The sequence below is a fragment of the Rousettus aegyptiacus genome, unplaced genomic scaffold, assembly GCF_014176215.1.
Source record: "Rousettus aegyptiacus isolate mRouAeg1 unplaced genomic scaffold, mRouAeg1.p scaffold_m13_p_17, whole genome shotgun sequence".
Taxonomy (NCBI): domain Eukaryota; kingdom Metazoa; phylum Chordata; class Mammalia; order Chiroptera; family Pteropodidae; genus Rousettus; species Rousettus aegyptiacus.
The window spans coordinates 22,876,269-22,998,164 of record NW_023416292.1 but is presented as its reverse complement, the minus strand read 5'-3'; the positions used below and the strand labels follow the sequence as shown (position 1 = coordinate 22,998,164).

General features: G+C 62.6%; 6 protein-coding genes across 17 annotated transcripts in view; 4 read left to right on the top strand and 2 right to left on the bottom strand.

The window, feature by feature from the left end:
• Positions 1–241: 241 nt before the first annotated feature.
• On the top strand, positions 242–36,737 carry DDR2 (discoidin domain receptor tyrosine kinase 2). Of its 3 annotated transcripts, none has more exons than XM_016129720.2 (17): positions 242–317; positions 11,817–11,925; positions 13,627–13,729; positions 14,841–15,072; positions 15,321–15,468; positions 15,771–15,876; positions 18,123–18,306; positions 19,019–19,262; positions 21,284–21,346; positions 22,334–22,464; positions 23,366–23,576; positions 24,741–24,964; positions 26,009–26,133; positions 27,813–28,004; positions 28,255–28,489; positions 30,021–30,170; positions 33,519–36,737. In XM_016129720.2, exons 2-17 carry the CDS (start codon positions 11,844–11,846, stop codon positions 33,651–33,653), a joined length of 2,565 nt encoding a protein of 854 aa, XP_015985206.1. In that variant the 5' UTR covers positions 242–317; positions 11,817–11,843; the 3' UTR covers positions 33,654–36,737. The 3 variants fall into 3 exon arrangements, with proteins under 3 accessions (XP_015985206.1, XP_015985205.1, XP_036090613.1); XM_016129719.2 differs by lacking the exon at positions 33,519–36,737 and adding an exon at positions 32,068–33,512; XM_036234720.1 differs by having other exon boundaries at positions 254–317; positions 14,841–14,952.
• A 2,053-nt stretch (positions 36,738–38,790) lies between these two features.
• Positions 38,791–47,728, top strand: HSD17B7 (hydroxysteroid 17-beta dehydrogenase 7). 10 transcript variants are annotated; one of them, XM_036234717.1, is made up of 10 exons: positions 38,791–38,907; positions 39,023–39,226; positions 39,928–40,020; positions 41,710–41,824; positions 42,541–42,735; positions 43,605–43,709; positions 44,354–44,410; positions 44,585–44,788; positions 45,493–45,591; positions 46,821–47,728. In XM_036234717.1, the coding sequence occupies exons 1-10, from the start codon at positions 38,873–38,875 to the stop codon at positions 46,920–46,922; spliced, it is 1,209 nt and encodes a 402-aa protein (XP_036090610.1). In that variant the 5' UTR covers positions 38,791–38,872; the 3' UTR covers positions 46,923–47,728. The 10 variants fall into 10 exon arrangements, 6 of the variants coding, with proteins under 6 accessions (XP_036090610.1, XP_015985235.2, XP_036090609.1 ...); XM_016129749.2 differs by having other exon boundaries at positions 41,710–41,831; positions 44,532–44,788; XM_036234716.1 differs by having other exon boundaries at positions 41,710–41,831; positions 42,541–42,842.
• An 18,457-nt stretch (positions 47,729–66,185) lies between these two features.
• On the top strand, positions 66,186–72,606 carry LOC107502464 (regulator of G protein signaling 4). The gene is made up of 6 exons (XM_036234715.1): positions 66,186–67,685; positions 68,174–68,527; positions 69,921–70,037; positions 70,277–70,338; positions 70,772–70,938; positions 71,060–72,606. Exons 1-6 carry the CDS (start codon positions 67,594–67,596, stop codon positions 71,297–71,299), a joined length of 1,032 nt encoding a protein of 343 aa, XP_036090608.1. The 5' UTR covers positions 66,186–67,593; the 3' UTR covers positions 71,300–72,606.
• A 7,404-nt stretch (positions 72,607–80,010) lies between these two features.
• On the bottom strand, positions 80,011–89,678 carry LOC107502465 (regulator of G protein signaling 5). Its single transcript, XM_016129685.2, has 5 exons — positions 89,244–89,678; positions 85,076–85,204; positions 83,002–83,063; positions 82,673–82,839; positions 80,011–80,194 (listed from the first exon to the last, which is right to left on the bottom strand). The coding sequence occupies exons 1-5, from the start codon at positions 89,285–89,287 to the stop codon at positions 80,015–80,017; spliced, it is 582 nt and encodes a 193-aa protein (XP_015985171.2). The 5' UTR covers positions 89,288–89,678; the 3' UTR covers positions 80,011–80,014.
• Positions 89,679–90,292: 614 nt separating this feature from the next.
• On the bottom strand, positions 90,293–91,418 carry LOC107502490. Its single transcript, XM_036234714.1, is given in 2 exon segments — positions 90,293–90,710; positions 90,713–91,418. Coding segments are annotated over 2 exon segments (675 nt in total). The 5' UTR covers positions 91,148–91,418; the 3' UTR covers positions 90,293–90,470.
• A 21,358-nt stretch (positions 91,419–112,776) lies between these two features.
• Positions 112,777–121,896, top strand: part of NUF2 (NUF2 component of NDC80 kinetochore complex) — a 16,202-nt gene continuing 7,082 nt past the window's right edge. Inside the window, exons 1-9 of the mRNA XM_016129686.2 lie at positions 112,777–112,895; positions 115,447–115,626; positions 116,695–116,769; positions 117,490–117,566; positions 118,081–118,142; positions 118,585–118,682; positions 119,834–119,907; positions 120,978–121,074; positions 121,685–121,747. Of these exons, the coding sequence (XP_015985172.2) occupies positions 115,504–115,626; positions 116,695–116,769; positions 117,490–117,566; positions 118,081–118,142; positions 118,585–118,682; positions 119,834–119,907; positions 120,978–121,074; positions 121,685–121,747 (669 nt within the window). The 5' untranslated portion in view covers positions 112,777–112,895; positions 115,447–115,503. The remainder of the gene's footprint in view (positions 112,896–115,446; positions 115,627–116,694; positions 116,770–117,489; positions 117,567–118,080; positions 118,143–118,584; positions 118,683–119,833; positions 119,908–120,977; positions 121,075–121,684; positions 121,748–121,896) is intronic.

Here is a 121,896-nt window from a genome sequence, read left to right as displayed (position 1 = left end):
ATTACAGCTTTGCCCGCGGTCCCCTGGGTTAGGAGAAAGAGTCCCCCCGCAGAAGACGGCTCTGATTGGTGACTCTCCTCCCCCCCCCCAGCCCCCCTCCTAATTGAAACCAAATGTGCAGAAGGCTGGATGCCGGGACCCCTGGCGCCCGCCCAGGAATCCTCAGAATGCGCGTCCGCTCTCCCTGCGTCTTGCATCAGCCTGCGGCCCGCGCCCCGCCGGGCTCCTCCGCGGCTCGCGGCGCCAGGCTTCCGGGGCCGGGGCGAGCGGGCCCCCTCCGTCCTGCGCCCCCCGCCGCCGCGCACTCCTGCCAGAGCGTGAGTCCGTGCGGTTTCCTTCCCTTCACGTTCCCCTTTTCCGAAACCGAAAGCGCCGAGCCTCCATCGCCCGGTGTCTCGGAAAAGTTCACAAAGGGAAGGGGTTTCGGGTCAGGGAGGGCGGGCAGGGGCTGGGGTGCCGTCGCCCCAGGAATCCACAGCCTCACGTGTGGGGGGGGGGCGGATTTCCGTGGTGGAGGCCAGAAGAGAGGGCACAAAGCGCCTAAGAAAACGCAGGCGAGACCAAGGCCGCACGCAGCGGCCGCTCCCGCGAGGCCTGGGCGCGGGCGGAGGGGCCGGCGGGCGGGCCGGGCTGCGGTCTGGGCTCCTGGGCCTGGGGAGGACAGCTTCGAGGGCCTCTGCTTGTCCAGGGCCGAGGCTGGCGCTTGCAAGGAGGGCGGCGTGGGCCGAGGGCTGGCTGCGGCCTGTGGCGCCCGCGGGGCCTGGCGGCCGGCGCAGGGACACGGCGCCCAGCCCCGTCCCCCCCCCCGCCTGGGCGGCCGCCGCCCCTTTGTTATCGCAGGCTGGGGGGGGGGGGGGGCCGGCAGCTGGGCGCGGAGCCCCGCCACGGGGAAGGAGGCTCTTCCAAGGGGGCAGCGTCAGGCGACCCGCCCGCCCCTGGGGCCCGGCACCATCTTGGTGACTGCCGGGCCTCCCGTCCGCCCGCCCGCCCGGGGAGCACGGCTTCCTGAAGCCCCCCGGCCCGCCCCCCGCACCCGTGGGGAGCGGGGCGGCGGGCGCCCCCGGAAGAGTGGCGGAGGTCGAGGCTGGGCCTCGGCCGCGGGGCCGGCGCCCGCCCCAGGCCCATCCACTTCGCGGCCGAGCCCCGAGCAGCCGCCTCGGGGGCATCGCTAGCAGGACGCGGTGGCCCCTGGCCGGGGCTGGTGCGTGTGGGAGCCAGAGGGGCGGCCGGCCCCTGGGGTGGGCGCGGAGGCCGGGCCCGTGGCGGCCGATGAGCGCGGCCCGCGAGACCCGCGTGTGCTCATCCGTGTGCGGCTCGGGCGCGCGCTGCCTCCGAGGTTCATCTTTTATTACTTTAATCGAGTGGGACGCGAGACCTGGTGTTTGCGCAGCCCGCGGGGCGTCGGGCCCCTTCTCTGCCGGGGACGCGGCTGCATGCGGTGTGCGTCCGGGCGCGAGGACGGGCCGCTTTGTGGGTGCTGTGTGCGCCCCCCTCTGAGCTGTGGCAGAGCCGGGACCCGCCGTGGGCAGCGCTGCTGGCCCGTCTGCGCCTCGGCCTCGTGTGCGGCGGGGACCACCGCGGTGCTCTTCCCTGCCACCGCTTTGGGGGACACGGGCCGTGGCTGGTCCGGCGGCCGCGAAGGGCGCGAGCACCCGGGTCTCACGGTGGCGGTCACCCAGCGCCGGACGCGATGCGAACGGCCGTGTGTGACGCCCTCCGGTGGTGTCTCTGACACGCAGCCCGGCGAGGCCGCCGCGGGGGCTGGGGACACATCCCCACGTCCCCTGCCTGGGTCTGCGCTGCGTCCAGCAAGGACTTAGGCAGGATGCACCCCCCGCTCCTCCCCCTGAGCTGCCACGGACCAAACGCCCACGACCTCGCTCCGCTCAGAGGTGTCTAGGGCCCCCCGGAGATGCCCCCACTTTCTTTTGGCCGTGGCCGATGTCTGGTGACCCCAGAAAGCGCCGAGATGGTCGTCGTGAAGGAAACGGGGCCGTCGCTGGCGCCCCTGCCTGGCAGCCTCGTTTCCCAGCACACGGTCCCTGGCGGGTGCGAGTGGCCCTTGCAGGGACAACGGCCGTTGTCACCACACCTGTCCCCGGGCTCGCTCCGCCACAGCCCCTCCGAGCTCCCGGGAGGAGCATGGTGGCCGTCCTCGCGGTGAGCGGACGTCGCTGTCACCCACGCCACCCCACGGGCGGCCTCGGGAGCCCGGCCACCCCCCGCGCGCGGGGCTCAGGGCTGCGTGCTCGGTGGGGTGCGCCGGGCACGGCGGTGCGGGCCGTGGGGGTGGCCACGGGCTGCGAGGGAGCAGACCCTCGCCACTCGTCCTCGGCGACCAGGCCCTCTCGAGGGAGACGGTCTCTACGGGCTCGGGGTCACACCGGAGCCGCTCGCGGACGCCTGGTAGGGAGATGCTCCCAGCTCCTGAGGCTGGTCGTCGCTGGACGTCACCGGAAGGTGGGCAGACGGGAAGCCGGCTCACACGCGGTCGGCCCCGGCCCAGGGCCACTGCGGCAGGCCGTCGCGCTGAGCGGCTCTCCCTGCGAGTCGGTGCTGCCGTGTGCTGACGGCCGGCCCCTTCCCCTGTCCTTTCCGCGGGCCTGTGGGCTGAGCCCCTGCACCCCGCCCCCCGCAAGAGCCGGAGTTGGAGACGAGCACCCTAAGCTCAAGACCAGACCCCGAGCCAAGGTTCCTCGGAGGGCTGTGCCCCGGGGCTGTCGGCCGAGCAGGGGCCCTGGTTCTGCAGAGACGGGGACGGCTGGTCGCTCCTCTGCGCCCCCCCACTTCCCGCGGGGGGCCCTGTCCACATCGACCTGCGAGGGGACCTCGCCCGTCACACGAAGCACGTCCTTGGGGACCCGCGGCTTTCTTACTTGATGGCGGGCAGGGCAGGGTCCGGCGGTCGGACGCGTCCGGGGGTCCTTTGAGAGCAGCTTCTCCGTGCGGGCCTGCCGGCTCCCCACGCCTCCCACGCTGCTCTCCCCTCCCGACGGCATCCCAGGCCGGGCTCCAGGTGTCGCTCGGGCTGCGTGCGGCACCCACGGGCCGGGCGACAGCGGCGGGCACCTGCCGAGTGCCAGGCACGCTCGCTTCTTGCTAAGACGTGGTGAGGCGGGCGTCGACCTGAGGTCCGCGGCGAGCGGAGCCGAGCAGCCCCGAGGGCGGCGCGGGGGCCCCGGCGTGGGACGCACACCCGGCGTCTGCAGACTCGCGAGGGCTCGGCCAGCTCCGCGGTGACAGGCGCCGGCTCCTCGGGCCTCTGCGTCCGCGGCAGTGGCGAGCTTCAGGCTGACCTTCGCCACCGCGGGACCGCAGGGCCGCGTGGGCCGGGACCCGCCCTCTCCCTGCAGGAACGCTACGCCGAGCTCAGCGAGGTTTCGGGACGGAGGCAGGGGAGGTTTGCGAACATTCCTGGGAAAACAGAGACGGTTCGTGCAAGTTTTTCTGGACAGTGAGTCTAAAAGGGCAAACGCATTGCAAAAGTCTGGATATTTGCTCCGAGTTTGAAGGCTTCAGCTGTGTGCCCTTTGAGGGAACTAGAAGCCAGAAGAAAGCCGGATACGCGTGAGGTCTGCTCCTGCGCTGCCGGGAGCTCGCAGCTTCCGGGGGCAGCTCCTGGGCCCCGCGAGCACCCGGTGTGCCCACCCACGGCCGAGGGGCGCGCTCGCCCGTCAACGCTCACCGCCGTGTGCTTCTCCCACCCGCGATCTCGGGCTGGGACGGCTGCGGGGACCAGGCCACGTTCGCCGGGTTCCCTCCCGCTGAAGGCGCCTGCTCCGGTGGACGAGGGGTTGGGGCCCCTGTTTGCTCGGACGTGACATTTGGCATGGGGGTGCACTCGCAGAGCGCTGGGGTGGGCAGAGCTGGACCCCTGGACCGCCCACTCCGCGTCCCGCCCGGGGCTGAGCTTCCAAGGGCGAGGACGGTCCTTCGGGGGGGGGGGGGCGCGTCACCCCGGAGCTCGTTGGTGGTGCTGCTGTGGCCTCAGCATCTGTGACCCGACGGCCGTTGCGGACACGTGGGCTGGGTGTGGTGCGCACAGGTCGCCTGGGCCGCTCGGGTCCTGCTGAGCCTGCCGGCTGCAAGGCTTTCCTGCACAGGGCAGCTGCCTTTCCCAGGGGGCCTCTGGGTGCCAGTCCCCCTAGCGGGGCCCTGCAGGGCCAGCGGCTCTGACGGGTGGGTCCCAACCCCGCCGCAGCCTGCGCCTGCAGTAATGGTTTGGTAGGACGGTCACAGGACACGTTTGGTGCCCATCAGCCCGGCGCTCACGGCCAGCGGAGCCTCGCCATCTGCGCCTTCACAGAAAACGCCCGCCGGTGCCTGGCGACGGGACGAACTCTAGATGTTTCCTTAAAGGAGAGGAAGCGGCTGTGAGCTGTGCGCCGAGCGGCACTGTTTGCACCTTGACCCATCGCAGAGACGCTGGGTCATGAAGCTCATTCCTACGCGGGCGGCAGAGGGTCCTGGGCCTCAGACCGATCCACGCAATGGTGTCAGAGCATCGGTGGCCGAGGCTCGTCACACGCTGTCCCCACAATTGTTCACAGTGAGTTTGGCTTTTCTCAAGAGTAGGAAATCGCCAGCAGCAACTCTGAGTAGACTCGCGGCGTGGGCGGGACCCGGTCTACCCCTCCGGGCTGCTCGCGGGGCGGCCGGATGCGGCCCAGGGCCGAGTCCTGCGTGGGCTCCCTGGGAGGACCCCGCGCCGTGTCCTCCCGGGGGTCGTGGCGGGCGAGGTGGCGGCACGCAGGGCTTCGGGCGCGCATGCCACACGTGTGCAAGTCCACAGCACAGGAGGCCGGGCCGTGGCGGGGGGGCTGCTCCTCAGACACATGGGCCGTGCATCCCGGGGGGCTGAGCACCCTGGGCGCCCCGTCTCCTGGCCTCAGAGGCCCTGGCCCTTCTCCTGCCAGACCCCAGAGGCAGTGGTCAGGGCGCCTCTGCGTGGCCGCGGTCATCTGCGGCCCAGGGGACCGTGGGTCTGTGGGGCCTTTTCTGCATTTCTAGGCGTTTTCGTCCCGCGCGGCTCTGTCTGCAAAGCCCCGGCCACTGGCAGGGTTTCCCGAGGGGGGCACACAAAGTGGGGCGCCCTCTCCGACTCGTTCCTCCCACTAGTTCTGCCGTGGGGGGAGCCAGGCCCCTGTGCGGGAACCCGCCCGCTGCCCGGGGGCCGACGGGAGGGCTTCGGTGAGCACTCCGGGCAGGCGGCCGGCCCGCCTGCCCCCACGGCCCAGTCGGCGCCCGTCCCGCCTCGAGAACCGGGCGCGAGACACACCGAGCGTGAGGTCTGGTCCGCAGCAGACGCGGGGCGGGGACAGAGGGCGGGCGGAGCCTGGGGCCTGGCGTGTCCCTGTGCGAGCCGCGCCCTCTGCGTCTGCGTCTGCGGGCGACTCGGCGGGAGCTGCGGCAGGGCGGGCGGGGCCGATCCCCCGAGGCCGCAGGCGCGGGGAGCCGGGGCGGGGCTGAGGGGGGCCCCCGGTGCAGACCCAGGTGCGGACCCCAGGCTCGGCCTCAGCGCCCGCCTGTGGCGCCGCCGCTGGACATGCATGGGAGTCACGCACTGACAGGCCGCACATCCAGACCTTGTCCCGGGCCGGTGACCGGTGACCCGACCTGCTGCAGAGCGCTGAGCGGGGTGTCGGGCTGTGAGCTTTGCCCCAGGAAGTGTGCCGCAGAGGGGCGTGGCGCAGAGCTGGGCCCCGGCCTCAGCCCTGGGGCCGGCCCCTCGGTCTGGGAGGGGCCTCGACCTGCCGCTCTTGGCTTTGGAACAAAAGCCGATGACCGCGTCCCCAATGATGGCAAGCACACGGGCCCTGAGGACCAGGAACCTTTTTATTGCAAAACTACTTCCCAAGGCCCGGGCGAGGGCATGGAGGGCTGTGGTGCCCATGCGGGCCTTCGCCAGGAAATGCGCTGCATGCGGCCGCCCAGGGACTGCGCGCCGGGGTGAGGGCGGGTGGCCGGCCGTGCTGGCGGCCAGGGCCGCGGTGGCAGAGGCAGAACCAGCAAGGCAGGCGGTTGGCCGCGGCAGGCGCCAACTTCCGGGAGCCGTTGTTTTCCTTAGAGTCTAATTTTATGGAGAATTTTGTTTTTTTTCAAATAGGAAATATTTTTGTAGCTAAAATATTTTTGCAACTAACCCTCTATAGAATGAAACCCCCAGAATTGTAAGTCAGTTTGACAGGAGCCGTGAATGACCTTAAAAGTGCCCGGACTGGCTGACGTGGGAAGTCCGCCTTTATGAATCTATCCTAAGGACGCGCTCCGACGGGGATGAGATTTATACACAAAGGTGTAGCGTTGGGTACACAAGAGAAACGAACAGAATGGCCAGCACCGAGAGCTGGTTAAACATGTAAATGAGAAGTCTTTAGAAGGATGGTCTTCAGAATTTTAGATAACACGGGAAGGTCTTTATGGTTTCGTATCGACCGAAACTAGAAGTCGCCAAGTTATATAAAGGTAGTAAGTGAATTGGGTAAAAATGCAAGAAGAAACTCAAATGAAAAATGCCAGATTATTAACCACGTTGATTTTAGGCGAGATTTTAGGAACATTTTTCATTCTTTATAAAGTTGGAAGTCCGTAAATAAGCATGCGTTCTTTTCATATCGGAAAAGAAATAAAAGGAGTTTTGCAGGGTTTTAGAACGAGGGTGATATTACAAAGGAGAGTCTGCTGTTTTCAGGGCGTGGGGCCCCTGGGTGCTGCTTTCTCCTCGGGGTCCTGGGGTCGTTTTTACTCGCGGGAAGGTCTGTCCTGCTCGTGGTCGAACCATCGACAGACGTCCGTCGTTTCTGGGGACGAAGACGATGCGTTTGCTATTCGGGCTCTGCTCCAGCACGGGCCGCAACCGTCACCCAGGCGAAGGCGCAGCCGCTCGCTCCGGGCTCAGCGTCTTCAGAGCCGGATCCCGACTCACCCTTCCGGGCTCCATCCTTTCCCTCGCGCGCTTCCTTCTGAACCAAAACGCCCCTCGGACTTGCCATCCGTGTGTCCCCAGCTTCCCGTTTCTGACCCTCCCCTGTGCCTCGCCCGCCGGCCCCACCGTCCGGGCCACCGGACCGCAGGTGGCACCTGCCATGGGGTTGGCTCCGTGGACCCCGGGCCCGCGAGGTCGGGGGGCCGGGCCGTGAGTGCCAGTCTCTCCTCAAACCCGCCGTGACTCGCAGGGGCGTTGGGGCGTCACGGCGATCCCAGAGCCGTCCCCAGGTGAGCCGAGCTGGTCTGGCTGCTGGAGCAGGTCCGGGGGGAGGAAGGCAGCAGGGACGGTCCTCTGCCCCCGGCTGTCACGCCGCCCTCCGGGCTCACTGGCGCTGGCCGTGGTGCTGGGCTCCTCGCTCTCGCCGACGGCTCGGTGCCCTGGCGACTTTGCTTCCCGGACGATGAGCACACAGGCCCCGGGACCCCCTCACGATGTCGGGTGCCCCTACGCCGTCGTGACTCGGGCTCCTCACGCAGCCCGGTGACGGGGCTTCGCGCGGTGCTCGGCGCTGGCCCTGGGACGTGCCGGCCCTCGGGCTGGTGGCGGCCTGCCCTGTGGGCGGCAGGGGCGAGGCTCCCACGCCGCGCGACTCTCCGCTGTGTGCGGTGCCTTCGCAATGCCAGTCGCCCCGCATCCTCGCCAGCCGCCTTTGGAGTTGAAGACGTGCGGGCAGAGGGTGGGTGGGTAGCCCCGGGTCCCACGGAAGCAAATGGAGGCGCCGTTGTGAGGAGAAACGCTTCGGCCTGGCTGAGGCCCCTCCGAGTCCGGCCTGACCGGGCCTGGCCGAGCCCTTCTCCCCCACTGACCAGCACAGACGGCCCGGCCCCCTCGGCTCCTGTCCTGGGCCTCGTGCCCCCGCCTCCATTGCCGAGAGCTCGCTTGCGCCAGGCGCAGTGACCGCTTGAAGTGGGCCGCGTTATTGAATTCTGACAGTCGCAGGGGGCCAGTCCCGCTATTTCCCCGTTCGACAGACGGGACCTAAGGCTCAGAGAGGCGGGGTGACTCGCCCCGGGCCATGCAGCAGGGGGTGAGTGCTGAGCGAGGAGCCCGGCCCCCGGGCCCTGGTCGCCCGGCTCTGCCGCCTCCATGTCAGCCGCCCGCAGGTCGCCGGCTCTCGGGACGGTCCAGCACGCGGCCGCCCGTTGCAGCCCAAGGCGGTCCCAGGTGGCAGAGGAGGGAAGGCGACTCCTGCAGACGTGGGCGTTGGGCCTGCGCAGGCGCTGGACTCGCCCTCGCCAAGCGGGAAGAGCCTCACCTCGCGGGGGACCGAACACTCCCTGCAGAGCCCCTTGCTGGGGCGGCTGCCATCTGGACAGGAAGTTGGGAGGAGCTGGCCCTCGGAGGGCGTGAGTCTGGCTGTGGCTCTGCTCCAGCTCCCTCCCTGGGTGTCGGGTTTCCAGAGCTCCAGGCCCTGCCCATTAGGGCCGAGCCTCTGGCTGTAACGCCTGCCTCGTTTCTGGCCTTACCCACAGCTATGGCCCCGGGGTGGGGCCCAGGCAGCCCAGGGAAGCGGCCCCCTCTCCCTCCCCACCCTCCAGCCTGCCTGGCTCTTCACACTGAGACCAGGGCCCACCGCCTCCCTCCCCCCTCCCCGAGGGAGCCCCCTTCCCAGTGACCTCTCTGTCTGGGGCCTTGAGCCCCTGTGCCTGGCTGAGTCCACCCCACTCTGGGAGGGGCGGAGACTCTGCCTCTGGCTCCTGGGCCCCGGGGGCACAGTGGAGAAGCCGCCCTCTCTGTTTCCTTGTTTGGTGGGCCTCCCGGAGGCCAGGGGTCAGGGTTTGGGGCTGGAGGAGCTGAGTTAGAGGCCCCCTGAGGGAGGACGCACCCTGCCCGCCCCCCCCCCACCCCCGCTCCCCGGCTGTGCACAGAGACGCCCAATCGCTGGGCCAAGCGCCCCAACGAGCAGGTCACAGAGTCCAGGGCTCAGGAGGAAAACGTGACTCCGCGGCCTCCACTGCGCAGCAGGCGGGCGTCCGGCACGTTTGTGGCGGCCATGACGGTGGCCCGCGCCCCCTCCCACTCCGTGTGTCGTCCCGGGGCCCAGGCGCCCTGTCCGGCCTCAGCCCGGCTCCCCGGCTCCCAGCCCCACTGTTCTGACATGCTGGGGAGACGTGCTCCTCATCAGCCCCGACCCGAGACCGGCCGGGCCCCGGGCAGCTGTGCCTCAGGCTGTCGTGGGCTGTCGCGGACCCTCGGCCATGACCCAGACTTTCGTGTGCCATGTGCCTTGTCGGGGAGCCAGGTTGAGGACGTCATGTAGCCCACTCAAGTGCCACGCTGGAGAGCCACCCCTGGGGACATTCCGTCCGGGGCAGCCTGGGGCCCGGGACTCCAGGATCGTGACAGAGACTGAGCCCCCGGGCATGTTCCAGGCGACCGGGACCCCGGTGGCCACGCCGAGCTCTCCGCGGAGGTGGTGTGTGCACGGGAGGCTCCGCGTGCTGGGTCAGGTCGCTCTCACCGAGTGTGCGTTAACCACGTGCCTGTGTGTGTTCGAAGCGGCCTCTCCTCCCAAACGTTAGAAGCAATGGGACCCGGGTCTCGGGCTGGGACCTGCGGCTGTGACGAGTGATCGGAGGAGGCAGTCCTGAGCGGACGCAGCTGCGACGGGCCGCTCGGAGTCGCCCGTGCCCCGCGGGACAGCGAGCGTGGCCAGGGAACCGCCGTCCTCAGCGCTCGTCTGTCCCCGAGGTGCTTTGCTGTGTCCCCACCCGCCGGCTTGTCGCTGGGCTGGCGGTTAACTTTCTGGATCTGTTCCGTGCACGTAAACGCAGGCGCGCGCTTCTTGCCCTGGGCCTGTTCGCTTGGGGGCCGCTCACGGCGGCAGAGTGACCAGACCAGGCACACTGGGGCCCAGGTCTTACCGCCCCGAGCCAGCGCCCGAAGCCGTGTGGCCGCCCTCGCGTGGCCTGGCGGCACCGGCCGCCCCCGCCTGGGGCCGCCTTGGCTTCGTGCCTGGTCGGGGGGCTCGTCACCGTGCGGCTGGAGACAGCTGATATCTGGGAGTTTTTTGTTTTTGTTTTTGTTTTTTACCACTTTGGGGGGCTCCGAGTTCTACCTAGAAGACGACGGAAAGCTTTCCTTCCCTCACAAAAGTGTCTCGGCCACGGCCACCCGGTCACCGCCCCACGCCCACGCCGCCCGCGGGAGCGCCCGTGCCGGTCTCTGCGCGGGGCCGTCCCGATCGCCCTTCCTCGCTCCGTGCTACGTGTTGTGACGGTGGCCCTGGCGTTTGGTCGATTATCGGTGTTTCCTGGAGGAGACGTCGTTTTTGAAAGGAGCTGGTCGTTCTCCAACAGTTTAACATTCACAGAATCGTTGCAGAGCTCGGCCCGTAGGATCCCTGCGTCCCGCGCCGGTCTCCCCTCTCTGTGACGTCTCGTGCTTTCGTCACGGCCAGTGGCCCAATGCCGACACGAGCCTGCGCCCCATTCCCTCGGTGCTCGCCCACGCCCCTGTGCTCCAGGAGGCCCGCAGGGCGGTGCGCGATGCCCGGTCGGCACGCCTCCTCTGGCCCCCTGAGCCGTGACCGTGCCTGGGACTTTCTCGGTGACCCGGACAGCTTCGAGGCAGGCACACCAGGAAGCGGCAGCGTGTCCCTCGGCTGGGGCTCGTCTCATGCTTTTCTCGTGACTGGACGGGCGGATGGGCCTGGGGACGAAGAGCCCAGGAGCCGAGTGCCATCCTCCCCATGCCCTGTCGCGGGACGTGCCGCTGCTGGTGGGACTTAGCGCCGACCTCGACCGCGGTCCCCCGGCCCGTGGTGGCGTCCGTCAGGTTTCCCCAGGGAACGTGGCTTCGTCCGCCTGCACGCTGGCCTCTGCAGGGCCCTCCGCCTGCTGGGCAGAGTCGGGCGGCTTCGCCTCCTCAGCAGCAGACGGTGTCCGCACACACGACGTGGAACCGCTCGGGGGTGTGACCGTCCCCGTTTGTTTAGTCGATTGTTGTTCATATCAACGCGGCCTCGAGTCGTAATCCATCGCTGCGTTATTTATTCTTGTGCCCAGATCGTCCCGGCTCTGGCCGCTGGGACTCTTTTGTTTGGCTCCTGGGTCCCTTCGAACGTCCCCGTCATTTTGTATATGTACGTCTTCGGTTTCTGCACTGAAAGATCCTCTGGGCTCATCTCGTGTATGTCCTGCCCCGGTTCCAGAATCAGCCGCGTCTCGGGGTGGGGGGCTCCCGTCAGCGGTGGCGTTGGGTCCGGCGCTGGGTGCGCCCGTTGCTGTCGAGGTGTCGGGGCTGTCGACCCTCTCGGCCAGCATGGCGAGGGGACGAGTGTGAGTGTGAGCGGGCGTGAGTGGGTGTGAGTGTGTGTGCTAACCCGCGTGTGTCACACGTCAGGAGTGTGTCCGGAGGTGGCCATCAGGGCCCCTGTTGAGTGCAATGAGGGTTTCTGCTGAATCGCGACCCCCACCCTCCGTCCTGGGGACCCGCGGACAGGCGGAGCCGAGCCGCGCCCTGGGCCAGGGCACCCGGGTGCTCGTGGACCTCCGCCCAGTGGGAGCCTCGGCCGCGGTCGGCGTCGGGTGCTTCCGCCCTTTCGCGGGGGCGTCACCGGCGCCGGGACGGCGTGACCACGGGCTGCACCTCCTCGCCGTCCGCTCAGGAGAACTCGCTGCCACCTCCGCCTCTGTGTGTCTTAGCTCCGCGGGCGTGTGGCCGGCCAGGCCGGCGAGTCCTCGTGGAACTGGCGGAGCCACGGCGCCGGCGGCTCTCGGGGCGGCGCGGGGCGCAGACCAGGGTGCGGGCCCCGCTGCGGGGGCCGCGCCCTCACCTCTCCCTTCTCTCCCCCGGCCCCCGGCTCTCGCACCGCTGGCCGCCGCAGGCCCCGGGGCCGACACCGCCTTCTGAGATGCTCCTGGTGCCCAGGGTGCCGCTGGTGCTGCCGCTGCTGCTGCCTCTCCTGGGTTCCGCAGAAGCTCAGGTCAATCCAGGTAACTCAGCCGTCGCTCGGCCGCCACGCGGCGCCGGCCGGAGGGGTCCGCAGGGCCGCTTTCGTCCCCTCCCCTCCCGCCTCCGTGGCAAAGCGGGCCACGGCGGGAGTGGAAGCTCCGAGCCCCCCCCACGGCCCTGTGGGACCTCGCGTGGGCGGGGCGTGAGGAGGGGGCGGGGGAAGCAGCCTTCGGCCCTGCACCCCGGGGGACCGGAGGGGGCTGCAGAGGCCTGGCGGTCCCCGTGCGGCTGGGCTGTCCCCGTGCGGCCCCGGCCTGCGCGTCCCTCGGGAGTCGCGCCGGGCGTTGAGGCCCCTGGCCTGGCGGGGTCTCTGACACGCCGTCCCCCGCCGGACGTGGCCACATCAAAAACGGAAGCTTTAACCCCAGTCCTTTCCCCACACCTGTCGGACCGACACGCACAGTGGCCTCGCTCACCTGTGTGCGTGGCGATGGCGGTGACCACCGTGCACCGGCGGGTCGGGCCGGCCTGGCCCTGAGGGCCGGGCAGCTCGGCCGTGCGGCCCCCGGGGCCTCGCGCGGCTGTTCACAGAAACGCACAAGGCCGAGAGCGCGAGCTGGGGCTCGAGTCCCGTGCGCTGAGCTCCCACTGGCCACAGCGCGTCGCACGGCCAAGCCCCGCGTCGGGCCGGGAGGGGTGCGGCGGGCACACACGTTGCACGCGGGCCGTCTGCCACGCGTGGACACACAGGAGAGCACGGGGCGTAAGATCCGCGTGAGCACGCATCTCGCGAACCGAGCTCGCGCGTCCGGGCAAAGGGGAGTTTGCCGTCGGCCTCACCTTCGGCCCTCTGCTCCGACACGTCCCTGTCCTCGGCCGCTCACAGACTTTCCTCTGCGCTCCCTGCTTTAAGCGTTGGATTATAGCTTTCTTTGTAGTATGTTTTTTTTTCTTTGTAGCATGTTTTTCTTCATGTTTCGCGTGCTTCAGCTCATCGGGCTTCTCGGGCTTAGAATTCTCATCAGATTTGAAAACGTTTCCGCCGTGTTTCGTTCAGGGAGTGTCCTGTCTTGCTCCCCCCTCTTCCTCAAGGAACCCGCTTAGCCGTGTGCTGGGAGGCTCGAAGCCGTTCCGCGCCTCGCGCTCTCCTGTCGGTAGTTTGCTCCTTGGCTGGTTTCCCGCTTCGCTTCATTCGGGCAGTTTCTGCCGATGTCCGAGTTCACGGATCTCCCCTCCTGCATGCCGGCCGCCTTCGGTCCTGTCTCGCAGAGTCTCGTTGCACCGCAGGGTCACGTGTCCACCCGAGGCCCGCGCCCGGCGCTGCTGGGGCCGGAGCTGAACGCTCCGCTCCGTCCTCGGCGAGCCTGTTGGTCCTGGTTCTGCTCCAGAGCCTCACGGCCCGGGTCACGGGGTCGCTGACGGTGCTGGGGACAAGGGCCATGGTGGGAGTGGATTGGATGTCCATGTCTGCTAGTCGGGGAGCAGGCAAGGGCCACGGTGTTCCTGCCGGTCACGGGACAGCGCTGGCCGCCCTGGACCAAAGCCTGGGTTTGGCCGAGGCTCAGTGCTTGGGTGATCGGGGGGCCGCGAATTTGGAGGCAGGGCCGGGAAGAGAAGGCTGAGAGAGGCGGGGGCCGCCGGCGGGGAGGCACCGGGGAGGCGAGAGGCTGCGCGCTCCGGCCGTCGCCTGCTCCACGGCCGCTGGACGTAAGGCTGGCCCTCTCTGCTGTCTCTTGGTCCAGCCGTATGCCGCTATCCCCTGGGCATGTCCGGAGGCCACATTCCCGACGAGGACATCTCAGCCTCCAGCCAGTGGTCGGAGTCCACGGCGGCCAAGTACGGAAGGTGAGGCTGGACACCTCGGCCGGCCCGGGCTCCACTCGGACAGGCTTCCTGGTGCACACCTGCCCCGGGGGCCGGCGAGGGGTGGCGGGACTGGGCAAGGACGTCCGGGGCGGGGGGCGGGCCGGCCGGTCTGGTGACCCCTCCACACCGCAGGGGCTGCAGAGCCACGTGCAGCACGAAGCCTGCGCCCAGCAGGGGCTTCCCGCCTTCACCCGGAGGCTGTGGGGCAGCTGCGGGGCGCAGACTCGGCGGGAGCCTGGGGGTCGGGGACCGTGCCGTCCGCGGTGGGGTCTGGGAGACGTCGCCTGCAGTGCTCAGCATGGGGCCCTGGGCGGACAGCGCGGCCGCTGCCGGGTCCCTCCCTCTGTCACGGACCCCCACGGCGGAGGCCGTCTCGTCCCCGTGCAGAGGCGGGCGGGCTCTTTGTGGTCATCTCGGGGCCCCTGAAGCCACAGCCTCTGTCAAAGCGCCTGCTTGCCGGGGCCCAGGCCCTCGCTGGAGCCTAACTGTCTGGCGTGAAGCATTGGCTCTGTTAGGACAGAGGCACCATGAGACGGCCCCCCGGGACGTGCCCCTGAGGGGAGCAGCGGCCGGCGGGTGGAAGGGGCGGCGGCGAGGAGCTGGCGGGTGAGCGAGGCCGCCTGCCAGGCAGCGGGGGCCTGGCCCAGGCTCCCCAGTGCCGCGGGCCCTGCTCGCTGGGGGCTCGGCCTGGAGGCACCGGCGTGGAGCCCGCTGGTTACGGTGCCCAGTCCCGCCAGGGTCTCCCCTGCGGGCCTCCACGCCCGTCCCCTGGGTAAGGTCCCACCGCCGACCCCCCCCGTCCCCCTCCTGCGACTCGATGTCCACCAGCGGCTGACTTGACGGATGGGGCAGTGAAAGGGCCCCGTGGGGCGAGGCTGAGAAGGGGCCACGGCCTCTGGCTCCTGGTGGTGACTGTCCTCCCGGGTTCCATGGCTCCCCGGGGGTGGGGGACGTGGCCACCCATGGGTGCTGTGGCAGTGGTTTGGCTTGAGGGGGAGCCCGAGGGCTCTGCCTGGACACACTCCGGCCGCCGTCCCCAGGACGGGCGGCCGAGGTCCCACCTGCTCCCTCCCGCACCCTCCTTCTCCAGGCTGGACTCGGAGGAGGCGGACGGAGCCTGGTGCCCCGAGGCCCCGGTGGAGCCGGACGACCTGAAGGAGTTCCTGCAGATCGACCTGCATGCCCTGCACTTCATCACCCTGGTGGGGACCCAGGGCCGGCACGCGGGGGGCCACGGCATCGAGTTCGCCCCCATGTACAAGATCAATTACAGCCGGGACGGCACTCGCTGGATCCCCTGGCGGAACCGGCATGGGAAGCAGGTGGGGGGCGCGTCCCGACCCCGGGGGCCGGGGCCGCCCGGCCCGGGAGGCACGCAGGCCCCCCGCGCGCCTGCGGCCCTCGCATGGCCTCAGAGACGTGACCGGGCGGGGCGCGCGGGGGCCAGGGGTACCCACGGGGCCCCCAGGCAGCTGTGCGGGTTCATCCTGCCCCTGGCTTGGGAGAGAGGGCCCTGCGGGGGGGGGACGTGGGGGGGGGGCCGCATCTCTTCACCACACCCCCCCCCCAGGTGCTGGACGGGAACAGTAACCCCTACGACATCCTCCTCAAGGACCTGGAGCCGCCCATCGTGGCCCGATTCGTGCGCTTCGTCCCGGTCACGGACCACTCCACCAACGTGTGCATGCGCGTGGAGCTGTACGGCTGCGTCTGGCTCGGTGGGTCCCCGCCAACGGCGCCCGGACAGCCTGTCCCAAGCCTGGCCTGGGGAGTGAGGGGGTCACACGCGGTCCCTCGACCGAAGTGACCGTGCTTGTCAGAGTAACGACAGGAACGCCGTCCCCCAGGGCTTGGCGCCCGGGCCCGCAGCGCTGTCGGCCGGCGACTGCCGACCGCGACCACGGACAGCTCCTGGGCGGGGCCCCGTGGGCCCGGGGCGTCCCAGCGGACAGGCTGCCTGGCGGCACCCGGGGTGGGCGGTCTGAGCAGCAGGCGCTGACCTCCCGTGTCTCCTCGGCAGACGGCCTGGTGTCATACAACGCCCCCGCTGGACAGCAGTTTGTGCTCCCTGGAGGTGCCGTCATTTACCTGAACGATTCTGTCTACGATGGAGCCGTTGGGTACAGGTAAACTCTGGGGACTCTGGTCCTCAGAAAGGGGACATTGCTGCTAAGCAGAATCACATTTTGCCATGGCTGGGGGTCAGCGGCCACCCAGCCAGCCAGCCGGCCGGCGCTGACTTAGACCCTGTGCCGGGCAGTGTGAGATGATGCAGACAAGTGAAACGGGTGGTCCCCATTGGCCGGGAGCACGGAGCCCAGTGAGGGGCGGCGGGGCAGCCCCAGGGAGGCGACGAGAGCGAAGGGCACGGGGCCGGCCCCACCCTGGGGCGCGGCTCTGAGAACCGCAGCCGGATTTACCAACCCTTGAAACGGGATTCGTGGTCCACACGGGAATGACCAGCCTGCGGAGACAAAGGGCTGGGGGAATCCAAGTCAAAGTGTGATGCATGGGACGGGCCGAGAATTTCGGGGGGCATGCCCCCACGACTGTGGACGGAGCAGGGCAGGGGGCGGTGAGGCTGCGCAGACAGGGACAGTCACTGGAGCTGAGCACGTGGGTCGGAGAGCAGAGGACAGAGCAGGGCGGGCACGAGGGTGGCCTGGCTGTCAGGAGGAGGGGGGGCGGGCAGGACCTGGGGAGGGCGGGGTGCAGGGGTCGTCCCGCCTGTCTCTCTTCATCCCGGGCCTTGCCACCTCCCGCCCCCCTGCCACACCCATCCCTCTTAGCTCCGTCTCCATCTGCAGACACCGGCCCGGTGGAGCGGCGAGGCGCGGTGAGGCCAGGCCGGACAGGGGTGGCTGGCAGTTGAGACGGGGAGGCTGGTGTGTCTGAGGGACAGGAATGTGGAGTCTCAGCGACTCCCTGGCTCAGGCGACAGGTCTTCACTGACCCGCAGTTAGGGTTGCAAGGGGCTCGGTGGCCACGGTGGGTGTTCAGCATGCTGGGGCCACTGGCCCTCCCTCAGGAGGCCCACGGTTACGGGTGGGGCTGGACCAGGACGTGGTCACGGCGTGGGCTGTGGGCAGGGATGTCCGTGCGCGCTCTGTGATCAGGAGAGCAGGGCTGGAGGGGGAGGCACAGCTCTGGGAGTGAGGCCGCCTGGCCAGGTGACGATCTGCTTCCTGTTTGCTGCGGGGCTTGTGTGATGAAGACAGCTAGGCACCTGTACAGGCGAGAACCTAGACGCACACATAGGCGATTATCTGATCGGGGCCGGCGAAGGCATGGCGGATCAGGTGACACCGGCGGGCGCATGGGCGCGCCCCAGGCGAGGGGTCTTGCAGCGGCGTTTGGGCAGAGGGAGTAGCACCAGGACAAAGGGCCGCGGCCGCAGAGCCCGAGGGGAAGGCCAGCGGGGCTCCTCAGCCGGCTGCACCCGGCCGCACCCGCGTGACGGAGCGGGGAAGGGGGGGCACCACGAGGCCGACGAGTCAGGCTTCAGGGGGACATGGTCGACTCGGTCCACGCCGCGGTGTGGCTGTGGTGGCGGGAATGACGAGGGACATTGCTTAGGTGACATCTGCCGTGCGACGGGCCCTGGCTGATACAACGTGGCAGTCCAGCTGACCGGATTCAGCGCGTGTGGGTTGGGGCTCACTACGCAGCTGGTCCTTTCAGAGACTGGGAGAAGCACAGTCCACAGGGCGGGGGACCCAGGTGGAGAGCGGGGGTGCAAGGCGGTGGGACATGAGCTTACAGGACTGGCGGGACAGTCGCGTGGTGAGGTAAGGCAGGTGACCGGACTGTGGCTCGTCCTCCGAGGGAAGGTCAAAATCAAAAGCTGTCAGGGACTCAGAAGCAGCTGAGCGGTGGGCGGGGCGGTGGGCGGGGCGGAGGAGCGGTAGGCGGGGCGGAGGGACAGGGGGCGGGGCTGAGGAACGGTGGGCGGGGCGGAGGAGGGGTTGGCCGGGAGGCCGGGCGGTGGGCGGGGCGGTGGGCGGGGCGGCGGGCGGGGCGGGCGGGCGGCGGGCGGGGCGGCCCGGCGGCGGGCGGGGCGGCCGGTGGACCCAGGCTCAGGGAAGCCTGCGCTGTGCTGAAGAGTCTCGTGACAGGCGGTGCGGAAATACCGTCAACATTCCACTCCTAGAAGCGTTGGCGCCAAATATTTTGTAAAAGTCACACCTGTGAAAGTCTCACTTCTCCGCTGACGCAGGATAAATGTGTCCACACTGTGAAATATCTGATTTTGCGCGATCCTCCGCCCTCCAAGACGGAGGCTTCTGCAGAGCCAGAAGGGGCGGTGACAGCCCTGCCCCCCGCGGGTCGCTGACCGCAGGTCCCTCTCTCCCCGCCCCGCCCCCGCGAGCAGCATGACCGAAGGGCTGGGCCAGCTGACGGACGGGGTGTCCGGCCTGGACGACTTCACGCAGACGCACGAGTACCACGTGTGGCCCGGCTACGACTACGTGGGCTGGAGGAACGAGAGCGCCACCGACGGCTACGTCGAGATCGTGTTTGAATTCGACCGCGTCAGGAACTTCACCACCATGAAGGTCAGGGGTCACGGGTGGGGGTCTCGCGGGGGTCGCGGCGGGGGCCGGGAAGGCGCCGGGGGCGCCGCCCGCAGACGCGGCACAGCCCGCCCCGCCGCTCACTCGCGCGCGCGTGTCCTGGTCACGCGCGTCGTCATGGGTACGCGAGGCCTCTGCCCAGGCCACCGCTCCTCACGGCTTCCGTCATCGTCCCAACCGCAGAGGTGACATGTCCCCTAGACACAGTCCCCACAGTTCTCCCTCCCTCTAAGGCCTGTGGAAATGTTGTTCCTCCTTTAAATGTCAGAAGGAAAAAAAAGTAACTTTAGGGTCAAGAATTATTCTGTTTTTAACAACGCAGCCGTACAATCTACTTTTAATAGGTTTTTGCAGAGGGAGGGGCCACAGAGGCAGAAGGGCTGAGAGCCGTGGCGGTCGCCGTGTGTCCCTGACCCACTCCCCGGGGGGCAGGGCTGCTCCTGCGGGCGGGTGGCTCTCTGAGACTGGCCCCGAAGCACGCGGGAGGCCGGGCTCTGACCCAGTCCACGGCGCCAAGCACGTCCTCCAGCCGCAGACTGACGCCCCCTGGGGGAAGGCCTCAGCCTTCTGCCCCCGAGGCCGTACCCATGGCAGCTGTCTGCACGCGCCCGCTCCCCGCCGGCCCCGCCACACCGCGTGCGCGCGCGGCGGATGTGCCCCCGCCGGCCCGTGGCTCACGCCCGCCCCCCGCCAGGTGCACTGCAACAACATGTTCGGCAAGGGCGTCAAGACCTTCAAGGAGGTGCAGTGCTACTTCCGCTCGGAAGCCAGCGAGTGGGAGCCCAACGCGGTGTCCTTGCCGCTCGTGCTGGACGACGTCAACCCCAGCGCCCGCTTTGTCACGGTGCCCCTGCAGCACCGCATGGCCAGCGCCATCAAGTGCCAGTACCACTTCGCCGACACCTGGCTGATGTTCAGCGAGGTCACCTTTCAGTCAGGTTGGGAGCTCAGGGCACCCGGGGGGGGGAGGGGGAGAGGGGGGCGGGTGTCTGGGGCTCGGTGGCTCTCACCCTGCAGAGAGGGGACCTCTCATGGGAGGGCTGGGCTGAGCCCGGGGCGGGCAGGGGTCGGCTCGGCTCTCGCGTGTCCGTGCAGTGGAGGGCTGAGAACGAGCGCCCCGCGAGTTGAAAACTTCAGACCAATTCACGATTAGAATAGTCCAGTGAGAATTTCTGGGAAATCGGGAAGCCAACACCAAAGTCGAGGCCGCCTCTGTGCTCAGGCGACCCCCCAGGCCGGACCCCCACCGGTGACCACTGCTGGAGTCCCCTCTCTCCTTGGGGTGCCGGGCGGTGACTTGTGGCTCGCCCACGCCCCTGCACGCCCTTCCCCTGCCCTGTTGCCCCAGACCCCACGCCCTGCAAAGTGCCCGATGGCGGGGCACGGGGCCAGTCGTCCTCCCCCGGGGGACGGGCGGATGCCCGAGCCGCCTCCGCGAAGGCCCCGAGTTCAGTCCCAGCGTCACCACCCGCAGCTGCTGCTCCTGCCCGTGTGCGCACAGCACAGCCCCGCGTCCGGGCAGAGCGACCCCTCCCGCGGGCCCGGCGCCCCCCGCACCGCCCGAGCCTCCAGTGACCGCCTCGTTTTCAGAAGGATCAGCCTGCCCAGGCTCGTGGGGACGGTCACCGCTCGGGAGGGACCGCCCTTCCCTCAGCAGCCTCGGCTCCCTCTCTGGGAGGTGGGGTGCAGAGACCGCAGACAGGCAGGAGGGCCAGTGCCGGGTCTGCGGGCGTCATGCCGTCACGCGGGGACACAGAGCCCGGATGTGGTCTTCAACAGATGCCCAGGGCGGTGCCAGCAAGACTGGGGCAGGAGAGGACAGGCCGCCAGGGAGGCGCCGGGCGGGGACAGGGTCCCAGGAGCGAGGCTTGTCCTGGGCCCGGGAGGAAAGTGCGGGCGAGAGCAGACTCACTGAGCGACAAGCCGGGAGCCCCGTCCTTCCCATCTGCTCCTTAAAAGGAGAAGGTTTCGTGGTGGTTCGCCGCTCAGGGAGGACGGACGGAGACAGGGTGCATCTAGCATCGCAGGTTTGGTGGCTTGGTTCCTCCCGCTGGAAAGATCTAACCCGACGTGACCGGACTGATCATTTCACATGACGTCTTTATGAAGAGCAGACCTTTGGATGTTCAAAGCGGCGTCACCTGCATCAACGGGGACAGCAGATGCCTACCTGTGCTCGGGCTGTGTCAGCAGAGCGGTCGGCGGCCTCGGCACACCACGGCCAGCCGTAGGGGTGGGCTGCCGTTCCCTCGGGGGCCCTCGTCAGCTCCAAGTCCAGGTTCACGGTGATAGCCGTTTTCACCGCAGCCCGAGGCCCGATTCAGAGACGCACGTGTCGGTGCCAGAGACCCGCCGGCTTACCCGGCAGCGTGAAGGAGGATTCCGGGTCTTGGGAGGGAACCGGCCTCGCAGGAGGAAATGCGTTTCTGCTTCCCACCTCCTGGAGCAGACGGCTCAGAGGAAGGCGTTAGCTGCCGGCATCGGTCTGGCAGAGACGCTTCGGCATCCGGCTCCAACGTCGGTTGTCTCTCAGGATACAGGCTGCATCTACCAGCCGACGGGCCAGGGCGGGGATGCAGGCGGAAGCCCGTATGGGAGGCAGTGGGCTGCCTGGGGCAGGGCACCCCGGCGGCAGTCAGCCCCCCGCCCCCGGCCCGCGGCAGGCTCCCGTTCTGCTGAGTTTGCGTCTCCCTCCCTGGGCGTGCCTGCTGAGACACGGGGTCACGGCCCCCCACACCTCTGCTGCTTGATGGCTTTGCGCCGCAGCACCCGGTGTGCAAAAGTTAAACAGAAACTCACGGGAGAAGGGTCACCCCACTCAGTAGATGAAGGGCGGTTAGGAAAGGCTGGCGGCGGCCCACGAAACCGGTTCCACGGCATGCGAGGTCACACCCGCCCTCCATGACACCACAGCCCACTGTCCCCCCTGCTGCTCTGACCTACCCTGGTTTCGTGACAGATGCTGCCATGTACAACAACTCTGGGGTCCTGCCCACGTCGCCTGTGGCGCCCACGACCTACGGTGCGTGTGGGTCCTGGCTGCGGGAGGTCGGTGGGGCGAGGAGGCTGGGGGTTGTAGAGGCTGTGGTCTCGGCGGGAGGCTCGGCACCCGGCCGCTGTGGGTGAGCCGTTCCCCGGGAGACCGCAGCCCGCCTCACCGGCGAGGCCCGAATCCGCCCCTCCCCGCTGCTGGTTGGAGCGACCCCTCAGCCAAGGTGGAGTCCGGCGCCGTCCCAGCTGCTTCAGGGGAGTCTGGGGACCTAGGGTCAGAGACGCGGAAGGGGACATTCTCAGGGGACAGCCACAGTGGGGGTCTCAGCGAAACAAAATGCTAGTCTCTCTCGTTAGAGATAAATACGCAAAAGCATCGTACCCATTGCTCCAGACACTCGCTGGCCATGCGAGCTCCAATCTGGGCATCGTGCGATCTCCTGTCCCCAAAGACAGCCCTCAGCTGCCTTGCCTCGTCTCAGAGGATGCAGAGTGAGACTGTCGGTCACCTGTCTGCATGAGGCGTGACTAAGGGGCCAGTGGCCCAGGCTGTGGTGATGAAGGAACCGAATCTTGGGAAGAAGAGCAGGGCTGTCCACTGCCCAGTCTGCGGCGTGAGGGGAGGCGCCCGCTGTCCCAGGGAGGAGCCTGCTGTCCCAGGGGAGGCGCCCGCTGTCCCGGGGGAGGCGCCCGCTGTCCCGGGGAGGAGCCCGCTGTCCCGGGGGAGGCGCCCGCTGTCCCGGGGAGGCGCCCGCTGTCCCGGGGGAGGCGCCCGCTGTCCCGGGGAGGACCCCGCTGTCCCGGGGAGGCGCCCGCTGTCCCGGGGAGGCGCCCGCTGTCCCGGGGGAGGCCTGTGGGCCCAGGGCAGAGCAGCAAGGCCCGAGGAGCAGCGCGGGAGGTGGCATCTCGCATGGTTGCCCCGACGGGACTGGGTCTGCCCCGTCCCTCGTCCAGGCGCCCGGGCACCCCCCTGCCCCGGAGATGACCACACTCTGCATCTTTCTCCTCCTGGTCACAGATCCGATGCTTAAAGCCGACGACAGCAACACTCGGGTCCTGATCGGCTGCTTGGTGGCCATCATCTTCATCCTCCTGGCCGTCATCGTCATCATCCTGTGGAGGCAGTTCTGGCAGAAGATGCTGGAGAAGGTGAGGGCACACGCCGCTCCTCCCCCTGGGCCGCTGGCGCCCGGGAGCGAGGCCGGACAGTCAGGTCCCCGGGCCCCGAAAGCAGCGGGTGGAGAAGCTGGTGGCCGGAAGGGGTCGGACAAGAGTAAGCCAGGCCACGTCCCCGTGTTTGGGACGAGAACACTGCCCCGCTGGGTGGACTCAGCTGGGGCGTCGCCTTGAAGACTTGGGCTCCCCGGGGGTGGGGCGGAGGGTCTGTAGTTCTCAAAAGATCACAGGCAGGCGGTTGTGATGCACAAGCTACATCCCTAGTCTCTCCTCTCACTGTTCGCTTGCTTGTCTTGTGGGGTGTGTGCACGTGGGTGTGTGCATGCATGTGTGCACATGTGCGTGTGCACGTGTATGCGTGTGCGTGTTTGTGTATGTGTAAAAGCATCCGGCCTCGTTAACACCCAAGCCGAGTTCCTCACGGTTCAGTCCCACGACCGGGCTCGGAAGGTCGTGGCGCCCCATCCGAGTCCCTCCTCAGACTCTTCTTGCCCAGGCGAATCATCCGAATAATTCTTAGTATCTCGGTTACTAAACACGTGGGGGCAGGGGGCGCCCCCCGACCCTCGGGGCCAGAGCGGGGCGTCGCGGTGTTGGCGCGCACGCGCCCAGTCAGCAAGCGTTGGAATTTCCGCTTTGCCGGCGGAGGCCGCGGAAGGGGGGCCGCCAGGCCGCTGTTTGCAGAGCCTGAAACCCCCACGGCGCGGCCGCGGGCGCGCGCGCGATGCTTCCGACGCCCCCTCCGCGCGGCCAGGCGCTGGGTCCGGGGCGCTCGCGGGCCCCGGCGGCCGCGGGCTGCAGCGGGGCAGCGGTGGGGGGCGGGCGGGGGACCGGCCGCCGCGCCCCCACGCGTCCCCGCCGTGCGCCCCTCCAGGCCTCGCGCAGGATGCTGGACGACGAGATGACCGTCAGCCTGTCGCTGCCCAGCGAGGCCAGCATGTTCAACAACAACCGCTCGTCGTCGCCCAGCGAGCAGGAGTCCGGCTCCACCTACGACCGCATCTTCCCGCTGCGCCCCGACTACCAGGAGCCCTCGCGGCTGATCCGCAAGCTGCCGGGGTTCGCGGCGGGCGAGGAGGAGCCAGGTGCGCGGCGCGGCGCGGGCTGGATGCGGGCTCCGCCCAGCGGGTGTTTGGGGGGGCCCCCTGCGGAAGTGGGAGCAAGAGGGTCAAAGGCGTTGCTGGGCGTTTAACCGGAAGAGCCGCCGCAGTCCCACGGTTCAGCCTCCGCGGTTGGGCCAGGGGGGTCAGCGCCCAGATAAGGAGCGCACCCGGCCGCAGGGGTCAGTGCGGGAGGTCAGCGTCAGGGTCTCCCTGGGGGCGGATAAATAAACAAAGCAACCCCCGCCCCCCCCCCCCAGCTCCCAGGTGTTGAGCCACCCGGATACTCTCAGCCCGTTCGGCTGATTCCTCCCCGTGGAACATGGTTAGAATCGTACAAGATTTTATTATGAGAATCAACATTTCCTGCCTTTTCTCAATAGAAACACCGCTTAATAAAACGGTGACAGTTGATTAACTTTCCAGTGTGTTTTTAAAAAAATTGCCACAGGGTGATGTCAGGGTGTGGGGGGGCGGATGTTGAGGTCGTCACTAGGCTCAGAGCAGCTTTTCCATGAGGTCGGCCACTGGAGAGTGACCGAAGTGAGGCGACAAGGGCGTGTGGCGGGCGGGTGGGCACGAGCCTGTGACACTGGGCTGGGCGCGAGCCTGTGACACTGGGCTTCCAGGCGTCTGTCGGAGGGAGGGGGGAGGGGCGCCGTTTGTCGCTGCGGACAGCATAGGCCGGCGCGTTGACCGTTAACCGAGGGCAGGACTAAGGGACCTAAACTAAATGATTTCCTTGGCCGAACTGGAGCAATTTACCTGTTTTTCTCAAGTCTAACCCCGCCCCCCCCAGTTTAATTTTTACGGTAGAGAGTTTCTTAAACTTAATCAGAACGTTTTTAAATACCTAAACTCAGTTAAGTCGGTGACAGTCTTGAAAGAAACGCGCTAGTCAGTCTGCAGCCTTCCTCCCTGCCCTGGGGTGGCTTCGCCACGGGCCGTCCCGTCCGGGGGGGTGCAAGCGGCGGTGGCCTTCCCGAAGGCCACAGGAGGGGTCCCCAGCGGAAGGGAGGAGGGAGGTCACGATGCGCCCCGGCCACCTCGGGCAGGTCCAGCCGCCCGCCACCCCCCCCCCCCACCGTCTCTCCTCTAAGCGACCTGCAGAGACGCCCGGAAGGAGACCCACCGGCCTTGTCTCCGCAGGCTGCAGCGGCGTGGTGAAGCCGGCGCAGGCCGGCGGGCCCGAGGGGGTGCCCCACTACGCCGAGGCCGACATCGTGAACCTCCAGGGCGTGACAGGAGGCAATACGTACTCGGTGCCTGCGGTCACCATGGACCTGCTCTCGGGGAAGGACGCGGCCGTGGAAGGCTTCCCCAGGGGGCTCCTCACTTTCAAGGAGAAGCTGGGCGAAGGCCAGTTTGGCGAGGTGAGCCGTGCCTGGTGGTGCGAGGCGGGGGCCGGTCGCGGTGGCCGCCGGAGCGAAGTGCCCCTTCCCGAGGGGGTCCACGCAGGCATGTCTCCGCCACGGGGACGTCCCTCACGGGGACGTGCGTGGGGCGGCCTCCTCTTTGTCAAGCGCCTCTGACTTCTGTGTAGGGGTTTTTAAAACAGGCAAATCACTAGACGTAGTAGATCCTGAAAGACGCTCCCTATTTGCAAAGTGTTTTACAATAGGTCACAGAGGGTGGGGACCCGCAGATGCTATCGGCTTGCCTACGCTGTCCAAGGCCGGCCTGATAGCCTCCTCGCTTTTTCCCTTTTTCATGGGGATTGTGTATAAAATGGCCCAAAACAGCCTCGCCCTGCCTTTGGTCCCAGAGCCAGCCACTAAGGAATGAATCACCGGCTGAAGCGAGGCGGGGCCCTCTCCCCGCTGGCCCCAGAGTCATGTGTGTGAAGGCTGGCTCGCCACCCCGACTTCGCCCCATGAACCTTCCAGAACTAACGCAGCCCTTTAAGGTGCAGAAGGAGGTCCTCAAGGCCACGGCCACACTCCAAGAGCAAGGCTCGGCTTGACAGGCGTGGCCGGTTTTCGGGGGCGGGGCTTGTCCCTTGCCCCTTGCCCCTTGTCCCTTGGCCGCGGGAGGAGACAGACTGTAGGCCTGGCCCGCTGTGTGGTTCAGGGGCGTTGCTCGTAGTGCTCCTGTCGCCCTGGCGAGGAGGTCGCCCTGCAGCTCGTGCGACCTGGTGGCTGAGCTTCCTCGACATGAAGTTCTCTGCCCGAGCGACACTTCGCAGTGAGCTCGGCCCGCGCGCACGCCCCGATGCATGCGTGTGCCGTCGGTAACGCGGCGATGGTGCGTGTCGGTTTGGTCGCTCCCTCGAATTAAAGGCATTTCCACGAACCTTCTGGTCTGCCGCCGGTCATTTTGGCCGAGTGGTAAGAGCTAGTGTGTGGCCGGGCAGTGCCCAGCGGCGTGCCGAGACGCCCGGGGCAGCGGCGTGGCTGAGCGGGCTGCCTGTTGTCTAGGTCCACCTCTGCGAAGTGGAGGGCGTCGAGTTCAAAGACAAGGATTTCGCCCTGGACGCCAGCGCCGACCAGCCCGTCCTGGTGGCCGTGAAGATGCTGCGCGCGGACGCCAACAAGAGCGCCAGGTCCGCGGCCGCGTCTCAAGCCGCCTCCGTGGGCTTTGTCTTCGGGCCGGACGCTCGGCAGCTCGTCCTCTCGGGAGGGGGAGGCCCGCGGGCAGCCGCGCGCTCCGCGCAGGGTCCGCAAACGTGCGCTGTCCCACACTGTCCGTCGTGGTCCCGCGTCTGCGCCCAGCCCGGGGCCACTCTGCTTCCCGCTCCCTCTGCCGTTACCCGGAGGTCCTGGTGGCCGTGGCCGCCTCCTCCAGGCAGGCCTCTCAGCTGCGCGCACCTCCCTCCCTGAGCCTCTCTCTTCTCCCGTCACCCTTTTCCTCTCTGTTGACTTTCTTGCCCCTTTTCTCTCTTATGCGCCTTTTCTTCTATGTCCAGCAGACACCCCCCCCCCCCGCGCCCCCGCAAATGCGAAGCTACCTCCACTTGGAAAAGTGCCCATGGTCCTCAAAGCAGAAGGACCACAGTCCTTTAGTGGTTCCCAAACTGGGACTCCCCGCCCCCACAAATGCAGTTTCCGGCCACCCCGCGCTGGCCACAGCCTCTCCGCTGTACCGAGGGTGGGTTGGTCCCCCCCGAGAGCAGCTGCCGGGCGAGCCCCAGGGTGAGCCCCAGAGCCCCACGTCCGGGGGGCACCACACCCTCCCGCTCTGCTGGCCGTTGTCTCGCTGGTGCTCGGCGCGCGAGAGCTAACTATATCTCCCGTGTCCGAGCGGCCGTGACTTCCCCAGCCGGCGATGGGGTCCATGAGGAGCTGGCGTGTGCCAGGATGCGGAGTGCCGGCGAGAGGAGGCGGGGCGGTGGAGCGGGGTGGGGTTTGGGGGCGTCTGTCAGTCCGCGTGGCGGGGACACCCTCCGGGCCCCCAGAGACGCGGAGCAGCACCCACGCTCGGCTGAGCGCAGGACTGGGGGACTGGGTCGGGGGCACAGCCTGGATGCGGGGGCTTCGCGGCGTCCTGCGGGGTGCGGGGGGGCACCCCCCGCCCATGTGCACCCCTCGGCAATGGCCCGACTCGGCCTGCTCAGGCCGTGGAGCGCCCCATTTTGGGGGAGCGCGGCTGGCCTGCATTGGGGTCCTATCGATGGGGTCTGGCTCCCAGTTCGGGATTCCCAGAAATCCCGCAGGACACTGGGGACTGCCCGCCTCGCCCAGCGGCTCTGGGGGCGTGGCCAGAGGCCTCTGGGAAGGCCGGAGCCTTCCGACCCGACCCGAGCGCGACCCGAGTGTGGCTGTCACCAGGTTCTCGGGCGACTGCCAGCCTTGGGCAAGCGAGTCCTCTCTGGCAGCGCCCAGGTCACCACACAGACCTCGCGACGGGCTGCGGGTCTCCTGGGCTGGGGGCCGCCGGTGTTGGGGGGCAGGGAGCGGGCAGCCCGGTCACCGCTCGGCCGCACCAGAGTCCCTGCTGTACTACCGGCTGTTTGAAGGGTGGCCGCTGAGCGTGCGTGGGGCCCGCCGGGCGGCAGGCGGGGCTGTGCCCTGGTCCCGCTCTCAGGCGTCACAGTGGCGTGAGGGGCACCGAGCCCGGGGGCAGCAGAGCCGCACATCGGGGTGCCAGGGGCCGTCTGCTGCGCGCGGTGCAGGGCAGGCAGGCGTGGGGAGCCGGGGAGGGCGGGGCTTCGCTGCGGCCGCCTGGGCCCTGGCGGTTCTGACCCGGCCACGTCTGGGTGTGCCTCTGCGTGTGTCCCCAAAGGAACGACTTTCTCAAGGAGATAAAGATCATGTCCCGGCTCAAGGACGCCAACATCGTGCGCCTCCTGGCCGTGTGCACCGCCGACGACCCGCTGTGCATGGTCACCGAGTACATGGAGAACGGGGACCTCAACCAGTTCCTTTCCCGCCATGAGCCCCCCGGGTCTTCCGCCAGCAGCGTGCCCACCGTCAGGTGAACAGCCAGCGCCCCACCCTCCCCGGGTTCGGCAGCACTGGCTGGGCCTGGAGCCGCAGCCCTGAGCCTTCCCGCTCATCAGCGATGTGGGTGGGGAGGTCGGAGTGCAGGGTGCAGGGGCAGCGCCCTGGGGGGATTCGGACGGTGGCCGGGGGAGGCCGGAGCCAGGGCCGCGACCAGCTCCCGAAGGCGCCTGCCCCGCGGCTTCCCCTCCCTGCATTCACCCTCGCACGTTTGTGTTTCCCAGCTACGCGGACCTGAAGTTCATGGCCACCCAGATCGCCTCGGGCATGAAGTACCTGTCCTCACTGAACTTTGTCCACCGGGACCTGGCCACGCGGAACTGCTTGGTAGGCAAGAACTACACCATCAAGATCGCCGACTTCGGGATGAGCCGCAACCTGTACAGCGGGGACTATTACCGCATCCAGGGCCGCGCGGTGCTCCCCATCCGCTGGATGTCCTGGGAGAGCATCCTGCTGGTGAGTGCCCGTGCGCTGGGCGTCCGGGGACGGCACCCTGCTGGCGGGTCCCCGTGCGCTGGGCGTCCGGGGACGGCACCCTGCTGGCGGGTCCCCGTCCGCTGGGCGTCCCGGAACGGCACCCTGCTGGCGGGTCCCCAGCCCGGCGGTCGCCGAGGGCACCGCCGCCACGGGCATGGGTGCGTCCTCTGGCTCCGCACTGTTTTCTCTCTGGGCTCAGCCTTATTTTTAACACTTGCCGTTTCTGCTGGTGAAAGGCAACACGCCCGCTGTAGAGAACTCGGGGTGTAGAGAACTCGGGGTGACGCGCAGCCGGGCGACGCGCCCCTTTTCCCTCTGTGTCCTTGCACGTGGCACGTCGTCTGCGCAGTGAGAGCACGTCGTGTGGAGAAAGCTCGTCCACACGGAATGTTCTTCTGTGTTGATTCCATAACCACGTCTGTCACTCACGATGCAGACCGACGTCTGTGTTTTATTTTAATGATTATCCCCGTTCACTTTTCATGTCATCAGTCTTTGCTCTATCGTTTTTATTCAACTCTCGGTACTGTGGACTGGGGATGAGTCATTTTTTCAAAACACGTCTTGGAGATGTTTCTTCTGGCCATGCATATCTGAGACATTTTATTTGTGATTTCATGCCATTCAGCCGATTTATAGAATTATCGGACTGTAAACTTTTACTGTCTACATGTAATTTTTGTCTTTTGTCACTTAATATTGCAGAGAAAAGTCTGAGAGCAATCTAGTTTTGTTCATTTATGGTTACTATGTTTATTTCTTGTGCGCTCTCATAGAACTCATGAATTAATTTTGAAATGAAAAAAATACATAGTTATCACTATCCCCTCAACAAGATAACTACTTTTAATTTTTGGACTATTTTCTTTCAGAATATTTTTTTATACTTGTATCTCTGTGTACATGTGTATATAAATATGTATATATTTGTTATGTATATATATGCATCCATATACACATAATTATATTACATAATTGGGATGACGCTGTACACATACAATTTTCTATCATCAGTGTTTCTTGTGCATTAACTGTTCTTCAAAAACACGGGTTCGATGGCTGTACCATATCCCACTGTGTAAATATGTCCTATGATTGAATGGCGTCCCTGTAATTTGGTATTCAGGTACTTTCCAGTTTCCTGCCCTTGCGAATGCTGTCGATGTGGCCAGTCTACAAGCCTTGGCCGAGATCTCTGCCCCCTGCCCCCCTTTGTGCTTCGCGTATCTCCCTGTCCCTAACGCGATGACTCCACGTTGCTCCTTTAAAAGTGTCCCGTGGCCTCGTGAAGGGCGGCCGGGCCCGGGGAGTAGGGCAGGCAGGCTCGTCTCACTCCCCCGGTCGGGGGGTGAGGCGGGCGCCGCCGTCCGCCTCCCAGCGCTGCGGCCACCGCACAGGCGGGTCCGGTCCTCGCCGTCAGGAAAGAGGGTGGGGGGTGCCAGAGGACGAGAGATCACAGCTCCCTCCCTGCAGGCTGTTGTTCTGAGTCCCCCTTCTCCTCATGGAACAGGGCAAGTTCACCACGGCGAGCGACGTGTGGGCCTTCGGGGTGACCCTCTGGGAGACTCTCACCTTCTGCCAGGAGCAGCCCTATTCACAGCTGTCGGACGAGCAGGTCATCGAGAACACCGGGGAGTTCTTCCGGGACCAGGGCAGGCAGGTGAGAGCTGCTGGGGCAGGGACGCGCCCTCGGGGGCTCGCGGAGGAGGGGACGGCGCCTGACTCGAGGGGCGGTCTCCCGGGGCGGTGGTCTGCTCACTGGCCACCCAGGGACGGGGGAGGCCGGTCTCCCTGGCGCCCATGCCGACTCTACTGCATCGCAGGGCTGCCAGGGTCACCGCGGGCACAAGGACTCGGTCAGCCGCATGAAGTCAAGTCCTGTCTCGCACGTTTGATCTGCTTCTCGACCTAGACCGTGAGGTCTCTCTTCTTGGTCGAAAAGTATAAGCTCGAGAGTGAATGAGCGACTTCTTAGGGTTCATGAAAACTGGGTTTGGAGGTCGGCGGTGTTGCTAGGCTTATCTGTCAGGGACGACCAGGCGTATCCTGGCCTTGCTGCTCCGGGCAGGCGCCTGGAGACTGTCGTGGCCCCTCAGGGCTCACGAACGACCCAGTTCCTGGCCCTGCTCTCAGGCTGGTCTGGCTCGCTTGGGTTTTAGATTTCCTGTGAGATGTGGGATTTAAAGCTTGCTGGTGGCCGGAGCCTGAGCGACCCCATAGTGTCCTGGCTGCTGCGCACCTCAGGGTGTGCATCTTGGGCCAAAAAATGATCATAGTTGAGCAAAGGGAGGAGACTCTCGTGGAAAATGAAAATGGACCCTGAATGGCTGTAACAGAGCCGAGCGAGCAGATCGGGGAGTGACCGGGGGCCGGCGTGTGACCGGGGGCCGGCGTGTGCCCGGGGGCCGGCGTGTGCCCCGGGGGCCGGCGTGTGACCGGGGGCCGTGCGTGTGCCCGGGGGCCGGCGTGTGCCCGGGGGCCGGCGTGTGACCGGGGGCCGGCGTGTGACCGGGGGCCGTGCGTGTGCCCGGGGGCCGGCGTGTGACCGGGGGCCGTGCGTGTGCCCGGGGGCCGGCGTGTGACCAGGGGCCGTGCGTGTGCCCAGGGGCCGTGCGTGAGACCAGGGACCGGCGTGTGCCCAGGCGCTGTGTGGTGCAGGCCGAGACAGCCGGCCCCGGCCCGAACCTGCCCTGGCTCAGCAGGTGTTCAGCGGCTACAGCCCCGGCCCTGAGGAAATTTAGGAGGAAATTACTCTCTGCCCAGGACAAAGGGTGGACGGTAAGGGAGCAGACCAAGTTAAAAGCGTTTTCCTCTTGGCCCAGTCCCTGCGCTCACCAGGCTGATTTCTTGGAAGTCCTGTGGCCAGTCGAGAGTGGTGTGTTCGATTAGGAAATGTAACCTCATTTGTCCTAACGAGTTGAATGTGCCCTGGAATCGCAGGCGGAAGGAGGCGTGGCACAGGCCTGGCCTCCCTCTGCTTATTACTCAGTGACCAAATCCTGCAGAGAAAAAACTTGCCGGAGGCGAAACCCGACCGGCAAACAGTGAGCAATCCGCCCGCACGTCCGCCGTCCGCTCTGCGCGTGAACTAGTCCAGCAACTTAGCACGAAGTTACACGCCGGTTTGTCAAACGTTATGCTGTTCGATTTCACAAGAAAACACTGTTTTCTTGTTTAATGGAGTTTTAATTTCTAATCATCTCGGGGGTTTAATTTTTCTTATTTATTTTTAAATATTCAGTTTAAAACGGTCTGCCATTTCGACCTTAAGTAAATGCTTAACCAGATATATTTTGATCAGCTTCCAAATGGTCGAGTCGTGAAGTCACGTAGTTGCCTGGAGCCAGGTGTCACTGTGATGTGCTGAGTGAGCTCCTCGCCTCGCAGCATAAGTTTATATTTCCGATAAAAATTTATTCAATTTAACATGTGAACTTACTAAACATAATTTATCAAATTCATATTTTGTTATTTGTATGTTGTTATATATTATGTGTTATATAAGCTTATAATTTATATTTTATCAATTATTTTAAATTTTATTATTAAAATTTCAGTATTCACATTTTAAAAGTTCGGCATGAGAAGTGCAGGGTCGGTAATGTCTCAGCACTGGAAGCCGCTAGGTGGACTCCGCTCTCTACTCCACAAGCGCCACCTGATCCTCCTCCGGGCGGCTCGGTCGAGGTCACCAGCTTATTAAACGTGGCAGATGGAATGCGGAAGAAAACTGTCCAGCAACGTGAATTCTGGAAGGCATTTCATACTTAGAGTTCGTAGCTTAGGCAAATCTTAAGCCCTTTCTATTCAGTCGAAAGTGCTTAGAAATCTATAACAATAATTTCAATAATTAAAATATGCATTTGAGATTTTTGGTTTCAAGTTATCATAACGACTTACAAGGAATTCCCAGATAGCACTTTTCTTAAAAAACTCCAGGTCTAAATGGATTTAAATAATTAAAAGTTGAATGGAGTTTTAGAAGTTTATTTTGTTTAATGTTACTAAAGGTAACGTAATTCTGCAAATATAATAAGAATTATCATGAACTATAACTTCAGTTATTTGCCAAGGTTCTTTGCAAAGGGCATCACTTATCATTGGGGACATGCAGATCAAAACCGCAGTGAGATGTCACCGACACTGGTCAGAAGGGCCGTCATCAAAAAGACAAGCGACAGAGAGTGCTGGCCGTAGAGAAAAGACCCCTCTTTACCACTGGCCGCTGTGGGAGCAGTGTGCGGGTCCTCAAACACTTAGAACTGCATGGCACTGCCTAGTGTGGGCGGTGCTGGCCTGGGACTCGGTGGGGCGGGGAGCCGGATGCCGAGGTGGCACCCGGTCAGAGGGAGTAGGTGGCTTCCCGGGGTGGACGGAGACAAAGGGGAGGGGCCGGCAGCCAGGATGACAGGTGCCTGGGACCGCCTGGCGGCCATCAGGGTGGTCAGCGGGGCGGCCCCTTGCTGGTGGCAGCCGTCAGCCCAGCACTGCGGCAGTAGAGCCCGTGGAGCCCGGGCTTGGGGTGGTCAGGGCGTGGAGGACTCGTGTCCAGACGCGGGCGGCTGTGGGCGAAGTCCTGGTCCCTCTGGGGGCCAGCCCAGGGGACGTGCCGGCTGGGGGCCATGGGGATGCGCCTGCAGCCCAGTCCTGCCCCGCTGACCGCTCGGCCGGGACCCGCCTCTGCCCGCGGGCCACAGCTGGGGCCTTGGCTTCTGGCCCCTCGCTTCCCAGCGCTTTTCGCTTAGGCTTCACGTTCCCCGTGTGTGTGTGAGGGCCGGCCCCACCCAGTGGCCATCAGGAGGTCCTGCCCCAGAGGGCCGGGCAAGAGGACAAGACGCAGGGGCAGGAGGGGGCTGGCTGGCTTTAGGGTCCTCGGGTCGAGGAAGGGGTCAGCACGCCCACTGGTCTCCAGTGCAAAAAGGCAGGCGCCGGGCAGACCCCCGGCCCTCCCCGCTCCGCGCCCTAACGGCCTCTTCTTCCGTTTGTTCCGTTCCTTCCGCTCCGGAAGACTTACCTCCCGCAGCCGGCCATCTGCCCCGACTCCGTGTACAAGCTGATGCTGAGCTGCTGGCGGAGGGACACCAAGCAGCGCCCCTCGTTCCAGGAGGTGCACCTCCTGCTGCTGCAGCAGGGGGACGAGTGACGCGGCCCCCCTGGCCACGGCGGCCGCCCCGGCGCCCACGAGGCCTGCCCCCACCCGCGCCGGGCCACCGGGACGCCGAGTGGACCCGAGGAGGAACCGAGGCCGGCTCGCTTTTCTCTCTCTGTCCCTCGTCCGCTTCCACTCACCCCCCGCTCTCCACCCCCGACCCATATATACTTTTTTTACATTAAAGAACTAAAAAGGAAAAAAAAAAAAAGAAGCCTAGGGCAGGTAAAATCTAGTGAGAACATCCTCCTTGATAGACCAAAGTGTCGGGTGACGGCGGCTTGATCGTGTCGGTGACTTGTGCAGGTTAAGAATGCCGTGTCTATAAATGTGCAGGGTCCACAGTACGTTTTCCGTGTCCCCTTAAAACATAGTTCTGGAAAGAAAGACGCGAAGACTCCTGACGTCTTAGGGAGCGTGAGATCGGCCGAGGGGCGACCGCTAGTCGCAGGCGGTCGTGCCCCCCGATCGGGCCCTCACTTCGCGGACGCGGGCATGTCGCTCGTGCACGGGCAGAGTCGGGGCTGAGGTCTGCGTGCCTGGGACGCGTGTGAAGTAGGAGCAGTCCTGCCGCGAGGTCGCAGGAAGGGAAACTGTCGTCGCAGACGAGCGGACACCCCCCTGCCCCGCGCGCCTCCCACACGGGAGCCTCACGCAGCCTGGGCCCAGGGCGGAGGCCGGCGGAGGCCGGGCGACCGCTGTGGCGGTCATGTCCGCAGCGCGCGCGCCTCCGCGTGGTGGCGGGCGGTCTCCGGTGTGCGTCTGGTGAGGGCCTGGATTCGAGCCAGCAACCCCCGGCGTTTGGAGAGCCGGACCCTGGGCCCTCGGCTCCCATCCTCCGAGCCTCAGCCGTTTTGATGGGAAGCCCCGCTGAGGCCGGCACTGGGCCAGACGCCTCAGGGCCGTGCACGTGGCACGTAGCCAGAGGCGGACGCGTAAGACAGGCGGGCCGTCCCCCGAGGTGGGGGCCTTGGTCACCGGAGAGGCTCGGAATGAGGCTGAAGAACTCGGGAAGAGCGACGTCAGCTTCGGAACGCAGGAGTGGTGTGAGGCGGCACAAGCCGCAGGACACGGCCACCCACCGTGACGGCCGAGGGCGCTCATGGCCTCGGAGATGCCGTGACCAGCGGAGAAAAAAGCCTGAGGCTCTGGCTTCAGGACTCATGGAGCCCCATGAATGTCGAGCCCGAGGCCCCTGGGAACAGGCCCTGAGCAGTCACACCCCGCGGGTCCTCAGACTCGGTGGGAAGCAGGAAAGGGGCCCCTCAAGTGTCGCTGAGGACGACCCAGGAGCGATGGCAGAGGCGCTTCCCCGGTTTGGGAGGCCCGGCCTCGGCCCCTTGGCTCTGCTTCCGTGGCCCTCGCGCGGCCCCTTCGGGCACACGAGTGCGTCGCCTTCAGCCTCCAGCACGCTCCGGGCCGCCGCAGGGGCATCGCCCCACCCCGGATCAGCGCCCAGGAGCCCCCTCCCACCAGCGCCCTTCCCGCCGAGTCCTGGGGCGCTGGCCCCGTTCTCTCCAGGACTGGCTGTGGAGACACCGCTGGTTGTCTGTCTGCGAGCCTGACCCTCTTCCCGCGTCTGCCACGCTGCCTGCTGGACTCGACCTGCACCCGCGAAGCCAGGACGCTGCATTAGGCGGCCTTGCAGTCTGTCTCTGCGGGTCTGATACGCTCGGCACGTAGTGGGTGGTGCTCTGCAGCTGACGTGGACTCTGTTCTCTGCCCCGAGAGCCGTGGGCGGCCTTGAGACTCTGCATCTCCACATCCTGCAGAAAAGAATCGCGTTTAAAGCGAACTTCGTGTGTCTGGGTTTCCCTGGCTTTGAGTCACGCTGGCAGTCTGTTTCAGTGGCTGGCCAAGCGCAGTGTCACATGCACTCAGCCTGTTCTGGGGTGAGGAAGTCCTCCCGGCATGGAGGCTGTCATGTTACAGACGCGGGGTGGCCTTACGGCCCGGCCATGCCCACAGTTTGCACCACGAACCCCAAGGGCCAGCAGACTGCATGGCGAAGGCTTGGTGTGCCGAGTTCACAAGCAGCTGGAGTCTGACTCGGAAGGACGCGCTGGCATCACTTAGAAAGGGAGGCGGGCGGAGGGAGGGACCGGGCGCCACGGGCATCCCGTCTGCTGCAGCTTGGCTCTTCGTGAGCTGCTTCCGTCCCGGTGATGGTTTGGGGAGTCGGAGTTAGAGGTGCACGTGTGCTGGTTGATGTGCTGACGGCCGCGCCGGAACCGACTATGCCGTCCAGACATGTGTGTCAGGAGGGACGGGGTGGAAGGAGGCGGTTTCAGCGCTGTGGCAGGGACCCTCGCGGGCGCCCGAGGCTGTGTGGCAGTGCTGTGTGCGAGTGGAGAGACCGAGAGTGAGGACGTGCATGTGGCCGGGCAGTGGGCGGGAAGGCTGATTCGGAGGCGGGGGGCGGAGTTCGGGGGTGAAGAGGGGCCGGGGGGCGAGGCGTAAGCCGGGCCCTGCTGAGTCCATTCTGGAGACGGATCTGAGACAGGGCAGGGAAAGTCCGCGTCCGGAAGATGAAAGGTGAATCTGTGTGGAGAAGAGAGATGTTCTGGGTGATGGACGTTATAAAATGTGTATTAAAAGTGAGGTCTGGGGCCATGCAGGAGACGGGAGGGAGCTCCGCGGGGTTTCTGGGAGGGGATGCTCCCCCTGCACGTGACACACGCGTGCACTCACGGGGCGAGGGGACCTTGCGTCTCACGGGAAGGTGGGGACCGAGGCGTCTGAGCGCCTCGTGCCGGGAAGAGACTGCCTCCGCCAGCACCGGGCTCGGGTCCCCAGGTGCTGCCTCGGAAATGAAGACCAAGACAGGGGGAGTGCCTGGGGCTTCGAGTTCCGTGTCCCCTCCTCTCGCGTCTGTCAGCTGAAGGCCACAGAGGCCTGGCGGAGCAGCAGACTCGAGTCAGGTGGACTGTGTCTTGTTCGATGCCCGCAGGGGCCACACCTCCCGCAGAAAGCCGGGACGAGGGCTGAGCCTCGCCTTTCAGTGAGTCAGAGAGAGGAAAAGCGATGAAGACGTTCTGAGGAAATACTCTAAAACCCCATCATAGCATCCGTTTTGCCGAAAACTATAAAAAATGAAGAAAATTACAGCTCAGACTTAGCTCACTTCCAAAATATGGCTATTAAGTTTTCGATCCTAAGCGGAATTTGTTGTCCTGCATCTTAGCCTTTCAGGAACGCCGCCGACCTCTGACCTCTGGCGGTGCACATGGCAGGGCCCTCAATGTTTCTGTGAGTTGCAGTCCTGGCCCAGGCTGGGAACTAACATCTAATGTTTTTATAAAAGCAGATGGAATGTCTTTCTCATCTGGTAAATATTTTGGAATGCTGAACTGACATGGAATGGGGCTGGCATGGTTAATGGGATTGGATTTCTGGCATTTTGAGTTCCCTGCGACAGAGGTGCATTGCTTGCGGGCAGACGGGGTGGACAATTGTTTTGTCCTTTATCCTTTTTTAAAGTTGTTATTTTGAAATACTTTAAGAAGTTGCAAAAACAGTACAGAGCGGCCTTTCCCTAACAGGGGCACAAAGGGTTTGCAGAGACTGGGGGTGGGGTTTGGAGGGAGCACAGTGAGCTGAAGCCGTCCCTTCTCCTGAAAGCTGTTTTCTTGGACAGAGGGTTGGCACTAACTGCGAGTGGGAGGGCTTGGCGAGTGTGTGATCCAGCTGCTCTGACTGTCCCGGGTGCCCTGTTGCCCTCCCCTGTCACCTGGCAGAGCGGGGGGAGGGGGCACCTCCCGTGAGAACGAAACATCTGGGCTGCTGTGCAGGCTTTGGAGGACCTCATCAAGGAGGAATGAGCAAACGGACTTAATTTCTGCTTAAAACTATCGTAGTCATTCCAAAATAGAATACGTAAAAGTTCTCTGTATTAGAAAAAGACACGATACCAATTGTATATTTTCTTTTCTTTATTTATTCTCTGTAAGTCTGTCAGATGATAAATTGTAAATAATAATGATTAAAGAAATATGCTACTGATGGATCCTGCTTTCTGTGCCAACAGTGCCAATCCTGGGCTTGGTTACCATTACTCCCTGTGCCTTGCATCTGTTTTGGAGAAATGTCGGGGCACAGGGACAGGGGTGTGTGTGCTGTGGCCACCTGTTGGGGGAGGGGATCCACAGAGGGGGTTGACACAGGCCTCACATGTTCGGTGACTGTTTCTTGGAAGAAAAGCACCTTGGTCTCTGGCATTTCCACACTAGAGATGGGATTTTATGTTGTCACGTTAGTCTAGTTCTGAGGAACCCAGTCTGGAGTTAGTTGGGGATCCTTCACTATTGTCACAAAGTGGCCTTGTTGGATACACAGATGTCTACACTGCAGTCTAAATTTAAATCCCATCATGGTGCGTCTGAAGACACCCTTGCACACAAAAAGCAGCAAAAGCAGTTGACAACCAGAATGCACTCAGTCTGTGTGAGGGATGTTAGGGCGAAACGACCCCGAACGACGAGCTGCTTCCTGCCCCCTGAAGACTATGTTTATGCTTTAAATTTCCTTAGTAGCATTAACATATTTTTTCAGCGATGGCCAGGACTGATAAAGGAATGAACACAGGCTCTCAAAACAGCCGATGGAGGCCACGGTCCAGGCCCACCGGCCCTGCGAAGGTCTGAGACCCTGATTCCGTCCCCGAGTCCAAGTTTTAAAACCTGGCAACTCCTGCATGATTCTAGCTAAAATTCTTCATAAAATCAATGTTCCAAAGGTGACTGCCAGAGGCGGACTGTCGGAGAGGGAGGGCTGGCAGCGGCAGCGGGGTGCCAAGCGGCACGGCACTGGGTCTGCTCACGGAAAGGGGGTGCGGCCCCCGAGCTCCGCGCCTGGACCTGCGCCGAGCCGGCCGACCGCGGGGGCGCAGCGGGGAGAGCTGGGACCGGCCCCGCCCCTCGGCCGACCTCACCCGGGTGGGCCGCCTGCGGACGGCGGGCTGCGATTGGAGGAGGAGCGATGACGCCACGGAGGGAGTAGCGTGGCGTGGCGGCGGCGTCCCGGGCCCTGATTGGAGGAGGGGCTCGGGAGGCGGGGCCGGAAGAGGGGGTTCATGATGGAGGAAGGGGCGGGGCCGGCTGCGTTCCGGACCCTGATTGGAGGAGGGGCGCGAGAGGCGGGGCCCGCAGGGCTCGGGCCTCAGCCCGCGAGAGCTGCTCACTTTCGGCTCTGCTACCCGACGTCTGTGAGGCGCGATGCGGAAGGTGGTCCTGGTCACCGGGGCGAACAGGTGAGGACTCCCGGGCGGCCGCGGCGGCGGGACAGGCCCCGAGGGTCTGAGATCCGAACCGGGGGGCGGCAGCGCGGGCGCGCGTCGGTGACTCCGCTCCGTGTCTGGTTCCCAGCGGCGTGGGCCACGCACTCTGCCAGCGGCTGCTGCAGGAGGACGACGGGCTCCACCTGTGCCTGGCCTGCAGGAACCCGGACAGGGCCGAGGCCGCCCGCGCCGCGCTGCTGGCCTCCTGCCCCTCCGCCCAGATCACCGCTGTGCAGGTGGACGTCAGCGACCCGCGCTCCGTGCTCCGGGCCGCCGGGGAGCTTAGGCGCAGGTGGGCCTCTGCCGCGGGCTTTCGGCGGGACCGCGTCACAGCCGCGGCCGGGCTGGGACGGGACGGGACGGGACGGGGCAGGCCGCCGCCGCCGCGGTCGCGGTGGAAGGCATTTGGTCAGAAGGCGTTTTCATCCGAATCCCGGGTGATTCCTGGAGGTTGACACACGAGCGCACCTTGACGTGGCTCAATCGTGACGCCGCGCGGCAGTGATGCATTGACACCTGCGTGCATTTCCGGCATCTTCCCGCCGGAAAGAGGTCCGGCAGGGACTGCTGGAAACAAGTGAAGAGACTCAGACGTGGACGTGAGCGCGTGCCCAGGAAGGCCACAGGACTCCCTGTGCGGGCCCCAGAACCCAGGGCTCCTCCCTGTTTTTTCAGGGAAGACATCTAGTTATCACAAATTAGTCATTTAGCATTTGGTAAGATAGTGACTTAGCCCAAATCTAAGGCAGCCAGGCTGTGGGGTCCAGGGGAGCTGTCCCCACCACGCTGTGAGGCCCTGCCGTGTTCATTTTACCCTCAGGACAGCGCCTTGGGGTGGGTGGCATTATCTAGACTCAGGCCCAAAAGGGGCGGGGCCAGAAGGAGTATCAATGGGGACATCTGACCTTGCATCCTGTGTGGGTCCCCAGATTCTGCTGGAAGCCACCGTGGAGGAGTGCTCACCTGACTGACACGTTCCCGCCTTCCCCGCAGGTTCCGGAGACTGGACTGTGTCTACCTGAACGCCGGCATCATGCCCCAGCCGCAGCTGGATGTGGGTGCGCTGCTCTCCGGCCTCTTTTCAAGGTGGCTGCCGTCCCCTAGGTGGACTGGTGGGAAGGGAAGGGTTGTTTCTCTGCCAGGTCCTGCCTGGGTGTGTTAAGTTTGGGGGCCAAGGGGGTCTCAAAAAGAATGAAGACCCCAGGGAAGCATGACAGCCCCGTCGTGAGCAGTGTTTATTGCCATGGGGATGGCTGCCCGTCATGGCTCCGCGGTGTGCTAGATCTGATGGTGGCCGTGAGCAGGACCCTCTCAGGATGAAGTGGGTTGTGAGTGGGGCTCCTGGACCCAGGAAGGCGGCTTCAGAAGCACTGCCCGCTCCGTGTCAATGTCCTGAGCAGCAGGCGTGGGGAGTACAGGGAACCCAGTCCTGGGTGTTGTCTATCCAGTGGGGGCCATGGCTTCCAGACTGCCAGGCTATAGGGAAATAAATCTTGTCTGGTGACCCGGTACCCTTACACACGGGTGGCCCCCTCCTCCCTGCACACTCCTTCTGCTGTGCTCCTCTTCTGTTGTATACACGCACACACGCGCATGCGCGCACACACACAGATGTGTGCACGCATACATGTAGGCACACACATGCACACATATGCACATGCACATATAGGCACACACGTGCACACACGTAGGCAATACACTTGCACACACAACACACATAGGTGCATGCACACTGCATATACGCACATGCACATGCTCACACAATGCACATGTGCATACACACAGTGCATGCACACACATGTAGGCACATGCATGCCCACATGCATGCACACACACATATAGGCACACATACACACAAATAAGTAATACACTTGCACACACAACACACAGATGCATGCACGCTATGCACATACGCACATGCACATGCGCACACGCATACACACAGTGGCATGCACACACAGATGTATGCATGCACACATGTAGGTACATATACACATGCACACACAGATGCATGCACACACACTTGTAGGCAATACACTTGCACATGCACACACAACACACATGTACACACAGATGCACGCACAGACTTTAGGCACATACGCACATCCATACAATGCACACGTGCATACACACAATGCGTGCACACATGCACATACATGCACTCACAGTGGACACACATGCAATGCATGCACAAACACACATACATGCAGCCACATGCATGCACACACGCTAGAGCTGCATCCCGCTGTTGCATACACACACACACAGGTGCATACACATGCACATGCATACACTCAGTGCACACACGCACACATGCATACACAATGCACGTACACACGCAAGCATGCCCACACACGCTGTTCCCACAGGCCTTGATGCCACAGGGAACCTCTGTGTCAGTATGGGCAATGCCCCATGTGTGCCCAGTAAGACGGGCCATCTGATGCTGGGCCAGGCATTAAGCCTGGGTCGGTGTGGTGACTCTTCCTGTCCCTGGAGATGCCCACTCATAACCTGACCTGGGAGAGGCGGGGGAGGTTCAGCGGGTTTGAGAGACTCGGGCTCCTGTTGGCAGTGAGGGCCCCTGCGACTTGGCAGAGGGAGCACTTCACCTTACTGAACACTGTCACTGGCTCTGAGGAAGAGGTACCTTTACCCCTGTCGTCACCGAGTCCAGGAAAGGTGGTGTGGGCAGGGAGGCCAGCACGGTGTCTCTTGAGTGTTGTTAGTTGGAAAAGCTCATAAAAGTCATGCAGCTGTCTCCTGCCATCTCAGAAGGGTGGTCCACATGCTCTGCACGGCGGAGGGGCTGCTGATCCAGCACGACAGGGTCACCGCCGACGGGCTCCAGGAGGTGTTCGCCACCAACGTCTTCGGCCACTTCCTCCTGGTAGAGTGTCAGTAAGCCAGCACTTCGCGCGGGTCCCCAAGGCTCGCCTGGGCACCCGGCTGTGGTGCTCGGCAGGCAGGCCGGCACTCGGTCTCAGGATCGGGACGGTCACTCTCCCCCTGAAGGCATTACTTCCCCACAGCGGCCTGTCCCGTACACACGCGTCTCTTGTCATTGGCCTTGGAGAGCAGGAGGAAGTGGGGAGGGTGCCCAGGCTCGGCAGAAACAGTGCGGGGACCAAGGGAGGCGGTTCTCGGGGGGCCGGGCGTGGTAGCCACATAGATCATTCGGGGGTTTTACCCAGGGATATGTCTGTTCTCTTCCATTTAACTCTTTATTCGTTCATTTACTTATTGTTCAGTTATATCTCGGTAAAACTAAAAAAGTTGTCTATCACGTCCGTGTGGCCGTGTGTTTCCTGCTTCGAGTTACAAATACGGCTTCGTTTTCTTAGACTATTTCAGTCGGGCGCTGTGTGTACTCACTTTTGTACTGGTGCTATAACCGGTTTGTACGTGGCCGTTTGTGGCTCGATTCGGGTCGACAGAGGTCATCCCGATGTCCCCAGCCGCCCTGGGCCCCAGGTCGTTCTGGCCCCTCCCCTGGCTTCCCCACCACGCCCAGCCTCCCACTGACGGCACCGTTTGTCAGATGCCAGCCGCCGTCTTTCCTCGCCCCAGTGGGTCCCGCCAGTTTCCACCCCCCTCCTCGTGCAGGTCCGGGAGCTGGAGCCTCTGCTCTGCGATGGCGACAGCCCGGCCCGGCTCATCTGGACGTCGTCCCGCAGCGCCCAGAAGGCCAAATTCAGCCTGCAGGACTTCCAGCACCGCAGCGGCCAGGAGCCCTACAGCTCCTCCAAGTACGCCATGGACCTCCTGAGCGTGGCTCTCAACAGGAAGCTCAACCAGCGGGTGAGGCGCCACCGGAGACCTCCCCCGGTAGCATGGCCTCTGTCCCCGCTGTGGGCGGAGGGCGCCGTCCTGTGCTTCAGCTGGGCTGCCGTGAGGACAGGGACAAGGTAGCTGGCTCCGCCCCCAGGCGCCGGGTCCAGCCCCTCCCGCAGCTCTGCGGGGCCACGGTGCTCCAGCACAGTGATGCTGACAGACCAGGGGCCCCCGGCACAGTGAGGCAGGTCAGAGGCCGCCTGTCCTCATCTGCAGACACTCGGGTTTGGAGCGGTGACGTCATTTATGCAGAGGTCAGACTCTAGCCAGTGGTGGAGCCCGGAGTGGAGCCAGGCTTCTGACCTTGTGTCCTGGACCTGTGCACTGTCCCCTCGACTGCCCAGCGTCCGCACACAGGTGTCCCTGCAGTCAGGTGCGAGGCCTCTGGCGGGCGGTCTCCAGAGGCTGGGTCCAGGCCGGCTCCTCGCAAAGGGCAGCGCAGTCAGCTGCGCCCGCTCCCGTGGCCACCGGTCCAGAACGTGCTGCACCTCGGGCGTCTCAGGCCGTGGCACAGCCAGCGCCCACGCATGCCCCTGTGTCGCGTGGCGCGGGCCTGTAGGTATAAACTACACGTGCAAGGCCCTGGGCCAGCCTTGGGGTCGAGGAGCGGGAGGCGGCACAGGGCAAGGAGCTGCCCGCCTGTGAGGGGGCAGCTCGGATCCTGCGCTGAGCGCAGCTGCTGGCCTGAGCCGCATGTGCCGGTCTGGACCCGTTTGTGGCGGAGCAGACCCCGGGTGGGATGGAGCGTCCGGGCCTCGGAGCCATGGGCTGGGCCGGGCGCACACTCGGTTGGCATGTCAGTGCTCCTGGAACTCAGCCCCCCTGGCGTACCCCAGGGCCTGTACTCCAGCGTGGCATGCCCGGGGACGATGCTGACCAGCATGACCTACGGCATCCTGCCCGCCTTCGTGTGGACGCTGCTGATGCCGATCATCTGGCTGGTAAGCGCCGGACACTTCTGTTCCCGCTTCACTTAAGCCGTACGATTTGGGACCAAAAGATGAGCTTGCGGGTTTGGAAATGATTTAAGAAACTGGACGTGGAGGTGTCGAAGCTGAGGGCCGACGTCCCTGCACGTGCCCTCTGCCCCCTGCTGCCCGGCCTGCCCACGTGCCCGGGGCGGGGGGACGTCCTGATCCCGTACGGGTGGGCTGGAGCCCGGTCTGTGGCCGGGACCCTGTGCCGAGTGGCACGGAACTGGGTTTCCCTGAGCTTCCGGGTGGCCATGGGCACCAGCAGTTCCCAGGGAGGGGGCGACTGTACGTCTTGGGGCCACAGAACCTGGTTTGCTTTTCCGTTTGCGTTGAGTGTCCTCCAGCACTTGGGAAATGCCGCTGTTAGGACGTGACCGTCCCTCGTGGAGCCAGAAAGAGCGCGCCTTGCTGTGGCGGGCGCGGGCCGAGGGCAGGACGGACGTCACGTCAGGAGAGCCAAGTGCTGCAGTGGAGCCATCTTTATGTTTTTTTATTAATTTTTTTTTGATGTTTAATATAACGCTGGGTAGGAAATGTAGTTAACCCCTTAGGATTAGTGACCCTAGTGACCCCGTGGGAAACGCCACAGACCGCGCTGTCCCCCCATGCAGCTCCGCTTCCTCGTCAACGGCTTCACCCTGACGCCCCACAACGGAGCAGAAGTGCTGGTGAGTCGCTCGCTCCGAAACCCACGCGGGAGCCACGGCCGTCACTGCCACGTCCCCTGGCAGCAGGGCCTCACGCCCCGCAGCAACTTCGGGACCTTTCTGTTTCTTTTGGAAACTTGAGGACCCTGCACTCCGGTGCTGACACGTAGCCTCTTAAATCACGCTGCCCTGAAGCCCGCGGAGGACGCCCGGGGAGCCGGCCAGCCCGCCGTTCGGTGTCCGTGCTGGGGACACAGGCTGACGGAGGAAGAAAACGCTTCTCGGCTACTTTTAATTAGTCCTCAGTGTGTTCGCCAAACCGGTGGAAGCGCCAAGGGACAGTCCCTCGGGGTTGCTCACTGCACGTCCACGATGCAGAGCACCGAGCCTGGGGGTCAGGTGTGCACTTGTCCTTGTCACACCGCAGTGCGGGGGACAGAGTGGTTAGAGGACAGAAGCTCCATGCCGAGGGGCCTGGCGTGGCAGGGAAGGCACGGGACAGCCCGCTGCGGGGGCGGGGGGGGTGGTGGACATGGGGGCCTGGGCTCGGAGGCTCCGCCCACACGTCGGCTGAGTCGGGGCTGGAGGGCAGGTTGGGCGTGGGTAGGATGGCAGTGTGACCCAGTGTCACAGTGTGCAAGCATGTCGTGACCTTGCTGGGTGGGAGTGTACCCTAGTCTCCCTTGGTGGTGGCTGTGATGCTCATGAGGGACGTGGGTTTGGGGTACCATGTGGGGACCGAGACCTCTTCCGCCCCCGGTTGGGCTGAGCCACACGGCCTGTGGTCTAAGGAAACACGTGGGTGGGGCCGGGCCAGGGTGCGCGCCCGAGGGGAGGGTGCAGACTGCAGACGTGCGTCTGGAGCAGACGGTTCTCTTTGGGAGGGCAGACTCGTCACGCTGCTTCTGGGGGCCGAGGTGGCGGAGGGGAAGGAGGGACCCCTCCCGCTGTGCGGCTCCCGGAGGCCGTGCGCGTGTGGGGGGCAGGTCGGGACGAGCCTGTGCTCCTGCCGAGAACTTTAATTTGGGGGTCGAGGGAGAGAGGGTGAACGTGTGGGGCCCGCCCCCTGCCCCCGGCGCCACAGCTGCCTGCATCCCTTCCAGGTGTGGCTCTTCCGCCAAAGGCCTGAGTCCCTCGACCCGCTGAGCAAGTACCTGAGCACCGCCACGGGCTTCGGGAGCACGTACGTGACGGCCCAGAAGGTGAGCGCACACCCCGGCCGTCCGCCGGCCCCTGCGGGAGCCCGCCGTCCGGCAGCTGAGTCTGGGCCGTGCGTGTGGGCCGCGGTGGCCGCGAGACCGCGCCGTTCACACGCGGGGCCCTGGCGTGTCCGTGTGTCCTCGGCCACGCGGCTGGTCCTTTCTCCAGGTTCATGGGCACCGTGCCCCGCAGGGCGCTTGGTGGCTCTGTCGTGAGTCCCTCGCTTGCTTCAGGGCCCCAGGAGGTCGGAGGTGCCCACTGGCTAGCGTCCGGGGTCTGTCTGCTCACAGGGGGTCGGGGGCCGTTGGGCCCGTGGACCTGCATCAGTGCAAAGCTTTTCCCCCTCTGCCGATTTCCCGGGCCACGCTCTCCTCTTTGAAAGGTGCGGCTGCAAGGACCAAATCCGCCTCTGGCAGCGTCGGAAAACTAACGCAGCCGGCCGGGCATGGACGTTATTTCCAAAATATAAACTTTTTTTTTTTGTTTTTTGTTTTTTTAAATTTTAAACCTTTCAGCTTTGTGAAAACACTGTTTTTGGAAGTTTAGGCTCTGCATTGACTCGAGAAGAGTCGTCAGCGTGTTTCACAGTGGCTGAGGATCGCGCTGACGCGGTGTCTCCATTAAAATGGGGTTTTCTTAGCAGAAAGAAGGGGGTGACGCGCCAGGGCACTTCGGGGGCACACAGGGACACAGGCTCGGGCGGGCAGGGGCACGCGGGGACACAGGCTCGGGCGGGCAGGGGCACACGGGGACACAGGCTCGGGCTGGCAGGGGCACATGGGGACACAGGCTCGGGCGGGCAGGGTGCTCCGCACACCCGCGGCGGAGGTGCCGCTGTCTGCCAGCCCGGGGGGGGTCAGGGGGGCCGCCGGGGTGGGCCGCACCACCACGTCCCCTCGTTGGCAGCGCGTGAGCGCGCTGCCCGCTGGCTCGGCGCTGTCCTGCATCGGGGGCCAGCCTGGCCAGCACCAGGCCCCCTGGCAGAAGACGCTGGGTGTCGGGAGGTGGCCAGCACTTGCAGCTGAGCAAACCCGCGGACCGTTCCTGCTTGTCCTTCCTCACGTTGGAGCCGGTCGGCACGCTCTGCCTGGGTCCTGGCTGTCCGGACGCAGCAGAACTGGACTTAAGGGACAGTCAGTGGGTTGGGCTCAAGTTGGGGCTGTCCTGGGGCCAAGGCCCCAGGCGCGCACGGCCTCCTCTCTGGCCGTCCTGACCCCTGGCTCTCTTCCAGATGGACCTGGACGAGGACACGGCTGAGCGGTTCTACCACAGCTTGCTGGAGCTGGACACGCACGTCAGGGCCACCCTCCAGGGCACAGGCGCGCAGAGCTGACGGAGACACTGAGGGCCCCGTGCGCCCTGGCGGCGCCGCGTGCCACGCCGTGCCTCCCCGCCTGTCCCCTCCCGGCCCGCAGAGCACCGCCGGCCAGCTGTTCCCGGGGCGGCGCCACCAGGGCCTCTGCTCCCGCTGGCCTGCCCCGGGGCCGCCACGCTCTGCGGACAAGGTGTGGCCGGAGCGACCACACCCAGGGCCCCCGTCCCCCGAGCTCTGCCCTGGCGGGGGGCGGTGGCCCCACTCTGGGGACGTGGCTGTGCTCCCTTCCTGGCCCCGGGTCACAGCCGTGCCCCCGCGTCCCCTGCACCTGCTGCTGTCCCCGCCCTGGGGGTCCGGGTGCCGGCCGTCGGAACGCAGCAGCCCGCGGTGAGTCTGGTGAAGACCGGCCTGCGTGTGTGGCCGCTCGGGTCCCTTCCTCAGTTCAGAACTGTCTGTCGTCGGCGTGGAGGTGGCCGGTGTCAGCACTGGCCTGACCTTTAGCACCACCTGCAGATTCGCTCACTGTAATGACCCGTTTTCACGGTCACATGTGAATGGGCCGTAAACTCGCAGCAAAACGTGATTCAGTCACTGTTTCAGAAACTCTGCGGCTGGGTCGCTGCTGGCGGGGGGAGTCTCCCGTTTCGGGGGACGGAGAGCTCACAACTCTGTCCGGGAGGTGGACACAAAAGGCAGAGGCACCTGGACGTTCCGCCGAGTGCGCCCAGCGCGGGGACGTGTGTGAGACGCGACTGTCAATAAAAGTGGGAGCGGCGTGTGGCCGTGGCGCCCGCGCTTTCTGCGGCGCGAGCTTCCTGTCAGCACTTCTCTGACTCGGCTGCTCAGGGTGTTGTCAACGCCGTCGAGCCTTCCGCGCGCGCCGGCCTGGGCCGGCCACTGCCGGACACTGTCCGCTGTCGGCAGCGGCCCCCCCCCCCGCCCGGGCTGAGACCGGTCCCTCGGCCCTCAGCTGGCCCGCCTGTCTGCCTGCCTCCTCCGTCCGCGGCCGTGGAGTGAGTGTCCAGCACCGCGTCACACTCAGGGGCGTTTCTGAGAAGAGTTTTGATCAGAGATGAGCAGTCGGGATGTTGTCAGCGTGAGGCACGGCGTGCCACACGGACATCGTCACGGGACGGTGTGGGACGGGGCCCGTGACGTGGCTTCGTGGACGTCTTGGGGCCTGTTGGCTCCCAGGGCTCTGGGGAAGGAGGTCAAAGGAAGTGCTCGGAAAACCCGCGACACTCAGCACCCCGGATTCTCGGGCTGTCGGAGCACGGCCCCTTCACGTGCTGTTGGCCAGGGGCCGGCAGTGACACTCGGCTGGCAGTGTGGACGCGTCTCGGTGCTCAAGGGGGCACATTCCCCCGGGGCAGGGACAGTAAAGAGCCAGGTGGGAGGAGGGGGGCCGGGCGGGCGTTCCTACCTCGCTTGGTGTGCCCGCGGGTCCCTGTGCTCGCGCCCTCCCTGTGGTGGGGACATGATGACGTCCCCCGGCCTCTTCTGAGTCCCCTCCCCCGAGCAGGAGCACTTTTTCTCCATGATCTCCGATCCCCAGGACCTCAGACGGGACCTGCTTGGGGCAGAGGTCCGTGGCGAGGCGGCCGAGTCAGGGCGAGGTCGCTGGGGTGGGCTCCGAGCCAGTGCGACGGGCGCCTGTGTGAGGAAGGGGGCCGGGACACACACACACAGGGGTGACGCCGCGCGGACGCGGAGAAGCTGCCGAGGACCGAGGACCAAGGCCTGCAGCGCCCCCCCTCGGCCTCAGGAGGGGCCGGCCCTGCTGCCGCCCGCCCTGGCCCCCGGCTGTGAGGCCATCATTCAGTCCTCCACGCCCCAGTGTGTGGTGCCTCGTTACGGCACCACGTGGGCGAGACCGGCCCCCGGCCGGGAACCAGCCACGGTCGCCCTGCATCACGCCGCCGGCGAGGCCGCAGACACACGCCGCGGCGGCTCCAGCCTGCCCAGCGGAGGGGAGCCGGCCGGGCCCAGGGGGCGGTTTGTGCATTTCGATGGCGAGCGCCCGTGTCCATCAAGTAGCCGGTGTCAGCCGCGTCCGGCGAGGGCCGAGTGTGTGAGACCGGAACCACACGGCGACGGGACCGTGTGACCCGGTGCCCAGAAACGCACGGACTCTCCCCACGGCGTCGTGAAGGACACGGGTGTGGGGGTGACGAGCAGGAAGCCCATCGTTTCCAGCCCCTAATCAAGTCACGGGTCCGGGCGGCCGTCCTCGGGCTGCTGCAGGCTGAGGGGGACGCGCTCGGCAAGGCCGCGGGGACGCGTGTGCCTGTGAGGGCGTCGTGCGGCCCGCGGCCCGCGTGGGCGTCGGTGTCGAGTGACGGTGTCCCATGCCAGTGGTGGGTGGCTCATGTCCCCTTCACGCCCCCAACGGACTCACTCTTGATCGTAGCTGAGCTTCTTTGTCTTTCTGTTGTACATCGAGGTGAACATTTCGTGACTCGTCAGCTTCTGCAAACCAACAGCCTTGGGATGGGGCTTGGGCGGTCCCTCGGGCGGCGGGCTGGACAGGCCTCTTGTTCCGGGGTGAGGCTTCCGCCCGCCTCGCACGGCGACCCGCGGTGGTGGCCTCCGGGGACCAAGTGCACGTGTGGGGTACCGGCGTCGTCCGCGCAAACACCACACACCGGTGCGAGGCGACGGCGGCGCGTCCTCCCGGAGCTCCGGGGCTGGGCTCTGCGGCCGAGGCGTTAGCAGGACTGTCCCCTCCCGAGCCTCCACGTGGGCCTCCCTCACGCCCCCCAGCGACTGGGGCTCCGGACGCGCCCCGGCCTCGGGCGGCCACCTCCGGTGGCCCGTCCTACCTCCCTGCGACCGCCACCAACCGCGGCTGCCAAGACCCTAATTCAAAGTGCAGCCACCTCCTCAGGTACCAGGGGTTGGGATAGAGGTTGTTCAGGGCCACGATTCACCCACCCCGTGACAAAGACTTTTAAGAAATCCTGCAGGGCACTTTCTGTGGGGTCAGTGTTACCAATTTTTATTTCCGATTTTACAAATAGATAATTTATACATTTTTAAAATTAAAAACCGCGTTGCCAGCTGCTGTGCCGCACCCACCGCCGGCAGTCGCACTGTTTTAATAACCAAACATCCCCATTAGCCTTTCATGAACCTCAGCAACACAAACGTTCCTAAAAACGCACCGTCTTCACGCCTGATTTGCTTGCTTCTGCTGCTGGTGCTCAGCTCCCCGGCCGGTCACCTCGCCGCGTCCTCTGCCCCCTGGGCCTCCTTGCCCCTGCCCGCGTCCCCTGACCACCTCCGTGAGGCGTCCTCGGCTTCTGCTTCTTCCTTAGCACTCAGCGCCACCTTCCTGCAGTCAGCCGGGTCGGGAGCCCTACGCACAGACCCCGTGCCCCGCGGGCCGCTGCAGTTCCCGAGTGGGGCACGTGGTGGCGCCCCCGAACCACGCTCGGCCCCGGCGGCGCGCAGCGGCTCACCCCACAGCTCCCTCCTTCCTGCCTCGTTAAACTGGGCTTTCAGTTTTTAATCTGACTTGAGCAGAAGCTACTTTTTTTAATGATATAAGTTAGGAAACATTCGAAAAATGCTTTTTCGAGGGACACCCTGGGCCACGTAGTTTGACTCTCTTCTTCGATGGTGAGTGGCATAAAGACACACCCTCGCGCCCGTTGAGAAAACACTTCCCCAGGTTTCCGTCCCAAGACCGAGGCATCGCTCTGAGCCCCGGAGGCCACGGCGAGGCTACGTTAAAAACACAAGGTGACGAGGGGCAGCTCAGTTCCCAGTTTCCGTCTTTCTCCAGAAGCCGGACGCGTGAGCTCTGGAGAGGAGGCCGGGAAGGAAAGTCAGGGCAGCGACTTGTCGCGCAGGCGCGCGGCTCGGCCCCGGCCCACACACGGCTGCCGCGTGCAGCGAGACTGGCCACTGCCACCTCCGACCCGTCTGATTCCGCACACTCGTTTTCAGTGCCAGCCGCGTGTCACTTGGTGCCGGAGATGCGAGGATTCGTGAGCTACTGGCTCCCTCCTGGAGAGGGAGTGTCCCTGCGTGCTGCAGGACAGGGACAAAGGGCCGGAGAGTTTGGGGAGTGTGGGCGGCTGGAGCCCAGGGGTCTGGCCCCAGACGTGGCGGGCGGAGTGGAGGGCCCTCCGGGAAGGGGACAGGCTGGGTTCGTTGGAAGCGAGGAAGGACGTGTGGCCTCCACAGAAGCCCAGCGAGGCATGGGGGACACAGCGGGCCATGCACGGGGTGCGCGACCCTCGGGACCTCTCAGGACATCGGCTGTCCTCATCCTGGGCTGGCTTGAGTTGAGGGCCCTGACCCCCCAGGAAGGGAGGCCCCTGGGGCAGGTGCCGTCGGGCAGGGAGGGGTGGGGTCCCCCTCCTCGGTGCTCATGGCCTCCACGGGCTGGCGGGACCAGCACTGTGGGGCGCACTGCATGTCCACGGCCCCACACGGCCTCCTCCCATCGCGGGCGGGGCCGTCCGTACGTGTGGCCGTCTCCCGTGCAGGTGGCCGTTTGCTTGACGGCCTGGGCATCCTGCCGTCCCACGCCTGCCCGTCTCCAGCGCTGGCCCTGAGGGCGGCCGTGTGTGGACGCGCCCCTCGCAGGGGGCGGCGGGGGCGGAGAGGCCTCCGCTTCTGGCCCAGAGCCGGTTCCTCCCAGCCGCCCTGTGCCCACGTCCACGTCCCGCATTCCTCACCCTCCTTGTCCCCAGGGAGCGGTTGCTTGGGTCCCCAGCAGATGTCCCTGAGTGATTTCGAGCCCGAGGGGGCAGCTGGCCGAGGCCTCCCGGCCCCGCGCCCGGACTCTCCGAAACGTGCGGCATGCGATCGCGTCCCTGTGTCCCGACCGCCGCCGCCTGGTGGCCCACCTGCCCTGTCTGCCGCGCTCCCAGACGGCCGGGCCCCGATGTGACCCTGAAGTGCGTGACGCTGCTTGTCACTCGGCCTCTGAGAACCGAGCAGTCCCTTGATTTCGCCTGCCCCTCGCGGGTTAATCTGTTACTCCCATTTTCATTTTGAAATGCAGAAAGAATCAGTTTATCAGCCTCCACGCTTATCTGGGGAGACCCCATGAGCCTTGGGCCCCAGAGGGGGCTGCTCTGGCCACTGCGGTGACCCCGTCACCCTCCTAGAGGCGTCCCTGTTCTTGTCCAACCTCTGGGACACCCCAGAACTCCTACTGCACCCACTGTCATGGTCCCGAAGGTGACGGGAAGCCGGGCCCAGGGCCCGGAAGCCAGGTGAGAGCTGCAGGGCGGGTCCCGCCGGGCGCGTCAGCCGGGCTCCGCCTCCTCCCCGTGTCCTGCTTCCTGCCTGAGTGGAGTGTTTTCAGTCAGATGAGGCCCATTAATGGCCACTCGAGTTTCGATTCAGAGGTCATGTGTGGGCGCTGCCGCCCGCTGCGGGCGCGTGGCCATCTGCCACTCGTCGTGTTAACGGGTGGTGACGGGTCCCTAAACGCTGGCTCCGGGCGAGGCGCCAAGTCCCCCCCCCCCCACCCCGCCGCCGGGCGGCCTGCATGTCACCCTGGGCTGGAGCCGCTGGGCAGGGAACGCGGGGCGGGGGAGAGGGGGACTTCCTGGGCAGAGTTGGGGGGCTGTGGCCAGAGAGCTGGGGCGCTCAGAGGGTGCCCCCGCGCCATGAAGAGGGAGGCGGGCGACTCGGGCAGCACCTGGACGGTGCCTCCGTCCTCCCTGGAGGTTCACTGCAGGTGCCCGAGGCCTGGGTGCCATTCTGCCGTTTTACCCTCGAATCACTGTAATTGGGAGAAGAGAACTGGGGTCCTCGTGATTGGAGGGTACTTACCACGGAAGAGACACCCTGAAGAGCGGGTTGCTTGAATGGTCTCCTTTAATGGTTACAGGGTCCCAGGGCAGGCCTCGTTATTTCCCCAGAGGCTAAGACGCATCAGAAGAGCAGACGTGGGCGTGGCCTGCCCCACCTGTGGCCCCGCCTCCGCCCCGCCTGCGGCCCCGCCTCCCGCCCCGCCTCCCGCCCCCGCCCTGGTACCACCTGCCGCGGAGCCGGCGAAGCCCCAGCTGCGCCCTGTTGAAAATTCACCCTGAACTGCAAACACCTGGTGCCGGGCCTCGTGCTCCGTGTGCTGAGGCGCAGAGGGCGGAGAGCAGGCCGGGCCGCGGAGAAAGGGGAGGGCCCGGGAGCAACAGCGAAGCCCGAAGCCTGGCCGCCGCCCCCTCGGCTCCCTCCCGCCCGGTGTTTGGGGTGCTGGCGTGGGACCCCCACTCTGGCGTGGGACCAGCCTGGCCCTGCCCTTAGCCTGGCAGTGGGCCGCTGATGGAAGCGCAAGCATGTTTAGGTCACGAAATGAAAAGTTTTGAATTTTTAGAGTAAGATTCCACTGTCCGCCAGGTACCCACCAAGCCGGCCGCCGGTGCCGGAAGTCGGTGGTCGTGGGAAAGACGCGTCCCGTGTTGTGGCCGCGAACGCACCCGCATCGCAGCGACCACATCCGTAAGTAACGCGCGGTTCCGGTCGCGGAGCGAGTCCCGGCCTCTGACGAGCTGCCCGGTGTAGCTCCTTCCACGCGACCCGGGGTGGGGGTGGGGCCTCAGACGTCGCTCAGATGGAGTCGGAATTCGCGGGTCGGGTGCGAGCTTTGGGCTCAGGTGTCTGCATTTAAACCTGGCCCCAGCGCTTACCTCCAGGCCCTGTGAACTGTGGAGTTTCTCGGTGTCTCTGAGCCTTGGATTTCCTCTGTAGAACGAGCGTGTAGCATCTCCCAGGGGCGCGAACATCCCGCGGGGTCACACGTGACACACGCGGTGAGTGGCGTGGAGACGCCGTGCACGAATGCCGCGCCATCCCCTGCCTGCTTTCTCTGGGCTTCCCTTTCCTTCCCAGGTGAAAACCGAGACCAGGTGACGCGGGCGAGCTAAGGCCCAGAGCAAGAGCCCGCCGGCCAGAAAGGCCTGGGGACGCCCGGGGTGACGGGGCGCCTGCTCCCCCCACGCCCCGGTCTCCGCCCGGTGGACGGGGGTGGGCGGGTTGCGACCGGGCCATCGGGGTGCTGGGCGGTCAGGGGCGCCTGTGAGCGGCAGGAGGCGGCAGGAGGAAGGCCCCGAGCGGCTCCCGCCCCGGAGTGGCACTGTCCCCTCCACGTGCGCATCGGTCAGGCGCCCACTTTCCTGCCCGGGCTGGAGGTTCTGGGCCTGAGCTGTTTCAGGCTCAGCGGGAGGCGTAAACAGGCTGTTCCGGGGACAAGGGACAGAGTCTTCCTTTTGACACGCTGTCACTTTGTAAAAGCTTCAGAAAAGGTGCTAATTGCGCATGGCATGCCTCAATTTCCCTCTCGTAATATTCTTCCCCGCTCAGAGAAATCGGCCCCTTCCTAAGAGCCAAGTGCCTTTGAAGGCGGCAGAGGCGTTCACATAGGTGGGAGAGTGAAGCCCAGACCTTGCCCCCCTCCTGTCGGCAGGGGGCCCGGGCGGCACCTGCGGCGGGAACAGAGCAGGTCAAGAGCCAGGCGTCTTTGAAGTTCCATGTTTCACCTTAAAAATGGACGTAAAGCGTCCATTCCCACAAAATGCATCTGTATTTTAAAATCGAAATGATTCGAAATGATTTCGAAACTAGAGACAGGCCCCGTGATTAGCTGGCACGCCACCCGCCGTCCCCAAAGCCCAGCCGAGACACCCACGGGCCGTGGCACGCCCTCCCTGGCCAGCCCCGTGTTCCCGTGTGGGTCTCCTTGAAAGGGCAGCTCGGCCCGGGGCGGCAACTGGCCCTGGCAGTCACCGTCCTCACGTCGTTTTAACTTCGGAAACTCACCTGTTTGAGACTCAGTGCGTCTGGGAGTTTTGACTAAATGGAGTTTCTGGGCTAGAACGGGCCGAAGGCCAGCCGCAGTCCAGGTGACGCAGTCAGACACGGAGCCCCAGAGGAGCCCGCAGCGCCCACGGCTGCCAGCGCCGGGTGCCTCCCATCACCCGGAAATGCACGCGGGGCTCCGTGCAGGTGGCGGCGACCGGAGAGGCCCCCGGCTTCGGTGAGGGCGGGGTCGAGGGTGCCGTTCTGGGCAGGAGGGCAGCTCGAGCGAAGACCCAGAGGCCAGCAGGTGACAGAGCCACCCTGGCGATGCTGGCGCTGGCGGGGCCACGCTCGGCCTGTCCTCTCCTGCCCTGTGGACTCTCTCCTCCGAGTCCCCGCGGTGGGACCGAGCCAGCTTCCACCCCGAGTGCAGGGGGGAGCCGCCTAATGAAGCTGGGCCGTGAGACTAAGGACGCTTTTCCTGACCCAAATTTTGGAGGCGTCTTTGCCATTACGGCCGGCACAAGCCCCCAGGGGAGAAGACTCGTTGCGTTGCGGGGTGGCAGGTGGCTTCCTGCCGGAGGCTGGCTTCCCCAGGCGGATTGGCTCTAGCGGGCGCGACTCACAGACGAGCACTAATTCCTGTGATTCTTTCCCGGTCGCACGGCAGACACTGAACTTTCAGAGGCAGCATGGAGGTCGCAGACTGACCCTCGGCGTGCCCGGGAGGCTGGCCCGGGACGTCCCTCGGCGGGGCTTGCAAGCGTGCCGTTCGAGCCAGACGGCCGACCGGCCGGCCCCCCACCACATCCGAGGAGACGTGGGCTTGTGCTGGCTGCACTCGGTGACTCTCGGTCTCCCGCTTACAGCTCCCGCCGAGCAGACAGCCCAGAGGCCGGCGGGGTGGGCGGGCGCCAACAGCGTCCAAACCCGCGCTTGGCCCGCGCTGTGGACGGGCTGTTTCACGGGCTGACTAAAGCCACCCGAGGGGGCCTGTGCCTGACCGACACCTCAGGGTCGAAACGAGGGAACTGAACTGGGCCCCGGGGCATGGATTCGCGTCCACGCCGAGGGCGGCGGGGTGGGCCGGGGGCTCTCGCCCGCCTTCCTCGGGCCGCTCTGCAGAGCGGGGGCGTGCGGGGGGCGCTGACGCCCTTCGCAGCTCCCGGGGGGCTGCCTCCCTGCCAGCCGCTGGCCGGGCTCACGCCGCTGACGGATGGCCTTCCAGAGAAACGTTTTCCCTCCGTTTTCATTATGAAAACGTCCTACATACGGCCGCAGATGAAAAGGCAGCAAAACAAACGTGGAAACACACTCGGGAGGGGGAGGGGGAGCGAGCAGACGTGTTCGCAGCAGATTGCCGCTTCTGGGACGCGGAGAGGACGGGCCACTCTGTTTCCCAAGGGGTGTTGATTTCAAATGTTCCTGTCCCCAGCGGCTCGGGCACTTGCTGTTTTCGAGCGGCCCGGTTGGGCACCTTTGTTCTGTCCCCGAGAGGCTGGGCGGACAGCTCCGCGAATGCGCCTGTCGATGGCCGAGCCCTGGTGGCGCGGGGGCGGGTTAGGTCTTGTTTTAACCCTGTCATCTGATTGAAGTGGGTGCTCGAAGGGCTGAGGACGACAGTAATGGCCCTGGGTTTCGGCACAGACTGTCACCTCGGGAGCGCCGGGGTGGGGGGCGCCACCCGCCACCCCCCGGCCCTTCTCTGTGTCTCGTCTGCAGGGTGTGTGCCCGCCTGAGAGCCAGGGAAGTTTCCACGCGGCCGGCACCCGGGGCTCGCCTGTAACCCCAGGGACGCCGATGAACGTGGGGTGCGGCTGGGGGCAGCGAGGAGGACACGTTTGTGCTGGCGGCGGGGGTGGCTCGGGAGTTAGCTTGGTGTTCCTTCCAGCCCTTCTAGAAGCTTCCGAGGGCCAGCCGCGCCTGGCCCGCCTCGGTCCCCTCACTCTGCCCGCCGCCTGGCCCAGCTCCCTGCCCTCTAGCTTCGAGTCCGTGCAGGGAGGCGTGAGAGCGGGGATGGAGTGGGGGTTCCCCCGAGCCCCCGCAGGGGCTCACGCCTGTGCCTCGGGCAGGGCCCTGGGCCCCTCTTGGCCACCTGTGCCCCTGGGCTGCGGCGGCTGGGCCTCGCCTCGCCCTCCCAGGCCAGGGAGGGTGCCTGCCACACTCCCGCGTGGTCCCGCCGACCCCTCAACCGGCCTTCCTGCGTCTGTGCCCCCTGACGCCGGCTCAGACTCGCCCAGGGCCGGGAGTGCGGGGCCCCAGAAAGCAACTCTGCTTTCCTTACACGATTTTCTGCTTTAAGATCAGGCACATGAACTCTCTCGCCGTGACCCCTTTCCCTAAGTGACAGGAAGTATTTCACAGGACTCGGCCTTGAACCATGCCCTGACTGAGAGGCTGTCCCTGATTTTTTTCCTTTTTTGTTCTAAGAGAAATGGACCGTGGCTTCTGAGTGCTGACGTCAGTGAGCATCACACACGCTGCCCGTGTGGGTGACGTCAACCCTCGCGGGGGCCCGGAGGGCAGGCGCTTGTCTGAGGCAGTCGCTCCCGCGGTGCGGACGACCGTGCTGGAGCGGGGCCGGGAGCCGGGCGCTCCACCCCACTGACCAGTCCCACGAGCTCGACTGGCTCCGTGCCGCCTCTGGCGGAGGGGGGAGACGGGCCGCCCCCGGCTTCAGTTCAGCCGTGACTCGCGGAGAGTCTGCCCCTCGGTCCCCTCTGGCTGTGTGGTCTAGAGTAACGGTGACTCGGCCATAACAGGACAGGTTTTTATGGGTTAAGGAATCTTCTGGAGAGGACCGGGAGCCCAGTAATTTGTGTGCTGGGAGCAGGCGCGTGCCCTGCCCACCAGGACGCTCTCCCACAGCCAAATTCCAGGCTGGCCAGCGTCTCCAGGCCTGTGCGTGTGTGGCATGGGGAGCCGGGACGGGAGGGGCGGGGCCGAGGCCTTCGAGAACGGAGATGCGGGTTACGCCACTGGCTCTGCCGACTGCGTTTGCGTCCTCCCCCGCCGGCCTTGCCCAAACCTGCGCGGAGCCTCCCTCATAGTCTGCCACCCTTGGGCCAGTGGGGTGAGGGGGCCCTGGACAGCGTCCCGGGGGGGGGGACGGAGTTGGCGGAGGGGGCGTAGCCGCGTGTGTTTGCTGCGCTGTCACGGGATGAAATAGCGGGTCGTTCTGGGCGACCGGCAGCGGCTGAGGCCACCGAGTGAAAGGCCGGTGGGGAACCTCAGGGAGTTCGGGGGTCGAGCCGACAGCCCTGCCCGCAGCGGTGAACACGGGCCCCACCACGCGCGGGCTCCTGGCCGAGCGCGCTTCCCGGCACTGTGCGCACGGCCCTGCGTGGGAACAAATCCTCCCGCTCGGAGAAAGTCGGCTCGCCCGTCCCTCTGGATCTGCCAATTTACCGGAAACGAAGGGGCTGGAGGACCATGTTCTCACCGCCGAGAGGCAATTAGCACCACTCAGAGTGAGGCTTCTGCAGGGCAGGTGTCCCAGGCACTCAGGACATAAATGTCAAGAGAGCTAAGGGAGGGAACTTAAGCGCGAAGCTGAAAGACACTTAGGAAACGCCACACCCCAAAGTGACACATGGGCCTTTCAGCTCTTCATCGGCACGAACCAGCTGCAGAGGAGGATGACGACCGGGGGACTGGAGAGCGAGCGGGTGTTGGGGACAGAGGCGGCGTCGTCAAGGGGCCACTCCGCGTGATGCGCCCACACCACGCGAGGAAGCCGGTCTTCCGCAGACACGGCCTGTGTCGGCGCGGCCCGTGCCGTGGGACCAGCAGCGCCGCGTGGGGCCCGGGACCCCACGCGCACACGCACGTTTACACGCATGCAGACTTACACAGACACACGCGCACGCACATGTGCACACAGGCAGACTCACGCATACACATACATGCACACACACGCGCACACACACGCACATGTGCACACAGGCAGACTCACACACATACATGCACACACACATGCATACACACACGCGCACACACGCACATGTGCACACAGGCAGACTCACACACATACACATACATGCACACACGTGCATACATACACACTGGTCCCTCCTGCAGCGAGTGTGCATGCAGGCGACTCATGACCCCCGTCTGCTAGCCGCAGCTCGGCGCGGCCTGGGGGAGGATGTCCACGGAGGCAGAGGGCCCCCCTTTCAGATGGCAGAGTTATCACGGCTCCAGGGACATCTGCCTCCGTTTCCACAGCAACCCAGGTCGCATTAGCTTCAGGAGGCTGAGCGGGCGGTTTGGGAAGGAGGCATGAGACCACCCTAGGTCGAAATGGCCGTGGGCCACACAGCCCGCACGTCACCCCCGACCTCGCCCCGCCCCCTCGCGTGAGGTTTATGAGTGTCACGTGACCCTGTGTGGGGTCCGTGCGTTGAGCTGGCGTGTGGGTTGGACACCCGCCGACGAGAGTCGGGGCGGGTGGAGGACGCGGTGACCCGCTCACGACGAGGGGTCAGCGCCGGCCGGCCAAGCCGGCCCTCGTGCTCATGCATGGACCCCCCACCCCGCCATCCAGCGGAGCACGGGGCGGCGGGGACAGACCTGCTCCGCTCCTCGGGCCCCGCTGCAGCCCTCAACCCTGTCATTCTCAGGGCCCCGGAAGTGAGGGGCCTGGATCGCTTCCTTCCGGAAGAGGCTGTGAGTCCCCGTTGCCTCTGGGCGCCTCACTGGGAGGTGACGGTACATGTGATCACGAGTGTGCACGTCTGTGACTCGGTGTCAGGACCCTCCCTCCCAGGGGCAGAAAGCCGGAAGCCGGTGGGTAATGAGGTCCAATCGCCGGCATCCTGTGTGAGTCAGAGGCAGAGAAGCTGGCACCCCGGGGCCACCCAGGTGCCCAGCCTGCCTCGGGAAAACGAGCAAGGTCCCCGGGCTTCCCTGCGGCTGACCCCCCTGCGTCCCCAGGGGTAGGGCCTGGCCAGCCCCTTTGGAAGGCGGCCGTCACGCCCACAGCCGGCCCGCTGGGGCGGACGCTCTGGGGCTGGCACCTTCCCCGTGACCCCCAAATGCACTCGGGGTCCCGGACAGAGGCCTCGCCGGGCGGGCTCAGAGCTGGGCAGAATTCTGCCTCTAGGCAGTTTCAGAAGCAGGCCGGGGGCTCATGGAGAGGCAGTGCGGACGGTGGTGCCACAAGCCACCAGACACACAAGTGTCCAGCACAGGGCCAGCACCAAGTCGGAGGGCGAGGGCCGGTCCCCGGCGATGCGGGGTGGCGGAGCCACTGACTCGCTTTCGAGGACACACGCGGGGGCGGGTGCTCGGGCTCCCGAGCTCCCCCCTCCCCCGGCCGTTACTCACCCGGAGGCAGTGGAAATTTCCTGGCTCTTACCTTGGTCCTTCCTTGGAGTAAAACAGATGCATTTAGGCCAGGGCTGCCCAAGTGCCTGCCGTTCAGCGGGGCGGGCGGAGAAGGGGCTGGGGCCCTTCGCACGTGACGGTCCCCGCACGTGGTGGGCTGTCTGCAGCCGCTCGGCAGAGAACAGCACTTTGCAGAAGTGGGAGCCTGTTTCCTCCAGGGATCGGCAGCGACCCGAACCCCCAGACACGCTCCACCGGCTCTCCCCGCGTCCTCCGGCCAGGCTGGGGGGCGAAGGGCTGTCTCGGTCCCTCCCCGTCCTCCTCCCCGTGGTGGCCAGGCCAGGCCTCTGTCTCTCTTTCTGAGGGAAGGGATCCTCAGAAGGCTGGCAGTTGTCACGTGGTCACTCGTGGTCTTGGCATGAGCTGGCGCGAGGCCAGAGAGGAAACCGTGGCCCGGGTGAGACCCCGCGGCCGCGTGGAGTTGCCGCCCCGTCCCCCAGAGGGCCTCCTTGTCCCTTACTTATTGTGTTTGTCACGGAGTCCTCTGCAGTGATTAGCCTCGTGCCACGAAACCTTCTCTTTGTCCGTGGACAAATCCAATTCGAGTTAGTGCAGTGCTTCCCGTGTCCGGGAGACGTGGGGGATGTGAAGTTTAAATAAATAGGACGGGACCTCGTCCCTGAGCTGACGACCACGTGACACGTGAGGGGACTTACACGTGTGCGAACCGCAACTGAGCCAGGATGCGGACCGTGCTGAACGGAAGTGCGGAGGCCCAGTACCAGGCAGACACGCGGATGCCTGCAATACCGGGCAATTTCAGGAGGGCTTCCTGGAAGAGGGGGCGCGTGAGCTGGAGAAGTAAACATGGCACGTGAAAAGATGGGAGCCTACCAACTGAAGGAACCACGGGAAACACACGAAGTCGTGGGGGCCAGCAGCGCGGCTGGGGAGGGCAGAGGTGTGGCCCGATGGCACAGCGGTGGGGGGATTCGGGGTGCAGGTGGCCTCAGAGCGAGGCCGGCCGAGGATGCTCCGGCACTGCACCGGACTGGAGCTCGGCCCGTCCCCAGCCCTTGCCGCTGGCTCATGGCAGCGTGCGTGCACTTCGCACGTTTTCGCACCAAAATCAAGACGCTTTCGAATGGCTCCACGAGTGTTTGGCAGACTCAGTGGGTCCGGGCCCCCATGTCAGCGCGGACGCTGCATTTTCCTCTCCCGAAAACTCTCTGCCCGCCTCACGGCGCTGGGGGGAGGCTCGGGGACGAGGCTTCTGCTGTGACCTCCTGTCCCCACAGCCTGGGCCGAGCGCTGCTCTTGGCTAATTCGCTTCGGAGAAACACATCGGTCCCCAGCTGCTCCCGCAAAACAAGAACGTGCTTCCTAGAAATGCGGCCGTTAACACAGAATTTCATTACGCGGCGCTGGCGGGGCGCTGGCCTTCCTCCTCGCGCCCTGGGGGCCCCACGTGACTGTGCTGCCCCGGCACGTGGTCTGGTTGCTAAGCCGCGGACAGAGCGCAGACCTAATGCTGTTTTCAGAAGGTCGCCGACGGCTCCCCGGCTCCCGTGCCCTTGCCGGGGCTTCTGCGACAGCCCCCACGGCGTCTCGCTCCGGGCCCCTGGACCCCTGGGCCACTCCCCGCAGCCGGCACCTTGCTGCACCCCATCTCCCGCGGGCGTCTGCCGAGACAGCACGTGCACCGTGAGAGCCCGTGGTCCGGGGGTCACACCCCGTAGGAGCACGCACGTGGTCATGGGGAGCTGGGCGTGCAGCAGTCGGAGCGGCATGATCAAAGGGGTCAGAGCGGGAGACCCGCCCCCCCCCCGCCCCAACGCCACCGCCGTGACGCTCAGCAGCAGTGGGCCCGGACGGAGGCGCAGGGCACGGACGCGGACGGCTCCTGCAGGGGGTGCGCACAGCCGGGGTCGGGGCAGGACCCCGGGGCGCAGCCCCCCGCAGACGGCAGCCACGGCGCTTCCACGGTCCTCGAGCTCGCGCCCGACGAGCGTGAGGTCGTTCAGGAAGCTCCGCAGTCGCCCTGGCAAGAGAGGTTTTTAGGCCGAGCTGACGGAAGCGAAGAAGAGAGTGTGGACGTGCACACGTGTCGCGGCTAAAACGGACGGAACTCGGTTCTCCCGGAGGGACCAGCCGTCCGCCGGCAGAGGAAACCTCAGAGGACAGCCGCGGCGGGGGGGGGGGGGAATAAACGCCGTTTTTGCATAATTAGTAATAACCACGTGAGGGACGGTTTTCATTTTAATCAAGAATGCCCTTTATGTATAAGCAAACGAGAGGCTCAAGCTTAGTTTTCTCATTAGTTTGCGAAACTCATCCCAGAAAATTACTTTTTAATATGTAAGTTGCTATACTGAGATCAGTTGCTATAAATGAGCCCCGACGTATTTTAATAATATGAATAGTGGGCTGGAGCCGGGTGTTACATAAAACTCTTTCGACCAGGTGATCCTATTTAACGGCTATTTACAAACGCACTGGGAACCACCCTGGCAAGGCTCCGGGGGCCGAGTTCAGGTGATCGCTAACCCAGACCTCCGCGGTGACTCGCTCCCAGCCGCCGTCTGACAGCCACGGGAACCTTCCCCGGGAGCTGCTGGAGGGAGACGTGTGTCGTCGGGCGCGGCCGTCGTTCGAGAGGCTGGTAGAAACACCGAAACGTGACGGGTGCCGCGCGAGGATCCGGCGTCACTGTTTCCCGATGACCTCTGGTTGCACGCACCGTCCCCGGGGCTTCCTCGGAAAATTAGTCACCCCGAGCTGCACGGTTTCTCGTCTCCCTGGTAAGAAGCGTAAAGGAGTGTTATCCATTCCACAGAAATGGAATCAACAGTTTAAACCCTGCTAATAATACATGTTCCGCACTGAGATCGTCATAAATCTTCAGCTCTGAAACTCCTCAAGTAAATTCACGCATTTTCATTCTGGGGAAGCGTACCTCCAAGAGAAGTTCCCACGCAGAAGAGTTAAAAGGGGTAGGCAGACGGGGGCGTCTCCGGGAGGTGGGCGGAGGACTTCGCCGGGCGCTTCGGGGGCGGCGCGGAAATCACGATGCAGGACGAGGCTCGTTCGCATCTCGCTGAGGGGCCGGTCGTGGCTGGCGGGATGCGTGACCCCGAGGCCCGGGGAGCCCCGAGCACGTCCGGCCGTCAGGGGGTCCGGCTCCGCTCCTGTCCCCGGTGTCTGCGGCGGGCACGTGGAGGGGTCCGTGAACAGCCCCCCATGTCCCCCTTCTCCGTGGGTCCCCGGCGCCCCGTTTGATGGCACCGGCTCCAAACGTGTCACGGCGGGTGCCGCGGGGGTTGACTGCTGGTCGCTGCCCCGGCCCCCGAGATCGGTCCCCCGTGTCTTAGCCGATGTCACTTTCATTCGGGGCAGAACTGCGCCCGACGAAAGCCGTGTGCGGCTCACTCTTCCTCCAAGGTGTCTGGCTGTTGGTGGAGCCTCAGAAACACTCATCAGAGGGGGGTTCTTCTGCCCCGGCTTTCACGCTTCCCTTCCCCAGGGCCTCCAGGGTCTCTGCAGAGCGTCCACAGCCCCAAGGGAGGACATGCTGGGGTCGTCCACACCCCGGGGCCCACGGCGTGGCCGAGGGCAGCCGTCCGCAGGTGGGACTTGTGAGCCCAGGGCTCGCTGGCAGTCTGGAGAGGAAGGGGTGACGGGCCTCAGGGGAGCCGAGGGGCCGCCCACGCCCTCCGGGGAGAATCGTGCCTTTAACCCGCATCCTCAAGGCAGGAGGAGAGAACACCCTTCATTCGACGGTGTGAGCTTGGTTTACAAGTGCAAAGACTTGGACCAGCAGTTCCCAAAGGTTTGGCCTCGGACCCCAGCACGCTCTTAAAAATTATTAAACAGACCCCCAAAGGGCTTCTGCTTATGTGGATGATCTCTACGTATCACTTTAGAAATTAAAACTGAAAACTTTAAGAAGTGTTTATTTTTAAACAATTAAAGACCCACTACCATTGATTAAGTGCCATTTTAAAGGAAAAATACTGTACTTTTCAAAACACAGACACCAGGGAGCGGAGTGGTATGGCACGTTTTCTCCAGACCCCTCCCCCGCTCAATTCGAGGCAGAGTGTCCTGGTCGCTCTGGACACGCCGCTGCCCACCCCTCACCCGCCCTGGGGCCCGCCGGCCCCGCACTGTCGGTAACTTGGACAGAACAGCCCTCGCTCGGGGCGGCCTGAGTGGACTCCGTGGGGCGACCGGCAGCTCCCCGGCTCTGCACACCAGCGTGGCTCCAGACACTGCCACGTGGCCCTGGGGGCCCACGCCACGCTGGCGGACAGTCGCTGGCCCAGGTGGACGGAGACGGGGGTGCCGAAGCCGGGCGGCGGACGACAGGGCCGGCCCGAGTCATGGGCGGTGGCCGGCGTGTGGGGAGACGGGTCGGCAGCCCGGTCCCTGGCCCCGACCGGCCGCTTACCGGCGATTCTGGGGTTCGTTTTAACTTCCGTGCGTCTCAATTTCTCTTCTGGGGTATTGAGAGGGTGGGCCCAGGGAGGAAAGGCCGGAGCGCCTGGCCAAGGCCCGGCTCGCGGGTTCGGTAGGCGTCGGCCCCCAAAGTGGGGGCCCCCAGCAGCGTTCTCCTGTGGCGGAGAAGCCGTCCGAGGAGCGTGCGCTGTGCTTCTGGGCACTGGGGAGCAGGGGCGGGGTGGGGGGGGCGGCGGTGCCTGACTGGGACGAGACCGCTCGCGAGCCTCGGGGGGGACTGCGTGAGTCGGGGGGATGGACGAGCAGCGCCGAGATGCACCCCGATTTTATCTGAAAGGTAAGAAGCGAGGGGTCCCGGAGGGTGCCGCGGCGGCGGGCACCCGGCCTCCGCCGAGCCCGGCCCGAGGCTGTGAGCGAAGTCCGTTTCCCACACGTGGGCCCGGGCGGAGGCCGCGGCGCGGTGCCGCTTGCCCACGGGGCCGGGGGGGGGGGCAGGCGCCGATCACGCCCGCTCCCCCAGGCAGAAGCCGCCGCGGCCGCGGGACCCGGGGCCCGGGGCCCGGCGGCCAGTGGAAAATGACTGGGCAGAGTGCGCAGGCGCACTGCTCCACTTACCTGATTACTCTGCCCTTGAGATATTTTTGTCGAAAGCCACAGAGATAAGAGGAGCGTTGCCGTGGCAACCTGCTGCGGGGATGCTGTTTGGTGTCTCTGGGCTCGTTAAGTCGCCCACAGTTCCCATCAGCTGCTCCAGTGGCATAATTCCCACCAGCCGAGTGCTCCCCCCCACCGCCCGCTTCCTGTGCGGGGAGCGGGGGCCGACGGCCGTGGCCACAAGGTCCCTGGCCTCTTGGACCCGGCAGCTCGCGTGGTGGCGAGCACCGGAGACCCGGCCTCCAGCCCCCCAGTGACGACTCACTGCTGATGACTGTTGGTCTCCCCCTGCCCCAGCCGGCCCGTCAGCTGGGGGGCTGCCCGAGGCCCCCCGTGGAAGCCCGCGGCCGCCGTGTCCCGACTTGAGCCTCTGAGACGGGCACACGGCTGCCCACCCTCCGAGGGCCTGGCCGGGAGGGGCTGCTGTCAGGAGGGGCGGCAAGATCCCCAGGCCGCTTGCTTAGGTCAATGGTCAGGAGCCCGTGAACGGCCTGTTCAGAGACTTCCAGAAGCGGAGGGGACGTGAGACACGTTTCCTCGATCCAGATGTGAGATAATTTTGGGAACCGATACAGTCGTCGTGTGAGTGGCGGCTGCCGCCGGTCTCGACACAGCAGTTTCTCGTCCGAGGGGCGAGCATACAGTTAGCGCTCAGTAAACGCCCGTTCCGGGGTGGACGCCGGCGGCTGGGGGCCGAGAGGGTGGGGGGGTCTCAGTCGGCCGACAGGAAAGGAGCGTGAGCAGAAGCAGGGAGGGGGAAACGTCTCCCTCACCCACACGGTGCCTTAAGCCCCGGCTTTAACTCGGCGCAGCCGCCGCTCAGAGACGGGGACCGATGGCAGGGACAGTGGGGCTGGGGACACGGGCCCCCCGCCTCCCGTGCGGGGCGGGGCGCTGGCCTCGCCGGAGCCTGGGGACGCACGGGGGACGCTCGGTGCTCCCAGGGCTGTGAGCGGCCCGGCCCTCGCCGCCCCGCGGCTCGGTCAGCTCTGTGTCTGTTTGGAGCCAGAAGCTCTTTCTTCCCTTTGCATCAGACGTGACAAGGCACTTTCCCTCAGAGTCAGAGTTAATGGTCCTGGCCTCATTCTCCAATTACCTGAAATTGAGAATGAAAAACATCTCGGCTTCAGGTCTTACTCCGAAAATCTTTCCAAAGCGCACAAATCCCGGCCCTGCCTCGAGGGGAGGCTGGGCAGGAACAGAGGCGGGCGTGACCACGAGTCTCATTTGTGGGTGCAGTGGGTGGGGGGGGGGCTGGGATTTGGGCTTCTGCCGCGGAAGCCGCGGGACGGGAAGGCACGGGGTCCTGCCGGCCTGGGTTTCCTGCCCTGCGCCCGCGAGGCCGTGAGCACAGCTGCACGCCCGGACAAACGTGCGGGGCAGGGCCCGAGGCGGCGGGTCTTCCCAGCCCCCGAGGCCCGCCCGGACACGCAGGCCCCGCGCTGCCAGCTCCTTGTGACAGGGACGACGCTTTCGGACAGGGGGGCCCTCATCCCCCGACGCGACCCGGTGCCGGAGGCCTCGGCGAGCCCTCGGGCGGGACTGTCTCAGACCTGCGCGAGCTGCTAACTGGGTCCACGCCACGTTCTGGCCGGGCCGTAGCGCAGGCTCCTGAGCTCAGGCCACGTGAGTGCGCGCGGCCCCCGGCGGCCCTCCGCCCTCTCACCGGGCCTCTCTCCTCCGACACCGGCTCTGGCCGGGGCACCCGTCATCCTGTATCGCCGTCCCTCCTAGGACGCTGCCAGCCTCGCAGACGCCCTCTCGCTCTGGGCCGTACCTCAGCAAGGGCTCACTCTCTGCGTCATTGGCTGGAGGGGGCGCGAACCTTTCCCCGCCGTCTCTGGGCGCCATGGCACCGCATTCTCCTGCTTCTCGGCCGCCTCCTTGCTCTGCTCGCCAAGGACTGGGCGAGGCGGGGTCGGCGTGGGGTCGCTGGGTCCCGGCGGTGGGGGGCCTCCCTTTCCACACTCCACCCTGTCGTCACCGAGGCCCCCCGTGCGTGAAGCCCAGCTCGCCGTGTCCCGGGATCAGGAGCAGGCTCGCTTTCCGAAGGACGGCGGCCGGGGCTGGCGGAGAACCCAGCTTCCCGCTCCCGCTCAGCTCTGCCCCGTGGGGCCTGAGCTATGACCCTGGAGACGCCCGCACACATCGCCGAGCCCTTCGCCGTCGCCTCGTGCCTGAGACACTAACCGCGCAGGCGCCCAGGGCTCCTGCAGGGTCCGGCGCGTCACCCTGAGGCCGTAAGAGGCAAGGCGAACCCCGCGCCTCCCCCCCCCGCCAATGTTCTGAAATGCCGGTTTGGAGAACTGGAACCACGTGACGTGACAAGGCGAACGTCCACTCGCAAGTACGGGTGTCTGTGTGCTCGGCCCCCGCCCACCCCCCACCCTGGTGGCGGGGCTGCTGCGCGCTGGACCAGGCAGGCGCGAGCCGCGGGGCGTGCAGGGCCGGCCTGCTGTCCCGCCTCGTTCTGCACTGTGGACGGGTGACCATGGGCTGTGCGGCCACCGGCCCCACCCGTGCGCAGGGACCAGCCAGACCACGGCTGTCAGGAAACAGACGGGGAGATCTCCGACCCGCACGGTTCGCCATTTCTAACCCCGGGAAGGTAGTGCGGGCGGGTCGTCGCGCACGGGTCCCCCTGCTCCTGGGGTCCCCCCGCACGGTCCCCCTGCTCCTGGGGTCCCCCCGCACGGTCCCCCTGCTCCTGGGGTCCCCCCGCATGGTCACCCTGCTCCTGGGGTCCCCCTGCACGGGCCCCCTGCTCCTGGGGTCACCCCGCATGGTCCCCCTGCTCCTGGGGTCACCCCGCATGGTCCCCCCTGCTCCTGGGGTCCCCCGGGGTCCCCCCACATGGTCCCCCTGCTCCTGGGGTCCCCCTGCTCCTGGGGTCCCCCTGCTCCTGGGGTCCCCCTGCACGGGCCCCCTGCTCCTGGGGTCCCCCTGCACTGGCCCCCTGCTCCTGCAGACACCTCTCCTTCCGGGAGGTAACTGGCCTTGACGTCGTTTTCCCAGGAAAACGAGTAACCCCGTTTAGGGCAGCGCCCTAAACCCCCTTTCCTGAAATTCAGAACCAGACAGCAGCAGAGACGGGGGCCGACTTTCACTGACTGTGTCTGCCTTGCACAGACGTCCCCACCACTCCGCAGGGGGCCGCCTCGGCCCCGCTCCCCCCTCACCCCCGTCCCAGGCTGCAGGGGCAGGAGCAGCTGGTGGGCAGGGCTGCAGCCTGATTGGCTGAGGGCCGGACGCTGCGCTTTAAAAGAGGCTGCAGGCTGGGAGGCAGCCGCCCGCTTGACAGACAGCACCTCCCAGCACCTCCGGCCGGAGCAGCTCAGCTCGGCTCCCGCCGCCCACCCCACACCCCACAACACTGCCAGGATGTGCAAAGGACTGGCAGGGCTGCCGGCCTCCTGCCTGAGGAGGTAAGCTTCCGGGGCTCGGCTGGCCCCGCTCACGCGCCTCGGGGGTCTGGAGTCACAGGGCGGCCCCTCCCAGCTGCCCTCCAAGACTCGCTGGAAACCGGGACTGAAGTGTGTCCTCTGTCTGCGCACCTGGGCGCCATCGTGCCTGACCTTGGTTTTGAGGGCCGTCCTCCTCTGACCGAGCTGGCTCTAAGTGACAAGGGACGTGAGGTCTGGACGATGTGTTGCGGTCTCTGTCCACCACTGGGGTCAGGGGAGTCGTGCCTGGCTCCTGGGCTGGATGGCAGACCAGGTCGCGCTAGGGCGCGGCCCCCAGGATGAGGTTGGGCCCCTCCCCAGAAAGGCGTGGGCTCTGTGCTGCCGCTGGTCTCTCATCTCGGTGCCTCAGAAGCAAAAGCCAGGATAAAGCGTGGGTCCGGAGCCAGCACCTCGCCCCCGCCCCGGCCCCCCCCCCCCCGCCCCGGCCGGTTCTTGCAATGCCCTTGGACCAGCCGCAGAGAAGCGGGCTCTTCGGTCTCATCTCACACATGCTGGTTCGCCAGGCGCTGTGTCTTGATCGAGAAACACCTTAAAGATACACAGCTATTCACACATCCCTGACCTTTAGGAAAGGTCCAAGGACACGCACCCTAGGACACTCACGTTGGCCCGTGGGGCCGCCACGGAGCTGGCTGAGTCACCCGCAGGCAGACGGCGCCCTCCCCGGGGGCACCGACTCCCGTGTGTTCCCGGGACTTCACCAGGAGCAGGGAGGACGGTCCCTGTCCCGGGGTTTCCATGGCGCTTTGAGATGAAGCCGAGGGTCAGACAGAGGACGCCTGTGATGTGGCCTCCAACGTCCTGAGCCCAACGGGGCCGGTGCCCCGAGCCCCGGTCAATTCCCGCAGAACGCGAACCGTGCCGGGGACGGGGGGGGGCGACCGCACGGGGGGCTCTGCCGTCGAGGCGCTGAGACGCCGGCGTGGGGGGCCCCCCGTGTCGCCGGGCACGCTGCCCGTCCCGGTCCCCACCGCGTCCGACAGCGTCCTGCCAGCAGCGGCGCCAGAGGCCCCGGGGGCCCGGCCGGCTCCGGGTCACACAGGCAGTGGGCGCAGAGCGCACGAGACCCAGGCGCCCGACTCCAGCCTCCGCTGTCCTTACGTGTTCGTACTGTGCCGCCCAGCACGCTGACAGCTCTGCGTGATGGGGCCTGTCACCCCTCAGCCCCCGGAAAAGCGAGGGGCTCGTTGTCACCTTGGCATCGCCTCAGCTGTCACTGGGGGCGGGGGGTGGACTCCGTGACCAGCCAGGGAGGCAGAGGAGAGGAACGGTCGGGAGAGGGCGAGAAGACCCCACTCCAGGGTGGCCCTCGTCCCAGAGCTGACGGCCGCACACCCTCTCTGTCCCCGTCCAGTGCGCAGGGCGTGAAACACCGGCTGGGCCTCCTGCTGCACAAGCCCGACCCCCAGGCGCGCGGCTCCTCCCGCGGCGGGAAAGACGGCGTGGGCACCTGCCTGGTCACCTGTCGGAGGTAAGAGGGCCCCGGAGGCGGCCAAGGCCCGCGGCGTCCTTAGGGGAGGGCGTTACGTCCTGTCACGTGGATGTGGCCAGGCGGCTCCGTCCGCACGTCACACGCTCCTTGGAGATGTCCCATGCGTGGCTGGCCCTGACCGCCGGCCCGCTGTGCCACCCACGGGGAGGGACAGCTCTGCACCTTGGCGGCCCCGTGGAGCGCAGCGTTCGAGGCATTCTCTCTCCACGATGTCGTAGGGTGAGCCAAGAGGAAGTCAAAAGATGGGCCGAATCGCTGGAAAACCTCATCAGCCACGAGTGTAAGTCTCCCCCCTGCCCCCGGGGAGGGCGCGGGCCCTGGGGGGGGGCTGGCTGTCACCCCTCGCCCACCCCGCTGCCGGGCATGCCGAGGCTCCCGCAGGGACCATGGGCAACACCGCCTCTCGCCACACAGAAGAGGGTGGCGAGGTTTCCTGCGCGGTCGGCCCTGGCGGCTCCTTCCCAAACCCTTGGCGTTCGATGCCTGCAGAGGCATCTCAGAAACAAACCTCCTCCTCGCGAGGGACGTCCCGGCTCGGGCAGGACCGGGGCCCAGGAGACGCCGGACGTGGTTAAGGGACACGTCCCCAAGGAACCCCACAAAAGAACGGGGGATGCAGAGTCGTGGGAAACCACCTGGTTCCTGGGACCCGTTGGCCTCGTCTGACCCCGGGGCCCGGGCCCCCCGAGTGACGGCGCCCCTCCCCCGTGCAGGCGGGCTGGCAGCCTTCAGAGCCTTCCTGCAGTCTGAGCACAGCGAGGAGAACATCGACTTCTGGCTCAGCTGCGAGGACTACAAGAAGATCACGTCTCCCTCGAAGCTGAGCGCCAGGGCCGAGAAGATCTACCGCGAGTTCGTCTCGTCCCAGGCGCCCAAGGAGGTGGGTGTCCGTGGCTCCGTGGCGGGCGTCTCTGGGGGGAGCTGGCTCCTGGGAGCGGGGTGGAGCCAGGTGCCCTCAGCGCCCGTCCCCAGCCCCGGCTCACGGCTCGCCGCTGCCGCAGGTCAACCTGGACGCGCGCGCACGGGCGGAGACGAGCCGCGGCCTGCAGCAGCCCACGCGGACCTGCTTCGACGCCGCGCAGCGGCAGGTGCTCCAGCTGCTGGAGGAGGACTCCTACCCGCGCTTCCTCCGGTCCCACTTCTACCTGCAGCTGGCCGGCCCCTCCGGCCGAGGCCCCGGGGGGCAGGGCGGCGCCCCGCGCACCCCCGACGGCGCGACCCGGCTGCCCCAGTGCGCCTGACCCCCCCGCCGCACCCCGAGACGCCGCGGCCCCGGCAGCCACTCAGCCTCGTCCCGCGCCCGGCCCACGGCCGCCCCAGCCGTCCTCCCAGCTGAGTGACCTCTGGCCGGGGGGCCGTCATGTCATGGGGCGCCCACGGCACGTGGCTTCTCCAAACTCCGGGCGTTTGGATGAGGGCCATGATGCTGCACATACGTGTGCATGTGCGCACACGCGTCTACACCCGTGCACTGGTTCTGCGAGAAGGGGCAGGAGAGACCCTGGGCACGCACCCCGTGTGCACGCACTCACACGCACGTGCCGTCCCGGGTCCCCTGCAGTGGGACAGGGGACCCCGCCCCGCACTGCCGAGAGCGCCCTGGGGAAGGTTGGGACACGGCCCGGGCTGGGGGCGGAGCCTCCAGGAGACGCACCCTTGCTGTAACCACGGACGGCCTCCAGGCCACGCGGACGCCACACAGTCCGAGCCTGAGTGGGCTGCGCTGTCCTGGGCGGGCGGGCGGTCGCCAACGGGTCCCTGAGCTTCTGGCCTCCCCTTCGGTGCTGGGGGCGTGGTTGCCCGTGGCTGGGTGGGTCGAGTTGGGGGGCGGGCGCCGGGCTGAGGGCGGACGCAGGCCCTGTGACTCCAGGTGCCGCGGAGCAGGCCCGGGCCCGATGGCGCTGTGCCCCGTGGCTCCATCTCCCCACCCGGGTGCTCGGCCCAGTTTTCTGCCGAACGCGGGCGGCCCCTGCAGGCTTGGCAGCTGCGCGTGTTCCCACGGTGGCTCTCGGCTACACGCCTCCGCTCCAGGCCTCAGCAGGGCAGGCTGACATTCTAGCACATGCGTCTCCATGAACAGGCCCGTCCCTCCCTCTCCGGAGGGGGCGTCTTGTCCCCTGGTCTGTGCCAGGGCTGGCGGGCGCTGGGTGCGTCCGCCGGCTCCGAGCCTGAAGGAGAGAAGGAAGAAGACGCCGGTTGTCAGAACTGCCGTTTGGGACTTTTCGAGGCACGTGGAATCCTTGAACGCCCATTTGCGTTTCTCGCGAGGGGCCCAGGGTTTGTGACTGCTCTGCGGGCGGTGCGGGCTGTCCCGGGACGGGCGCCGACTGGCCGGGGGGCCGTTCTCACCTCGTTCTGGAACCGCCGACCGCGCCAGCGCCAGTGCACGCAGAGGACTGCGTGCTGAGCCCGAGGCCGGGCGGGCGGACTGGCCCGCTGCGGTGAGGACGCGGGCCCTCCGCGCCCCGCCCCGCCCCTGGCGGCCCCGTCTCCGTCTCCACGTCCCCTGGCTTCCACGTCGTCCCCTGCGTCTCCAGATGTCCCCAGCGTTCCAATGCCCCCCTCCTGGGGTCGGCCTTGCCCTTTGCACCCGCTGACAGGCCTGTGCGGCCGACTGGGGGAATAAAGGCTTTCACATGATGCCGTCCTTCTGTGTGCTTCCTGCTCGGTCGGGCCCGTGACCTCGTGGGCACTGGGCCTGGGCCGCCACCTGCTGCTGCCCCTCGTGCCCTGCAAAGGCCTCGCTCGAGGCCAAGACATCCAGCGCCACCGCATCTTAGTGACAAGGGCAAACGCCTCACAGACCCGCCTGCTCGGGAGCCCGGCGGTGCCGCGAGGAGCCGCAGGCCGCGGGCCACCGACTGCTGCACGTACCGTCTTTCGTCTAAACCGATTTGGGGTTCCCCCGCGGGGTCAGAGGTCGCCTTCCCAGGCAGCAGCAGCTCTCCTGCCTCCAGTACCCCCCACCCTGGCAGAGGACGGAACCAGTGTGGGCCCCGGGGGGCAGGGGGCGGCTGTGGGTGCCGAGGCAGGTCCCGCCGCACTGCATGAACCCACCTTCCGAGGACGGCGTGACACACCACACGCGCCGGGTGCTGGGACAATGCCCCCCTCCTGGGGTCTGCCGGGAACCAGGGCACAGGAGGACCCACACTGTCGGGACCCCGCCCGTCCGGAAACACGCGGGCGGGTGCTCGCCCCGCCTCGCCGCGGGGCGCCCGGCCCCCAGCACGAGCTCTGCCTCCGGCGCGACCCTGCCCACCTGCCCCTCACCCGAGGCCGCCCATGGCCGTGCTTTGGAAAACGCCTCCTGCTGCTCGCCGGGTGCCGGCTGCTGCCCTCGGCCCTTCGCGTGAATAAGACACTTAATTCTCACACCAAGCCTGACTCCTGTCAGAGGCCTCGCGCCGCTAGATGTCCGCTAAGATTTACAGAGAAGGAAACCGAGGCACGGGGACGGTACGTAGCTAAGGCAGACACGCGATGGCAGAGGACAGAAGAGGAAACAGGGAGCCACTCCCAGGGGCCGAGGCCGAACGCGGAGGACCGTTCGGAGCCACCCGGTGGGATGGGCCGGGCTCCGCACACGGCCTAAGGCCGGACGGCCGCCCTCGCTTACCTCAGACCCTCAGACGTGGGCTCGGCGCCGCGTGGGCGGAGGCCGCCGAGCCGGACGCTGCCTGTCGCCGAAGCCGGTGTCCTGCTGGGCGCTGCTGGCGCCAGCGCCAGAGGTCACCCAGAAGCATGACGCGGGGGAGGGGACAGGGTGCTCCGTCGTCTCGCACGGCTCGCGGCGGGCTTGCAGGACGACCCGCGAGGGCCGGGGCGCTGGGTGGCAACACTCGGGTCTCGGGCGCGTGGACGGGGTGAGCGGCCGGGGAGAGGGCTGGCTTCCCAGGGGCCACCCGCAGCTCCGCGGCAGCCGCTTACGCCCACGAGCCGCTCTCCGGCGCAAGTCTCTCTTTCGTCTTTAACGCCTGAAGGGAGAAGAAAAAAATAGCAGGTCAGCTCTCCTCTGGTCCCAGCTCACCGCTGCGGTGGGGGACGCCGCACACGGGGCATCCTAGGCTGTCGGCCGCTGCAGGGGCCACACGGGGACTGGTCTCCAGAGGGCAACAGGCCTTTGACACCTGCTGCCGGTCACAGTGCTGCTGCCTGTCCCCGGGAGGGAAGCCAGCGGCGACACGGGGCCCGGGGTGCAGGGAAGCGCCCCACGAGTCTGGCCAAGGCAACGGCCCGTGCAGCGTGACCGCGAGCCGGATGGCGCACCCGCCGCCCCTGGAGAGATGCCGGCCGAGGCTCCCGGACCTCGGGGAGCACGACTCCGCAAAGCTGGCTGTGGCCCGGCCGCGAACGTGCCTCAGCGGGACGCGGACAGCGGCCTTGTCGGCCAGCCGGGCGCAGAGCACAGGGGCCGGGCTCCAGGCCTCGCTCTGCGCACGGGGTCCCCGGGGGCCTGTAGGAGCCTCCGCGGCTTCTCGGCTTCTCGTAGGCAAAGCGAGTGCTCTGCCCTCACCTGCTCCAGCCCCTCTCAGAACCAGGTGGGAGCAGCCTTGCAGAGCCGTTCTCAGCCCACTGAGTGGGGCTGACACAAAGGGCCACAGCCCCGCCGGTCACGGCACCTTCCCAGGGAGGCACCGCTCCGTGAGATGCGCCGAGGGGCTCGGGAGCCACGGGCGCTGCCCCGGGCTGCGGGGAACGACCGGGCCTGCAGCGGAGCCGTGTGACTCTCAGCCCTGCGAGCTGGTGAGAGGGAGGCCTGGTGTCGCCGGGGACCCCCCGCCCCCCGCCCCGCGCCTGACGCTCTCACCTCCGGACGGTCTGAAGCCCGCACTGAGGGGTCAAAGGCTCCGCCGGCTCAGACGCGCCACCTGGGACTCTGAAACCTGAGCAGCTGTGGTCGGCCCGATGAGCCACGGTCCGGAGAAGTGCTTTCACCTGGAGGCTTCGCCCACGGCTGATAAACACAAGGCCCCTTGCGCGAGCTCGACACAGACGCCCCTTCGCTGCTTCTGCCCATTCTCAGTCATTCTGGGGGACAGGAGGGGGGATGTGTCAAGACATGCGCCACCCCCAGACGCCATTACACCTTTTTAGAAGAGAAAGTGGTTTCCGAGGAGCGAGGTCAGCCCATACCCCTGCCCCCCTCCCAACGCGGAACAAGGGGTGTTGAGAGGCGAAGCCAGGACAGCCACCTGCCAAACGACAATCGAGAATGTATCTTTTTTCTCTGCTTTTTTTGAACGGTCGGCAAGGCGTCTGGGGGACGTGTGGGGATAAGGGACCTGAGAGCTGTGAGACTTACGTACACAGACACGGAGCCTCGGGGGACGTGGGCCAGGTGGCTCTCCGCCGGAGGGCGCGGGGGCCGAGCTCCCGCAGCCGCCTCCGCCCGCGGCCGGCCTCCCCTCCGCTCCGACATGGTCTCGGTCACCGCGGCGGACAGGGGCGGTGTGCTGTGGGAGGGGCGCTGGCCCCTGAGGGCCGTGAGGGGCCACGGCCGTCTGAACGGCCTTCCCAAGGCCTGGGGGTCCGGGGAAAGGGCCGCCTGGCAGGTGCCACGTCCCGGTGGTTTCAGAAGTTGAAACGCCAGACCTTGGCTTTTCCGGCACTCTTAATCAAAGGTTCCGGACTGCCTGCAGACCCAGCTGGTGGGCACGCGCCCGCGGAAGCCGGCCGGGCCGGCGGGGGGCCCGCTTCTCCCTGGGAAGGTCTGCGTGCTGACTCGTAGACACGCATGAGTTACAGGTGGGAGACGGGGAGGCCCGGGGCAGGAGGACGTGTGTGCGTTTGGGGTGCGGCTGGGTACGTGGCCGTGAGAGGCGGCACTCGGTGGCTCGTGAAGGGACCGTGTGTCCTGAGGCTCCAGTCTGCCTGGAGACCGTGGGGAGCCTGGAGAGGTTTCGGACAGAAGAACCTCGCGATCTGATCGATAAACGCGCCCTGCACGCTGCCCCCGCCTCCACGTGACAACGCTCGCCGGCGTGGAACGAATGCAAGTGATAGTTTGCAGCTGGTGGTTGAGAAATGCCACCAGAAGACGCCGACAGTCCGTCAGGAGCAAGACGCCACCGCATCCGAGTGCCCCCCCCCCCCACAGAGAGGGGCCACACGCACGTCCATCCGTCTGGGCAGAGAGGGCACATGCACTGTCCCCTCCAGCCCCGCCGGGGTCCCCCCACCTACGCTCAGCAGCCCCTCCGAGGTGGGCGGGGGGGGGCGTGGGTCACTCGTGGTCTCGCCGTACCCCACCCGCTCCTCACACACCTCCTGCCCGCCGGGAACCTGCTCCTGTCCAGCTCCTCCCTGTGTGACCCCCCCCCCCACCCGTCACAGACCTCGGCCCGTTCCCTGGCCCATCGGCGCAGCAAACCCAAGGAGCAAGGAGGACGCGTGAGGCTGTTTGTGGTACACATTTAATACAATGTATGTGATCGTGGTTACAAATACTGTTGGGTGCTTTACCTAGAAGTGCCAGGCGCGCAGTACAAACCTACTGGATACAATATCAGAAGATAAACGCACGTATGGGGTCGAAGTATGGGGTCAGCGCCGACGGCCGGGTCCCAACCCCTCCTTTCTACTCCTTTCTCTGAGCCGCGTCTCCTGAAGGCGTGCTGCGAGTTACAGCATTTTGAAAACACGTAGTTGCCACAGATCCTGATGCTGTGACTTAAAAAGAACTTCCGGCAAACACTCCCCAGATGACGGACTCTCCAGCGACAACTTTCTCGGCAGCTCCCACTGTTTGTCTGAATTAGTCTCCCAGGTGAATGCGCTCAGCATTAGCTATTACGTAATCGCAGTCGGACCCAAACTCGCGAAGCGTCTCCCCCTGTGGGGAAGTGGAGGGAAACGCATGGGGGGGGGGAGGACAGCCTCAGGGAGGAAACGCGTAACTCGCACGCGGGTTGAGAATCTGGTATACACGTTAAAGAGTTTGATTTGCAGCTTCTCTCCTAGAACTAAGATGGTGATGATTACTGTCGAACAGCGAGGTGCGGATGACATAACGCTGTCTCGGGTCTGCCTTTTGCCCTTCGCTCTCTGCCCTGAGTGTCCACTCAAAGCTGCGGCGTGTCCTCACTGGAGGAGCCGGTGTCCAGCTGGGTGACACCGGGGAGCACGTCCTTGGGCAGCCGCTGCTCTGGTCGGCCCCAGGACCTGCTGGGGCGGACGTGTGTGTCACACGGACAGCAGCTGCCGAACCGCTGCCCAAGAACCTGGTCCCGGGCGCGGGGGAACCACACACCGCCGGTGGGATGGAGCCCGGGAGACCGGACGCCGTGACAAGGGCCGCTTTCGGTCACGGGCGGTAACGTGTCCCCAGCAAGCTGCGGGGTGCCGGCTCTCACCACTTGCCTCCTCTCCTTCCTCCCTCCTTTTCTCATGACTCCTTCCCTCATACACCTGCTAAACCCCCAGGAAACAGGGACAGTGGCCTGCTGGAGGGAGGGGCTTCGGGGGTGAGCATCGCGTCCCTGACATAACGACAGCCTCGAAAGGACTCGCAGTCATTCCGAGATGGGGCAGGCGGTCCGTCTGGTTTGAAAGCAGGTACCGAAACGCCCAGTGTTGGTCTGGGAGAAGGGGAACGTGCATGTGTGAGCGTGTGTTGTGTGTGAGCGTGCGTGTCATGTGTGTAAGTGCGCACACGAGCACGCGTGTGCACACGTGTGCGGGACTGGTCTCACCGCCGAGCACCGCCTGAGCCCTGATCTGCTCCGGACTCGCCGGTCCATCCAAGTCTGGCTCAGCCCCAGATCTGCCACCAACCCCAAACCTGCCCCGCGCAGGCGGCGGCCTCGCTACGGGCACCGGCCCCGGCCTTGGTCCCCCTCGAGGAGGAAAAGCCCACACTGCTGCCCCGCGGACCACAGCGCCCCACGTCCTGGGCCACGTACGCTGCTGCCACGTTTCCACACGGGGGGGGGGCGCGCGCCGTGGGGCCACGGGCGACCTACCCAGGGGTGGAGGGGGGAATGATAAACGATGCCACACAGCTTTTTTTCCTGGGAAAATCATCCTAAGTCTCCTAATTTCCCGGAATTAGGAGAATGCATTTTCTTTGTGTCACCATGGGAATTTATGGTGACAGTTTTTCTTTTTTTTTTTCTTTTAAGTTTAAAAACACTTTTCAAAAGAATTCAAAGAATTTTTCTAGAGCAAGTCTAATGCGTTTGCTTTCTCACTTGGGGCTGTGGTGTTTGTGTTCCCTTGAATCGCTTCATACGTGCAAAGAGGGGCGTGTGCGCGCGCGCGCGTGTGTGCGTGTGTGCACACATGTGTGTGTGCGCGCATGTGCGCACATGTGTGTGCATGTGTGTGAGCGTGCGCGTACGCACACGGTGCTTTAGATTTAAATTCGCGTACCTGCACACGCGTGCGTGCCGCCGTGTGCCTGGAGGGCGTCCCTTCCTTTCCCAGCCTTCGCACCCACCCTCCCCCCCGGGTTCGGCTACGGAAGGTGGGGCCCCCTCGCCCGCCCTGACGGGCCTGCCCGCTGCCCAGTGCGCCGTTGACCTGCGACCACAGCCCACCTGCGTCTCTGGGAGGACCACGAATGTCACATCGATTCTCTGGGCATTTTCAAACATTCAGCTATTTCAAATACTGTGAACAAAATGCTTGACTTTTCAGTTAAGTTAAACATTTTCTGAATGTTTCGGCATCAGGAAGAAGTGACTCACTTAGGTTCTCGGGCCCCTAACACTTCGAGCTGCATGCGAGAGCCAAGGGCTGGCGATTTCGCTCTGCTCGGGGGCCGTGGGGGCAGCTGCTGGAAGGCGGGGCCAGGGCGTGTCCCGGGCTGCAGGTCCCTGCCACACAGATGCGGGTGGTGAGAGCTCCGACCGCGGGTGGTGGCTCGTGCTGCGGCCCCTTCGGAACGAGCAGTGTTGACGAACTGCGGCGAGCTCAGGCCCCACACGCAGCTGCCGGCCGTGGAGCCTGTCCAGCCACTGCGGGACGCGGAACGGCAGGTGCTCGGGACGGGCGTGCCGCTTTGAAGCGGCAGAAACAGGAAAAACCCGACAGGCGCGCTCAGTGTTTTCGGGGAGAAAGCAGGTCTGTAGTTGCCTAACGTCCCACATTTTTAGGAAATAACTGAATAAATGGGCTACAAACTTGTGAAATGCAAAACTACGCGGTGTAATTACTTACACATTTCAGAATTTTATCAACTGCCAAACTTCTTACTCAGTTCACTGAGTACTGCCCTTGGTCACCCTCTGACGCAGCTCACTGATGCTCCTTACCACCGAGTTGTGACTTATCTAATGTACTGAAGGTTAGGAAAAAAATTCTAGCAAGACTTACGACAGTGAAACACAGAGCTAAAAGCTTAAACCCATGAAAAGGCCACGGCCTCCCCACCGGCTAAGCGAGCAGGCTGGGTGCAAGCGTGCACTTCGGCCACTGGCGAGACTCCTCACACGGGGGGGGGGGGGGCGAGGACGGCGAGGGGGCCCAGGAGTCACTGCGTTCGCACAGACCAGCGCCACACGCTCTCCCCGTCTCCACAATCTCCAGCCAACGTGGCGCCGCCCCCAGGGGGAGACCGGCACCCGAGCGACACATTCGCTCACAGGTCAGACAGCGCTGCCTCAGGCCACGCCCGCTGACTCCTATCATCCAAGGTCAGCGGTCACGAGGGGGTGACCGCCACCTGGGACCCGAGTCAAGGCAACGAGTGAGCCCGGTCACTCGCCCGTGACGCCGGCCTCCCCGTCTGCGCCCCCCGTGTCGCGGGCCGGGCTGACCTGGGGCACCGTCACCTGAGCGACGCCCATGTCCTCGCCCGGGGCGGGGGCTCGTGGTTCTGATGGGGGGGGCGGGGGTGACGGCAGCGGCCTGAGCAGGGGGCGGGGGGAGGGGCTGCGAGGGGGAGGCTGCGGGAGCGCGTGGGCAGGGGGTTGGCGCCCGGACCCCCTGCCCGGGCGCGGCTCGCGGCGGCCTCACGGCGCGGCCAGGCCGTGGCCCCGCAGCGCGCGGAAGAGCGGGGAGCGGACGAAGCGCGGCAGCGAGTCCTTCTCCATCAGCGCGCGGACCCGCTGCTGGGCGGCGTCGAAGCTGCCGGGCGAGGGCGCGGCCAGGTTCCGCAGCGTGAGCTCCCTGGTGGGGTGGTCGATGTTCACCTGCGGGCCGGGGACAGCGTCAGGAGCCTGCGCGGGGCGTGGGGCGGGGGGCGGTGGGCCTTCCCACCCGAGGACGCACCTCGGGAGAGCTGCCGCCCCACCCTGAGGCCCAGGGGGCCACCGACGCCCCAGGGGGCTCAGGCCGCAGGTCGAGACCCAGCCAGTGACAGGCCGTGCGGGGCAGAGCCTTGGCCAGCGCCGCACGTGTGAGCCCCGAGCACGGGGACGGGGGGGGGGGGGGCCCGGCCGCCCTGCGGGAGGCGCGGAGGGGACTGTGTGCGGTGAGGCTTGAAGGCGATGTGGCCCCTCAAGGTCACAGAGCGAGGAGCGGAGGATCTGGAAGCAGATGTGCGCCAGGTGTCGCAGCCCCACGGTCGGCCCTCCGCGGTGTCGGGCTCCAGGCCCCGTGGAGAGGGGACAGGGCGAAGGCCGCGGGGCCCCGGGCCCCGGGGAGCAGTGGAGCGGGGAGGGGCAGAGGCCGCGCCGCAGGCTCGTCCAGGCCCCCCGGCGGCTGCTCCCCGCCACGCTCGCTCCCTCGCGTGAGACAGAGAGCGAGCTGGGAGGCGGCCTCGCTCAGAATGGCGGCAATTCCGACAATGGCAGAGCCAGCCCTAACTGCATTTTCCTAAAAAGCGACACGTTTAAAACTCTCGGACGCGCTGCGCCCACTGGGGGCAACAGCGGCTCACCCCCGTTTCCCGAGCCCAGGCCTCGAGTGAGTCGAGCTCTGCACGCTCTCCTGGAAAACACCGCCCCGCTGATTTTAAGTACAGCCGCGTGACAGTCGTCATCGTCCGAGTCACCCCCACTGCGCCGCACGGCCACACCCCCTTCCCCCGCGGCTCCGTCGGCCCTTGGCGTCGGCCCGGCACATCCAGAGAGAGACTTGGCTCCTACTCGCCTGGGTAGATCTGCTGTGTATGTCGATCTGCTACTCGTTAACGAAACAGTAACTTAGGTCAAGATACAAGATCTGAAGGGTTTTTAAAGCAATCACAGCTCCCACGTGTGGAACACACTCCGGGACACACGCCTGCACGTGGGAGCTCTGCGGCGACGGGCACGGGCTGGGGAGCTTCGGCGACAGACCCGCCTGCAGCCACGCGTCTGGGAGGGGCTGGGCTGGGGTGCCTGCACCCGCGCGTCTCAGACACTCGCAGCAGGCGGCCAGGCCCGGGACGCATAATTACCCCGAGCCCGGCTCGGGGGAAGGCGGCGGGCGGTCTACCTGGGGCCCCGCCTGTTTGCTCTGGGGGCTCAGCCAGGGTTTCATCTACTTTGAAACTGCACTGTTAATGTCTCGGGCTTCACGACGCCACTGGCGCTCGAACGAGGAGCCTGCAGAACACGTTCCCCGGGACCCCGGGGCCACCGGCCAGTCTGGACGGCCCCGCGTGAGCGACACTGCGCCGCACCCTGGGGCGCGCGGAGGGGAACGTTGGTGGGGACGGGGGGACCCAGCCGGAGTCGGGAACCGTGTCACATTCGCCCTGGATGGGTCTCCTTGGCGACATCATACGCAGACGGAGGGTGGCCCGGCAGGGCGGTGTCAGAGCCGGGAATGTTGGTGGTGAGCACGGGGGGAAGGCGGAGAAGCAGAGGTGGCTCTGGAGAGGACCCCAGATCAACGCCCGCAGCCCGACCGAACCCGGACCCCCAGGACTCCGCCGCCTCGACCACGGCGCCCTGCACGCCGTGGTCCCGACCCCCACCTCTGTCGCGGAGGGAGCTCGGCGGTCAGAAATCAGTCCGCCTGTCAAACGGATCTGCCCTTTAAGAAGGACCAGTGGTGAGCGATTCATAACCAAAGGGGTAAACACCGAGCGGTGGGACTCCAGGTCTGGAGCACCTGGGGGTGCGGGGGGCGGGGCGCGGTCCCTGTCGAGGCGTCGTGAGTACACTGCTGCTCCCCGTGGGGCTTGCTCGGACCCCTTCCGTGCTCAGCTACGAGTCCTGAGGGGCCCGCCCCGGAAGCGGAGTGGCCTGGCTGAGACACCACGGCCGTCTCCTGTGGCCGCCCCGAACCCCGCAAAAGGCTTTTGAACTCGGGTGTCGCCACCAGCGAGGAGCAGAACACGTCCCCGGAGCTGCCCGTGCCGGCCCGATTTTCACGAGCAGGTGCCCTGTCCCCCACCTAAGCTGTACATGGCAAAGGCCTGGGGGAAACAAAGGGGCGGAGGGGAGCCGAGGGAAAAGGGGGCGCTTCATGAACAAGGAAGGGGGAAGGGAGGGGAGGGGAGGGGAGGGGAAGGGCAGGGGCGCCCCCAGGCGCCCTCAGTCCAGACCCCGAGATGCGCCTCGCGCCCCTGCGGAGCTGTCTTCACTCGCCCCGTTTCCCCAAGGCCAGACACTGAGTTCGGAGAGACGCAGTCACTCACGCGGGGTCACGCGCGCGCGGTTCCCACCGCTAGACCGAGGTCCAGGCGGGGCTCGCGCTCACAGCGGCCCGGCCGCCCCGCCCCGCCCCCCGGCACCCACCTCCCTGGGCGCCTCGCTCTGGATGAACTCCTCGTACATCTTCCGCGCCTTCTCAGCCATCTGGGCGGGCGACGTGGTCTTCTTGTAGTCCTCGCAGGCCATCCAGAAGTCCAGGTTCTCCTCGCTGAACTCGGACCGCAGGAAGCTTTTGAAGCTGGCAAGCCCGTCTGGCAAGGGAAAGGCCTGGCTGAGGAGACGTGTCTCTCCCCCACGTGTCCACCACCTGTCACTTATCTGTGATCTATCACCCACCTATCTCTCTGCCCGTCGCCTCCATCCACCAGCTATCCGTCCACCCACAGCCCGTCCGCCTCCCTACCCACACTCACGGTTATTCTGCAGGAGCTTGTCCAGGGACTCTGGCCACTGCACGGCCTCCTCCAGCGACGGCCTGGACCGAGGGAGACAGGGCGGAACAGATGATGGACTTACAGACGAATGACGTGGGCAGGGAGGAGGGGGACGTCGAGGACATAAGCTAAGTTGGCCACGAGCCGTGGCGAGTTCCCGCGGCCCCGATTTCTGTAGAAGGGGGCGCGGCTGGGAGGACGCTTGGTCGCGTGGAACAGGGGCAGCTGTTTGTGCCCGCGGACGCGGCTCCGGAGCGCAGGGGCAGCTGGCCTTCCCACAGGCCGCAGCAGACGCCGTCTTGGGGGCCAGGGATCTATCTGGGCACCTTTTTGTCTATCTTTTATTTTATTTTTTTCAATAGTTTAATTTTTTTTCCTAATAAGAATAAAAATGTTTTTAAAAGTAGAAAATGCTTTTCTGAAAAGGGATTGCCTTTTTTTAAAAGCAAAGGAGGTAAAAATACATTCCGTCCAGAGAAGGTTTATTTTATCTTCTGAGGTCTGTTTTCTTCTCTGAGAGGAGAACATGAGTACAAGGCAGCAAGGGCGAGTTTAAAGCGGGGCGAGGCGAGAGCGTGGCCCCTGCAGCACGTCCCCTCCTGTGGGTAGGAGGTTGGGGACCTGCGGGGGGTGGGGTGGGAAGCGCTCTGAGGGCTGAGATGCCACAGGGACGGTCTCTGGGGGCGGGAAAAGGGGGGACGGGAGGCGATAGAAATGGCCCAGGAAACGTCAGCCCCAGGAGCTCCCCCCAAGCTGCTTCTCTCTGAACCCCACGTTCAGGCGTCTGTGTGGGGCGACAAGGCAGAGGACCGGAATGGGGAGTGTGGTCCTGTGTGTGTCACAGAGTCCGTAACCATCACGTCATTCGCTTCGAAATGGACTTTTTGATCAGTGGCCACTGTGGACTGTGGCCCTTCTCCCCCAGGGCCACGCCCCTCCCTGGGCCACCCCGTGCCGCACACTGAACCAGCCCCGCTCAGAGGCGGGAACTCAGTGCCATCTCCCTTCCAGCCGGGGCTCGCCCTGACCTCGGGCAAGGGGGACAACGGCAATGCCCGCTTCGGAGGCCGTCGGACTGGAGAGACCGGCGGCTCACACGAACTGAAAGGACAGAGGTCAGAGGGCGTCCTGCGACTGGCCGCAGGCCCGCGGTCCCCCGACTCCCAAGGAGCAGGTGACGGGCTCCGAGTGCACCCAGCGTTCCTTCTCCCCGTTTCCTCGCTTGCTGTCCCCGGCACCTCAGCTGTAAGGGGACAGGGCATGTCACCGTCCCAGCAATGACGGGCCCCGCAGGCAGCAGGGCCGAGGCCGTGAGCTGCCCCGAGCCAGGGTCACCGTCGCAGCACCCGCTGTGCCTGAGCCGACGTGCGTGTGCGTGTGTGTACGTGTGTGTGTGCGTGTGTACGTGTGTGTACGTGCGTGTGCGTGTGTGTACGTGCGTGTGCGTGTGTGCACGTGTGTGCATGCGTGTGTGTGTGTACGTGTGTGTGTGCGCGTGCAGACGGGAGGGCCACGGCCTGGCCAGATGCTGACTCACGGCCGGGAAGACGGCCCAGTGCGCATTCAAGAGAAAGAGCTGCTCACAGGTTCACGCCCCCAAGGGACAGTCTTCCGTCCCCTGCCGGGCCTGGGAGGGATGACCAAAGCTTGGCGGACTGCCCTGATGTCGGCCCCTCCCTGCCAGGGAAGCGCCCCGAGAGGGGGTGCAGGGGGGCCGGCGTAAATGGCTGCCTGGCCGCAGGGCGGCGAGTGGACGGGCACCCCCCCCCCCCGTGGGAGCGATGTGGACGGCGACGCGGGGGCCGGTGGCGTTTTACAGGCTCCGGTCTGTCCCTCCAGCCGGGTCCTGCCGTGCACGGCTCGTGCTCCAGCCGGGTCCTGCCATGCACGGCTCGTGCTCCGGACACGGGGTCCAGAAACCTGCGCCCTCAGAACCGGCCCGGGCAGGCTGTGAGGACCGCCAGCGCGCTCGAGGGTCTCTGGGGAGGGGTGGTGGGTGCGCTGGGGCCGGCCCCGCCCTGAGCACAGAGCTCGAAGCCACCTGAGCACTCACTTCTGGGTCTTGGCCGGCTTCTCTGGCTTCTCCGGCTTCTCCGGCTTCTCCCCACAGGGAGCGACGAGGTCGACAGTGGCCTCCGGCTTCTGGAGGAGGATTCCCAACTTGACCTTGATCTCCTTGGCCCTGAAAGGAGACGGAGGGGCTCAGGGCGCGTGAGCAGCAGGCCTGAGAAAGACGCTTCCCTCTGTCGGAAACGAAAGCCCACGTCCCCCTGCGGCAGAGGGATGCGCACGCACGGACGGGGCTTGGGGCCCCGGCGGCTCCCGCTGGCTGCTCTCTCTGCGCCCCTGGCTAGTGCGCTCGGCCGCGTCCCGACCCGCGCTACCGCTGTACGGGCGTCGTCCGCCTTTCGCGAGGCAGGCCCTGCAGCGTCAGCCCACTCCGGAGGGGAAACTGAGTGACAGCTTGCGCAACTCACTTGGGAAGCCAGCACGGGGCGGGGCGGGCTGATCCTGGAGCCCGCGGGCCACGCGCCGCGCTGCCCACCAGGCTTCTGAGGGCTCCGGTCCCCGCTCTGCCTCGATGACGCGTCTAACACTGAGAAAACGTCGACTCGTACTGCCTGGCCTGTCCCCTCATCTGCCACGTGACAGGCTCGGCCCGTGCGCCCGTCAGCCACTTCCAGCTGCGAAGCTAAATCCCGCTGCTGGGTGATGTGCTCCCCCAGAAAGTGCTCCCCGTGTGCGTGGCTTTGCTCGGTCCCCGGGTCCCTGCCCACGTCCCTGCGCACTGAGCCGTCAGGGATGAGCGGCGGCTGCCAGTGGCCGAGTCGGCCGCGCTGCACTGGCCCCCGTGGACATGCCCGTGGCACGCACGGTCGGGGAGGGGGGCCCGTACGGCACCCGGCCCCTGGAAGACCCGGTAAGAAACACGAGCGAGCCGCCCTCACTGAGAAGAGGGCGCGCCCTGGCGTAGGCACCCAACATGCTGCAGACTTTCCTGTGGCCAGCTCGTCAACACTTACACACAGGGGGACGGTCAGTGCTGCGGATGCCGCTCGGAGCGGGATCCGTGTTCTAGAAACGTTCCCCGTTCCCACGACTGTCCTGTTACGTGTGTCCGCTGATGGTCATCGCAGCGCCCGGCACACGGGTGCTGCTTAGTAAGCGTTCACTGGACGGATCCCGGATCCACGTACAGAACAGGGCGGGATGGGCGCGGCGGAGCAGGGCGAGTCAGAACGAGCCGCCTGCCTGACGCGCGGAACGGGCTCCCTTCCACCGGAGGGTGGCGCAGCTCGCTCCGACGGGCACAGAGCTGGCCGCTGGAGACACCTGCCGCAGGACGGCACAGACCGCGGACCCCGAGGCCTCGCGCCGCCAGCACAGCCCAGGGCTCTGCTGTCACACCACCCGCCCCGCGCTGCTATTTAACGATGAAGATTAAATCTAAAAAAAAAGAGTATTGTTTTCCCAAGCACTGGCCACCCCCCCACACAAGAGTTCCCATGGAAGTCGAGCTATTTCCCATGCTTCTGTGGCCTGGCCTGACATGCTCATCACTGAGGGCAGGTCACGGGCGGGGGAGGGGGTGGTGACGAAGGGACAAGACAGACCGGACAGAAGCGGCCTAGTCCCCATGACCTTCAACTCTCTGTCTCATTCAGAGACTGGCGGCGGGATTTCTGGATCTTGGAGCTTCGGTTTGGAAGCTAGACAATGAACAGTGGGGAAACGGTCCCCGGGTCAAGGAAGCCATGTAGACGGCTTGTTTTAGGCTCCGGAGGAGGCGAGCCTGGGGGCATTCCCCACGGCAGCCCCTGGGGCGCCCCGTGCCACCTGCTCTGAACCGCGGAGGGGACCGCGGGCAGTGTCCAGCTGTGCGTGGCCCCCACGCCGCTCAGCTCGCTCTACAGATCGCAGGAGGAGGAATGGAAGAGGAGAGGGGGCGCTGCGGCGGGCGGGAGCAGAGAGACCTCATCGACGCCGGCCCGCGTCACGCCAGGCCATGAGCCAGCGGCTCCAGGGCGCGGTGTGTCCGCTCACGCCAACCCGGCAACAGAGACGAATGCCAGGCCTCACACGGCCAGGACGTCTGGGCGACGTGCACGCTCGCCTAATTGTCGAGGGGTCTGTGGAGCGAATGACGACGTGACCAGGAGCAGCGCGAGGGCTGGCTTCTGGCCTGAGGACGGAATTAGAATTCAGACCCTCTTTTCTCCTGTCCGACCTCCAGTGCCCGCACCCGGCATTCCCAGGACGTCTATTTTCAAGAAGGATCTACCTGCTGGCTCGTTCGCTCACTTGCCAGGCTCACAGCAAGCACTGTCGGGCCTGCCCTGGAGTCGGGTTCCACAAAATTACGAAGGCAGTTTCTGACCTCCAGTCGCTTCCACCTTGTCAAGACCCGTACGCATCGCCTGCCGGGGCGCAGCAGTGGGGGAGCGAGCCCTCAACCGGAGGCCCGTGCCCCTGCCCGCCCCGCCTCCCGCCCGGGGGCGTCCTCGATGCATCTCCGCCAGGGGGACCAGTGCCCCCTTCCTCACCCCCACCGGGCTGGCAGCTCCCGAGAGGGATCTGGTCCCAGCGCCGAAGGCAACTGCGACAGCTCGAAAGGCCATCCAGGGACGTCACCAGAATTATTTCCTCACTAAGAATCGAGACTAAGCTTTTCTGAGCGACATCCCCCACCTCCACCAAACAGTTCGCTCACTTCCGTGGTGTGACAGACATTCACAGACATATCTGCACCCGCTTCGCAAGGGTCCCTGTCACCTACGGCAAGCCTCCAATTCACATCCATTGCACAGAGCACGACCCCAAACGCAGACTGAGGCTCTGCCACACGTCCTGGGCTTCGGGGACGACCCTGCCTCTCACTTCTGCCGGCTGATTTAAGCCGGTCTCTGGCCCCTCCATGCTTACCTTTCCTCCACTGCTGGCCAAGGACACACTGGAGGCTTGAGAAAAAGCAGGATTCACTCACCCTGCAGAGAGCCCCGAGCCCCGGCCCCTCTGTGGCTTACCAGCCACGAAAGGAGACGCGCGACCTGCGCATTCGGTCACCCTGCGCTGAACTGTCCATGCCAAGACCCGCGGAGACCGTGGAGGCCACGGAGGTGGTGGCCAGCTGAACGGCTGGTGACACGGCCACGAGGAAACAGCCTTGCTCCCCCGTTCGCGTCCCGTGGCTCCTGAAGTGCCCAGCACCGCCACACGCGCCACGGCCACCAGCGGCGGCCTCCGGAACGTCCGGCCGAAGCCTGATGTGGGCAGACAGCCGCGGCGGTGAAGGGACGGGCTGAGGGCCGGCGCCGGCACGCACACCTGCGCCCCTCCCTGGGCAGTGCGCGCCAGCCCCCCGTGACGCCCCGGCCTCTGTGGCTCAAGCACTGCTGGCCCCTGCTCTGTCACGAGCGCGCTGCGCTTCCACGGCAGGGAGTGACGCAGGTTTGTTTCCAGCCACCAGCCTTTGCCGGAGACAAGTCCGTTTGCTGTGATGCCGTCACTTTAAAAATCATTTCGAAGTTATTTCTAGGGCAAATGTCACCAAGAGCAAGCCCTGGGCGCGTACGGGACAGGAGAGGCCACAGGTGCCCGCCGAAGCCAGCCTCCCCAGGGGACGCGCCTACAGGGATGGAGCCAGGAGCACAGGGCCACCTTGACCTCCTGTGACTAACGGAGGCTCAGCCCCTCTGGTCTGGGGGCCAACAGCGTCTGTGCTCCTGGCTCGTCGGGGCCCTGGGGACGCTCCCGGGCACGGGGGCACCCAGGGGCCTCCACGGCGCTCTCCGTTCACCTGGGGAGGATGCCAGCCGCCAGCGACCGGGTTGCGAGGGCTCTCCTCTGTCCAGCTCCCCGCTGCGTCTAACGGGGTCAGGACGCCAAGAACCTGAGACGCGAGCCCAGGCACACTAGCACGGGGTGCTGGGGACGCGGCCCAAGGCCCCGCCGGCGTTCCGACGCCGTGCCCGGTGTTACTCAGCCCACACAAGCCGTAGTGAGTGACCCTCAGGGGCGCGTTTACGGAGAGCAGATAACCTGCCCACTACTGTGGAGCGGCCAGGCCCTGGGCAGTCCGGGCTGGGGGTGGCCCCCCACCGCACACTGGCCGCACGAGCGCTGCCCGGGACGGGCTGCCGTGGGCACTGCGGCCACCTGTCCCACCGTCCCCAGGAGACCCCCCCCCCATCCCTACCCGCCCGCCATGGCTAGGCCCTCACCTCTCCAGGCATGACTGGGGCAAAGCTGCAAGTCCTTTGCACATCCTGGCAGGCGGCTCCTCGCGTCGAGCTCAGCTCTTAACAGCAGAGTGGTCTGCAAACTTCCGAGACGCCTCCCTCTGCTGACTATATAGAGGCCGGCCCTTCCCAGCGCTGCCCCAGCCAATCGGGGCCTGGGCCGCTGGCTGGGACTCTGGGGAGAAGGGGGGGCCGCCTGCCTCCGGTCCTCCGTCCCAGGGTCGGGCTCCCGCTGGCCCCACCCATGCGGGCTGCTCATTGTAAGGTCAGCAGGACCCACGGGGACTCGGGAGCCCTCTGCCAATCCCTGGCCTGTGCTAAGCAGCAGTTACGAAGCCCCTCCAGGCCCTGCCATGTCACAGGCTGATGGCGCTGCAGGGCTCCGCCACACAGCCCAGCCCTGCCTCACTGGGGGACACGGAATGGGCTGAATTATAAAATATTTAGCCTAATCCATCAACACTCGTATGTTACTTTTCATTGGTGTCATTTAAACCCGATTACTAAGGGGAGGGGCTTTTTGTATTTTACTTTTGAAAATTGTAATTTTTAAAGTCAAATGTCTCATTGTGGACCTGTAACTTAGTTGCATTACAGTTAAGATAAAGAGGGAGCGAGCGACCATCGAGCGCTCACTCGAGGGCCGCAGTTGGCACTCGCTGCAGACGCACCACAGAATTCTCTCTCTCTCTGTCTGTTCTCCGTGACACTGAATTTCCTCCTGGTTTTTAACTCCCGTCTGGGGTTCCTGTTCTGTGGCATCACTTCCTGTGGAGTTTTCTCCCCAGCACCCGGGGGTCAGGCGGCATGATGGCCAGGTCGCTGGTGCCACACCTGGTCTGTGTTGGAGGTGCCTGGCTGGAACCTGGGGTGGGGAGGGGAAGGACGGTCCCCGTGGAGGGCGCGTCCCGAAAGCACTGGGGCAGGAGGGGCCGGGGAGGGGCCGAGACTGCGTTCCAGGTTCTGTCCCGGCCGGTGGGTCGCAGCCAGGACGACGGGCAGTGACGGTGTCTGAGGAGCTGTGGGTGCGGAACCCGAACTGCAAGGGATTCTCTGTTGAGTGGGCGTTGAAGAACTTGAACCAGGAGTCGACGGCTCCTTCGAGGAGTGTGGGGTGACCAGAAGCAGGGAGACTGGCAGCTCAAGCCGCACAGGCTTGAGACTCTAGAAGGTGGACAGGGTGTGAGTGTCTCCGGGGTGAACGGGGACCTAAGGGGCTTCACGGTGGAGGGGGCAGGGGGCAGGGGGCAGGGCCGGGGCGGCCATGGAAGCTCGGAAAGGCTCTCGCTCACTCTCCTGTGCTCGGCCGCCCAGGGTTCTGGCAGGAGTGAAGCTCTCCCGGGGGTGGCCTCGCTGCACCCGGGTGCCATTCCGCTGCAAGACGAGGGGCCCACAGCCATCCCAGGGCCCGCGGCGCGCGAGGTGGCAGCATGCGGGGGGGGGGGGGAGGGGGCGCGGCTGGCCGGGCTCCGGGCTCTTTGCTCGTAGAGATGCTGCGAGCGGGATCCTCTGGCTGTGAGGGAGCAGCCTGTGGGCGCAGTTCCGGATGTCCAGAGCGGGGTGGGGCTGCCACCAGGGCTGTCCGTCTCCCTGGAGACAGCACCCCACGCCCCCGGGGAACAGCTCCTGTGGAAGAACACTCTGTGGAGCCTCGTTCCCACCGCAGAGCCCCTCCAGCTCAGCACTGCGGGACAGGGAAAAACAAGCCCTCTGCGTCCTTTCCAGGCCAAATGTCTCTCGCTCGCTCTCTCTTCACAAGACAGGCAGGTCTCCGGGAGGGAGGACATCTTCCTGCCCCTGACCTCCGCCCTCTCTGCGAGCGGTTTTTCGTTTTGGGGACTCATAGCTGTGCGGGATGGGGCAGATGACTCCGGGGCCCCTTCCATCTCTAACTCGCTGGGCTCTGATTCCGGGGACCATAGTGACGTGTCCCTCAATCCAGTCTGGTCTGAGCTTCTCGAGCCGACACTGGCTCAGCGGCACCCCGGCCCCTTCTTAGTGCAGTGGCCTCCCTCACAGCGTCCCCGTAGGCCTACATGTCACCTATGGGAACCGCCATGCCACTTACCTATCTAGACCAAACCACAAAAGACACACGCCGCCTCCAAGACGCCACTGGGGACCAACGTCCACACCGCGATGACCCTTGTTTAGTCTGGGCGCCTCCGAGAGCAAAGCCTGGCTGCCCACCGCCCCCCCCCCCACTGCCCCCGCCAGTGCGGCCCCGCCCCCTCCGCGCCCGCAGCGCCGGCCGTCTGTGCGCGGCCTCTGCACGGCCCGCCGCCCGCTCCTCCCTGCTCCGGCCACTTCCCGGACTCAGCCAGAATGGAACTGCTCCTGGATTAGGGGATGGGTTTTTTTTGCTATTTTTGTTTTGTTTTGTTTCCCGCATCCTGTGGATCAGGATCGGGAGGTATTTAGTTTCTCCCCCACTGTGCACTGTCACTTTGAGATGAACAAGCTGCCTGCTCCCAAGGAAGCGACTGATCCGCCAAGATACGTGTCCCCGGATGGAACACGTGGCAGATGAGGCTCGCTGCCTATGCATTACGCACTTTTTCTTCCCAAAACAGGAAACTGAATTTGTATAGAACAGCAACGTATGCCTGGCTTTTTAGAAAAGAAAAAATTAAACCTCCCTTGCAGCCAGGATTAGCCAAGTCACGTGGCTCCATCCGCTGGGCCGGAGGCAGAAGTCCCCAGGTACAATCGCAGGAACCCACTTGTGTGGGAGGTGGACCCGGTCAGCTCTCTGCTCTGGTCCCCTCCCGCCCCTTGTCCCTGGCAGCAGTGACCACTCGAGGCCGTGTGGAGGGGGGCGTTACGTCTCGGGGACCGTGAGGCAGCAGGCGTGAGGGCAGAAGCCGTCGCCAAAGCTGGTTCAGGGGGAGGGAGAGGGAGCCGGCCAAGGGCCTCCCGACTTCCTGTCCCGCAGGAGGAACAGGGCGCCTGCTGCCCGGGCGTCTGCGGCCGGGAGCGCCTCTGCCTTGCCCGGCCTCTCCCGCTGGAGCCGAGGGCTCTGGCCGCCGGGTCGGGCTCCTGCGCACTCCACCTCGAGCCGCTCGCGACTGGCGTCACCCCCACCGACGTGTACACCCACCGCCTCATCCACTGAGGACTCACTCGCAGGACGCTGTCAGAACCAGGACCCGCACTGCCTCCCGAACCCCAAACCCGAACCTCCCGCTTTCTCACGTCGCTTCCTGTCCTGCCTTCCGGGCCGACTGGTCAGCACCCTCTTTAAAATCACGTCGTCAGGCCACCAACTGATTGAACTCTTCCTACCTCCCAGGGGACCCCAGGAAACTGTGGCGGTGAGAACGTCCAAACCCTCATGTGCTCATGACCAGCAATCAAAAATCACCAACGTGTTGTCCTATGTTTTTCAGACTCTTCAACGTTTTGTTGTTTTAAACAAAGCAACCGTTGTGGGTAAAGCTGAACCCACTTTGGTGTCTGCCCAGGCACACCCCTACCCACTGCCCGTGCAGCAACCAAGTCCTCGAATGACTGTGCAGAATTCAGGGGAGGGGTGGCCCATGACAGCCACAAGGAGAGCCTGGCCGCAGGGCTGTGCTCCCCACAGAGCCGACCCACAGCCTGAGGGGGGCACGGTCCCCGCCTTGTGGCGCCCCGTGAGGCTTCGATGCGCAAACGCACGTGGACCAACAGCACCCGGCACCCCGTTACAGCTCATCCTGTTGGCCACGGGCAGTCACGGCTTGTGCGAGGCCAGGAGCTATGTGTACCTCCAGCAAGGCCCGCGTGCCACGGAATGCCGTGTCAATACTCACGGCTACCTACACACATTTATTTTTTAAACTTACTTTCCCACCCCCAAACCTCTTACCCAGATTTCTACTGGCAGAATTTAGTTCTCCTGATATTCTGGGAAAACGTCAAAAAGATTTACTACCATGTATTAGATGTTTCAGAGAAAAAACAAAGTTATAGATAGTTTATGACCCAGTGAATGCCAGGATGTCATGGGGACATCAGGAAACCAGCGTTCCCCAGAGCATGACGCCGCTGAGCACCCACTCAGCTTTTACTCCCCCGGGGGCCTGGACGGAGGGTGAATGTCTGCTCTCTCGACCAGTCAGACGCCATCTCGGTGTCCCTGCTCTCACTGGGGCACGCTGGAGACACCTCCGGGCTGCGGCTCTGCTTCCTCTGTGGGAGAGGACGCGGGTCTCCGAAAGGCTCCGAGTTTACGAAAACAAAGACACAGTAGGGAAAGAGAGATGGGCTGTCCCTTGGGGCGCGGCCGTCCTCGGCTGGCTCTCCCCTGGCTGGCTCTCCCCTGACCTGCGACCCCACCCTCGGCTCGCAGAGTGGCAGCGCGGGGAAGAGCAGAGGGCCACCGCCTTCGTGTCACTCCTGGGCCAGGCCTGTAGCCCCACGACATGCCGCGTCTGGCTGCCGTGGCCGCGGCGTGGGTAGAGCGCCACCCGCCCTCGCTCGTTCTGCTGCTGACTGCCGCCAGGCCCAGGGACCAAAGACGTCTGCTGTTCGTCTTCGCCCTCCCGCTCTAACGATGTCTGACACCCCATCGGGTGTCCTGCGGCCCCCCAGAGTTTAATTACCATTAGAGATGAGATGATGGAAAATGCACCAGGCTCTGCAGTGTCCTACTATGAACTTTAGGAAGCACAGGGACCAGCTGTTGATTAAAATAAGCTGTTCCTAATCCTTGTTTTAGGTGGGGACCTGAGACTCGGAGAGGCCGACTGACTCTGTCTGGACTCCGGGCACACAGGGACGCAGACTCCCCCGAAGCACCAGCAGCACGCAGCTCCCTGGAGAGCTCCACTTGGTGGGCGAGAGACCGTCTCCTTCCATCCCCGTGAGGGCTCCTCTTGGAACCTCAAGTGCTCACAGCCTTCCTCACTTTGGGGTCCCCACAGGTACAGAGATAAAGGTGAAAAGGAACAGCTTTATTGACGGCTGTTCAGTAAAACACAAAGTGCAGAGCTTCTTGGTGACTCTGCATCTGAGACTGGGACTGGGACCCCGGGCCACCCTGGGACCAGCTGCACACGTCACTCGGGATACGCTGCTGCATTCCAGACCCAAGTGTCCTCATCTGTAAATGAAGGGGACAGAGCGAACCTAGTGTTTTATCACAGGACATCGCACCAACATGCCGCCCAGCTGAAATGCAAGCCTCGTCTCTGACGAGACCGTCGCAGGACTCTGACTGGTGACCAGAGCACGGGGCCTGTTTGGCTGCCCCCAGGGCCCCGCTGAGGGGAGCGATTTCCCATGGCACCCTTCTCCACCACGGCAGGCTCCCATTCGGGACACTCTGCTTTGTTTCTCCTCTAAGTTGACCCTGGAAATCGGCGATCAGGGGTCAGTCAGGACAGAATGACACCATCCTTCCCAAAGCCAAATGGAGCTTGGGGGAAAGGACGGAGCAGGAATGAGAGGAGGGGACTCTGGGATAATCGAGGAGCCAGGAGACAGACACACATCCACCCCATAGAGTGCTGTGGAGATCGGCTGTCACCGGCTGCAGCATCCCTGCTGAAAAGCGGCTCCGCGCAAAGCGAGCGCATCGCCTGGGCGATCTGGAAGTCAGTTTCAAAGGAACTTTGTCTCCCTGAGACAGGGAACAAAGACTCCTGCGTGTACACGGAGGGGGGTGACACTCAGCCTGAGGACGCTGACATCCCGGTGCCGGGCGGGGGCCAGAGAGGCAGAGCTGTCAGCCCGAGACTGGGTAAAGGAAGTGCAAGGAAACACACGCGGGGACGGGGAAGAGCCGGCACGAAGTCAGGCGGCACTCGGAGGCCGCTTGATGAATCGGACCCGTGAAAGCCTAACGAGCTCAGATCCGAAGGGAAGCAAACGGCGACTCTGCCGCCGCCCTCCCCTGTTGCTCAGTTTCCTCTTCAACAGTCATTCATTGGCGCTCCCATTAGCCCAGCACAGGTCACTCTGGGCCGAGGACAGGACCTTCCAGTCAGGTCCCATCTGAGTTGGACAACCAAAGACACGGTCACGCAACAGTGCGAGGGGCTTTTTCTGGAGGCACGTACAGGGGGCGGCTGGACACGAAATGGAACGTTCATCCCGGCGAGGGCCAGGGCGAGCGGGAAGCCCGCAGGAAGGGGCTGTGGTCTGGGAGGAAGACGACGGGTAAGGTCAGGGGCTTTCTTACACCTAGAACTCCCCTCAGGGACCGCGTGGCCCTGGCTTCGTCCTCTGGGTGCAGAGCCGGCGGTGGGCGGGCGTGGTGCCCTCGGACCCCGGCGTGCCATCGGATGGCAGGGTACCCCTTTCCACTTCCACGTTGCTGCCTTCTACGCCTCACGGTTACTCGCTTCACGTTCTCGTGTCTGCTTTGCGTCTTAGAAGGGGGACTGACCTGGAACGGCACCGTGGAGTTCAGGCGCCAGGGAGAGTCTCGGAGACGTAACTGGGAACGAGGGCGCGAAGGCCAGGAGGGGACGGCGATGCAGGACACACGTGGGACACTCCAGCACAGCTGGGACCCAGCGCCCGACCCGGCCTCTGTCCACCCCCTCTCCCGTCCCCCCTTTTCCTGACTCTCTCTTACCCTCCCTGGGGCGCTAGATAATACTTGTATCTTCTGGCTATTTTCTTTTCACATAATTTTCCCACGAAGACGTTGCTATTCCCTCTTCCAGACATGACCCCAGGGCGAGGACAGCAGGCCGGCCTCCTCAGCTGACCCCTGTGGCACCTTGGCAGACCTCCCGGGGGACATGCGAGGCACAGACACTCATCCCAGCTGTGTTCCCAGCAGCCTGGCCCTCGGCAGGGCCGGGACGCCAAGGACCTGCCATCCTGTGGAGGGAAGTACTCGCGCACGTGCCCAGCACGACGCCCCCCAACACCACACACGGCCTTGGTGGTCTGGATCAGCTCATGGCGGAGCCAAGGATGTTACTGGGGAAAAAAGGCCTCATTTCTCAGGCACCTCTGGGACGTTGACAGCTGCAGGAATACTGTACCTCAGACGGCCTGGAGAAAATAAGTTATCAAAACGGCGCCTCGTACAGAATTCGGCTGTGGGTGGTGGGGGGAGACGGGTGTAAACCTGGAGAGAGGGGGCTGGGTGGCCGCAAAGCCCCTCCCTGTGGGTCTCTGTCCTCTGCGAGTTTGCTCATCTCCCTTTCTTTACTTGATTAACAAAGCCTCCAGCTGGTTTTGGTTATGAATCCTGTATAAATATTTACTCCTCCCGTTTGCCTGCTTTGGCTTTGCTGAGAAAATGTCCTCGGCTTGCTGGAATTATCGCCAGCGCTTCGAAGAGCCCTTCGGGCTTCCGCTCGGCGTCTTCACTGGGCAGATGGCACGTCCTCACGTGACAGTGCACCGCCCCGCTTCAGGCCCCGTGGCCCCTCCGCCACCTTCCGTGTCACCTTAGTTCACGTGCACGTCGCCCACCTCCTGTGTGTGGCGGCGACATCCTCATCTGGACGCTGGCAGGTGCGCCACGAGCCTCTGTTAGGTGACCGTGACCATTAGACATTGGAGGAGGTATGAGGTCGCAGAGATGTTCGGGGCTCCATGAGCGTACCCAGCAGGGGACTCGGCATACTGCGAGAAGCAGCCAAACGGCGTCGGGGCAGTGAGCTAATCTGAGGCCACGAACTCACTGTGCCAGACGCTTAACTTTCCCATTTTGTCCACTTGTGGGACCTCGACCCTCTACTGCACTGGGGTGGTGGAACCTTCCGTGTCTCCTTCCCCAGTCCGGTCTCGACCTGATGAGCACGTGCAGGCCATGCCCCTGGGTGCTGCCCGGCCTCACGTGCCCGCTCACATGTCACCCGTGTCCCTCTCCTGCGTTGTCCAGGACAGGTAGCTCTCTTGGCCCCTTCGCGCTTAGGCAGGGAGGCATAGGAATTCTCGGGGTGCTTTCCGGCCACTTCCTTGACTTTCGGGCCCCTGTAGCTACATGCTTGAGGCATCCACACACTCTGGGGTCTGTCACCTTCCCTGGTGGTCCCTCTGGTCTTAGGAGCACCTCAGCCCTCACATGTCCTCACGATTGTGTCAGAGTAGGCCAGGGTCCCCCTCAGGCCCACAGGATGCTGGTCTTGTTGAACCCCTTCCCGAGCCTGGAGGAGTGCCCTCCTCATGTGGGACAGGGACGCCTCGCTCCTCGGTCCTCGGCTCCCAGCCATTCTGGATCCCCTTTCGTTCTCCCTCCCAGGCGTGGGGAACAAAGCCAGGGCCAGGAGAGGCTGGAGCTTGGCACCTTTGCCTAGAGCCGTGGACAGAGCACTAATGTCTTACACGGAGAGAAGGGAGGCGAGGAACATCGGGCTGCTCCCTCCCCAAGGGTGGACCTGGCCTGTGCTAAATGGGGCTCTCCAGGGCCCAAACACTGCACATCGGAGCAGTCCACATGTGGGCAGACGCCTGGTCTGTGCAGTGCTTCCATCCACAGGACGTGACCCAGCGGCCAGTGGCTGGTGTGGCTGTTCACTGAGGGACCCGTGAACCAGGCAGCACCCCACCTGGCAACCAGAAGGTGCTCGGAGGGTGTGCGCAACGGGTCTCCACAGGAAGGAGGTGGGCCAGGGAGCCACTGACAAAAGGAAGGATGCTTTGAGGCCTGGCATGCTTCCTGTGAGGGACAAGGTGGTAAGTCAAACAGAAGAAATAAATGACCAAGAAATAAGTCAGCCAGCACCTCGGACTTTCGGTCTCCAAAACAGGGAGAAATAAACGTGTGTTGTTTAAGTTACCTCATCTATTGTGTTACAGCAGCCAGAACTGGCTAAGACATAGCCCTGTAGCTAATTTAGTCTGGGAGGCAAGGGCGAGGGGACTTCAGAAAATGAATTTACCTCTTGAGAATGGACATTATTGGGCCTATAAACAGAACTGTGGGCAATCTGTCTTGAAAATCCATTTAAAAAGTTCTACAGTTTTCGTCATTAATGAAACTCATGCATTTGTGATTTGGATGTTTCTCCTCTGAGGACAACAGGAAAGTCAAAAGTCCCCTGGAGAATTAAGCATTGCAATTCCCACAAACTTTTACTACCAAAACCACAGCTAATTAAGTCAGACGATGGGAAAGACAAACAGATGCAACTCTATCTTTGTCCAAATATACAAAGCCAGACTTGACCAGAGACCTTGAACTTTGCCATTCCTGTTTTTAAGCCTTTATAAAAATAGCTTTATTGAAGTTTACTTAAATACTATAAAATTCACCCACTCTAAATATACAATTCAATTAATTTTAGAAAGTTTATATAGTTTTGCTACCATTACCACTAACAAGCTCTTGAACTTTGTCCCAGTTTTCTGTCCCTATATGATGGCCGTTTCATATAAACGAAAGCACAGAACATGTAGCTTGTGGCTTCTTTCACGTGTCTCAGTGTCTAAGATTGACCCGCCCTGGCATCACTGGCGTTTTGCACCTACCGCTGGGTAGTATTCCACCGCGTGGGCATCCCACCCCCAGTAATTCCCCAGCTTCGGACACACGTGCAGCGGTCAAAGGGTGTCCCCTCCTCGCGCAAGGCCACCGGCAAAACACGACTGGGCCGCGGAGGCCCACGGCGGGGCCAGGCTGCCCGCCCCCCCGCCCCTCGCCCCTCGCGCCTCGCCCCCCGCCCCTGCCCACGGGAAGCTCGGCGCCGCGGCCCGGACTCAGGCCCGAGTCAACGCTCCCACACGGCGGGGGCCGGCACCGAGGCCGGGATGAGGGCCTCCGGGCGCCCAGATGCGTGGCCTGGGGGCCGGGCGCGGGGTACCCCCTCTGGCGGGTGTGGGCGCCGGGTCTCTGGCCTACCTGCGAGGGCGAAGAAGCTGCGTTGCGGCTCCAGCCTGGGACCCGGCGCGCCGCGGGCGCGCGCGTCCGGCAGGCCTCGCGAGAGCTGCTGCTCCTGGCAGGCCCCGCACGTGTCCGGCGGGCCTCGCGAGAGCTGCTGCTCCCGGCAGGCCCCGCGCGCGTCCTGCGGGCCTCGCGAGAGCTGCTGCTCCCGGCAGGCCCCGCACGTGTCCGGCGGGCCTCGCGAGAGCTGCTGCTCCCGGCAGGCCCCGCACGTGTCCGGCGGGCCTCGCGAGAGCTGCTGCTCCTGGCAGGCCTCGCGCGCGTCCTGCGGGCCTCGCGAGAGCTGCTGCTCCCGGCAGGCCGCGCTCACAGAAGTCTGGGCTTCCGGCCCGCGGCGTCCCCTGCGACGTTCGAGGGATGGGACTGGCGGCCAGGCTAGCCCCCCGTCACGGCCCCGTGCCCAGCCCCGCAGGCCGGCGGAGACTCTGTCCAGGGGCTCTGGCCTGGCCGCAACGCCGCCGTGCGTTCCGGGCCGCATTGCCCACCCGCTTTTGCCGGAGCAGGCAGAGCGGGCCGGGCTGAACTGCGGGCCGCTGGTCCACGCGCTCCTCTGGCCTCCTGCCCGGCCTTCCGGCGGTAATGAATTAACGACCAGGCCCTTACAGTGGCCCTAACCCAGGGCGACTGGCGCCCTCACGAAGGGTCATTGAGACGCAGAGGGGCGGTGGTGCAGCTATGAGACCGGGGGCCACCAAACTCGCAGCGCCCACGGGACGCTGGGGAGGGGCTGGCGCCGTTCTTCACAGCTTCGGAGGGAGCCCGCCTGCCACCCCTGGGTTTGCTCTCCACACCCCCGACTGGGAGACCATGAGTTTCTGCTGCAGAAGCCACCAGTTTGTCGTCCTCGTCACGGGGGCCTGAGCAAACCAACACGATACCTTTGGTCAACCCTCCGAATGTCCGAATCACATGCAGAGAGCACTCATGTCTCATTTGGGATCAACTCTCACAAGGGCGCGTGGCTAACAGGGCAGAGCTGGGACTCTGCGAATGCCAGGCTGCTGGGCACCTGGCATGGCTCGCCGGCCCTCCACTGTCAGCCAGAGATGCCACCGTCCAGGACACATTAACTCTAGTATATCCTTTACTTATTCTTGTTTCTGAAAAGAAATACAGCCGACCCTTCAACAACACGGACTTGAACTGCGCAGGTCCACTTACTCGCAGATTTTTTCCAATAACTAAAGTACTGTAACTATTTTCTTCATGATTTCCTTAATAACATTTTTTTTATCCTACTTTATGGTAAGAATGCAGCATATGATACACAGGTAAAAGATGTGTTAATCAACCTTATCAGTTAGGCTTCCAGTTAAAGTAGGCTGTTAAGCTTTTTGATGGCACGGAGGATGGGGACCGATGGCTATGACTCCATGTTAAGCGTCAACTGGGGTCAATCTTGGACTTTCTCCATTGTAAGTCCAGGATTCTACATTGGCAAAGTGGTAATAGCTGGAGAACTTTAAAGAGAGTCTTCCGAATTTTTGTGGGGAAAAAAAAAACCTTTTTTTGGTATTTTTGTTTGCTTGTTTGTTTTTAAGCAGGAAGGAGCACTCAAATCATCTAGAGAAAGTCTCCATTTCACTAAGTAGAAAACTGAAACAGTTGGTCTCTGTCCTTGGTTCCTGGCACAGAGCTCTTAAGTCCCTCAGAATCTCCTGGGTGACAGGATCGTCCTTTGTTATGGAGAGGTGACTCTAGGTGGCTCCTGAATGGAGGCTGGACTCCTGAAAGGCTCAGCCGGGATTAGAAACTTGGAACTTTCGGCCCCAACCACGTCCTCTGGAGTGAAGGAGCTGGAGATAAGTTAATGATGGGTTGTGCCTATGTGGTGAACCTCCATAAAAATACCTTGGGTGCAGTGCAGGGTTCGAGAGCTTCCAGGTTGGTGAACACATCCACGTGCTGGGAGTAGGGGGCCTCCAACCCCACAGGGACAAAGCCCCTGCACTGGGGACCCTTCCAGACCTCACCGCCTGGTGATTCTGCATCTGGTTGTTCACCTGTGCCTTTGTTACGTAACAAACCAGGAAACATCATGTTTCCCTGGATTCTGGAAACCTTTCTAGCACATTATTGAACTCTAGGAGAGGGTTGTTGGGATCCCAACTTATAATCAGAAGTACAGGTGACAACCTGGGACTTGTGATTGGCCTCTGAAGTGGGGCAGTCTTGTGGAACTGAGCCTTTAGCTTGGGGGATCTGACACTAACTCCAGAACTGAACTGAGATGTAGGACGCCCAGCTGGTGGGGGAGCACTGTGCAGCACGGGAAAACCGCACATGCAGTGACCGTAAGTAGAATGCAGCGTCAGGATGACAGTTGTTTCTTCTCACCCAGAGAAGCACACAAGGTAAAACATTTTGCTCTGGTAGGTCACCTGTCCTAACTTCTGGTTCTGAAAACAGTGTCTGACACAGTATTCAGTGAATTCTTGTTGACAGCATGGCGGCCATTTATAATCCATACCAGACTTTGGTAATCCTGTCTAGTCTGCTTTATCCTGGGGTGTCCCGCCCGCGGGACCGGTTATTTGGTGGGAGAACCGAGGAGAACCCAACCTAAAGAAAAGAGGGGTAACACGGACGAGAGAAAAGAGTGGAGGCAAGACAGTATTCTGATCAAGCCTCAAATTTTATTTTGCAAAGCAGCTATATTTATACAGCAAAAACAAAGGGGGGCAAGCAAAAGGGACTTGTCACAATATAATTGGTCTTCAGCTGGTGCTATGGGGACAAGGGGCAGTGGAAGGAAAGAAGAGGAAAGGGGGTACTGGTCATGTACTGATCGGTCAAGCACAGGTGGTGTAAAACAAAGGAAGTTCTCAGAGTTCTCTGTACAAACATGTTGGTGTCACGGGCTGCTGAGCTGCTATTTGTCTTCTGTTCTTGTGAAGCCCAAGCCCAGCATGTTTTATCCTTAACCCTTAAGGGCCCGTTTAGGTTGTGGCGCCCCTAACATCTCCTCCCTTTCTGTTTTTAGAAAGGCGGGCCTTAACCGAGTGGGGGAACATTGACCTGGTTCCTCCCGTGGGCTATATACGCCCATCTATTGTTGGCTCTTGGTATCTTTTGGGGAGGAGAGGCAGAGCCGGTTTTAAATTGTGATTTGGATACCAACCTCTATGCAAACCAGGTATGTTCTCAGGGAAGGACAGAGGGGACCCTCTAGTGGGTCTTCCCTTGCAGTAGCTTTGCATCTGCACCCATCTCGATGCCCATACCTTCCCTTGGTCTATCAAAGGTGAAGGTAGACATTTCTCTGTCCCTTATGTCGTCCCCGTAGGGAGAGGGGGAGGTAAGTGTCTGGCAGTCCCCAACCTTGGGACGCCCCTGCGGCTAGGCGACAAAGGTCTGGGGTGAGTGAATTCCAAGGTGTGGTGGCCGCCAGTGAGGACGTAGAAAGGGCAACATCGCCCGCCTCGTTAATGATTTGCCATGTGTAATTAAATATTTGATGAGTATGGACGGAGGCAAAAAGTCCGCAAAGCAGGAGTAGGTACATTATTATATGCAGGTGCAAAGAGTACACGCTCCTAAGAAGAAAAGTGTAAAGAACAGCAATCCTAATCTGTGGGTAAGGGGAATATTAGAGTCAGTGCAGAGGAGGACGAGAAACAGGAGGAAGAGCAAAATTCCCGTGAGGAGGAGAGGGGCTGGAGACTATCCTCTGCAATGCATCTCCGGAGGACGAGGCGGTTATCTGTAAGAGAACAGAGGGGAAGCGAGGTCTCAGGGCTGTGGATCCCTGGACGGATTATAGAGTTTTAGTAGCCGGTCAGGTAACCACCGGGCGTTTTGAGCCTGATTGTCATAGATGCAAGCGTGTCCCTTTCCCCAGATAAGGACGGGGTCAGGACCATTCCATTTTGATGTCAGAGGATCTTTCCACAGGGCTTGTGCATAAGAGTCTGCAGTAGTAGGGTGCCAAAATCGGTCGGCTGCAGACTTTCCATCATTGTCGAGTGTCAGAAAATTAAGGACAAAAAGGGCATGATTTAGCAAGGTCTTATTATTGTTGTGTGGGGGGTATAGGATACCTTTGGAGTGTTGAAGTTTTGTAAGCATATTCTTCAGAGTCTGGTGTGCTCTTTCAACAATGCCCTGGCCCTGGGGGTTGTATGGAATACCTGTAATATGTTTGATATTTAGTTGAGCACAAAATTGTTTAAAGGAAGTACTGGTGTAGCCTGGGCCGTTATCAGTCTTGAGAGTTTTAGGTAATGGTAGAAAGGCAAGGCATGAAATCATGTGACTGATAACATGTTTGGTGGCTTCTCCAGACTGTAGGGTTGCACAGAGAAAGCCACTGAAGGTATCTATAGAAACATGTATATATTTCAGTTTACCAAAAGGGCTGAAATGAGTAACATCCATTCGCCACAGTTCTCCAGGAGTAAGGCCGCGAGGATTGACGCCAAGATGGGGTTCAGGTAGTAGAGTAAGACACCCCTGACATTGGCGCACTATTTGGCGTGCCTGTTCCCTAGTAATGGAGAATAAAAGGCGAAGAGTCCGGGCATTTAGGTGGTGTATCTGATGAGCCTGTTGAGCTTGTTGAATGGGGTCAGTAGAAGATATAGCCATAACAAGGTTGGAAACTTCTCGAGAGGCTCTGTCAACAAGATCATTACCAGTACTTAGGGGGCCAGGGAGACCTGAGTGAGCACGGATGTGCCCTATAAAAAAGGGATGAGATCTGGCGAGGATGAGGTTTTGGAGTTCTGAGAATAAGGGGGAGGCATTAGTGGAGGGTCGAATAAAAGGGACGGTCTCCAGAAGGGGAACTGATTGACTTATATAAGCACTATCGGTGAACAAATTAAAAGGACTATTAGGGAGAGTCTTAAAGACTTGAACAACTGCAAAAAGTTCTACAAGCTGTGCGGACAAGTAGTCGGTCCTGATCTTAGTAAGCTGTCCATTAATACTAAAGGCAGCAATTCCCGAAGAGGAGCCATCTGTGAAAACAGAAGGGGCTTGTGGAATAGGACGGCTCTTGGTCAGGGAAGGGAAAACTACAGCTTGGTTTTTAAGGAATTGTATGAGTTTGTCAGCAGGGTAATGATTATCTATCTTTCCTTGAAATGAAATACAATTGACAGCCCATTCATCTGATGTTTGTAGTAGCCATTTGACCTGAGCTGCTTCATAGGGCACAACAATGATGTCAGGGTCTTTGTTAAAAAGCTTTAGGGAGCTTTCGCGCCCCATTTTAAGTATTTGTGCGATAAGAGAAGGGTAGACAGGGAGTATCTTAGAAGGAGTAGCTGGCAAATGAAGCCAATATAGGGGTTTGTTTTGCCACAGGACACCCGTAGGCGTGAATGTTGTGGGAAGAATTAGTAGCCACAGGGCACAGGCAGGGGAATAGTATGAGATGTTTTGATTTAAAATGGCTTTTTCAACTAAGTTTAAGGCCGAGGCTGCCTCAGGCGTCAGGGTGCGTGGAGAAGAGGGATCAGGATCTCCTCGAAGAATGTCAAAGAGGGGCTTTAAATCTCCGGTGGTCAACTTTAGATATGGGCGAAGCCAGTTGATATCACCTAACAGGCGTTGGAAATCATTGAGGGTCTGTAAAGAGTCTTTCCTTAATTCAACCTTTTGTGAAAGGACCTTAGTGGGGTGTAACTCGAAGCCTAGGAAGAGGAAAGGGGGCTGTAATTGAATCTTTTCTGGGGAGATCTGTAGTCCTAGATCTTGAAGGGCATCAACTAATTTATGGCTGGTATCACGCAAGATGGCAATATCAGAGCCTGCCAGGAGAATATCATCCATATAATGAACAATGTATAGGTCGGGATGTGTAAGGCGAAACGGATCAATGGCCTGGGCAACAAATTTTTGACAAAGGGTAGGACTGTTTGCCATGCCCTGAGGCAAAACCTTCCATTGAAATCTTGGGGAGGGTCCTATGCAGTTAACAACCGGGAGGCTAAAGGCGAAACGCTTTCTGTCCTCCGGATGTAAAGGGATACAGAAAAAACAGTCTTTTAGATCTATGACTATCTTGTGATATCCTGTAGGTATTGCAACAGGGGACGGCAGCCCTGGTTGGAGCGCCCCCATGGGAACCATGGTCTTATTGATTTCTCTGAGATCTTGAAGAAGTCTCCATTTACCCCCTTTCTTTTGTATAACAAAGATGGGAGTGTTCCAAGGGGAGGTAGATGGTTCAATGTGGCCAGCATCTAACTGTTCCTGCACTAACTGTGTGGCCGCTGAAAGTTTATGACGGGGCAAGGGCCATTGATCGATCCAGACAGGGTGGTTGCTCTTCCACGTGATTTTATCTGCCTGGAGTGCAGGGGGAGCAACGGCCCTCACGAAAAATTTTTGATGTCGTACCCTAAGCCTGTCCGTGGGGCCCTGTGTTCGGCCTCTATGGGAACGGTAATACCCTGATTATTTTTTCCAAGGCCCTTGCCCGGGATAAACCCTTGGTTTAGCATTTGATGAGTAACGGTAGCTGAGGGACTGAACATTAAAACTCCCATCTGGGTCAATATGTCGCGACCCCACAGATTTACGGGAAGCCCGGGGACAATAAAGGGGCGGACCTGACCAGTGTTTCCATCAGGGTCTTCCCAGGTGAGGAGTTGAGAGCTTTGAAAGGTGTTTTGAGAGTGTCCTATGCCTTGAAGATGAGTAAGAGAGGGCTGGCAAGGCCAGGAAGAAGGCCAGGAGGCCTTCGCAAGCACTGTAGAATCAGCGCCCGTGTCAAGGATGCCCTTGAATTCTTTGCCATTGATTTTGAGTGTGTGGTATGGGCGTTCCCGAGAAAGTTGCTGGATCCAGAAAATATCAGAGGAACCAGGCGTAGACGCCCCTCGGGAAGGCCCTAGGGAAGGATTAGATGTGTCGAGGGGTAGGGGCAGAGCCTGAGCAAGGCGTTGACCTTGGTGTATATAAAGTGGGCCTCTGGAGCTACTGGCTAATATCTTTATCTCCCCGGAATAATCACTGTCAACAATAGAGGGAAAAATGGTGATGCCCTGCAAGGTAGAGGAGGCCCTTCCAAGGATAAGAAAAAATGTTTTAGGAGGAGGGGGCCCAAAAATGCCTGTGGGGATCACCTGAGTCCCGCTATCGGGCTCTAATATGATGTCGGAGGAGGCACAGAGGTCCAGTCCTGCGCTTCCTGGGGTGGCCCTGTAAAGGGAATGGACTGATTTTGGGGAAAGGTGGGTAGGGGCTGAGTTTGTTCTATCTGGCTGTTCCCCGAGGCCCTGAGAAAAGGGATTGGCTGAGGGGCCCGGGGCTGGCCCCTCTGTCCGTTTCCCTGCTGGCGAGTGATGGGGTTACCGAGTATGTCGGTGGTGGAGCGGCAGTCTCTAGCCCAGTGTCGGCCCTTTTTGCAAACAGGGCAAGGTGTCGAGGGAGGAGAAGGTCCTTTATTATAAGGGCCCTGAACCCTGGGTTTGTCATGGGAACCGTGGCATTGACGGGCAAAGTGTCCTGGCTGACCGCATTTGAAACAATTTTTCTGTTGGCCAGGGTTGGCCTGGACTGCAGCACCAACCGCTAGATGAATGGCCTGAGATACCTTGGAAGTAAATGGATCAACGTCTCAGCACAAGCGAAGCGTCTTGTCCCGGGTCTTACCCCTGAGGACGGCTCGGCAGGAGGCGTTAGCATTTTCAAAAGCCAATTGTTTGACCAATCTATCATTAGCGGTGTCGCTTCCTAGAGCGCGCTCAGCAGCCTCTAGGAGGCGACTGACAAATTCACTGTAATCTTCCTGGGGACCTTGGATAACCTTGGTGAGTGGCGTGGTGGGTGTGCCAGAACTAGGAAGAGTCCTCCAGGCCCCGAGAGCGGCATTATGTGTCTGAGAGAGGAGTCCAATAGGGAGATTTTGTTGCCGCTCCTCAGTGGCATATGTCCCCTGACCAGTAAGTTTTTCAAAGGTCCAAGAATGAGAGCGGGGATTTTTAAGATTATTAGCGGCTATAGTCTGGCAGCGGTCACAGAAATCAGCCCGCCAAGTTAGATATTGGCCACGGGTGAGGACAGCCTGGACTATGCGGAGCCATTCACAAGGGAGAAGGTGTCCCCCTCGAGACAGTGTTTCGAGGACAGATAAGGTGTAAGGAGCATTAGGTCCATAAGTCCTGACAGCTGTATTTAGTTCTTTTAAGTTTTTGAACTGTAATTTATGGAACTCTTTACGCTCTGGGGCGGGGGGAGGGAGTTCGTCGTCACTGCTTTCTTCCTCATCATTATTGTTAGCAGTATCCTCTCCACCTTCAGGGACATCAGGGGGATCAGCGGTGTTAGAGGTGGGAGATTCAGGTCGCTGGGATCGGGTGATGACAGGGAAAGTGAGGGTTTTTGGTTTGGGGTTTTTGGAAGGTTTTATAGGCAAGCGTTGGGCGGTAAGAACAGTCTCTTGTAAAGCAGCCTGAAGGGAGGCCAGTTTGCTCTCTATCTCGGCCATCTGTGCAGCAAGCTTATCTTTGGTTTGTGAAGCGTTATTGCCGTTGGAGGCGGGGAATGGCAGAACAGGCGCACGGAACTGTGGATTGTAGGGTGGGGGCCAAGTAGAAGGCCAATCTGGGTTACGATATCGTACGGCCTCATCTCCTAAGGTGGCGGCATCACCAGGATCTAAGGGGTCATTGAGTGGTCTTTTAGTCAATAAGGGATTGGTAAGAGGACCTTTAGGAGAAGGGGAATGTCCTGTGGGCAAAGAGGGGTATATGCCTTTAGTTGGAGAGGGATCGCTCATGTCTATAACGACTGAGGGACATCTAGAGGGGGGCTTTTCAGTGGGAAGAGAAGCAACGGATGCTGAGCGAGACAGCGGTTTAAGGCAGTACTCCGCTACTGACAAGAGTTGTCGTTTTTCGGGGTCATCGGAGGCGGTTTCTACAATGTCTCGAATTAGTCCCCAATAAGAGAAAGCAGAGACGGGGACGGCATCAGGACCTTCCTTTTGTAACTTATCGTTTAAATCTCTGCCTACCTTTTGCCATTTTTTTGGATGGATTTCAGGGCCATTTACTATGAACCAGGGACAGACTTCATCAATGAAGAGAAAAATTTTGACTAAATCCTTCTTTTTTACTCGGATTCCTCGCTCCTTGAATGAGCATTTTAAGTCTTTTATGAATTGTGCTTCTCTGGACAAGGTTTGTCCCATCTTTTTGTTTTATTTATCTAAAAAGAAAGAGGGATAGGAACTGAGGAAGTGAACATAGGTATCAAGACAAAAAGGAGGAGAAGGGAACTTAACTTCTCTCCCGCGTGGGCAGCCGGTTAGTACAATCCGCTAACACGGACCCCCTGGGGTGCGATGCCTACGGACGTCCCGCCGGCTGTGCCTTTGGGCATAGACAAGGCTCTTTTACAGAGGCGGCAGAGGAGGGATTATATCAGAGGTCTCGACGTGGGCAGTCGGTTGGTATAATCCGCCAACACGGCTCTCAAGAGGCAAATCGCAGACCTACCGCTCTCTCCAGGGCGGAGGGAGAGGTCTACGACCGGGATGCCCTCTGAGTGGACGACTTCTGCCTTAAAGTCGACTGACACACTGTATTCTCCCAACTCAGAAAAAGCAGCCTCTAACCTCAGGGGTGGACGGCTTGTGCCAAGAAGCGGGCTAGAGAGAAAAGTCCCAAATCCTTTGAAAAAAAGGAAAAGACAAGAGGACCAAGAGAAGACAGAGGGAGTTTATGCTCAACTCTTTTCTCCGTTTAAAATTTGTTACTTATGATCCTAGCAGTCCGTGCCGAAACTAAACTAAGGCGGATGAACACTCACCGAAGACGGCGATCTCCGGTGAGCCGAAGACGAGGACCTTCCATGAGCGGTGAAAGGCAGTCTTCCCTGAAAAACTTCTTCTCTGAAAAACTTCTCCTTAATGAGCTGCAGCCTCTGTTATTTCGTAGTCCGCCTGGGTAAGGGTTCTGCACTCGGGCCCCACGTTGGGCGCCACCTGTCCCGCCCGCGGGACCGGTTATTTGGTGGGAGAACCGAGGAGAACCCAACCTAAAGAAAAGAGGGGTAACACGGACGAGAGAAAAGAGTGGAGGCAAGACAGTATTCTGATCAAGCCTCAAATTTTATTTTGCAAAGCAGCTATATTTATACAGCAAAAACAAAGGGGGGCAAGCAAAAGGGACTTGTCACAATATAATTGGTCTTCAGCTGGTGCTATGGGGACAAGGGGCAGTGGAAGGAAAGAAGAGGAAAGGGGGTACTGGTCATGTACTGATCGGTCAAGCACAGGTGGTGTAAAACAAAGGAAGTTCTCAGAGTTCTCTGTACAAACATGTTGGTGTCACGGGCTGCTGAGCTGCTATTTGTCTTCTGTTCTTGTGAAGCCCAAGCCCAGCATGTTTTATCCTTAACCCTTAAGGGCCCGTTTAGGTTGTGGCGCCCCTAACACTGGGGTTAGAATCTTGTTCAAATTTCTGTCCCCTACTTAGCCACCCACTCGCGTGATTAGCCACTCAGCTTTCTGTCTCCAAGGCTAACACGAAAACAACGGGCGCGAAATAAAAAGTACTCACTCCCCTGCGCCCCCCCCCCCAAAGCGACCCCCTGCTGTGGCTAGGGGAGAACTAAAGTGATTTCAAGGTAAATAATTTGTTGTTACTCTGGGTAGGAATGGTCTCTTAGCATAACACAGCCTGGTTTATCCCTAAGGAATGAGGACAAAATCGTGTTACTATTGTGATAGTGTATTTCTTGTGTAGAGCAAATTGTGGGTTTTTTTTTTTTTTTAGGGAGACTGGTTCTCAGGGTGGAGGAAACGTCTTTCCCATTAATGCCAGGAAAACCAGTCAGAGGAGCCCTGTCACTGAGCAGAACCAGAACAGCTGGTCAACCACAAAGACCAAAGCTGTGAAATCCCTGTTAAAGGGAGAAATGGAGAGACCTAGAACTTTTTCTTTGGAGTGCTCTTAGGTCCTAGGAGAATCAGGGCTGTGGGAGACCCCGGAGACTGCCAAATGGTGGGGAGGGTTAGATGAGGGATCGCCTATATAGGACATCTCAGAAGGTGTCTGGAAGGCCAGCCCACCCAAACTAGAGGGATGTGCTGAACAGCACGAGGCAGCTGTTGGTAGACCAAAGGTCAGTCCACTGAATCCTTCCCATAAGAACTCCTTAATGCTCCATGGGTCTCTTCATAGGTATCTGTGTGTGTGTGTGTGTGTGTGTGTGTGTGTGTGTGTGTGTGTTGCAGGGAGGTGGTAGAGACTAGGAGGATGCAGGGATCCAGCCAGGGGACATGAGAAGAAGGGGTCTAAGTGGCACCAGCTGCAGACATGAACACTGACCCTACAGTGTGCTATGCGGGTTCAAGTTCAGGTAGCACAGGAGAGGAGCTAAGATTGAATCTACCATTGGATTACTTGGGTTCAAACTTCAGCCTCTTGGTTTCCTAGATATGTGACTATTAGCTAGTTGTTTTCTGGAGGAATTTATTTTGGGTTTTTCACCAAAAACATGGGAATAGAAGCTGCTTTATGCAGTTGTAAGAATTAAACGGCGTCATCTTGGAGAGGACCTAGTACTTCCATGAACGTGAGCTGTCGTTATCGTTAAGTACTGTGCAAGCCGTGTATGAAACTTAATGCAGGTGCTAGTTTTGAATGTATATGGGGGAAGGGTAGTGAAAATCGACAGTTTTCCCTAAAATACTAAGGATGAAATTAGACCAAGTTACTCGGTGCTTATGTGGAAATGTTTTGATAAAACACGGGTCTTTTTCTGAGAACGAACAGGTAGGAGCTGTTAGATGAGACCCGGGAAGTGATTCCTTCCCCAGGGCTCGTTTACTCAGATGACAGGAGCCACTGGCATGACGGGAGCTGCAGAGGTCATGGCATGAGATTAGAACTATAACAAAAGCTACTTGTCCCCAGAGTGTTCTGATTTGTAACACTCTCATTATTGGTTTCATTTTTTTAAACTTCCTTTTTCAAAATTTATGTTATTGATGATTAATTTTAACAGTGCATTAATATTAATATTTTCCCTGAGAATTCATTAACTCCCTTGAAATAACTGGAAACACCACAGGATATAATACTCTATTGGAACTACCCAGAGCATAAAAAATGGTATTTAATAAAAATGTCACGTTGAACAAATATATTTATCAATATCCAATCTGTTTAGGCTATTAACTCCTAAGGTCTCTCTACTAATTATGTTAAAATAACTCACTGTGAGTGTTGAGGAGAAGACACTGGAGGGGTTAGAGTCTAACACACCAAGTTTTTGCTTCCTTGGATCTTGTTTAGAGCTCATCACAAATTAGCAAAGAACATACATTTTATGGTTTCAAACTAAAATCCCATTTGAGTTCTTACCAAAGATACTGTTGAAAGCCTTGCAAATTATAGCTCAGTTCCCAAATACACTGAAGAAGATGAATATAGCTGAGCAATAAAGCTGGTTGACAGGTCTGGAATGAACAAGAGGTAAAAGAAGCAGACAGCCACTTTGAGTCCAGTGCTGTTTTTCTTCTTATGCCTAAACTCTAAACATGTATTTTAGAGCCACTGAATTTAGAATCTAATTTTTCCACCTAGAACTTTGTGTTCGATGTTTATCATTCTAATTGTTTCCTTGTGTAAGAGAAAATGAAACGAAACTGCCAGTGTTAACATTGATACAACAGCGCCACCCGGTGAATATGCTGTGTATGCGAACACGTTAACCAGAATCTGCCATTTTATAGTGCATTTTCAGTCTGTCTGTAGCCCCAAAATTTTATTATATATTTTTACAAAATATGAATGTCTTATATACTGAAATACTAATTTAAATGTTTAAAAGCATTATACGTTTATGCGTTCATAATTAAGTACAAATAAGATGTGCGAAGGATGTTCGAACACCTTGTGAGTAAAGGGTTTTGCATAGTAGACGGTACCTGTAATGCTGGCAAGCGGTGTTAGCCCACAGGTTAGTTTCCTCTCGTGTGAAATGTCAGCGGGTATAAAACTCTTGCTTTAGATAGGTTTTGTCTCAACCTCACAAAACAGTTTCAGAGTTCTGCCTGATGCCCTTAAAATGCGTGTTCAGGTCTACGGCCATGACACCCCGAACAGCCCCATCTCGTCTGATCTCGGAAGCTAAGCAGGGTCGCCCGTTAGTGCTTGGATGGGAGACCACCTAGGAAGACCTGGTGCTGTAGGTGGGAAAAAAAAAGTGTGTTCACCAGCCCACTGGGGGCTGCTGTTGACGGTTAGTTAGTAAGTATTATCATTAATGATCTGTTAAGTGGACTGACGGCATCGAACGTCCACAAACCCCGTTTAAGTCCACCGGCGCTGTGTTGTGGACGCATGCTGCCGTCACCCCAGGCCGCATTCGCACCCCACTCTGCACCCGTCGGACCACAGTCGGGGTGCTGTTTCCGCACCGCACGGACGGAATCACTTTTTGTCATCTGTTGCACGGGAAACAAGCGCACGAGGAGACCTGGAGAGCGGAGGTCTGCACGGCGGTCGCTCCCGTCCCGACGCGCGCCGGGATCTGGGGCGCTGGGGCGCTGGGCAGCGGCCGCGCTGACCCCGGCCTCGTGCCCAGACCCATCGCCCCGCTTCCTGCGGCGTCCAGGTCTGACCGGACGCCGACCCCGCCGCGAAGGTTCCGCCCGGAGCCGGCGCTGCGCGCGCATCTGGAGCCTTTTGGGCCCTCCGGGCCCCCGGCGCGGCCGTACCGGAAGTGGGCGGAAGGGCGGGGCCCGGGCGCGGCGGGTTTGAACTGGCAACGGTCGGGCCGTTTGCGTCCGGCTCTGGCTGCGCTGCTCGGCGGTTCCTGGAGCTGCGGCGGGGGCGGTGAGCGCGGGGGGCGGCGGCGGGGTCGGGGCGGCGGGGGGCGGCGGCGGGGCCGGGGCGGCGGGGGGCGGCGGCGGGGCCGAGGGCGGCGGGGCCGGGGGGCGGCGGGGCCGGGGCGGCGGGGTGGGGGGCCGCGGGCCGCCTGCCCCCGTTCCGTCCCTGCCTCCGGGCCTGCGACTGCCACGGAGTCGCCTCCGTTAGCAGGACCGTGCCACCCTACAGGTGTGCTTGCGACGCCGCCCCCGCCCGGCGTCCAGGTGTTGCACATTAGTGAGCAGCCGCGGGGCGGGCGGTTCCTCCTGCCCCCTGCCGGGCGGCCTGCCCGCGGCCTCTTGGCGCTCAGCGGGTCGTGTTCACCTGACGCCGCCAGGCGGCGTGCGGGCCACCTGGGACGTACTGCGGCCGGGCTCCAGGCCACCGCGAAGCCGCCGTCGTCCCGCCGCTGGCGGAGGGGCCCGGCCTTCAGGCCCCGAAACACCCGCGCACCTGCGCGGCGGGACGGGTTCGCTGGGGCAGGGCGGCCCCTACTGCCCCCTGGCTCGCTCCCCCCTCGCTCCTGCCCCGCAATTCGCAGAAGTGAATTAGCACTGAAATTCTGCTGTCGAATTTAAAATCAGGGGGAAAAAATAAGAAACTGAATGTGGGACGTGATTCCAAAAGCACTGAAAGTTTGGGAAACGTCTTGGAAGAGACACAAGGAACAACAGATAATTCATTAGATTGTTATATTCAGAAGCTAAACGGGAAATCTCGAATTTGACAGGTGCTGGTAGGGGGGTTATTCAAGGTATTTTTGTAAAGCTGTTACCCGATGCATTGAGTGTTTTGTAAGGACAGCGTGCAGGGTATAATAGAAGGGCCATGTGACGATTATGAAGCTACTGTGATCATCTCCAATCCAGATACGTCTCGTTTCAGAAAAGTGACTTGCTCTGCAATCTTTCTTTGGTCAAGTCTTTTTTATTAACGATTTTTAAATCTGTGACTTAGATGAAAATACAGGATGCACGTTTATGCTCACACTTAATATGTGAGGTGTCAGAATTTGGATTTGAAAAGATGTTGCCTGTAGAATGGAAGCTTGGACTTCTGAAGGTCAGTAACAGGAACCGCACACCCCTGCTTCGCGAGGTTCAAGGGCTCAGTGATGGGACAACGAGGGAAGCTCGGCCTGAGATGAGGGGGCCCCACTGAGGAAGTTGTCCCAGGTGCCCACCTCTGTGTCCGTCAGGAAGCGCTGCAGTTGGAGACCAGCTGGGCAGCGGCCACGGCCAGCTGTGCCGACAATGCCCCATTCGAGCATGACATTTTCAGAGGACATTGGCAAAATAGTCTTTTTACAGGAAAACGAATAGCATGCTGAAGTTTCTAAAACAGCCTCACATAAGCAGTGGCTGTACCTGAATTGTACTTAGACAGCGGGGGCTGGCGCAGCAGACATGACAGCCGCCCTCACGCCTTCGAAAGTGGAGTCGTGTAAACAGTGACCGTACTCGTGTAGCCGTGAGTAGAAAAAGAGCCAGTAGGTAACGGTTGCAGCAAACACCTCTGCGGCGTGAGGACGCGTTTTTGAATTCTCAGGTGCACAAAGGTGGAGAAAGTTGTTGAGAGAGTTGGTGAGTTCTGTGATGTTGGCAGGTGTTCACACGGAACTGGCTTTCTAGTGTACCAGAGGTTCTTTTGAACCCGAATGTTCTAAGAAACGTTAGGAGCCTAAAGAAATAACTTCCCAGGATCGCGGGCCCGTTCGCTGGCGCTCTGGGACCCTGCGGCCTTCCTGGAGCGTGGGGAGCCGTAGGTGCTGCCGGAGCTGGTCGTCGAGGGGCCAAGGCAGTGGCTTCTGCTGCCGCCGTCCCCACACCTGCGGCTGCTGCTGTCGTCTGAGGCAGTTAGGGAGGACGGCGAGGTCAGCCGCACGCCGGGCCTCTGCGCGCTGGGTTCCAGGGGCACCGCGCTCCCGCCCCGACAGCCGGGCCGTCTCTGGGTGCGGCCAGATCCCCTGGGGACCAAAATCGTGCAGACTGCTCTGGGGGCTCACAGGTGGGCCCGTCTCAGTGTCTGAGGACATTAGAGGACTCCGGATTAGAATTCCTGCTAGTGACAGCATCCGTTCTTACTCCAGGTTGTTTTTTTTCTCCTCCTACCTTCACCTTAACCTTGCTGGCCATCTCACTGTGTGTCCGTCGGGTAGGATGTCGCATCCGAGCAGTTTCGTCATCTACCCTGTGTCGCTGTTGTTCACACGTCGATCCCACTGACTGTTGCCTGTATCTTGCTTCGAATTCTCAGGATCGATGTTGCTGGATCTGTGCCCCTCACGTTTAAAAGAGGAAAATGTGGTTTCTCATCTGATCAGCCAAAGTCCTCTTTCCCATGTGAAAGAGAACAGCGTTAGGAAAATTAGAAAATGACTGCGTTAATTCAGAGTAAAAGTTGTTTTAGGAGCTGTGTTACATGAAATTCGTGTTGCCTTACGAGGATGCTTGATGATTGCTACACTACTGTGAACGCTTCCGCCTTGGGCTGCTAATTCTGTCCCTGTGTTTATCAGCTTCCAGGTAATGAGAGGTGCTGGCCGTGCCATTTCTGACGAGCCGAGACTCCCAAGATGGAAACTTTGTCTTTCCCCAGATATAATGTAGCTGAGATCGTGACACATATTCGAAACAAAATCTTAACGGGAGCTGATGGTAAAAACCTCTCCAAAAATGATCTTTATCCGAATCCGAAGGTGAGGCATGGCTGTGTTTATGTGTGGAGGTCGTATCTGAAGACAGATGGAACTCCTAGGTGCAGCGGGTGGAGAAGGGCATGTCCCCAACTGTTGGGTGCAGGCTGGTCATTTTAATCAAGGGGGTTCTCTCAACTCCTATAATTTAAAATAGCAGGCAGTAACGTGAGGGACTTCTGCGTTCTCTGAGTTCAGTTCTTTAATGTGGTCATTTCTTAAAAAAACAAAAAAACAAAAAAAACAAAAAACTTCTAAGCCAAAGATATATTAAAATATATTAAACTTCGGTGGTTATCGGTGTGGTGATGAGGGCGTCACTTACGGGTAGGGCTTGAAGGCATGACTCCACGTGGTTTATAGCCACGAAAAAGTGCTTAGAAACGGTTCTCTTTGGAAGTGCACAGATTAATTTTCTTGCATTAGGTCCAGGGATGGGGGGAGTGACTTGTTTTGATAGACACTGTTCTTTATACCTGTAGTTACTAAATGCAAAAATGAACTATTTGTGTGTCATGGAAAATCCCAAAGTCTCCTTCCAGTGTCCTGGGTTGGTCTTGACGCGGTAGCATGACAAACCCTGGTTTAATGACGTGTCTTAACTTTTGACCTCGACGCCCCTTTTATTCACATGGAAGGGACGGTCCCAGCATACGGGTCGCAGCAGGTCGTGCAGGCCACCGTGTGGCGGGTGCTGTCTTGAAGGCAGACTGGAGAAGGCGCACCCGCCCTGTTCCATTATCCTCCCCCCGCCCCGGCTCACAGTCTTTGCCCCGACGTCTAAGGCCTCACACGGGCTCCGGGCTCTTTTTTAAGTGGGAACGCCGCCGGCATGCCTCACGGCCCGTTTGGAGGGGCCCGTCCTGCCGCACCCCGCGGGGGACGTGTGGCTGGATCGGACACAGCTGCCGCCCTCGTCACGCACGTGTGCGTCAGTGGCCACGTGCGAGCGGACGGAGCGTGCGAGGCGCCTTGAAGCCCGGGAAACGTCAGCGGTGTCCCCGGGGGTGGGGGGGGCGGCGCGGCCGGGGGCTTGGGCGCCCCGCACTGACCGGCACTTCTCTCTCGCAGCCCGAGGTCCTGCACATGATCTACCTGCGGGCCCTGCAGATCGTGTACGGGACGCGCCTGGAGCATTTCTACATGGTGGGTTCGCCGCCGCCCCCCGCTGCGAGCAGGGAGTTCTTCTTAACAAAATCAAAGGCTTATGTAAAGCTGACGTCGTTTACGGAGGAACCTGAGGCCTAGTGGCGGTCCGGATTGATAGCTTTAGTAAGACGAGCTACAGCGCTAGACCTAAATGGCCAGTTATTGACGTTAGGCTGTTACGCACAGATTTACAGGCCTGTCTTCAGAGACTAAGAGGCACCAGCCAAGTCCTGCCAGGCACTGTCCCCAAGTAGGGCCCCAGGTGTGAGTAGCCGGCACCGAGGCCGGAAGCCGCTGAGCCTGGGCGGCCGGGCTCAGCTCTTGGGGTTCCATTCGGGGTTTCTGGCAGCGGGGCCCTGTCTTCCCTCTTGCTGCTTTGTCATCACACTGAAGTGTCCCCGTCACGCCTGCAGGCCTCCGCAGGGCCTCGCAGCGCACTGGCGAGCGTGGCGCCCGGCACCCAGGGACCCACAGCGGCTCCCCCTTCGTTTCGCCCTCCTTCGAAGACATCTTTGTCAAGCAGCCGCTGTGAATCTGGCGTTAGCAACAACCCTAGTTTTGTGCTAGGATCTGGGTCGTTAAGTTTTTTTTCAGTTTCGTGATAATAAGTTAATACAATTTGATCTTATTTTATGATTGAGGTTCCTTGAAATTGGAGATTTTTCTAATTTTGACGAGTTAGTGTGTAATCTAGATTTTGTGATTTACTCCGTTTAGATGCCCGTGAACTCTGACGTCATGTACCCGCACCTAATGGAGGGCTTCTTACCCGTCAGCAATTTATTCATTTACCTGTGAGTAGAGTCGCGTTATTTTCTTAGTCAAATTCACACCTCCATGATATTAGGCTTGCTTAATGACATGATCTCTTGGCGAAGGAATTTCTACCGTGTTTCTTCCTGCTTCCTCCATCCCATGCACGCGCATGCACGCGCACACACACCACACACACACACGCACACACACACGTTCAGAACCGCAGGCTTCCAGCCCACATAGCTAGCTGCCTCCCCCTGTGCACTTGTAACTGCAGTGTTAAGATGTGAATGCAACATTTTTGGAGGGTTTCGCATTGGCGGAGCCCCAGAATGTCCACGAGTGTGTGTGCCGTTTGTTAGGACCTGTCGCTGTACCTTGGTGTCACATGCACGATGCGGCAGAGGTCAGCGCTGTGCGGTCATGCATGGTAGTAGACCTTGTCCTTTGACACTGAGAAATATGTCCAGAGATCCCTTTGAAAGTCAGATGTTTGGGGTCTCTCGGTGCGTAACTCACAACAACGTCTAATGCTCTCTCCACCTCGTCCAGGAACTCGTTTCTGCCCATCTGCCGGGTGAACGACTTCGAGACTGCTGATATTCTGTATCCGAGTAAGTGAGAGTTGACAAGTTTTTAATGTCTGGCTTCAATCTAACATTTTACCTTTCTGTTAATAAATGTAAAGGAAAAAAAGGAAATTGGTCTTAGAAAGTGTATCCCATTCTTAAGCATTCATTTTTTTGTATCTAATATTGGAAGGTTGTCCTTCGTAGAGCCACAGAACAGCTATTTTTCTGCGTAGTTGTTCTTAATTCCTTACATTTGAGAAATGTTCTGTAGATCTGAGACTGTGAATGCAGGTGACGTGCCGGCGGTGAGGCCGCTCGGCGGGCCCTGCCCCGCAGCATCACGGAGGCCGCACCGTGGGCGCGGGCGGGGTGCGGGCGCGGGCGCCAGGGTCGGCGTCCTTGAGCGGCGGGTGTGGCAGGGGCCGTGCTGTCATCTCTGCGTTGTCCCAGAGCTCCGCTCAGGGCGTCTGGCTCTCCATTCCAGAAGCAAAACGGACCAGTCGGTTTCTGAGCGGCATCATCAACTTCATCCACTTCAGGGACTCGTGCCGCGAGACCTACATGGAGTTTCTCTGGCAATACGTAAGCGTTCAGGCGTTTGGGGTCGCGTGCCAGGTCAGCAACGACATTTATGAGCTGCTGATCTCTTTTGAAATGGTCGTCATAGGTAACTAACTAGTGTAGAATCAGATTTGATTTTATGTTTCCACGGAGTTGCAGATTTTAGGTCCTGGAAAGTGTTTCTCACAATGAGATTTTCTTTTTTCTTTTTTTTTTTTCTTTTTTCTTTTTTTTTTTTTTTTTTGAGATTTTCTTTGATATTCAGTAGCATTCAGGAGAGGCTGGGTTTTCTGTTTTAATCTTGTAGTTGGGGCTTCTTTTCCTATATTAGGAAGTATAAGGGAAGAACAGTGATAAATCCATATTTTTCTTTTGATGTTTAATAGTGTAGCGTTCTTTAATCGAGGCTTCAGATTTGTATTTGCTTTTTAAGTGATGGCCTAACTGGATATTTTATGATGCTTGCCCAACACTGCATTATAAGATTCAGTTTAAGTAAATCATTTTAGCAGATAAACAGATTCCATTATTAGTTTAGAGAATGTGGAAAGGTCGTGGGTCATTTGTGACTCATTCCATCTGTCCTCAGTTTGGGTGCATAGTCTTAGAGACACACCAGTGACAGGAGACAGTCAGAGCTTCAGCCCCGGCCACCCCGCGCCGCGCAGGCCAGCGTTTGCACGAGTCGCGCCAGAGCGTTCCCCCTGAGCACACTGCACGCCTGCACACGTGCTGCCAGCGTGCGCGCGCACACGTTCATAGGATGCAGCGCAGCCACCTGCCATTTCCGCAGAGGCCTCCGCGAGGCCCATCCCCAGCCGTGCCTCGGGGGCTGGGCGTCACACCCAGCACCTCACAGCTGCCGGAGCGTCACCGTCATGCACCTGACGCTTCATGGAGACGGAGCTGCTCGGTCCCGGAGCCGCAGTCAGTCCTGGGTGTCGCTCCTGGCACCTGCCTCGGTGGCTGACCGTGTGGCCACAGCCGCGGGGTGAATGGTGCAGACACCCGGGTTCGCAGTCACGTGCCCATCCCGTCCCAGATTAGTTATTTCTGATGGTGAAAGTTGGAGTGAGTGAGCACTTTGCAGTCTGTACTGGTACACAGCTTTCTAAACGTCACTGATGGTGTCGAAAAGCACTAATATGAAATTATTACAATTGCTTTGATAGAAATCTTCTGTGGACAAAATGCAGCAGTTAAATGCCGCACACCAGGAGGCGTTAATGAAACTGGAGAGACTCGAGTAAGTGGATTCAAAGACCAATAATCGCGACTTCAGAAACCCGGAGTGGACCGTCGGTGGTCGACGCCCTCCCGGCTTGACCCACTTCCGAAGTGGAGCGCTGTTTGCTTACCGTCTGGTTTTCCTTGTTTCTGACTCTTAGTACGTAATACACTCTCTTGCTCCTTGTGGTTTAGCGCATTAGCCAGACACGCTCACAGCTGTCAGCTGACCCCTGAGCTGCGTCCGGGGGTGTCCACCTTCTGTGGGTGAGCCGGACCCCACGGGCTTTGCCCTCCGCAGACCAGTCGATTCTGTTACAGTTTTTACTTTTTTGAAAGCGGTTTGCTGTGTTCTGACTTGGGTCAATTAGGAGAAAGACATTCCCAAGGTGTGCTTCCTTGGCCTCTGCATACTGACTTAGAACAGGGGGCTTTTGTCCTTGCCAGCGAGTTGATGTCTGAGAGTCTGCCGCAGGCGAGGTCCTTTCCAGGCCACCCGTGGAAGCCGCCGTCGGAGGCGGCAGTATGCGCGGGGCGGGCGTGAGGGTTAGCACGGTAAACTCGGCGCGCCCCGGACCCAATAAGCCACCAGCTGGGGAGAGTGTCATACTCAGCACGACACTGTCTCTCTGAGGACAAAGCCCGTGCGGGACTCCCGACGGTCAGGACTTCTGCTCGCTGGTAGGAAAAGAGAGAATAGAAAACGGGCGAAGGGCATGAATGAGGGTCACGGGACTAGATGCAGATAACTAACTAGAAATACGTAAAGATCGTTGAGCTCGCCAGCAGGGGTTAAAATGACAGGTCCACACTGTTCAGAAGCTGACGCTGAGCTCCTTCCCCTGGCGAGACGGGGCGTGTACGTGGTGGTGGGGCCGGCGGGGGCGGCTGCGGCCCGAGGGGCCGGGAGGGCAGGTGTGCGGCGAGTCCCCACACGGGGACCAGGAGGGAGCCGTGCAGTGGAGCCGGGTCGTCGGGCTTCAGTCGCCGCCACACGCCAGGTGGCTTTGTCGCCGGCGTTTTCCGGGGGCGGAGGCTGCACGTGGCCTCCGTGGAGCGTGGCCGGCCCTGACCGCGCTGCCTTGTCAGTTCTGTCCCAGCCGGAGAGCAGGCGGAGTTCCAGCAGCTGTCGGAGGAGATCCAGGAGCTGCAGCAGCTGCTGAACCAGGACTTCCGGCAGAAGACGGTATCTGCTCAGACGCCTCCCCAGCTGAACGTGGCATTTCGTAGATGCGGGCGGGGGGTGCGTCGTGGTCAGCGACTGAAGACGGGTCTGGTGCTGCCCCGCCGTGCCCCGGTCACTCCGCGGTGCTGTGGTCCTGTGGTCTAGGATCTCCCTGTGTCCCCTCCGGCTGTCCCCAGACTACCGGGCCGCCCCGGGCACTGCGGCCAGCCCTCAGGGTGCCTCTGGGAGTCTCGCGTTTCCATGGGGAGGTGTCCGGCGTCTGTCGGGCACTGCAGTTTCAGTGAATCACACAACCTCTCGGGTCTGAACCTGGGGTTTGGCGTTCGCTGTGATGGGAAGCAGGTCCTATGTGAAAGTCATCGTGGAGCAGGGACGAGGACTCTGGCCTGACCCAGCAGTGCGCATCTGTCCGGGCCCCACAGCCACACTTCCGAGGGCCGCCAGGTGGCCGGGACACGCGTCCTCAGGCCGTTACTTGGGCGTTGCCCTTACTTCGCCGTCTGGGTCCCCCACTCAGCTCCTCCACTTCCTGTATTTTGTGAGAAAGCATTGAGTGGCCAAATTTAAATCCATTTTGAATCATAAAACAGTTGTTTGCTGTTTTCTTTAGATACTGCTGCAAGAGAGAAACGCCCAGAAGAAGTCTGAGGTTCTGGAGAAGACCAAGCGCTTGGTGAGCATCGTCCGCCCTGAGCGGCGTCCGGGGCTGGGCAGCCGGCGGGAGGAGCGTTCGGACGGCGCCGCGTGTCGTCAGATGCTTCTCTCGTTCCTTTTTTCCCTTAAAATGAAACTCTTTTCAATTTGAACTTACTAGACGACTGT

Coding starts and splice junctions, on each gene's coding strand:
- DDR2 (XM_016129720.2), top strand. CDS start 11,844: ATGCTCCTGGTGCCCAGGGTGCCGCTGGTGCTGCCGCTGCTGCTGCCT. Junction 11,926..13,626: donor AGAAGCTCAGGTCAATCCAG/GTAACTCAGCCG, acceptor CTCTTGGTCCAG/CCGTATGCCGCTATCCCCTG. Junction 28,490..30,020: donor CCTGGGAGAGCATCCTGCTG/GTGAGTGCCCGT, acceptor CTCATGGAACAG/GGCAAGTTCACCACGGCGAG.
- HSD17B7 (XM_036234716.1), top strand. CDS start 38,873: ATGCGGAAGGTGGTCCTGGTCACCGGGGCGAACAG. Junction 42,843..43,604: donor GCCGTGAGGACAGGGACAAG/GTAGCTGGCTCC, acceptor GGCGTACCCCAG/GGCCTGTACTCCAGCGTGGC. Junction 44,789..45,492: donor GCACCGAGCCTGGGGGTCAG/GTGTGCACTTGT, acceptor CATCCCTTCCAG/GTGTGGCTCTTCCGCCAAAG.
- LOC107502464 (XM_036234715.1), top strand. CDS start 67,594: ATGGGCTGTGCGGCCACCGGCCCCACCCGTGCGCAGGGACCAGCCAGA. Junction 67,686..68,173: donor GGAGATCTCCGACCCGCACG/GTTCGCCATTTC, acceptor CCTGAAATTCAG/AACCAGACAGCAGCAGAGAC. Junction 70,038..70,276: donor TGCCTGGTCACCTGTCGGAG/GTAAGAGGGCCC, acceptor ACGATGTCGTAG/GGTGAGCCAAGAGGAAGTCA.
- LOC107502465 (XM_016129685.2), bottom strand. CDS start 89,287: ATGTGCAAAGGACTTGCAGCTTTGCCCCAGTCATGCCTGGAGAG. Junction 85,205..89,243: donor CCCCAGTCATGCCTGGAGAG/GTGAGGGCCTAG, acceptor GTCTCCTTTCAG/GGCCAAGGAGATCAAGGTCA. Junction 80,195..82,672: donor AGAGCGAGGCGCCCAGGGAG/GTGGGTGCCGGG, acceptor CCCGGCCCGCAG/GTGAACATCGACCACCCCAC.